General features: G+C 41.0%; 2 protein-coding genes across 6 annotated transcripts; one reads left to right on the forward strand and one right to left on the reverse strand.

Annotated features, from left to right (window-relative positions):
* Positions 1-15,753: 15,753 nt before the first annotated feature.
* LOC124233499 (nuclear envelope integral membrane protein 2-like) lies at positions 15,754-39,267 on the forward strand. Of its 2 annotated transcripts, none has more exons than XM_046650641.1 (10): positions 15,754-15,913; positions 23,805-23,920; positions 28,016-28,247; positions 28,385-28,457; positions 29,822-29,915; positions 30,738-30,852; positions 32,464-32,689; positions 35,896-36,072; positions 36,783-36,944; positions 38,924-39,267. In XM_046650641.1, exons 1-9 carry the CDS (start codon positions 15,808-15,810, stop codon positions 36,919-36,921), a joined length of 1,278 nt encoding a protein of 425 aa, XP_046506597.1. In that variant the 5' UTR covers positions 15,754-15,807; the 3' UTR covers positions 36,922-36,944; positions 38,924-39,267. The 2 variants fall into 2 exon arrangements, with proteins under 2 accessions (XP_046506597.1, XP_046506596.1); XM_046650640.1 differs by having other exon boundaries at positions 36,783-36,940.
* Positions 39,268-42,700: 3,433 nt separating this feature from the next.
* On the reverse strand, positions 42,701-114,382 carry LOC124233489 (major facilitator superfamily domain-containing protein 6). 4 transcript variants are annotated; one of them, XM_046650624.1, is made up of 7 exons: positions 114,313-114,382; positions 90,977-92,588; positions 63,386-63,483; positions 49,739-49,900; positions 48,712-48,810; positions 46,954-47,234; positions 42,701-44,959 (listed from the first exon to the last, which is right to left on the reverse strand). In XM_046650624.1, the coding sequence occupies exons 2-7, from the start codon at positions 92,533-92,535 to the stop codon at positions 44,759-44,761; spliced, it is 2,400 nt and encodes a 799-aa protein (XP_046506580.1). In that variant the 5' UTR covers positions 92,536-92,588; positions 114,313-114,382; the 3' UTR covers positions 42,701-44,758. The 4 variants fall into 4 exon arrangements, with proteins under 4 accessions (XP_046506580.1, XP_046506577.1, XP_046506578.1 ...); XM_046650621.1 differs by lacking the exon at positions 114,313-114,382 and adding an exon at positions 113,552-113,811; XM_046650622.1 differs by lacking the exon at positions 114,313-114,382 and adding an exon at positions 113,015-113,145.
* Positions 114,383-128,104: the final 13,722 nt, after the last annotated feature.

The raw sequence follows: 128,104 nt of genomic DNA on the forward strand, positions 1-128,104 counted from the left end.
CATTTATGGTAAGGTTTTAATCATTTACGGTAAGGTTCTAATCATTTATGGTAAGGTTTTAATCATTTACGGTAAGGTGTGGAAGGGGCTTTAACACAGGACCTTCCTAGACAACAGACCCTTTGCCTCTGAAGAAAGTCCGACTTTCAAGTTCCAGTCACATCCCTGTCCTTTGGTTCCATGGGGGGCAGAATCTTTGGTTCTGGGGTCATTTCAGGTCAAGATTTTCTTCTCTTCATGTGCTCTGGCTATGTGACTTGCAAATTTTTGACTTGCCCCTGAAGAACCTTCCGTTGATAAGATGGGGTCAGTTTGGGTTTGGTTGAAACCCAAGGTTACACTCTTGTGGTTTCAAACTGGGGAACACTTTAGGAGTACATGGGAATATGCTAGGAGGTACTAAGAGGCACTGGAGAAATACTCTAGGTCTCCTTATAACAGCAATTTTACTTGCTGGAAAACACTCTTTTTGCATTCAAATAGCACAGATACATTGCGAAGTAGAATTTAGAAGTTGTATGAATTTTAAGGTAAAATGTTATAACGTAATGGAAGACTCCCTGGAGGCATAGGACAGGGGCCTCCCCTCTGCTGCTCGGAATTCTTGGGAGCAACCATTTGAGAAGTGTTGCCACAAGCACCAGTAATGCTCTGACACTGTCCTTGCACACCTACCATGAATCAAAGCTACTCATGTCCAGCAACACGCAGGTAGAGCAATGCCACGTGGACTTACTCAGTGTGCTGCAGGTCACACAAAGCTCACTGTGAAGCTGATGTTAGCCAGCAGGAAAAGGGAGACCACAGGATCTAGAGTCCGAAAACCTGGGTTCAAATGCCACTCTGTCACATGAAGCCTCTAAGGTACTAGACGAGGCTCTTAACCAGACTGTGAGAGAGCTCTGCCTGCAGCACCTGTCACCCCATGGGTCCTCAAGAAATATGTGACTGGCAGAGCTTGCTAGGCAGGTTCCACTTCCTCCCATGTGCTGTGCAGGAATCTCTCCAAAGCTGAGCCCTCTGTGGAAGAATAAGGTGGAAGAGGAAACCCTTTACGCACAGAGGTGGTAAGATTCCTCCCACTAAAATCTTTAAATCAGGTCATTTGAGTCTTCTAAGCTCAATTTCTTTTTCTGAATAGTGGAACTCATAATAGCAATAACTCCCTAAGAGGGTTATTTTGAGGATGAAATGGGATAATAAATGTGAAAACCCTGTGTAAACACATCTCCTCTTTTACAACAATAAGAATTATTATTTTTATAATATTCAACTTCTAACCTGCTTCATATCGAAGTTTTATATAAAGTTTGTTTCCATTAATACTTGGAACACCTCCTTTTTTTAACTGGTTCAAGGACACAGAAATTTTCTCTAAGTGTACCAGAAGTAGACTGAAAAATACACTGCTCTTAGAGGATATTATTACATTGAGAATACATTCCCTAAACCCTGCTGAAGTTATAAAAAACTTATCAAACCTTAGGAAGTTATTAGCAATTTATTATTTCCAATTCTTGTGAAAATGTGGATTCTTCTTAAAGAAGAGAATACGTTAAAGCTATTTGGCAGGTTCTGAGAGGATGGCTATGCCAGCAGTGTAATTTTGGATCTAAATCTCAACATAAAAATACACAGAGCAAAAACAGCAAAATCAAAAATTCATAGACAGTGTTTACATGACACTAGGTGACAAGACTTCCCACAAACGTTAACATACATGTGAGTGAGGACAAATCAGCAAGAGCCACAAGACCTGAAGAGTATCAGCATCTGAGCAGGAAAAGATGAGAGAAGCACAAAGCTTGCCAGACTTTGACAGGCTTCAGAAGGGGAGAAAATCAGAGCAGCACTAACTCTTTACTGGAAAGCATGTGGGTAGGTTGTGCCCCATCCGGCAGGTGGTGAGTGCAAGGGTCTGTTATATAGACTGAAGGGGCGTGAGCAGAATAGGCCCTAGGAACTCTCTCTGGAGACTGACCCACCAGTCCTTCCTTCCAGGAGAGAGTGCCACCTGGAAGAGAAATGCTGAGAGGAAGACATTTCCTCTACCCACTCTGGGTCCTCCTGGCTGGACAACAAATTAAATTCACATGAGACAGAATAATAGGAGAAAATTAAACAAAGCTTTATAACACGTATACATGGGAGAGACCCAGGACAACTGAGCAACTCACCAATATGGCAGAAGTTCTCATTTTAAATACCATCCTCAGCTAAAGACAAAGGAGGATGTTGGGGTTGGGGGAGTCACTTATGGGAGATTACCAGAAAATCACACTAAACAAGAGTAAGGTTATTATGCAGATTTAAGTCCTGGCCTTCCACATTGATAAGAGTTTCTAGAGATAAGGTCATCCCCCCTTCTTCCTGGTACAGAGAGGGAGACACCTTTACAGATGGAGATTTCCTTTACAAATGTAAATATATCTTAACAAAGGGTAACTTCTACTTTTCAGAGTTTCTCTCATGTCTGCAGCTTTTAAAAGTAACCAGCCCAAAATAATCCTCATGCCAAAGAGACATATCTTGGGGTGGCCAATTCCAGTCCCCTACAGAGGGGAAGCAAAAGGGAGCTGGACCGAGACAGCAGAACAACGCATAGAGGAGGCCCTGAGAGAAGTGGGGGAAGAGAACAGACCGAGAGCTCGCATAAGCAAGCTGACCCTTCTTAACACCACATGAAAGCAGCAGAGGAGGGAGCTTGTGACGTTAGAAAAGCTACCCAAAACACATGTCCTACTAAAAGCTCTGGAAGACCATTTTCACATACAAATGAGAAACAGAAAAGTATTGAGGCCAAATCCATTGCAAAGTTACATCTAAAAGAAATAACGAGCAGAATAGCATCCATACACCAGAAAGACATGCTCACAGTACAAATCAAAACTATAAGCTTCTATCTCAAAAGATGCTGAAACATACTAATAAAATGGTACAAGACATGAAATGAAAACAATCAAAATTTTAAAAACTCAGAAAGTTTAAAAAACTCTCCCACTGAGGTGGCAGAACTCAGGAGACAATTGGAAATAAAAGGAAAATCATCTCAGAAGTGACACTAAACTAAGAGCACAAGAGGCAATAGAATAAAACAGATGTGCCGGAAGAGCAATCAAAGATAAAAGGAGGGAGTGTTTTTAAAGAAAAAATAAAGAAAAAGATAAAAATTTGAGAGAATGTGACAAAGACAGTGAGAGAAGATTCCACCACAAATACCTGGACTCCTTGAAGAAGAAATGCAAAACAGGGGACAAAACAGATACTAGAAACTCTAATTAAAGAAAGCTTTCCTTAAATAAAAACAATATGAAACTACATACTGAAAAAGTTCACTATGTGGCTGAGAATATAGACCCAGAATAAGCGACATCAAGACATGTTTCTACTAAAATGAATGAACTCTAAAGAAAAACAAAATATTCCATTGAGTAGCCAGTCAAAACCAGCAAGTGACTCGTCAGGCATTTTTGTTTGACAGCTATGCTTTAAGTCAGAAGAAAATGGAATAATACATTTAAGAGGCGCAAGGAATAAAATGTGAGCCAAGGACTTTATATCCTGCAACACTTGCTTTCAACTACAAAAGGCACATAACATTTATCGATATACAAGAACTCACAGGATATTGTTTTTGTTAGCTCTTCCAGAAAAATCTTGCAGAGGATGAGTTTTTGACTATCAAACTGGTTAGAGAGACATCAGTGTAAGGACTGGTGGTATACATTAAAACATAGTTATCTGAAGAACAAATATTAAATGAGGATTAAAAGAGAGCAGAATATGTAAAGACTATATTCTCACATAATGTGGATGTGGCACAACTATAAAAAACAAGGGGAGAGTAGGGACAACCTGGGAAAAAATATTTTAAGCTGTTCTTTGTAATTATATTGGTAGTGGTGACGTGTATTGTTATTCTTTTTTTTTCAATTTTGTGTGTGTGTGTGTGTGTGTAAGAAAGATTGACCCTGAGCTAACATCCATTGTCAATCTTCCTCTTTTTGCTTGAGGAAGATTGTCACTGGGCTAACATCTGTGCCAATCTTCCTCTATTTTATGTGGGATACCACCACAGCAGGGCCTGACAAGCAGTGCTAGGTCTGCACCTGGGATCTGAACCCGCGAACCCAGGGTCCCCAAAGCAGGGTGTGTGAAATTAACCACTATGCCATCAGGCCAGCCCCGTGTACTATTATTCTGAGCCTGTCGTGTGTATATGTGGAATAATGTAAATGAGTAATTATGAGACATTCTAATTCCAACATCTACTATATCCTTGAGGAGAGAAATCTTATTATGGAGGAAAAGAGACACAGATGTAGCAAAAGTATAAAAAGGCTAAGTAAAAACCCCTGTAGTCCTGAATTTTAATTGGAAATATCAGGTATTTTATCTGTAACATTATATTTATATGTACCTTATCAATGGATAGATACATTTCCCAGCTCTGCCACTGAAAAAGCCCAGCAACAATAACCAACCCAGCAGCAATAAGCATTAGCACTCAGATAGCAGTCTTGAAATCATAAAAGAAGACAGGACTTTTGGAAACATGACTGATTCCATGTCCAGGGCAAGACGCATACAAGATGAACCCGGATATCTGATGTCAAATATCAAGGAAGTTATCAAAAATTACTAGGGTATGTCAAAAGGGCTCAGAAGTCAACCTGAAGAGAATCTTACTGGCCAAAGATAGGACAATTTGAGCTTCAATAAAAAAGAAGTAATAATTGCTATTGGTTGAAACCTTATCAAATATGTTGACATCATGAGTTCATCATAGTATTTTTAAAAACAGAGAATTGGTCACCTTCAGAGGAGAGTAAGGAATCAATTTATTCTCTTGAAAATTTGTAAAAGAGGGAAAGAACCAAGCACTTGTCCTACCTTTTCTATATGAACGGAACCACTGTGTAACCAAATAGTAGATGAGAAGATGTGTCTCCTTATAAAAGTATTCCAACTAAGAAGTGAAAAAGAAACAATGGGATTGGAATAGCACCATTTTGCAATTCCCCGAGGGAATTAGTAGACATCAATAGTTAGTAACATCACAAAAAGAGAATCAACCAGACATTATTTGCCTCCTCATGAAAGAACACAACATGACTATAGTCTTGCCCAAAGGGATAAGACTCAAGTCCAGGGAAGGCTCCGAATCCAGCTGCCAGTTTGCAGGAAACACCAAGGACAGAGGAATACGCCACACTGCCCATGAGCATGAAAACGGCACATCTCAGACTGTGGGAAACTCCACAAGTCACACAGCCTGGGTTCTTGAACAGATAAATCATAAGGAAGAGAAACAGTGTAAAGGTGAACCTGTAGAATGAGAAAGGTTTAAAAGACATATCCAAAAAAAATATTAATGCACAAAAAATATAGCATCTATGTATGTGCACTTGGGTCGTATAACTATAAAGAAACACATGGAATAATTACTATGAAAATCAGGATGGAAGGTACTTTGTAGGGGAGGAAGGTGGTTTGAAATTGGGATGAGGTACATGCAGGGCTTCTGGAATAGCTGGAAAATTCCATTCCTTGATTTGGGTGTTGACTACAAGAATTGTTTGCCTTGTAATAACTCATTAGGGTATACATTTATTTTGCACTGTTTTCTAAATCTTTTATTTTATAATAGATATAAGGATAAAAGTAATAAAAACCTATTTAACACAAAAGATAGTTATCACACAAAGGAGGAATTTCAACACGATTCTCTCATGTATATTATTCAAGATTGATAAGGTATTAAAAAGAATCTATATTATTCCCAGTGATTACTATATCAGGAAGAGTAGAAAGAGGCAAAACCAGTAAAAGGCAATAAAGAACCAGGTAAAAAGGTGAAATGGAAGGCAAGAAGAGTAACCTCTTAATCTTAAAACAAATCCAAGAAATGCTAGTGGGTTTAGAGGAGCTGTTTTCTCCAAAGTGGGCTTAGGTTTGACATGGAGGAGTAAATCTCTATAAAACCCCCATCACTTGGAAGATCTGGCTCTTTGAAACTCAGAGCCTAAAAATTTCCTTGGCCTATTCTAACCTTGCTTTAGTTACTGCCGAGAGAAGTTAAAAGCCTTAAATACTTAGATGGATTATTCTAAACATTATTGTTAGGCAAGTTATCTTTAAATGAAAAAAAAGGGGTGCCAAGCTCTATGAACATGCATTTCCAGGGACACACCTGCAATGTGGTTAGGACGAATTCTAACCTGCAGAATGCATGCCTGAAAAAGGAGTCCCCTCCCTCCCCCTTTCTTTCTTTTTGCTCCAGGCTCTTCATGGAGCATCCTGCCCATCATTCCAAGTGGCCAACGACCTAGTTAGCTGAACTCCCTCCCATCAGACCGTCCAGATTAGTCACTGCTCAGTCTACTCCACCTCTCCTTTTTTTTCCTGCCTTCTTCTTTTTCTGCCATTCCTACTATCCTCTCCTTACTTTCCCCATTATAAGCCATACGCCTCTGTCTAATTTTTCTTCTCTTTCACTATTAGAATAGAAAATCTTTGCTATTTAGGAAATTGAATGCTTTAGAATAAAGATGTTATGTAAATGTACTAAACAAGATCAATAGAAGGAAAAATACATGCTTGGTATAGAAACAACTCCCATTTTGAGTTAACGTGTACATTGCAAAAAAGAAAACACATTTATCAAAGTTTAGAATAATGAATAAAACATTTATTAAGTCAGCATAAAATTTCAGACTGCCATTTTCAGGCTTTGAAGGCTTTGAGGAGCTGTCAAAAACATCACCACAGTGATTTTTTTCCCCTGTCTGTTGCTATCTAGTTTTTGTCTTCTATGAAACCCCCTCCCACCATGGAGGCTGACAATGCCAGGCGCTCACTCCACCCTATTTAGCAAGAACATGGGCTAATCACTTGCTAATGGGACCCGTGCGGAGTCTGCTGAGAGGGTGAAGGTGAGAGCGTCTAAGAATGGCTTTCCTTCCCTAGTCAAGAGACGGAAGTGGAGTTAGTGCCCCCTGCCTTTGGCCACAGGTATATGGGACTGAGTATCAGCAGCAATGGTGACCTTTTTCAGTTACAAGGAGAAAAGCTTAAGGACAAAGTCCAGCAAGTTGAGAGTGGTGGAGTAGAAGGATGAAAGCAGTCCGAGACCTTGATCGCATGCTTAAGCTGCTGAATTAACCTGCGTTGGGACTTTCATCCATGTGACGTAATAAATGTCTTCATTGTTTAAGACACTTTTAGCTGCAAAGTCTGTTATTTGTAGTTGGAAGCATCCTAACTAAAACGTACTCTGATCAACAGGTAGACTTCTTTACCCTGTCAACAAGGACAGGGCCTATAAATCACAGTAAACAAATGTAACTGAGTGGGGGGAAAATTAACTGAAATGTACTAAATAATAATTGTTCTTTTTCATCTAGTTTTACAGACTTTGCTTATGCAAGCAAAAATATATCTAATTTCAGGCAGATAGACTTTATGGGCAAAATATGATTAACATTAGCAAAAATTAAAAGTATATTAGTTGAATTATTTTATACTTTCCATAAGTTCCATTGAAACATGACTAATCTAGAAATTATGATTTTGTTATAGAAACAGTTTAGAACAGATAGACTCTCTTGTGTCAATTCTCTTTCTAAAATAAAATGCTATTTTTATTATAAAAAGGAATTATAAATTTTTTCCCAAGGGTTGCTTACACCTTCTTTCCACTCCCTTGATCAACAGTAACATCCTGGAAAAATAAGCGAGTCAAAAGACTGTATAACAACTCCATAATACACTTGGTTCTAGTCAGATACAGAATACGGAGATACCAATATTGGAAACAGAGGCTATTGAGATCTGACTTTAAAGGAGAGACAGAGAGAGAACACGCAAGCAGAAGAACAAAATCTGAGACTGTTATATTTATCTCCATCTCCCAGCCCCCACATGCACTTTTAAAAAAATATTTGAGTTCTTTCCAAAAGCACATGAAAGAAAATAGATTGAAGAATTTTCTGGATAGACTGTGACCACTGGGGACATTCTGAAGTATGTGATCAGGAAGTGAAAGCAAGAGGAGAAAATCCCTTTTTTAACTGAATTGAAGGGCTCCTGAATCATACACAAATCTTTTTTGTTGTCAACACAAGACTAATCAAGACAGTTAAAGCATTTAAACTAAAAGGATAGCTGCAGTTTATAGCTTTCCCTGAAAGAAAAAAAGACTTTCAAATATAATTATTTCACTATTAATTGTTCTAATAGAAATTACTCTAGTCGGGGGAAAAAACCCTAGATTGTAGAGAATGGCCGATTAAGTAAAACTCTTCCTAAGAGTGTGTTGGCAGCGAAGAAAATCTTGGCAGAGGTTCTTCAGGACTCAAGGGGAGCGGAGCGGCAGGACTGGACAGTGTCCAGGTAAGAGAGAAAGTAGGGTCCCAGTGCCGGGAAAATGTATTTACAGTGCCATCCTAAGCTTACTCACAGCAATTTAAATCTATTTCTCTTTTGCTCTTTTCTTTGAAAACATAACAAATAACCAGTGACCAGTTTTCTGTATCCCAATTCCTTAAATTAGCTCTTAGAAAGCTGTAACTCTTCAACCTTCTTTTTTTCTGATCAACCAAGTACATCAGTCTATTCCCATAGATACTATTTTCCAGCCATCATCAACTAATCATCAGGCACTTTTGAATTTTTTTTCCCACCACTAATTCAGTATGGTCAAAAGACTGCCTCAGAATCATGAATGTAGATTTCCAGGCCATACACTGGACCTACTGACTAAGAATCTTTGGAAATAGGACTATCCACGTTGAAATTTGAGAACCACTGCTTTGTAGAATTCCACATCTCTCAATTTGAATTGAAAGATTTGAATGGAATTTGACGAATTAATTTTTAGCAAAAGCTTTAGCAATTTAGAAAATATATTATCTATTTCTTAATAAATGATATTTATTTTAATCCTTCTCAATGTCGTTTATTCATACTGAAAAGCTATCTACCTTTTAGTTTTGACACGAATTGTTATTAAAATTACTGAACTGGTGTATGGCAAGTCAATTTCAAAGTATTTCCGAAATGAAATATGCCAAGAAAAACATGATCCGACAGGTCAACTTCTACTTTCATTCTTTTCCTTTATGGAGAAGTCTTGAACAGCCTGGTTTTTTTCTCTTGATACGTCAAATTCTAAAAACGGGAACTTTCAAAAGGAAGAAATGATGACATATAGCCTCTGTAATCTTTATGGCATTGGCAAGTTTCATTGCAGTAACAGACTAAATCCTTCTTTATGAAAGAACCCAATGTAGTAGAACTTTTCCTATTTCCTTCTAATTCACTTAATTAAATGTTCTACCTTTCTAGAAACCAAGTGAAAGCTCCTAAACAATTTCTGACATTAGCTAAATTTTACCTCTGATTCATAATGACTGATTATAACCCTGGGACAGTTACGGAAAATTAATTAGTTATGAAGAGCAAAAACTCTAGAAATAAAAATGCAGAAGCTGAAAACTGAATTGTAATCTTTTTCACATCAAGTGGAAATAGCCAAATAGAATTAAAGAACTCAGGTCACTAAAATACTTTCAAGAAGCTCTTAATTATGCATTAATTTTTTTCAATAAATATGTCATATTATGGCAATAAGAATTACGTAAATGCACACACAATATTTTAGCTGTGATTATAAACTTGCCCCAAATGCTACTTACTGTCAAGTATGAAGCTTGTAAAACTCAAAGTTTAGTCCTAATGCTTTGGGGTCTCTTGGGGTGCATATCAAGAAGGCACATTTTGGGTTCTTCCCCAGGTGGACTGGATGAATCTCTGGTGGCTATGTCCTGGGAATCCGCGTTTTCAATGCTAAACATTTACTTATCACCCACACCGCTAGCATTCTAGCTAGAGTGCCAACTTCTCTGCTATCTATGAGATCCAGATCTCTCAAACTGTAGCGCTTCATTCTGTCCTAGAGACGGACATGGGGCATTTCCCAGCAGTCCACAGCTAAGATCTGTAGGCACAACTGGGCAACTGCTTCAAAAGGCAATGCATTTTGGTCTTTTTTCAATCATCTCTTTTGCTGTAGAAATTTATGGGCTGGTATTAATATCTGGTTACAATTGTCTTACATCACCTGGGCAAGTTTAATAGTGACCTCAACTACAACTTTCTCATCTCACTGACCAACTGATGAGCAAACTTTTTCTCTACTTTTTAATGGAAAGATAGAAAGCAAGTCTGCGTAATATCCCAGGAGGCTTTGGACAGAAGATTCTGCAGGCGTCCCGTTTATAAGGGATTTTGCCTGGTTTGGTGTGTTTAGTCAGTATAGTTCATTTCCTGGAAAGAGGCACACAAATGCTAGTGTACTGGAAGAACAATAGTCTGCAATAATGACAGTTCATTAATCCCACCTGCTTCTCAGGAGAAGGAAGCAACGTTCTATGATGATGTCAAAGGATCTAAGAGTCTTCCTAAATCTGACCACACTCCAGATTCTGTCTTCCTGTATTTCTCCCTCTCATTAGTGTCTTTTTTATTTCCTCATTGCCACTGTCACCACAAAGCTTGGATGTGATGCTCATCTGTTAACACCTTTAACACTCTGGCCTAAGCACTCCAAAACTGTTTATACAGCTGAAACTTGACTTTGAAATAAGACTTCACCAAAGATTAAGTGCAGTGTTTTCTAAACTGTGTATGCGTGGGATGTTAATAGGTTTTATTTGGGAAAAAGAATTTACAGGTTTAAATTTTGGTGAAGTATTGGAGCATAAACATAAACCAAATGTCTCATCCAGAATTCCTCAGTACCAAGAAAGATCATTACAGAAACAAGACAGCATCAGTCGGGTAAAAATTAAGCAATCCCTGGGTCTAAACACTGGTTAGGGAAAGTTAAAATAGCTTTATATTAGCTATCTATTGATGCATAATGAATTGCACTAAATCTTAGCAGGAAAAAATAATAAACATTTACTATATTATAGTTTTTCAGGGTCAGGAACGTAGGAAAAGCTTAACTAGGTGGTTCTGGCTCAGAGTTTCTCCAAGCACTGCAATCATCTCAAGATTCTATTGGGGAATATCTGCTCACTCACATGGGTTTCTCCACAGAACTGTTCATAACACAGTAGCTGGTTTCCTCCAGTTCGAGTGATCCCAGAGAGAGTGAGAGAGAGCATCCAAGATGGAAGCCACAGTCTTTTTAGAACCTAATCTTGGAAGTGATATCTCATCACTTCTGCCATATACTATTCCCTAGAAACAAGTCAATATTTCCAGCACACGCTCAAGGAAAGGGGATTACACAAGGGCATGAATTCCAGGAAGGGGGGATCATTGGAGACCATCCTAGAAGCTGCCAACTGCAAATTTTTAAGTATTTAATATGCTATTCATCATTGTGAACAACTAAGGGGGATAATACAGTAAGCTGTATTTTCCAAACTATTCGATCTTGTACTCCTTCCATCTGCTTTCATTCTACCAATTTATCCATGGACCCAATGTTCTAAGGACCTAATGCTCACAGTGTGGTCCGCAGAACCACCAAGGACTTTGTTAGAAATGCAGAAACCTCAGGCCCTACCCTAGACCCACTGAATTACTAGTAATAACCTTGTTCCAGAGTCTACTTTGATATTAATATAGCCACTTGATTTTATTTTGATTGGTGTTTGTGTGGCGTATCTTTTCTCATCTTTTTCTTTTTAACTTATTTATTTTTATACATCAGGTGCATTTCTAGTAGATAGCATATAAATAAGCTTTTGCTTATTTATCCAATCTGATAATGTCTGCCTTTTAATAAGGGTGTTGAGACCATTTATATTTAATGTACTTATTGACATGATTGGATTTAAATCTACTATCTTTTTAGTTGTTTTCTATTTGTCAATTTTTCTTTCCCATATATTCTTGTCTTCTTTTGGATTATTTCATTGTTCCATTTTATCTCCACTATTGGCTTATTAGTTATACTTCTTCTAAAAGATTTTAGTGATTGCTCTAAGTTTTACAATGTACAACTTTAATTTATCACAATCTAACTTCAAATACTACTTTATCACTTCATATATAGTGAAAGAATCTTACAATAATATACTTCCATTTCTTTCCTCTCATCCTTTGTAGTATTGTTATTTGTCTAAATTCTGCATATAGGTCCCACAGGGCATTGCAACTATTTTTCCTTTAGATGATTATCTTTTAAAGTGATGAAAATAATAAAAGCTTTCATTTTTATCATTTCTAGAGCTATTCATTTCTTTGTGTAGATCCAGATTTCTACCTACTATCATACTCCCTCTGCCTGAAGAACTTCTTTTGACATTTCTTGTAGTGAAAGTCTGTTTGAAATAAAAAAAAAGCTTCATTTGCCTTCATTTTTGAAAGGTATTGTAGCTGGGTATAGAATTCTGAATTGACAGTATTTTTCTTCCACTTCTTCAGAGATGTCACTCCATTATCTTCTGGCTTACATGGCTTCTGGCAAGAAGTCTGCTGTAAGTTTTATCCCTTTGTTTGCAACATATTTTTCTCTGGCTGCCTTCAAGATTTTCTTTTTGCTTCTGTTTTCATTAATTTTGGAAAATTCTTAATTTTGTATCTTAAAATATTTCCCCTGCCTCATTCTTCCTCTCCCCTCATTCTGGGACTCCATTATGTTTGTTACACCACTGGATATTGTCTCAGCTTTTGAATGGTCTGTCCTTTTTTTTTTTGAACTCTTCTCTTTCCTTTTGTTTCAGTTTGGATAAGTTTTATAGACCTGTATCAAGTTCACTGGTTCTTTCCTCAGCTATGTTCAGTCTTCTGATAAGTCCATTGAAGGAATTCTTCAGTTGTTTTTTTTAATTGATGTATAATTGACATATAACATTATATTACTTTCAGTTGTACAACATAATGATTTGTTATTGGTATACATTGTGAAATGATCACCAAAATAAGTCGTTAACATCCATCACCTTATGTAGTTACAAAAAGAAATTTTTTTCTTGTGATGAGAACTTTTATCTCATAATATGTTTTTAATTTCTAGCATTTCCATTTCACATTTTTAATAGTTTCCATCTCTCTCCTGAAATTCCTGATACGTTCACACACATTGTTTACCTTTTCCACTGGATCATTCAACATATTAATCATAGCCCAACATCTGGGTCATTTCTGAATCTTGTTCTTTTGATTGCTTTAGCTCCTGATAATGGATTCTTTTCCCCTGGTTTTTTGAGTATCTTATAATTTTTGATTGAATGATGGATATCATATATAGAAGAACAGTAAAGACTGAGGTAAATAATATTTATATCCAAAAATGGGCATGCCCCTTCTTCTGTCAGGTCAATAATGTGGGTGATTGACTCAATCTAGTCAGGAGTTAAGCTGAGTTTGGGTTTTTTAGTTGTTGTCATTACCTTTGGCGTACCAGAGGCCTCAAATTCTTCTGCTATTACCTTGTGCTTAGTGTGGGGCCTGGAGTGCTGGAGAGTTTTTCTCAGTGTCCCTCAGCTTTCAGCAATCCTTGCACACTGTGTTACAGAGGAGATCTCTCCCCACACTTTTTCTCCCCCTCAGCAGAGACTAGTATTGCTTGTTACTGGTGCTTATCTTCTGGTGGGGCAAGGGGATTCTCCATACTCCAGGCTAGCCCTGCCTTAGGCAAGTGCTATGTACCTTAGAGCCTTAGAAGTGGGGCTTTCTCGGTATTTCTGTCCCCTTACCCACCGCAGCCAAATCCTGCCTTGCATCTGTGGTGTGTCTTGAGTGAGAGAGGGTTTCCCAGCAGTAGCTCACCTCTACTTTGTGTCAGTTCAGGACAATGAGCCCCAGCGTTTCCTGCTGCTCCCCTAGGGGCAGAGAGTTTGTGCTTCTCTCTCTCCCCCAGAAGCAGTGAGTCTTTGTCATGGCCCTGTTGGTGGTAGTGTTTTCTGCCCCTCCCCCAGTGGCTTAAGGTTTTCCTATGAAAGAAAGATTGAGGGAAGTGAGCTGGGGGTTTCATGATTGTCCACCAGTGACAGAGTTATCACCTTCTAATATTCTCAGTCTCTCTGGAAAAGTATTTATGGCTCTCCAGTAGAGACGAATGTGATGTTTCAATTTAGATTCTTTACAACATATTTATTAAGGATATACTATGTGAATGGCACTTTAAATGTTAATTTAGTACATTGCCCTCTGCTCTGTTATTTCTCTACCAGATACAGCTGCAGGAAAACACATTTGTCATTCAAGAATCTACCTGTTTCTTTTAGCCACTTTCCATAGTGCCATCCAAAACTCAACTAAATCAAAATGAATTTGGTTAGGAAAAAAAGCCGCTGTGCAAGAGGCAAGTGCACACCTCACACTTGGATCGGGGCCTCTGCTGTTTCTCTGGTGACAGTCTGCAGGGTCAGACAAGGTGAGAGCTCAAGTAGTAACAGTTTATTTGTAAAAATCATCCCCCTGAAGAGTCCCTTACAAGGAGATTTCTGAACTTTCTAAAAGCCATATATGGGTACGCATGTGGTGCCAGAAGTTTGAGGGCAGCTGGTTAAACCTTACTTTGAAGCCAGGGAAAGTCTAGCGAGTTCTACTCAGACCTTTGGGGAAAATGAGGCTGTGTTATTTTTAGAGGATGATTTCTGTCACAATTGGGTTCTCTGAGGTACCTCAGCAGAAAAACAGAATTAGAAAAGAAGAAATGACCTTTTGTTCTGGTAAATGTTTAGTATGAAATATTGAATCATATTAATGGGTTTCCAGAGCCTGAGAAGGGTCTGTTTTTTTTTTTAAAAAAAAGTACAGTATAATATTATGAAGGCTTTAAGTTCTGTACTAATTATCACTGTTAAGGCCACTCTATTTTTCCAGTTTTATTGAGATACAATTGACTATAACATTATATTAGTTTTATGTGTACAAAATAATGATTTGATATATGTATGTATATATTGCAAAATGATCATCACAATAAGTTAATATCCACCACCTCATAGAGTTACAAAAAATATTTTCTGAGAACTTTTAAAACCTACACTCAGCAACTTTCAAACACACAAAACCGTATTGTTAACCTTAGTTACCATGCTGTACATGACATCCCCAGAATTTATTTATCTCATAACTTGAAGTTTGCACCTTTTGCCCATCTTCACCCATTTTGCCCACCCCCACCCCCTCCCTTTGGCAACCACCAATCCGTTCTCTGTATTTCTTTTTTAATGCAAGCTAATCTTAAGGGATAGTCTGTTAGATTGGTGAGGGAACGTTTCAGAGCGTCTTTATACTACAATGTGCTTTGTTTATAAGCTTGGACATACAAGTCAGTGTTATTTAAGCAAGCAAATTGCCAATTTGCTATTGCTGTTACAAACAAAAAGGAAAATGAGAAACAAAGACAAAAAGTAAAATGACTTTTAGTTATAAAAGGGGAGGCTGCTTAAGGGCCTTCCGTTTTCATGGGGTGTCACTGACGGGAACTCTTGAGAACCGAGCCCTGAAACCCCGCAGGCCACGGGTCAGGAAAGTTTTAGGCAAAATTCCCAGCGGAGCGGCCCCCCAAACCCCCCTGAAGCCCCCCCAAGTCCACGCCCCGCGCCTCCCCGACCCGCCGGCGGGGGGTCAACCGCCTCCGGGGGAGGACGAGGCGCCGCGGGCGGAGGCGGAGCGTGGGGCCCGGCCTCTTCCGCCCGGGAGGCGGGGCCTCGGCCTGGCGGGCTGCCTGCCCCGCTCCGCCTCCTCCTCCCTCGCGCCGTTCCGGCCCCTCTCGGCGGCGCCCGCCCTGGGGGTGGGCTGCAGCCGGGCCGCGCGGAGCTGAGCGCGGGCGGGATGCGGCCGCCGCCTGGGCCGTGGTGGCTGCTGCTCTGGCTGCCGCCCTGGGCCGCACGGCCCGCGGCCGCGGGGCGCGGGGAGGAGGCGGCGGCGGCGCTGTCAGGTAACCGCGGGCCCCGGCGGCGGGCGCTCCCCGGCTCCCCGGGCGCCGAGGCCCGGAGGCGGGGGCGCGTCCCTGCCCCGTGCGGCTCGCCCCGCGGGTCGACCTGCCCCGGGGCGTGCCCCCTCCTTCCCGATCCCTCCCGGTCTGTCCCCGGCGCGCGGGCGCGTTAAGACGGTAGGCCCAGAAGCACCCGCCAAGTTCAAAGTCTGGCCCAGTTCCCGCGTTTTACCGGAGAAGCAGCCGAAGCTCGGAGACGTTTTGATTTGTCAAAGGTCACACAGCTAGTCACTGGGACGGCTGGCCCTAGTCACGGGGTCAACACGGGGCTTTTGTGCAGTACATCAATTTATGTGGAAAACCTTATTTCTCTGTCTAGCTGGTCCTTTGGATTTAAGACCAGAGGAGGCAGGCGCTTCGGCTTTAGAATCGGACCAAAATTCCCCCGCCCCTGACTGTGACCTGGAGCAGCTTAGGCTGCTGGCCACGTGCCAGACGGATGGTGCTGGCTCCCAGGCTCACTGATGCTTACCGTGTGCACGGCGTCTGATACATAGGACACAAGACGTGGTGGCTGCTCCGAGTGTCTGCCGAGGGCTCTCCGATCTGGCGTGAAGGGGAAGCGAAGGGGTCTAACTCTAGAACTGCTACTCATTTGCTATGGGCTTAGCATTTCTATTTCGTTTTTTCCCCATAAAATCCTTTAAAAGATTTCCTGGAGTCACTGTCTGCCAACTTCCCTTCATCTCACTGGCCACCTCTGGTTGCAAGGGAGGCAGCCAAGTGTGGTATTTTAGCTGGGCACAGTAGCCCCCGACCCCCTCCCAATAAAATCAGGGTTCTTTGTCTAAGGATGAAGGCAATTTAGCAGATCCTGCCAGAGCTGCGACTCAGGGCAATCTCGCAGTGAGTTACACCTTGGGGAACGGCTCTACCCGAGTCTTCATTGAACAGACATTGGTTGAGTGTGTGCTACGTGCTAGGCAGTATATTGAAAAGTACAGTTAAAAGTGCTTTAACTGCATTATCTTATTTAATACCCATAGTAGTCCTATGGGAGTAGGTACCATTTATGTACCCATTTTACAGATGAGGAAGCGAAGGCTTCGTAGTGACAAATTTACTGGTGAAAAAATAGATCACAGATCTATCTAAGAAGGGAGGTTTCTGAGCATGGCAGCGGCCAGAAAATTGTAAGTAGCCCTGGACCAACACCCAGAACCTTGAGTTCTTGTTCACTCATTACATCCAGTCACCCACTTGTAGAATTACCTTGGTCCAGGCATGTAATCTTTGTGGACCATGGTTTTCTTAGTAGTAAAATGAAGATGTTCTATTGCTGAATGGTTTCCAACGTTTTCCTCACCTTTTTCTTTGCCTCAGTGAACTCAGTGTTTTTCAAGATTTTGTGTTCCTACATTTTGTGTTAACTTTTCTATTTTGTTAATCAGAGAGACGGAAATGCTTATCAGAGCTTCTGTTCTGCCTGAGACTGGCAGGATGCCCACTGAGTTGATAAAATCCTAGCCCACAGCTAAGAAAAATGGCATCATCTGTGGTCTTATGGCGACACTTGCCATTCCAGGTAGACTTTACACGTGGACAATGAAGCATCCTACGTCCTCTGGTGTGCTAATGATGCCACACTGGAAACTCTGGACTAGACTAGATCTAAGAACCATCGCTGCTCTAAAGCCTGCGGTTTTATGAGGAACTCTGAAATCAAACAGCTGGTATTTCCTTTCATAAAATAGGACCCATCTATAATGTGAGAAGGTTAGATTAGATGATGCTTCCTGTTCTAAAATTCAGTCTCGAACATACACACCCTTCCTTGGAATGGAGAACATCCAGACGGAGGCCAGCTTTCTGTCACCCTATTTGGAGGAAAGTCAGAGGCAGTTGACAGAGGAGGGGCAGGTAGTTGTCTGGCTGAGAAACTTCAAGCCAAGAGTCACTCGTAGATTGCTGCCAGTGGGTGAGGTCCCTGGCAACTGGGATGTAGTTGTGATCAAGTTTGGGCCACTGCATTGAATTCCCAGGCTGGAACAATAGCAACAGGCCGTGTGAAACCACAGCTTTCAGATTCATCTACGGAGAAGAAAAATCAGTACCTGAAATTAAAATCTGATCCAAATGTGCATTAGCACATGCTAATTTCAGTTTCATTCTCTATGTACTTCTTGGGGAAACGAAAATCAAGATTTTATTCAAGTCAGGTTAAAAAAAACTAGGGTCAATAGAGAAGTTACCTTTGTAACTCCGGTGCTGCATGCTGACTCCTTTGAAAATGTGAATTTATGTAATAATATCAAAATCCAGAAAATAATACCCAGAAAAGATCTTCTGTTTGAACTCTGAAGAGTTAAGGTTTGTTGGTTTTATTTTTGTTTTTCCTATTCTTCTCCCTCCCATTATCTCAAAAGAAAGTAGTTATAGCCCAAATGGAGAAAATGGCAGTCTAATAAGTGATTTTATTATTCTGTTATAGTTTCACCTGAAGATATTTTTTCCCCATGTGAGGGCCATTGAAGGTTAAATTTTCAGAAGGAGCATTGCTGAAACGTTTTTATGTTGCAGGTTAAGATCTGAGGAGTGTTTGTGCTTTTTTTTTTTTTTAGCATATTCTGTACATAGGTTTAAGCACTACCTGCCCTTGTCTGAGGTTTTGACTGCATATTTTTACCTTATTTGTAGCTAAACTCTTTTAACTTAAATATATATACTTATACAGTTAGGAAAACTAATAAATGGCAGCAGTACAACAAAGGAGTAACTTTAAATTTAATTTATTAGTTAAAGCAGGTGATATGCAGCTATCCCCTTTTTTTATGTGAGATATGTAGTCCTAAAATTGGATTAATTGAATATTTATAAATTGAGTGGTATTTAAAATGAACTAAGGGCTCTCATTGGTTAAGCTGACCCTGACTTGAGTCCTTTGGTAGTGTAAATAACTGTGCTTTGTCCTGGCCGCTTGGGCACAACTGAACGGAAAGGTGCTCTTCTCCAGACGTCAGGTTTGCTGAAAGAGTAAGGGGAGCCTGCTGAGGACTGCAGGGAGTCAGGAAGGCGACAGGCATCTCATGGCTTAGAGACGCAGCCTTGCTGGGGTAGCCATGGTATGGGTGGCATTCAGGGTTGGTCCTGCAGGTATTGATAAGTGCTTGGGAGATCAGACATAGCTGGGACAGCCTGCACTTGCAGATCTTTCTTCTGATCTGAATCGGGTTTGAGGAAGTGACTAGCTAGGTTGTGGGGCACCCTCCAGGCTGGAGAAGTGTTCCAGCCTCTGGGGAAGCAGTAGCCCTCCCGAGGCAGGGATTATTCTCTGCTGACCAAGTGAACAATTATTATTACATCTTAGCGAATCCCTAGAAAGTCCCTTTTGTTTTCTGGACTGCGTTGTAAGGGGATTTTGTTGACGTGATATATTTGGATTTGCCTACATCTACCAACAGGAAGTTCCATCCTAACAGAATGAATCAGCAAAGACTAAGGCCACAAAAATAAATGACACCTGCAGACAGGCAGGCAGCCTCGCAGCCTTCCGTGTCAGGGCTTGAGCAGGCGAAAGAGTTCAGATGAGCAGTCAGGCTGGTGACATTTTGTTTCCCACCCTCCGATGGAGGTAGAGGAAGTAGAAGCTGAGCAGTGAAATGTGTCTAGAAGAAATTTGCTGAAGGGAGGAGAGGCCTAGGGAAGACACAACCTGTATGAACAATCTCGGATTTAAAGATCTGGTTCTCTTTAGGAAGGCAGTGGGCCAGCTGCGATAACAATCTTGATTGTTACAAGTCACCGGCTTGCAGCTAGTCCAACTAGCCCATGGCTTAAGGTTCCCATGAACTCACTTGGAGCTAGGCTTGTGGCTTCTTGTGGCTGTGAATTTCTAGTTCCTTAGATATTGAGGGATTCTTGTGTGGGTTGATTGAAATGTATTCACCTCAGGAGAGAGGTGATAACAATTAGGGCAGCTAGAGGACACTATGCAATGCCACCACCTTGTCTATAATTTCTCTTGTATTGTGTAAATTTGACATGACTTCACCTCAAAAGCCAGAGGCCACTCTGGAGAATTCCAGGGGAGACACTGCAACATGCTTTTAGTAGTGTGTCTGTAGGTATCAATAGTCAGGGCAACCTCCCTCCATCTGTACTTTCCTTAATCTGGTTGAAGACTGAGGTGAAATTCAGAGCAAGTTCTTGTCTTCTAACTGGGAGGTCCTTCACTGATGTACCTTCTATGAGTAAAACAAAAACAAGCTTATTGCCACCTCTTGCTTCTCCCTGCTCTCCTCTGTCTGGTAAGGAGAAGGAAGAGGGTCCCTAGCCTGGGGATATTAAGGGTTATAGCTCTCACCCTCTAGGAGAGGGTCCACTGATGACCAAGTAGATAAGGGGAAGTGTAGCGTGTGGGTTCCGTAGGTGGGGTTCCAGTGGACCCGGCTGGACATGGTGTCCTGTTACATCAGGTTGCTTCAAGGGGAGGGCCAGAGTGCACTTCCTTTTGTGGTGCTGACTGGCACTGGCCAGGCTCTTACAAAGACTGGCCAGGTTTTTACTGGCTTGGCTACACATGTCCAAATAACCCACTATTCCTCTCAAATTACAACATACCCACAAAAGATAAATATTTAAATGCTGGGGATACAGTAATGAACATGCAGTGTCCCTACCTTCATAGAGAAGGACAGAGTATAAACTAATAAATACATATGTAAGTGAAGAAAAAGCAGAGTAAGAATAAAGCAGGTGAAAGGGGTTGGAGTGGGCCATCTTAGACAGTGGGGTCAGAGGCCTTCCTGAGGAGGTGACATTTGAGCAAACAAGTTATCGGAAGGAGCAAGCTCTGCCGAGATCTGGGGAAAGCGGGTTTGCAGGTCGAGGAAAGAGCAAGTAGGAAAACTTGAGGCATCTTGAGGTCAGGAGGGTTGGGGTGGCTGGAGCAGCTGAGCAGGAGGGAAAGCGGCAGAGAGAAGGGTAGAGGGAGCAGGTCCTGGGGAGGAGGGTAGATTTTATTATTGGTGCGGTGAGCAGTCATTGGAGGGTTTTGAGCAGGTAAATGATGTGCTCTGATTGATGTTTTTAAAAGATCTGTGTCCTGATTAGAGAATAGGTTGTGGGGGGAACCATAGAGGCGATTCTGGAAGCAGGGAGACCAACTGGAAGGCCATTGCAGTAATCCAAGTGCAAGAAGACTGGCTTGGACAACAGAGAGGCATTTACTCCTAAATTCAAACTATTGCACTCTACTTAAATTGTATCATCTTGCTCTTAAGATTTTCGGATATCAAATGGTTTAGGAGACAGTCTTAGAACCAAATGGGAAAATCTTCATTTGAAGGTAGCATTTGTTTGCAAAGCTCGGGCCCCACAAAGAGGATACTCCCTCAGACCACTAACCAGAGGGTAGTTCACTGTTCTTATGGGAATCAATTCAGCCCTTGAAGAAGTGGAGCCCAGCACGAGAGGGAATGCAGGGACAGCCCTGGAGACACCCACAAGAAAAGCCCCTAGCACTGGGTGTGCCTGTGGTAGGAGGAGGAGTAACCCCGCAGAAACAGCTGGCTTGGAGTTGAGCTTCTTATGACGGTCTGGGACTGCTGGCTCTGTGGACCTTCGACCTCACGCTTCTCACCTGCCCCACCAGGATGCACTGCCTTTCCAGAGATAGGGAGGAATTCCTTTCTTTTTGAGGAACCCCACTATAAACCCCACTCAACTCTAGTACCCAGTTCAGCCCCTGTTCCTGCTCAGAGAGCCCACAGGAGGCTATGCGGTGTCAGAGCGTGGGATTCCAGAAGGCCAGTCCAGAGCACTTCTAATCCCACCTGTGCTGCTCACTAGCTTTGGGCTTTTCATGTGTTTCAGTGTGTTCTTATTGCAGTTGCTCAGGCTCTTGCAGGTTTTACACTGCCTTCTTTGGCATCATCTTTCTACAGTTAACTGCCAGCCCTTGATGTCCTGGGAGCGTCCTCTCCCTTGTGCAGCCCTTGGCCAGGAGTCATTTACCCAAGTCTGTCTTAATGCTGAGGATGTTTTAGTCAGGACGGGGACCTATCTGGGCTTATTCAGTGTTATTCTCCAAATGAATGTGATCATTGACTAGTTATTACTCGTTACTCAGTCCTTCCCCAACTTTAGTGTAGCAGGCTGTTCTAGCTTCGTTTCAGGTTTTTCTGGAAGACAGCTGACCATACTTTCCTTAGAGGAGCCAGGGGCAGGGCATAAGGCCCATTTCCCTGTGTGTCCATAAGGTTCCCTGATCCTGTTTCCTGTTGACAGATGTGATGACACCCTATCCTGGATCCAGAAAGAATTATGAGTTTCTTCTCACTTCATTTTAAATTCAAATACAGTGGCAGCCACAGAATAAAATGAACCCCATTACTTTATCCTTTTCTTGTGGCATTTACCACATTTGCCCTCTGTAGTACAGCACTTGTCCCTCTATGTTATATTGTATTATGTTGTATTATATATTATATATTATTTACATATTACATATAACACAGACATATTTATACACTCATGTATGTATCTACCTCTGTCTCCAGCCAAATTTCTCCTGTGCAGCAGACCTGTCTATCTTCTCTTAGTCCCACCAACCAAAACTCACTGTGCCCGAAATCAAACTCATCCACCCTCTGCCTGCACAAGCTTATTTCGGCTCCGATGTTCCCTATCTGGGTGAGGGGCCTCACCATCTCTCCAGTCGCTGGAAAATTCCTGTCGTCTTCTTGCTTTCCCTCATCTAATGTTGATTCCGCTCCTAAGTGCTCTTTAAGCTGCTCTCTCTCCCTCCTGCGTGGTTCCTTTCTTGCTTAGATTACTTCAGGAGCCTCCTTCATGGTTCTGCTTTCAGTCTTCTCTAAGATTTCACGTTCCTCATAGAAACCTCTGCATTCCTGTCACTTCCGTATTGACCTGGTTATTCTCTTTGTTCCTCCAGACCCATTCTCTGCCCTTCCCTCCCCTGCTCAGGGCCTAGAAGCTGACGTCTGTGGATTGCGTCTCCTGGGCTTCTTTGCCCTCTGGCCTCCCAGTGGCTTTGGCCAATGAGAGGCACTGGCGGGAGGGCAGGAGGAGAGGCTGAGGTGCCCATACCCTCACCCCACCATTCCACTGAAGTTTTAGTAGTGATTCCGTGAGACTTCTGTCCTCGGGGCTCCAGGAACATTGAGTCGCCTTTGCCGTTCCAGGCCTAGGGGTGTTAAAGGCTGCCTGCTGTTGGTGCCTGGGAACTTCACGGTGCCTTACTGTTAATGCCTTAACCCTGCCCACGTCCTCACTGAACGCTTCAGTTCAACCCTTTGGAGTGTCTGCAGTTTGCTGCGGAGACTTTGATACTCACCTAAAACCCCTGAGTGCTCTGCTTTCAGCACGAGGTCCATGCTCCTCAGTGTACTAGCGGCCCCTGCTCACCTCTCTGGGTGCAGGTGTTGGAAATCTTCCTGTATTCCCATACTCTGTCCTCAGGAATGGCTGAACCACTTCCACGGTTTCCCTCATCTCCGTGGTTTTACACACACTTGGTACCCCACCCCGACTTCTGTGCCATTGCCTCCGACTTATCCTTCAGGGCTTCGCTCATGTTTCCTCTTCGCCAGGAAGCTGCCGTCAGTTCTTGCCCTCTCTTCAAGATTGGAGTGCCTATTCCCTCTGCTCTTATAGTGCCCTCCGTATGTCATCAGAGGATTGACACTGAACTGTGATTTTTTTATCTTGTCTCCTGCTGGTTGGAAAGACTGAAGGACTATAATTAGTTTGTGGGAGAATTTATGGGTCAGAAAATGTAAAAATGGTTACCATTATCCCTGTGAAGAAAAAAGAAAAAAAGATCCTGGGCAATTAAATGTTTAGGAAATGTATTCCCTTTTCCATCTCTCAGCTCCAAGGTGTAAAACTCTGAAAGAAATGGATTTAATTAAAACTTCTGAACCAGACTGTTACTGCTACAATCAAAATTCCCAAATGGAATGGAAATACATATGGTCAACCGTGCAGGTAAGAGCCTACTTCTACATCATGTCTTAGGAACAGGGAATTCAAATGTACTATTTCAAGAGTAAAGAGTAGCTTTTGTGTGACGGAGAGCTGTGTATGAAAGCTCGCTTGGGGAATACGCACAGTGGCTGAAGGGGAGGCGTGTGTGGGAGGGGACATTAACTCTCCATACTTCTAATCAGCTCTTCAAACCACTCCAAATAGATATAGTATATAAGTGCGTACAATGTGCTTGCTTTTTAGACACAGCTCAAGACAACACCCTCTTGCCTGCTTCCCAAAATAATTGCTACCCCAAGCACCTCTATATAGAAATTCTGAAGTTACCTCTGATCCCAGGTGTAGCCAAGATAGTAGTTACTCTCAATAGCCTAGTACTTTCCTTCATTCAACATTTAACAAATATTTATTGATTACCTACTAAGTGCCGAGAACTATTCAAGGCTCTTAGGGTACAGCAGTGAACAAAACAGAACCGTGCTTGTGTGATGTTTATACTCCCAGTGGTGGTGGGTAGGATGGGGTAAGCCATAAATGTAAGAGAAGAAAATTATGAAACCAGTAAGTGCTATGAAAAAAGAAAATGTGGAGTAAGATAAGAAGGGAGAGATGGGGGACAAGTTATAATATTAAAAAGAGTGGTCAGGGTAGTTCTCATTGAGAAAGTGACATTTGAGGAAGATTTCAGTGAAGTTAGTGAGTTACCAAGAGAGTACGTGGGAAGGAGTGTTTAGGCTGAGGGAATAGCCAGGGCAGCATGGCAGGAGGCACATGATGTTGATTTGTACCGTTACTGATAGTTTACACCACTTGGATCACTTGGTTAAGGTGGTATCTGTCAATTTACAAAATTTTGCCACTGTAAAATGACTATTTTCCCCTCTGTAATAAATGAGTATTTTGAGGAAATAATTGAAACTATTCCTTATCAAACTTTTCACCCCCTAGTTTTATCATCCATTGATGATGCTTGTCTGAATCAAGTATCATCATGATGTTTATCAAATGGTGGTTTTCTGACTGTGTTATTCCTTCTACATTCATTGGCATTCTTCTATAGGGAAGACATTTTCCTCCTCCAATTTATCTTTATTCACATAGTCTCATGGATTGCCAGTTCATTCAGTAGACACTTGTCCTATCATTTGAGCACTTCTTTACCTTCTGGCAAACAAGATGTTCCAGGCTTATCTTGTAATTTCTTAGACACAGCTGTGGAATGATACATTTTTCCAAGGAGCATTTAGTGTTAGTTGTGTTTATTACTACTGGTATATCATTGTCATACGTGTATATACACACTTATACACCTGCACACATATCTATTTCTCTCTATCTGTTGAAAACCATGAGTTCTGATATCTCCAGTACCACTGGGTTCATCCTAATCTCCCTCCTTTCCATGTTTGTAACTTCCTTCTCTGATAGGGAGAATCTTGGTTCCCATTATCCTCAATATATTGATTTATTTGCCTAATTCTAGAAAACACTGAAAGTAATTTCAGAATTACTAAGCAATACTATTGTAAAAAATAAACCTAGTAACAGGAGTTCAATATATGTTTACAGTATGTTTTATCTTTAGTTTGAGTGTATGTAGTCTAAAAACTGTGCTCAAAAGTTACTTGGGTTAATTCATTCCCACCCACCCCCCCTTCCGTGTTGTTATATTATTCATTTGAAATCTATTTGTTTTTATTCATTTCTGTTTCAGGATTTTCCCCCATCCTGGTTGATTTTATTATCATTATTTTTTAGTATGTACAATATTAATGTGGCTGAAAAGTCAAAACTCTACACAAAAGTATTTTCAAAGAAGTGTCACTCCCCCTCATTCCTCTACTCATTCCTACCCCACCCTTGTAGGTAGTCAGTCTTATTAGTTTTGGGTATATCCTTCCTGTGTTTCTTTTTGCAAAAGTAAGCTGTGATGCATATTTATAGATGGTGCTTAAAACCTTGTGACTAAGGAGTAAATTTAGATGGAGAAGAGAAGAGGACCAACGACTGAGCCTGGGTCAGTCTTGTAGTAAGAGGTCAGGGAGAAGGAAGGGGCGGGCAGAAGAGAGAAGAAGTAGCAAGTGAGGAAGGAGATGTCCAGGGAGCCCCGGGAAGAAAGTCTAACGAGGAGGAGGGAATAATTGGCAGTGCCAAGTGCTGTTGATGGATCCAATAGGATGACTGAGAAGGAATTTGCTCTTTGAATTAGCAACATGGAGGCCACTGGAGACCTTGTCAAGGGCAGCCTGTTGGGAATGGAAGCCTGATTGAAATGGGTTAAAGGGAGAATGGGAGGAGAGGAACTGGAGACTGCAGATATTGGCAACTTTTAAAAATAATTTTATTGCAATGGGAAGCAAGGAAATGGGGTCATAGCTGGAGGGGAAAGTGGAGTTAATAGAAGGCTTTTTGGGTTTTTTTTAGTGGGAAAAATATCAACATGTTCGTATGCTGATAGGAATAGCGTAGGAGAAAGGGAAGAAGTTACTGGGGCGATGTCCTTGAGTAGGCACAGGGGGATCAGATCCAGTGCACAAGTGAGGGGCTTGCTTTTAGAATGGAGCATGTCAGTCTCTGTGGCAGAAGGTTCCTCCCCACAGGCAGGAAGCAGAGCATATGCCAGCAGATGCTGACAGGTGGGTGAATACAACGATAGGAGCTGGTCGACATTCCCTTCCGATTTCTTCCATTTTCAGTGACGTAAGAAGATCATCAGCAAGGAGTGAGGAGTGAGGAGGGAGGAAGTGTTGGGTGTTGAGGAAAGAGAAGTTGTGAAATCGTTGTTGAAGAAAAACTAGATAGGAATGTGTGGTATGATTGCCTGCAGCTTCAGGTCCCTCTTCAGGTCTCCAGTCATGGGTTTGAAGTGAGAGCACTGTGTGTTTCTCCGGCGCATTTGGTGGTGCAAATGCAAGATTGGAATAGGTGGAGGGTTGGATTTTGCTGGTGGGTGTGACAAAGCAAGAGGGGTGCAAAGGAGTCAAGGGATCATGCAAGAGAGTGATTTATGATTGATCATGGAATTTAGCTGGATAAGAAGGGGCTAAGGATATATCCCCTGTGAGGAGCAGGGGAAAGATGGGAAAGATGCTTGATCCGTGGTGGGGTCAAAGGCCTGCTGGGGTCAGGGTGCCAGAAGGGGCACGCTGGAAAGATAGGAGGTAGTGGTCAGCCAGTGGGACACGTGAAACGCAGCCTGTAAAGGGGCTGCAGTTTGGTACTGACAAGATCCAGGGTGTGGCCATGGGAGGGATTAGCTGAGGTGGGTGGAGGACAAGGGCATACAGAGAGAGAGTTCAGGGAACCGAGAGGCCAGAGTGTTGGGAGGAGTTTGCTGTGTATGTTGAATCCCTGGAAATGTGACAGGAAGTAGTATTGAGTGAGCAACAGTTAGCTAGGCGCTAAAGTCCAAGAGAGATGAGGGGTAGATAGACAGATGGACACATAGAGGGTGATATCACCTGCTGCCTGAGATTCAGAGGTGGTGCTCTCACTCCCCTTTCCAGGCTTGCCCTACTGGGACAAAGAAGAAGCAGAAAGGGACAAAGGCAGCAGAGAGTTGTCATACAATGATCACTGGGTTGTCACCATCTGCTTGGCACTATAGCTAGTGCTTTGTTGTGAGACTTGAATAGGACCTGAGGTTCTGGTCCTCCCTCAGGTGGCATGATGAGAGAAGCCGGAATTATGTATGCTCTGCTGATCCAGAAGAAGGAAGCGCTTTTTCTCAATTGCAGTAGAAAGTGGTAGAGATATAAACCCTATTCTCATTATGTTCATAATCAAATAGTTTGCCACCTATTACTTTCTATCTCATTCTTGTTATATGTCCCTTGGCCACAATAACTTGCCAGAAGAGGGAGTTAGCCACAACTTGGGAAGAAACATCCACTTTCAAAAGTGTGGTCCAGCCTGTGTTTGAAATAAACACACATCTGTTGGTCCGCTCCTGGGCTCAGAACCTTATCACGTACATCTGAGTGTTCTTTTCTCAGCCCATCTTGGGCTCCCTGTACTCCTCTGCTCATGATTTTAAGAAGCTTCTAAGAAGTTTTAACTGCTGTGTTTGTGAGGTTTTTTGTTCTTGTTTTGTAGATGAAAATTACCAGTTCAGGCCTGCTCAGTATTGTATACATCACAGAAAGACATAGTTGCCAGTATCCAGAAACCATTCTAGCTTTTATCAAATGTGTGATTCATAACTTTTGGACACCAACGGAGACTAACGAAATAACCCTCATCATCAATCCATATGGGAAGACCGTGTGCTTCTCTGTGAAGCCTGCCAGGAAGACGTTTGTCTATACAATAAGTGTGACTCGAAACAGTAAGTCTGTTTTTGTTATACTTCACTTTCTGGATTCAGTTTTTCTGGAGTGACGTTTCAATAAGTGGACTTTTCTCTTCTTTCACTAACACTGCATTGACACAAAATCTTCGTGTGTTTGTGTCTTTTTACTCCAGCTGTGGATTTCAAACTCTTCCTTGTGTTCTTGGCAGGCGTTTTCCTCTTCTTTTATGCAAAGACCTTGAGTAGGTAAGTATTCATTTTTACTTTCTTAACTTTGTTAATGAAAAAGAGTAAAGGACCCTATGCTAAATATTTCCACACTAGTTTGTAGTTCTTGATTTACGTTTTGCAGACAATAGGTCTGAAGATACTGCTTGAAAGGCCTTTAAAACCAAGAACAGTTATTTGTATAGCGTGATATGTATATATCACACAGGGCTTTCACATACATTATTTTGTATTACATATTAATACGGTATACATTATTTTATTTGATCCTCTTAACAACTGTGTGAGCTCTGTATTATCGTTCTCATTTTATAGATGAGAAAACCAACATCCATAATCACATGACGTTCTTGCCAGGGCTGAGATTTACACTCATGGTTTCTGATGCCAGATGCCTGCTCTATTACATTTGAGCTGCCTCCAAGATTTCTGGCTCTGATATAGAAGGCTGAATTTAATAAATATCTGATTCTCAGATAAACATATTTTCCTGGTATTTTGTTTATTATAACTTCTTGTGAAAAAAGAATCTCTGGGGGGCCGGCCCCGTGGCTGGGTGGTTAAGTGCGCACACTCTGCTTCGGTGGCCCCGGGTTTTGCCAGTTCGGATCCTGGGCGCAGACATGGCACTGCTCACAAGGCCATGTTGAGGTGGCGTCCCACATGCCACAACTAGAAGGACTCACAACTAGAATATACAACTATGTACTGGGGGGATTTGGGGAGGAAAAGCAGAAAAAAAAAAAGAAGATTGGCAACAGTTGTTAGCTCAGGTGCCAATCTTTAAAAAAAAAAAAACTCTATCCAATAATATTTTACTTTTTAGCTTGCTGTTCTTAACGTTGTTCATTTTCTTTGTAGTGTAATCAAGTGTTTTTAACATCATCCATGGTCTTTATAAACCGGATATTGCTTACATAGCCTGTGGAGTAGAGCCTGGACCCAGAGGAGCTGGGCTGCAAGCCTGAATCCTCCAGTTAGCAGATGTGGAAGATTGGGGAAGGAAAGTCGTTAACTTCTTGGTGCCTTAGTTTCCTCCCCTGTAGAATTTAGGCACGGATAGCTGTTTCACAGGGCTGTTGTGAATGCACAGAAAGCTGTCAGACAAGTGCTTGCTACATGATAGTGCTCAATAATTATCGTTGGATCAGATTCTGAGCATAGACTATAACTCAGACATTTTGTTTTGAGTTAGTGGCAAGCTATTTACCATAAATTTCAAGTACAGATTTCATTTTTAACAGTTTAGGATGTAATTAAAGCCACCATCTGAGTTTTTCTTCCTAGTATTCTTTATGGCTACTGTCGTCAAGTTAAACATGTTTTTAATACCAAAAGTGTGATTTGGCATTTAAATGGCTTTTATCTGCTTGTCTTGACAGAAGCCCTATTTTCTATTACTCTTCTGGGACCGTGCTAGGAGTTTTAATGACATTAGTCTTTGTCCTCCTGCTGGTGAAAAGGTTCATTCCTAAGGTAGGCATACTATGTACAAATGAATAAAAAATGGAAACCGTGATCTCATAGACATGAAACACTGATCAAAATTAAGTCACATTGATTAGGACAGTTCCTAATTCAAACCATATTTCTACATTCTAGAAACTGGTTTTAAAATACATCTTTTTCTGGAGATTCCATTTTTATTTGTTACTATACACAGGCTTAACTAATTCTTAAGTTTTGGCAATACTTTTTCTGAGACCTTTTTATTAATTCTAGGTAATATGTTTTTCTTATGAGTGACAGGGGCTGATTCTGTGCTGAGTGGAAATTTATCTTGGCAGAGCTGAGGAATATCGTGATGCTGAAGCGTCGGGGCCTTGAATGACAGCATTGCTACATCTGGGGATTTCCTCATTATTCTTAGTTCCCCAGCACACCTTCAGTAAAAGGATGCCCTGCGCTTAGTTGAGAATAAGTAAATACTAGCTCATGATGATAATGTTGCAGTTGCTCTGATTAAAGCTTGCAACACCAGCAATACTTTGAGATAAATTTCTTGTTTAGAACAGTGCTGCTCCAGCTTTAATGTACATGCCAGTTACCTGGGGATGCTGTTGAAATGCAGATTCTGAGTCAGGAGTCTGCAGTGGGGTCTGACAGTCTGCATCCCAGGTGATGCTGATGCTGCTGGTTCGTGGACCACACCTTTAACAAGACTCCAGAGAGTATCTTGAATTGACTTCAGTGCAGTTTATGTAGAAGTTTCTAATACAAATGGTTTATTTGTTTATTTCTATTTTTATGAGAGTGAATGAACCAAAAACTGTGTCATTTATTTTCTTCCACACACAGTATAGCACGTTTTGGGCTCTAATGGTTGGTTGTTGGTTTGCTTCAGTTTATGTTGTGTGCCAACTGATGGAAGATCTGAAGTGGCTGTGGTATGAAAACAGAATATATATATTAGGTAGGTAAATGTTTAAGAATACGGTCTATTATTGGTAAAGCTGAAAAGTACAACTGGAGACCTTCTTTTGACATACATTTCTCTCCAGCATCTACATTTTCATTTTAAACTAAGGAGAAGTGCTGTTAAAAGTAATATTTTATTTTCTTCCCATAGTTGGTGATTTCAGTTCATTAGATTTCATTTTAGACTATTTCCCTATGATGTCTTTCTTAGTTTTCTGTACTAATCATCAAAAGAGCAAAAAAGTATTTGTCTCTCTTCACTGCATATGCTTTTGAATTGTGGTTAAGCTGTCACCACATCTAATCTGTAATGAAAAACTTTCTCTAAAATATGGCTCTTCATTTCTTTATGTATTCAGTATGAAAAGTAAGAAATCCAAAATATAAATGACTAATGAAAACTTGACTTTTCAGAAGCAGGATATTAAGAAACTGCTTGTTCTTCTTGTTTCATATTACCAAAAACAAAAAACAACTATTTAAAATTGTTTGTTTTAATTGGGAAATAATGAAGAATGGAAGAATCTAGTTTCTCCTAAACCCTTAGCACCATATTTCTCACATAAGTCCACCTACCCAAAAGAAAAACAATCAATTTTTGTTTTACTTGAAGATTTTAGTTTTTAGCTCATTTTTCTTTTTATGCTAAAGTATTTTAAAGTATATTACAGATATCATCATATGTTGCCTTAAATACTTTACTAAGCTTTTCTAAAGAATGAGCGTTCTCCTCTATAGTTAAATAACTATTAAATATACAAAAATTAATAATTACATAAAATCATCTATTACCTAGGCCATCTATTACGCAGACCATGTTCAAAATGTCCTTGATAGTTGTTTTGAATAAGCTAGGATGTGGTCGAGAGCCACAGTTTGCATCTATTATATCCAGTAAGTCTCTTTGAATCCATAACAATTCCTTTTTTATCACAGTGATATGCTGGAGAGACCAACCTAGTTGTCCTGTCACTTTCTGGATTTCTGTGATTACTCCTTTGTGGTATAATTTAACTAGTTTCTCTCTCCTCTGTATCTCCTAAACTGGAAATTAGATATGAGGCTGCTTAGATACAAATGAAACGCTTTTGGTGGAACACATAAGAGATGTGTGGGTCGCATTGCATCACGACAGGGGACACAGAATATATCATCGTCCCTCCATTACTGATGCTGACACTGAGCGCTGGATTAGGAGGGTCAGCCTGATCTCTCTGCTGTACAATTACATTTTCCTTTGGTGACTAGAAAGTGAAAATACAAAATAAGGTTTGTAGCTGACGGTGATATATGCTGAGGCTTTTTCCTGAGCAAAGCAACCATGATGACATTTGCCCATCTAGGACTCTGGGCTGAAAAACAGACACACTTATACATCATCATAATTTATTATATACATGCTTCATTATTAGAGAAGACAGCCTCGTATCTCACATGGAAGTAATAACTAGCTCGACGTGCGTTTTTCAACCTGACTTCATTGGAAAACGAAAACAAAAATGAAGATTTCTTGATATGTTCTTAGCTCTAAGTCAAGGCTCTGCCAGCATTTGCACATAACTTTTCAAGTTCAGATTTATATTGTTTTGCATTCTTCTGCTTACAGGCTATGTCTTGATGGTTGGATTTCTCAGTTTTGCTGTTTGTTACAAACGTGGGCCCCTTGCTGACGAGAGGAGCATAAATCTTCTGACGTGGACTCTGCAGCTCCTTTCCCTGCTTCTCATCTATTGTGGGGTCACCGTGCCTCACTTCTCCTACGTGGTCATCACCCTCCTCCTGTGCTCCAGGGGTCTGCACTGCCCACTGAAAGCTTTCTGTTATATGAGGCGGTGCGTATCTTTTATTTTCCTTGTGAATGTGACACTTTGAGTTCTGGTTTTATTTATCATTTTGGGGGATATTTTGGACACATCATATTTAATCTCATAATTAACCACGTTTCATCTAGAGATTTCCCTCGGAGAGAGGGGGAGGCTAGAGAACTTACACATCTGATCCTATCTCCATTTCTGGTCCTCATTCATCTTTCAGAGGTGCACTGCCAGCTCCTAGGTAATTACAGCTCACTCAGAATTCAGTAAAATCAGAGGCACAATTGCTTGGGCTCTGGGTTGCCCACAATTTCTACTTTTATTCTGCATTTCCTCTCATTATCAGGGCCCACAGCTGCCTTAGGGGTACCTGTTGTACTTATGAAATGAGTGAGGGAACAGAAATGAATCATAAATGATTGAAAGGTATTATTTATATTTAGGATTTTCTTTCCTCTTAGATTTTAACTTAAGGCTCAAGCCCTTCGAAAATACAGAAAGAAAGATGCGGTAACCTCTCTTGTCACAGCTTTATGATGTCTCCTCAGTCATTGAGTCCAAGCACCTGTTTTTGTGTCAGGTGCACAGATAAAGGAGAGGGTCCCTCCCCTTAAGTGTACTTGTTGAGTCATAGGCACACATTTCTATATCTTTGAAATGTTAAAATAGGCCTGCCCAGGGACTTTGGCATATAGAGAAAGTTCAGGAGAGGTTCTGGAGGAGCTATTACTGGACTGAATCTTAATAAATCAAAACAGCCAGATGAATAAATGTGGGAAGGACTTTCCTGACAAGGAGAAAGCCCAGTTTGGTACCATCATGAGGCAGTGAGCGAGGCGGGCATTGTCCAGGTTGTGGAGGCCTTGTAGGCCATGCTAAGGAGTCTAGTGTGATCGTGTACATGGTACAGGCAGGGAACCATTGTGCATTTTCACCAGCCCTCTCTGACTCCTGCCTAGACAAGTGTTATAAATCCAAATGCTTGGGGCCCCAGCAGGTACTGAGTGAGTCATGCCGAACAGGGGCGAGGCAGTGGGTCAATCATGAGGACTGTGGGAAATTCTACATTGGAGCCTCATTGAACAGGGTGCAATTACCGCTCAGCGTGAGCTGATTGTTGCCAGGTGAGAATATGGGCCCTGCCTTGCCAGATCTGTTGGTTTTCTAGAAAATCTGGGAATGAGGATTAGAATGTGAATTCTCATTATTTTTAAATGTTGAAAAATAGTCTGAAAATAAAAATACATTCAACAAGCAAAAATCAGAGCAGAGACCATGAACCTCATTGGGTGGCAGGATGTGGGCCCTCTGGCTTCTGGCATGGAGGAGGATGGTATAAGGGGAGGCCCTGGGGCAGGAGACCAGTTATCAGACATTGTAGTGATCCAGGCAAGAGCGGATGAGGGCCTGGAGGAGGACAGTGACACCAAGACTGAAAGAGGGAGTTAATATTTACGAGGTAAACGTGGCTCTGAGGAGGGAGAGTCTGTGGTTACTGGTAGTTTATGGGTCTGGTGACTGCCTGTGTGGCAGATGTCACAGGGTTAAAAATGCACCAGTGACAGGACAGGGCCCCTATGCAGAGGACGTTGGCAAGGCTGAAAGGCCCCAGCACCAGGTCGGAGGGCTGGTGCTGGCTGGTTCTCTTTGCCCCGTCTCAGAGGCATACAGTGACTGGGATTCCCCACGGTCCCTCTGCCAGGAGGAGGCTGGCCACTCCACGTCCTCCAGGCCTCTGCTCCTTTGCCAGGTTTGTGGGTGGGGGCAGGCAGGACAGAATTCCTTTCTCTTTCCCTTTAAACATCCAGCCGCCCTGCCAAGAGCAAAGTGTATTCTGTCACCTGCATGATGGTTCTTTTATGTACTTGCTGTGCATTCTGCTAACATGAATGTAATAATCAAAATGTATTATAACTTCCTCAACTTTTCATTTTGCTGGTGAATAATTATGTGAATAACTAGGAGGTAAAACAGGAACATATGGGTTAAATAATAAGCCAGAGAAATAGTACCTTGATTTGTGAAGTACTTTCTAGTTTTGCAAACAGCTGTTTGAACATATTTTAATAATATATGCTAGCTACTCTTTTGATTCTCCTTATTGCACACATACTGTAGGCTACTCACTGAACTAAGCACTTTGCTCACAGTACCTCGTTTAATCCGTCCAGTGACCTCGTGAGGTAGATGTCGCTGCTTTCATTTGTTCATACGAGCAAAGTGAGGCTCAGAACTGCTCAGGAATTGCCCCGGTTGACACAGTGGGTAAGCCTCAAAGGCAGGACTGTGCCCGTCTTCTGTTCGGAGGCCAGGGTTCTCCTCTAGGGAGACGAGGCTGGGCATCCAGAAAAGGGGAAGGAGAGAATGTCAGCGGTTCCCTAATCCAGCTCATCAAACACCAGACAATCTTCAAACGAGAAAAGATTTTTCAGGTCCCAAACCTCAAGAAAACATATGTTTAAAAAACCTCCTGGTAACTCTGATGTTCACTCAAACTTGGGAATCTCTGGTTAAATTAAATTTAAAACCACACAATAACATTTTTAAAAACTCTGATAAATATATCATACATGTTTTAAAACCCTATCATCATTACTATTTTTACGAGATTTTCCCTTTGGGATTTCCCTGGTTGGGAAAAAATAGTGCAATCACGAGCCCCTCAGCATGTAGCAAAGGAAGAATCGTTAGCAATTATTGTACAAACACAACCTTGTACAATCTTGACTCCCTTTCCCTGGGATTAGTCAGCATCACCACCACTAGGGGGAGGCGATGTCCCACAAATCTGTGCTTTTCCGTCTAGAGAGGAGGTGGCGAGTGAGCCTACTGGGTCTCCAAAAAAGGACATCTCAAAGGCCAGCTTCTGTTAGTGCCCGAGAAAGTCAGCAGGCCAGGCATAAAGAAAGCAGACTTGTAACTGTCTGACTGTGTTTAGAAATCACCGAGGAAGAAAAATACAGTTAACATCTCTATCAGAAACTGATTCTCAGATGCCTTAGGACGTTATTCAGGATGGTCCAGGAAGAGGGGAAATGTCCCAGCAGGCTCGGCCTGCATGTTCTGTGTACCTCAGTCACGGTAACGGCAGTAAAAAGTGTATAGTATGATATAAAGGAAGTTAAAGATTACTGTCTAAGAAATGTATTTTTACAAATCTCAAGGGTTGACTTGACCAATCACATATGACCAGGAACCTAGCAACCAAATGCCACATGTTTTAGGAAAATGAAGAACTGGTTCACATCAGAAAAGCTGGTGGTTAAGCATCTTACTGAAGACGAATACAGGGAACAAGCCGAAGCTGAAACAACCAGTGCTCTGGAGGAGCTGCGCCAAGCCTGCCGCAGGCCTGACTTCCCATCGTGGCTGGCCGTCTCCAGACTCCAGGCTCCTAAAAAGTAAGCGCTGCTCAGCTGCTTGGACCACAACCTGGGTTAGAATTATGTAAAAATAATGTGATGGTTTGGTACAGATATTGCTGACTAGAAGCAGACTACTTCCCTAGATAACAGATGGTGTAGGAGCTGCCAGAGGTTCCTGTTGTTCTTGAGTGCTCTGACTTGCCCAGAATAAATATTGATCTGCTGCATTTTATAGGGCCGGCCATAAAGGTAACTTCCATATGGGAAGGAGAAAGGTGGAATGGGATGTGTCACCTGCTTCTCATTCTGCTAGTGTGGAAAATAACTTTCAAAGTTTACTAAGAAAGATCTCTCTGCCCCGACATCCTTCCCTTCTTTATAGCTTTATCCCAAGAACAATGCCTTCCAACTAAATATTGAAGGTGAAAAGTATTGACACCAACATAATGAATGCATAATAAATCTAAGAAGAGCGAGAGAAGAGAAGGCATTAAAAAGCAGGAGTAGGTATGTTTGGCAGTCCGCAGTGCTTAGGGGTTCGCCTGCTTCTCTGCCCTTCCCCTGAGTGTCTCCAGAGGGGTCGCATAAGCCTTTCCCGTCTTCACTCCCAGGGTGTAAATACCGTCCTCTGTTGACGCAAAGTCAAATTTAATTAAAGGGATAAGTAGCAAGGGAACATGTTATCTTCCAAATAAACCCTTCTGTGATAACATTAACTTTATTGAAAACAAGAAAAAACTTATTAGGTTTGCAGACTTTGTTCTTGGAGGAAGCCACTTGTCGCCTGAAGAGATCAGTCTTCATGAAGAACAGTACGGCCTTGGGGGTGCCTTCTTGGAAGAGCAGCTCTTTAACTTGAGGACTGACAGTCTACCTGCGCACTGACTTCATTCCGGACAAGGAAGTGGGTAAAGGGCAGGGATCCTGTTAGTGGGCAGAACCGTTCTAGGGGACAGTGGCAAAAGCATTTGCTAGGGAGAAAAATCAAGTCATTCTGGAAAGGAAAACTGAAACTATACAATACTGAAGATAACTTATCATTCTTGGCCAGTTCTGCTACTTACTGTACCACGGGTGGCTGCCAAGATTCGTGAGAGTCATCACCACTTTCCTTGAATGCAGACTATCATTAGGAAAAAGGGAATCATGTTGTTCTTCAGGGGGCCAGTTAGCATGAATAGGTGCCTTGGCAACACCAGGGCATTAAATATTCTCTTAATCCCTAGAACCTATGTCAAAAGAGTGCATTGCTCTTCCCACGTGTTATCAGTATAGGTGCTGGAAGAGACCTGAGCTGTGCTGGACCAGTGTTTTCCAAAGTATAGTCCACAGGATGCTATTGAGTGTTACTCAGTGAAGGGATTCTGAGGTCAACTAAGATTGATACAAAGTTAAACAAATGTACTGCAGGACTTCTCAGAGCCTTTAATAATGCCAGCGTGCATTGTGAATCTACTAAAGAGAAATTGTGTGCAGCAGTTTCCAACTTAATTCGACCACAGAACCCTTTTTCATGACATTAATATTCCTTGGAACATGTTTGGAAAATGCTAATGATGGAGGAATTGAGGTTTGGGGCGGTTACATAACTTGTCCATGACCACAAAGCTATTGAGAGGCAGCACTGCGACCAGAATTCCAGTCCCATTGTTTCCTATGACTCAGGTAGAAGAAGAGACCTTTTGAGGTGACCCGAGGGGCCATCTCCCTACAGCCTTGCGTCTCACAGTATTGGTGACTTTATTTTTTTACTAATGGCCAACTAGCTATTTGATAACTGTGATAAAGAGGAACATTTCCTGAGATTGTATTTTAAAGTTTTGATAAGACTTTTATAGACAAATATAAGGATTAGAAATTAGAATTACTTTCTATATATTTTTGTACATTTAAATTAAGGGCACTCTTGGGACATTTTGAGTTGACTGGTCCATTTAAAAAAATCATCTAGGGGGCCAGCTTCATGGCTAAGTGGTTAAGCTTGCGTGCTCCACTTCAGCAGCCCAGGGTTTCTCCAGTTCGAATCCTGGGTGCAGACCCAGCACCACTCATCAAGCCGTGCTGAGGGGGCGCCCCACATAGCAGAGCCAGAAGGACCTATAACTAGAATATACAACTATGTACTGGGGGGCTTGGGGAGAAGAAGATAAAAAAAAAAAGATTGGCAATAGATACTAGCTCAGGGCCAATCTTAAAAAAAAAAAATTGTCTAGTTATATGTTTGTAACAATTTCCTACGAAACAGATTTGTGATCTTTCTTACAGAGAACACTCCAGTGAAGTGAGGGACTAACCTGAGGAAAGGAGGCCAAAACATATGTCTGAGACAAAATCTGACATGGCAAAGCTCCCTCAGGGCTAAGATGTTGCTAAGTTGATTCTCTTTAAGAATCTAACTCCGGCCTTATTGGTGGGATCCTAAAGAATAGAGGCGTAAAGAATGAGGAATCTCCTTTTACTAGAAGAAGGGTTGTGGAGCAGGGACATATAGATAATGTGGGCACTGCTTTCCTGAGCCAAATTTGGTAGAGTTTTTCTAAATTGTTGAAAAAGAGTGTGGCTACCCATTTGGAACTTTCTAGATTGACTTTCAAATGCTATTTTCTCTTTGAAGCAGAGTGTCAGTGTTGTACAGGTCTCTGTTTTTGCCAGACACCTTTTACTATTAGGAGCTTTGCTATTTTTGTGAAACACACTAAATTCAATCTGTGCTTTCACAGACACTTTGCTTTAAAAGAATCAAAGAAGGTGTCTTCCATTCAGATAGGTGATGATGATGTTGACAGTTTTAAAAGTGTAAACAGTTCTAGCATCATTTTGGTTATTGTTTAATCTGATTGTTTTTTATAATATTATATTTATTGATGATATATTATAAATGTATCAGATGCCTGTGCTCACCACGTTCACCTCCAAGAGGCAGTCTGTGAACCACAGCATGTGTGTGTGGATAACACACGAACAGTCTGCTCAGTCCCAGGGGACCTTCCAGCCGGGACAGCCACTGGGCTTCACCTGAGCCAGGGTGAAGTGATGCTGATGACAGGAGGAAGCAGCTCCTAGTGGGCCAACAAGCTAGGTGCAACCATCACAATAAAAACTACTAAGGAGAGAGAAAAAGAGCAACAGTCTTCCAGGATATTGTTTTTCATTTTATTTTTAGAGGAAATCATGAATTTGTCAGTTTCTGTTATATGAGTACTGTGAGAAGCTAAACAATTAAAAGCATTATTTGTGATATGGTTGGTGTGTTTCTGTTGTGTTCATTTGACTTGGGGTTTATTATAGCACTGATTACAGTTCTGATCCCCATCAAGCAATATACAGATAACTCCCCTAAGAGATCTGTTTTCTCTCTTCCTTCCTCCCTTTCTTTCTCTCTCTCTCCCCCTCCTCCCTTTCTTTATGTAAAGGCATTTAAATGGTTTAAATGACCTTTCAGTAAAATGTCTCTGCCCTTCACAGGTGGTTGGAAGTTGGATTTGTGCTTCACACTGCCATAGGTGTGCCATTATGGAGCATAACAGGACCCTTTGTTGTGGTATTGCTTACCCTGTGTGCCTCACAAAAGCTGACAGTTGTTAGCAAGTTGGACTATTTGACACCAAAATGTGTGGGTGACATGAGGCGTAGGTGGCCATGCTTAAACAATTGTATCATTCAAATGCTATTTTTAAAAGGTTTTAAAACACATTTTACTTATCACAAAAAATGCTTTGTGAATTAGTTGTATAGTTTGCCAATAATACTTAGGGCTGAGTTATTGGGGGGGGTGTCCATCTGACATTTAGGACAATATTTGAATTTATGACTTTTTTTTAAATCTAGAAATTTAAGAAGTTTTAGATTTTAACAGGTTTGGAATGGATGATAGGTTACATCAATAAGCGTGGATGAATTAAGACCTCTGAAATTATGTCAAGAAAAGATTTTATATTGTATATGATTATTCCCCAGAGTTAGAGAAGTACAGTTTTTTAAATCAGCTTTTTTTGTCCAACTGAAAGATCTTTTGCATAGGTAACATAATGGATGTGGCATTTTGAAGAAGCCTGCAGTAAGACAAGAGTATTTTTAGGTGACCCCAGGAGCAAGCTGCCTTCCGAGAGACCCCACTGAGTGGCATGACATTGATGAGTTAACCATGTGGTGTGACTCTTGGCCTTATTCAGAATCTGATTTTGGTCACTGCACTGTACATCTGTGAACCATTGTCTATGCCACACATCGCCTCAAGGCACCTGTGATTGGCATTTGCACAAGATCAGAAGATGTCCTCATCTCGAGTGATTTAGCCATGGGGCCATTTCCTTGACTAACTTTTTTTTTTTTAAGATGGCAATAAGGGGAGTAGAAAGAACGAGGGTCCTGGAAGCAGATACACTGGGGCTCAAATCCTGATTCTATCACTTGAGCCATATATGTCCTCCAGCAACCTTCTCTGAGTCTTTCCCCAGCTATAAAATCGAAATACTACTAAAACATACTAGGGTGTTGGGAGATTCAAAGGAAGAGGCATAGAAAGTGCCTCTACAGCACCCGATTGTTTCCAGTAATGCTGGTACTCCTCCTCTTTCTATTCTTGATCACTGCCTTTTTGGAAAATGGGCCAAATCTAAAAAGCAAACAGATCCCCTAAATTACTAAAACAACAAATGAAAGCAGCTATCCCACTGAATGCATTTCCAAGATTTATCCTGGCAAATATGCAATCATCCCAAATCTCTGGTGACCTATTAAGGCAGCACACTCAGGGACCACAGCAAAAGTACACAAAGTTTTCTTAAAAAGACACTAGACTCCTAAGCCAGAGAAAGACCAAAGATTTTAACATATCTGAATAAAGAACATGCCTACTAGAAGGGCGTGCGGAGGTTGGTCAACAACAAGATTAGAAAACAGCAGTCACAGAGGAAAAGTTGGCAGGCCGCATAAAGGGGTGGTCTTTGCCAGCAGACTGGGTATCATCACATCAGCAAGGCCGGCCCTCCTGGGGGATGTTTGCGTGAGACTTTTTGGCCTGATTACTTTAACACGAGAATTATATAGCCAGCTCCCTTTGTGCTTTCCGTCCACTGAGCAGCATGCTATTACAATCTGACCCCTCGCAGATCTGTCTTCTGAGTGGATCTGCTGGCCAGTGCTTTACCCCTTGACGGCTCTGTCACAGCCAGCCCTCACCTTCTCAGTGTAAAAATTTTTGTATGTTTGTTTAGTCTTGTATTTTCAGAATAACGTAACTTTAGGGTCGGTCTAGCCCTTCATGCTGAAGATGAGGAAAAGGCCCAGAGATGTCCCACAGGTGAGCTCTTCCTCTGTACCTGCACTGTCCAGTCTGGGCACCATGAGCCACATGTGGCTATTTCAATAAAACGAGAATCCTAATTCCTCAGATGCGCTAGCCACACTGCCTGTACTTAAGAGCTGCCTGTGGCTTATGGCCACCATACCAGAGAGTGCCACCGTACAATGCCATTGCCTCGGGACGCCGAGCAGTGGGGTGTCTGCCTGCCCTTCATGATTCCTGTGGCACTGGTCCTCAGCATCCCGGCCAACCTCGGAGTTTTCTCTGCGGGGCTGCCAAACAATCCAGGTCACCTCCAGAGTGTAAGGAGCCTGGCTTTACAACTAACAAAGCATCAGGAGTTTGTAGGTGCTGGATTTCTAGGTATTTGGGGATATCTAGAAATCCAAATGGAAATACAACCACACGCATATGTGTATCGGGTACACAAGGTAAGGGTTCAGGCCAGGGCTGCTTTCTGGCTTGTTCTACCACAACAGAAGCAAGGAGGCTTCCCCACCTCCTGGGGTGCAGTAAGGTGCTGGGTGGACCTGGGCTTTGGCATCAGGCAGGTTTGCGCTTGAATCCTGGCTTTGTTTCCTTGGTCCCATAATGTAAGCTCTGTTAGCTCTAGAATCCTATTTAAAATAGGTGAACCGGCCCTGGTGGTCTAGTGGTTAAGAGTCGGTGCTCTCACTGCCGCGGCATGGGTTCGTTTCTGGTCTTGGAACCACACCACCTGTCTGTCAGTTGTCATACTGTGGCAGCAGCTCACATAAAACTAGGATACATGGCCACAGACTGAAGCTTTAAGAAAAATAAAACAGGGACAGTGACATGTACCACACTGGGTTGTAAGGACAAAATGATAATCTCATCAGCATACAAGTACCCAGGAACTATGGATGTGGTTCCCTTTTCTGGGATTCACTGCTAATTCCAGGTTGGCTTCAAGAGATACTGCTTAAGGAATGGTCCCAGCCCCACCAGCAGCCCCCATCCCAGCCAGAGGAGGAACTGAAAATCAGAGGGCAGCGCTTAGCCAACTATCCGCTTCATGTGGCCCACGGTAGGACTAAGAAGCCAGGAAAGCGGCATTGTTCTTCCTATGAATTCCTTAGGCTTTTCCTGTGGTTTACTGGCTGGTGGAGATAGATAATCATCTATTATTCTACTTAAGGCTTTGAGTAGTGGTTTAATAATGAGCAACGAGCCTCTGTGGATCCACACAAGCTGTGCACTCTGGAGGAACTCACTTTTTCTACAGTCACAGGGGAAAGAGTATGAAGTCAGTCACTAAGGCAGTGATTACCAGCCTGGCTTTTCACCCTGGGTCTTTCCAGGAATTACAAGCAGGGTTATAAAATTCTCAAATCAAAATTTAATTTGAATTGACTTTAATATTTTATAAATGGCATATGGCACTTTGAGGACAGGAAGAAAAAGTCACAAAGTCCACGAAACCAAGAAGCTGCCCACTTTAAAAGGCTGGAAATTACTGCATTATTGAAACAGATCTCACGGTAGATATTTCCTAACAAAGGCCTGTTGAACTTGGTCTCATTCATTACAGAGTGAAGGACTTTTATTTGTTTGGTCACATCTTTATCATTTAAGAAATATTTAAAAATGGTATTTATTTTTATTTCAACATGTCAACTGTGCATTTCCAAAACAGCAGGCTTTTCAAAGGAATAAATCAGAGCTGTAAACACAAGATACAGTGTAAGTTTTTGACTTTCTACAGTCAGTTTCACAAATCCACATACTGTACATTCATAGATGAGGTTCAGCCCGTCACCCATTTCTTTATTTCTATAATTACATAAGCATAATAAATACATCTGATTTTAAAGGTCACTTAAAATGAGTCATGATAAGTTACAGTACAGTACGTTTCAGTTCAAGTGCAAAAATAACTATTTGCGTAATTCTATTTCTTCCTGTTATTTTATTTTTAAGAAACGTCCAGTGCAGAACTTCTTCTCCCAGATGCACTTTTGGGCAGAAGTGTGGTGTCATGGAGAAGCCCTCACTTTACAACTGATCCTGTCTAGGCAGGGTCAGAGGGTAAGGTGGGTTGCTCATTTTTAGCTCTGTTCTTCTCTTTCCTCTCGCCTTTGCTCATCCACAGCTGTTGTACGTGCTGTCCTTGACCTCATTCAGCTAAAGCAGTGTTCCCTTTTCCAAGCCCTCCCCAAGGCTTCCTACCAACCTCAGCTTTCATTTTTAGCAGCCAGCTTTGTTTGGTTCACCCCACCATTATTCTGACTGGAGCTGTAATATTTACAGTGGCACACCCTATCTGAGCTGTCCAGTGTCTGACCGTGTCTTCAGGGGAAAGGATATACTGAGATCTGTTTCTTTACTCATTGGAAAGTATAGTTCCTTCTTATTCCTGTCCTTTCCATTCCTGGTTTCTTAATCCCCACCTTTTCCCCTCACCAAAAACAAAACAAAAACTGACCCATTATGTAATTTTAAAAAATCGTATCCCCACCCCAGGCACTTAAATCTTATACTGTTGTTTGTAAATAGTACTGCTTAATTAAGGAAACCCTTAGGAACTCATTGATTTTTTGTTTGTTTTACTCCATCAGCTAATTGGAGCCCAAATCACTATAAAATTGTAAATAGTGATAGAGGCTATTTACAGTATCAATATATTTAGTACACCCTTCTCTATCAAGCCACAGGATACTGAGTTGGTTGGTTGATTTGAAATATTCTCTCCTCTGGTCTTAAAGCCCATTTAAAACAAAAGGCATTTTAAAGCTCAGCTTAGCTTGCAGTAGTCAATGACAGCTTTTGCTGCCCAAAGAATTGACTATTTTCATTCTATACCATCCACATAGAAAAATATACTTGCTGGAGATATGCCAAGTTTCTGATGAAATATTTTCCTTTTTTTTAAACAAAAGCATATATGCTACTAACTTTTATCTGGTTAATTTTTAAACCTGTTTTATAATTTTTTAAATGGCTCTCTTCAAGAGAAACAAAATTATAGATGTATTCTGTTTCTTGTCAGTTTGCATTAAGAACCAAATAACTAGAATAAAGCATCAGAAGAGGGAAATTACATCAGCATTCACCGTGAAGCACTTCTTCCCCTCCACCTACTTAGTGTAACTGCTGGTTTCAAGTCTTACTGCCCTGGCAGAGAAGTCCTGCAGTCCTTACCCTAACCAACCAAAGAATCCGTGCTCAACTCCAGCTCCCTCTGAGTCCAGCGGGTCACAGAAGTTTACCTTGTTTCTGCCAACATGTACTGTAGCTCCTGTGTGTGTGTGTTTCCATGTTAATGAGTTCAGGTATTTAGAAGCGTATGTGGTGCTATGCTCCTCAAGGCGAGGCGTGTCCTAGGTTCGGGCACCTCTCCCTCTGTCCTGGCAGAGAAGCCCAGTTCCATGCAGGGTGTGAGATGAGCAAGACCCCTCAGTGTCCTCCTGCGGCAGGCTGAGCCTGCTGGTCTTCCCTCTCCTCTGGGCGCTGGTCCACGCTAGGGTGAGCGGGGTTGCTCTGCGTCTGAGATGCTGCTGCTTGAAGGGATGGCTGGTTTCTAGATGGGTCAGAGTGAGTCTCACATGGGACAGGCTGGGCTCCAGCTGGAGAATTTTCCCGATTCTCACTGGTCCCCTGGAAGGATAAAACAGGAGATGCCCCACGGTCAGTGCTAGCAAATAAACCCAACTCTTTTATATGCTTTCAAGTAAGATACAGAAAACGTGGGGCAATCATTCCTGAAGTGACCATTTCAGGGAACAAGGAAGAGAGGAGTAAGGATAGAAAATCTTACCTTTCATCTCTTTTCCTATGTGCAACTGCCAAAGCCGCATGAAAAACACAAACACTATAAGCAGACGTATCTTGTGGATAAAGGAACATTACTACCAAAATGCCTGTTACTACCAGGAAAACAATTTACATTCACAAATATTTACAGAGCTCCCACCAGCCATGTGGCAAGTCACTGGGCAAGCAGCACAGAACTGAGAGTCGAGCCACTTGCTGAGGCCATAGGATTCAAGAGCTAGAAAGCACCTTGTCCAACAGCAGTAAGGAAGGCATCCTCAGCCTCAGAGATAGGGCCGGGAAAAGAATGTCCTGATGTGTATTCGGGACTCAAAGTATACACTAAAAGTTAAATAAGACAGAACATCCATGTAAAAAAGGGAACATACACAAGCACTTCCGTAACCAACCGTAAGGCCTTGAGTGCACACTCACTCCAGCACACCCCCCAGCATGTCTTGTCAAATGCCACCTGGCCACATTCCAGGCCACATTCCTGATTTTTACCAATCAGTAAATGTATTGTTGTTTTTTTTAATGAATCTTCCTCTGAATTAGCACCTATCACTTCAAATAGCTGAGCATAAAAAAAATGCTTTTATTTCTGTAACTGATCCTAAAATGTAAAAAAAAAATCTTAGTATAATGACTTCTTCATAAGAATAACTAAGGCATACCAACCAGTTTTGATTAATCTTATATCAGAAAGAAAATTCAATGCTACTTAAGCCTGATAGGCCTCTGTGAAAATGAGGATGAGTACCCAAAGTCACGAAAACACTGCTCCTCAAGCAGACGACCTCCTTTCTCCCGCTTCACGTCCTTTATACACTCCTCCCACACCAATATGCTCCTTCCTGATGAGCAGAGGAGTCCTGTGAGTTTATATCCTGATAAATAAACAGGATCATGCATGGACTGGGATGCATTATGGTTACCACTGAAGAATCAGATTTGGTTTAAACGATAGAAATATTATACATTAGTCTACAAAGTCATGATAAATTTAATTAAGGTAGTTCAAATTTTCTAAAACAGACATTACCCAAATTACTCTTTAAGTCTTTCCCTTTATTTTTTTTTTTAATGTGTCCTCTGAAGCTACTCTAGCTACAGAGCTGACATGACTCATCAAGTAAAAGGGAATGATACTATAAACACAGGGAAGTGGGCTCGTTACTTTGGCCAAATCGTTCATAGAAGTCACACGCTCATTTTCCAAAGGCAGTGTACACAGCTGTAGTTACAATTACCTACAGTGTTTTATCAACATGATTTGACTTTACTCAGGAGAGACCACACCTCTAGGGACAAGAAAATTCACATTTGTCATTTTTCAGGTGAAGCCATCAGCAAAACCACGCTTCCACTGAGTTAGGTGTCCTGTCAAACCTGTACAGTGGCTCAGGGTATTAATCAATACATTAACTCGTGAGATGGTTATTGAAGTCCTAATATACAAAATGTCCCCAGTAGGATTTTAGAATTACAGAGATTCATATATACGGTCCCCCAAGGCAAGAACCACACTTATCCTCACTGCAACTAGAATCCATCAACATGGAAACTTTAAAGAAATATACAAAATCAGAATGGACTTATTTGTTTTTTCTTTCAAGAAGCACCGTCTTCTCTGTGAAGCGTTCCTGAACTCCGTAGGTGGAGTTTCCCCTCTGGGACCTGGTATACACCTCTCTAACACACTTGTTCCAGAATACTGAACTTATTTGTCTGCACGTCTATTTCCCCCGCCAGACCCTCCATGAATCTTGTTGAATGAATAAGGGAATAACTAACACAACCGAGTCCACTTACAGTAGCCAGCAGAGGAACCTTACCTGTAAAGGCTGTATCTCAGAAGCCCGGTTGTCTCTTGTTAGCTGCATCATCTCTTTAATTTGGTAAAGAGCGTAGACAAAGGTCACCCAGGGAGAGGAGCTGACCCCCCAGGCTGGCTTGTTCACATCCTCCTGTTCTTCCTGGTGCTTGGTTTTCTTGGGCGGAAGTCTGGGCTCAATGCGTGGCATGACATCTTCCGTCTGTTGCTGTACCAAGTCGATGGTTGCTATGGGAACGGGACTTGATGGAACAGGAATCCTTTCTGCCAACATTGTCTTGTCTGGAGAGAAAGTCATGTTAAATTATTTTTTACAGTTTTCTACATATTTAAACAAACATAAAAATAAATAAATAAGTGGACAATCCCATAAGCCCATTCGAGTGTGCTTGGCAAGGTTAACACATCGCTATGTATCAGGGCTTCTTTACTTGGTACAAGTACTGAGCAAATGAACGTGATGCTTATCTTCCAGGGTCTCCTTATAGGGCCTAATGGACATTAACTTACATTTATTTATGAAATGTGGTGTTCATTTAATTTAGATATAACATCTCTGGGGCATGGGTGATAGGGAATGTTTCCTTAAACCCAATTGCAGGATTGAGATCTTAAAGATAAGCATCAAAACAGGACAAGCCCCATGATAACTGTTTTTACTGGCCTTTTACTGAAGACATGGACCAAGGCTGTGTGAGAGAGATGATCCAGTTAGGGTTATACAACAACAAGAGTGAGAAAAAAATCAGTATTCGTCTTTCTTTTTTTTGTGTGTGAGGAAGACTGTCCCTGAGCTAACATCTGTTGCCAATCTTCTTCTTCTTTTATTTTTTTCCCTCAAAGCCCCAGTACATAGTTGTATATCCTAGTCATAAGTCATTCTACTTCTTCTATGTGGGATGCCACCACAGCATGGCTTGATGAGCAGTGTGTAGGTCCGTGCCAGGGACCCAAACCTGCGAACCCCAGGCTGCCAAAGCAGCGCACACGAACCTAACTACTATGCCACTGGGCCAGCCACTCGTCTTTCTTTCTGCGTAACTCATTGCCATTAAAATCTGTCTCTGGGGTTTTGGAACAAGCTAGTTTTTCTCTTAACACAAGAACTTTGGGTATTTAAGGCGAATGCTCTCAAAGGACAAGACACCAAAGAAGATGAACCTCTTCTAAGACCCAAGAGCTGAATAAGAATGTTTCCTTTCTACTGGTTGGCTGTCTTCATAAAAAAAGTTGATTCAAAAAAAAAGTTGAAAACTTGTTCTCATCTACACATTATATTTGATATAACCTTCTTTCTATATAACAGTTTTAATGAAGGCCATGCCTTGTTGAGGGAAAACTTCAAACTGAAGCTTTAGACACTTTTTTCAATGAAGGTAAAAGCACAGAGATTATTACCACTCCCTATTCCTTGTAGTAAAATTTCTGTATAGCCTTATATGTATTTGACTTAAATTTTAAATCACTTTGGAATACAAGAGAAGTTTAAAAGCAATACTTCCCCAGTCCCTTGCATCATAAAACAAAACAAAAACAAAAAAACCCCAAGCTACTTAAAATGAGCTGTATTTTATCCAACACAGTAAGTGGCCTCTCTCCAGCAATGGTACAGATGAGTTCATCAATACACCACCAAGAAAATCGGGCCAAGCGGGTCTGTCATACCCTCTGTTACCAACTCTGGGTTTCTGAGGGGCATGTGGAGAACTCCCTGTGGCTTCGACCTTTAGAATCATTAAGGAATAATGGACATATTTACCTTCTTCCTCCTCTGGCACCGCCAGCCACTGGATCAGGGCAAAGAGCAGGAGGATCACCAGGCAGGCCATGCCAATTCCCCGGAAGGTTGCAGCGGCCCCTACGAAAACAGAGTGCTCGACAGAGCAATTCCAGCAAATGCAGATCGGCCTCATCCAAAAACTGTCAATGTTCCAAAGTTTAGGACAAAGGCACCACAGCTTGGGGTAAACTACAGAATGGTGAATGACCATTAGCTTCCTACAGTGGAAGAAACACACGGCTGGGTGGGTGTCTGGAAACCCAGGTGCTGGTATCGGATCTGTCATTGGTCAAGTTTTAAAACTGTATTTATAAAGGACTGTCTCCGAGTGTCTTTCACTGAAAAATTCATTGGTATTCTCTTCTTCATAAAGACCTTTTACCTAATGATTAGACAACCCTATTGATCTGTAGTTGGAACAGCAGAGCTCAAATAGTGCTATAAATTCAGACATCCCGGGGCCCACCTTTCATAGCTGACTGCGCAGTCAAGATCCCTGAGCAGAATAATCTCATCTCCACCCCAGCCCCAGTATTTCCAATAAGGGAGATCGGACAGGGCAGATGGACTACGTTATCATAGATGTAGTGACATTATCAAAGCCAGCACATAGTTAGATTTTTCTGATTCAAAATCTCCTGATGGAATAACAATGATGAGTTTTCTTTCCTCTAGCATTATTATCACCAGGTTTAAGGCTTTTTACTTCAAACCCAAAGCACCTGTGTATATTCACTGGCTCGGCTCCTTTGAGGCATCTGTGTAGCATCTCATTAAGCTGTCGGTCAGAGAAGTGTGCAGGGCTACAGGCTGGCTCTAATCATCTTAACAACCAAAGCACAATGCTCAATAATAATGACTACCATGAAAGCTACAAAGAGAATGTCAACACTGGAGTTCAGCTTCTGGCCATCTTTAGTAATACTTTGAGTGTCTATTGAGGTGTTGCTGAAAAATCATACATTTTCATCAGTGAAGAAAGTAAAAAAGAGAAAGCCATTCTTACCAAAATAATTGACTAACACGCCTCCGATCATGGCCCCACAGCCTCTCCCCAAACCCAGGTGAAGGCCTTGCAGGATGCCCTGTGCTGACGTCCTCAGCTCAGGGGGAACCGCGGCGCTGAGGTAAGAAATGCATGCTGCCCAGATGGCGGCGTGCGTCACTCCTGGAGAGGAAAAACAGAAGACTGTCTGGTCAGCACGCCTTACGGTACTCTTTTTGGAAATGTGACTTACTTATTTAAAAGTATATGTAAGAAAGATCTGTATGTTATTCATTTATTTGAGGTAAAATATACATAAAATTTACCATTTGAACCATTTTTAAATGTTTGGTTTAGTGGCATTAAGTACATTCACATTGTCGTGCAGCCGTCACCACCATCCAGCTCCAGGATTTTTATCATCCCAAAGCGAAACTCCCTCTAGGCCTCGGGAGCCACCACTCTACCTTCTGCCTCTATGAGTTTGACTAGCTGGGTACTTCATATACATGGAATCATACAGTATTTGTCCTTTTGTGTCTGGTTCATTTCACTTAGCATAATATCTGCAAAGTTCATCCATGTTGTAGCAAGTGTGAGAATTTCCTTCCTTTTTAAGGCTAATATTCCATTGTATGCAGATAAAACATTTTGTCTATCCATTCATCTGATGGACATTTGGGGTGTTTCCACCTTTTGGCTATTGTGAATGCTGCTGCTATGAACACTGGTGTGCAGGACCTATTTGAGTCCCTGCTGTCAATTCTTTTGGGTATATACCCAGAAATGGAATTGCTGGCTCGTATGGTAATAACATGCTTAACGCTTAGGACCTGCCTGTTTTCCACAGTAGCTGCACCATTTTACGTTCCCACCAGAAATGCACAAGAGATCCAATTTCCCCACATCCTCACCAGCACTTATTTTCTGTGTTTTTTTATGATAGCAATCCTAATGAGTACGAAGTGGCATCTCATGGTGGGTTTGATTTGCATCCCCTAATGGCTAGTGATGTTAAGCATCTTTTTATGTGTTTATTGACCATTTGGTTATCTTCTCTGGGAGAAATGTCTATTTAAGTCCTTTACTCATTTTTGAATTGGGTTTGGTTTTTTTGCTATTGAGTTGTAGGAGTTCTTTACATATTGTAGGTATTAATCTCTTTGTTGTTAATGCCGTCGAGTAGATTCCAACTCCCAGCGACCCCGTGGAGAGCAGAGCAGAACCCTGCCTGGTCTTTTTGCGCCATCCTCTCACCTTCTGGTGCTCCATCAGACAATGCTCTCCTGCTATTGATAACGTTTTTATGGCCAATTTTTTGGGGGGAAGTGGTGGCCATGTCCTTCTTCCCAGTCTGAGTTTGGAAGCTCTGCTGAAACCTGTCCACCATGGGTGACCCTTGTGGTATTTGAAATACCAGTAGCGTAGCTTTCAGCATCACAGCAACACCCAGCTGCCACAATATGACAACCCACAGACAGGTGGTGTGGGTCCCTGACCAGAAAGCAAAACCAGGCCACAGCAGTAAAAGCACTGGATCTTAACCACTAGACCACCAGGGCTAGCATTAATCCCTTATTAGGCACCTATTTTGACATTAAGATTATTACCAATTTTTTTTCCATTAGAATTAGCACAATGATTAATTCTTTTGAAGATACAGCTTTTTTACATATCTAAGATTAATTCTCCAAGTGGGGTTAATAATTCAAAAGCTATAACAATTTTTATGCATTTTAATACATATTAGTTCCAATTTGTTTTCCAAAAGAGTGTAGACATCATTTACAAGGCTTCATTACCAGTTTCATTACACTTTCACCATTTGCTGGGGGAGGCGGAGGATGAAGATAACAGGTGGAAAACTTTGGCGATTATTTTAATGTGTAACAACTGTGTATTGTCTGCATTTAAATCTTTATTAGAGCACTGCTTTAAATGTAATAAAAATATATTGTCACAACAGGTTTTATAGCTAGAAGGGATTAAGAAATCATCTGGTTCTGCCTAGATTAAGTCATGGGCTTGCTCCCTGAAAAAATAATCTCATTTGCAGATAATATCATCAGAAACTCTTAAGTTATGTTTTGGAAAATTAAACTAAAAGATTAATATTCATTTAAGATATAACCTGACATCAGTCTGCTTCTAGCCGAAACAGAGTAACAGGGACTGGATTTACCCTCCTTCCTGAAACAACTAAAAACTGGACAAAATACATGAAACAATAGTTCCCAAGATGCTGGACACAGCAACAAGGACAGTGGTCCCTGAGAGATGGGAAAGAAATGAGTAGCCCCAGCTGCCTGCCTGGTCAGAGTGTGACAGCTGCAGAGCACAGCGGGGACACACTGGGCTGAGGAGATGGCGCCGACAGGATGAGGAGACCCAGGGCAGAGCACCAGAGCAGAGAGAGCTGCATGGAGAGAAGGCTGCAGAGGGCCCCCTCCGGAATTCAGCGGAGCAATGGTCCGCAAAAGCACGTGGCGAAGGTACCCAACGCCAGGGAAAGAACCACCCAAAACATTACGGACAACAGTACTCAGAACCCAGACAGGGCCAGAAACAGGACCACTTTCAGCGGCCAGACTGGAAAAGCTCAAGATTCCTGGGACTGGTCGAGTGCTGGAAAGGCTCTGGTGTTGGTATTATGAGAGAGTCAGCCCTGGTCTAAGCGCTGCCCTGGTCCCACCTAAGTAGCCTTTAAAAGCAAGACCCAGAAGGAGCATACTATTTTCAAGTAATTTAGCTGTGTGCCAGAACAAAGCTGACGAACACTTATAGGAATACAAAAATATCCAGCCCCCAACAAGGTAAAATTCACAGTGTCTGGCATACAAGCGAATTAGCAGGGATGGTCTTAAGTAGATCCATAAAGGAATAAACACTATTTTTACTGGGTACCTTAGATTAGATGCCCTATAGTTAACAGAGAAACATCAAAATATTTTTTCTTAGGCTTATATATATTTCAGTAATCATTTCAACTAGGTTATTTTTTAACTAGATAGATGGATTAGATGATTAGAGGTAGTATGCACACAATTAATTTCCATGGAAGTCAAATACAGTATTTGCTTTATCTGGCTAAACAATTACAGTACCTCAGATAATGTCAGCTTACTCAGAACTGAATAACGCCTGGATAGAGTCTTAATTAAATTTTGACACAGTAGTGCACCATGGAAATATTTTTAAATATTTTCATTAATATTATTAAAGATGCTGCTAACTCTCTTTCTTTTCAGATATGTACAGTTTTTCATTAACACCACTGAGGAAAAAACTCAAAAATATTCCAATAAATAAAATGAATTTACTCAAAATTAATTAGATTCAACAGTAACATCCAACATAGGTTTTGGAAATCATTTCTTAAAGATGAATCAAAGAGGTGAAACCAAATCAAATGGTTGTAAATTAACTTTAATGGTGATGCCAAATCTATTGTTATGTCTAAGTCTGAGCAATCAATCGCAGGATTTACAAGTAGACAAAGATGGGCCTACGTGTTTATGTGACCAAAACATTAACAAATATATTTGTCCTATAATTCTAGATCAAATATAATTCTAACAGTTATTCTCTTAAGTGTGAAGGCCCCGGGGACACAAAATCTTCCAGTAATAGAGTTTCTTTCTTTCTTTTTCTTTTTTCCCAAAATTCTAAGGGTTTTCTAAAACTTTGAGTCTTCTGAGATAATTAAAGCATTTTCCAGCAGGATGGCTTAAATCAGGATGCTTTTAAACCACTAGAATTTGTTGGATGGTATTAAGCGGCAGTTGTAAAAGTTCCCTATAGTTAGATTTCTAGACTTTCCTTATTGCTTTTTGGGACTGACTAGATAATTGGCAACTACATTCTTTAGAACAACTCAGCATATTAACTGAAAGAAAAAATAGTAAATGACACAGTAAAAAATTTTTCTCCAGGACTAAAGACAGGAGAATGAAAGCCACTCTACCTATACGCTCCAACATTTTCCAGGGCAGAAACGGAGAGAAGCCTGCAGAGGTCTGCAGAGGGCCCCCTCAGGGATTCAGCAGAGCGCTGAGCCGCAAAAGCGTGTGGAGAAGGTACCCGACACCAGGGAAAGAACCACCCAAAACATTACGGACAACAGTACTCAGAACCCAGTTTCTCTGAAATACCTTATTTCAAAATATGTAAATAGAAGAATCCATACCACTTCCTAGAAAAGAAACCAGCAAAACTAAACAAGCCACAAGAGGGGACTGGGCTGGTAACATCACCTTTGTGTACAAAAGACGGTGGTGGATTTGTGGTTCTTCTTCTTAAACTTGAATGTGCAACCTTCTAATAATCCTATTAATAATCTGAAACTCTTGCCAATGGTTTTACTACAATTGTGTTGTGGTCTACTAATGTTAAAATATTAAAAAAGCAATCTTGGGGCCAGCCCAGTGGTGTAATGGTTAAGTTCACAAGCTCCGCTTCAGTGGCCTGGGATTCATGGGTCCAGATCCCAGGCATGGACCTATACCACTCATCAAGCCATGCTGTGGTGGCATCCCACATACAAAAATAGAGGAAGATTGGCACAGATGTTAACTCAAGGCCACTCTTCCTCAAGCAAAAAGAGGAAGATTGGCAACAGATGTTAGCTCAGTGCCAATCTTCCTCACCGAAAAAAAAAAAAGCAATCTAAAAATGCTCCACCATTTTCCACATTTTAGGACAATTGTGCTACCTAAAACAACTTTCCCATAAAATTTAGGGGGTGACAGATATCATAAACTCGGGAAATAAAATGCTTCTACTTTTTTTACTCTTTATTAGAGAACTGTGAAAACGTAGTAGATAATTATTCTCTGTGATGAAATATATAAGCAAATTTATTCAGTGGCATGGTAAATATGCTTACACTAGAGCTACAATCTTTTAAACTTTTTAGTATGAGATAACTAAGTCAGTGGATCAAACAGTAAGAATAAAAAGAGGTTACTCCCCTAACTGATAATAGTAACTGAAAATACAGGCATACACATCAACTCTCCTTGCAACATGCATTAATCCTTCCTGGGCTACTTGTCACAAAACTACTCATATTTGTGAGCGGTAAGTGACTAGCAACTCAGATACAAGGTGCTTAATAAATATGTTAACTGGCAAGGAACGACTCTCAGAGACCACAGAGGTCGCACAAACTTAGCTTCTCAGTCCTTCCTTTCCTTTAGTGGGGTCCCTCAGGATCACCTTCAAGGCCTCACCGAAACACAGGTGTTTTCACACTACCTACTGCTAAGACCTCAGCGGTTTAAGAATACACCATATTTGAATAACCTAGAATCACTCGAAATATTTGTGATTAACATTCCATTTTTTTCATTATTAGTATTATTACAGCCGCTTACTCCACCAGGAATTGTGCTAAATGTTTTACAGAGATTATCTCATTTATTCCTCCCAGTAATAGGTACCATTTCTTTCTTCATTTTTCAAAAAGGAAACTAAGGCACAGAGAAACTAAAGCATCTTGTCCAAAGTCACAGGATCCGAACCCAAGGTGTCTAAGTTCAGAAATTTAGTGCTTAAATAATACATTACACATTCTCCTAATAACTATTAAAAGTATTTTACAGTAAATGTAACCATCTACTTTGAGAGGTTTTGTTGATAATATCAAACATGCCCAACGATCTACCAATTTTAAAAAAAATCTATATTCTTACTACCTTCTTCCCCTCCGTCCCCAAAGATCTCACATTGTAAATATTAGCAAGTTATTCATATGCCCCAAATAACTCTTTATCTTAAAACATTCAACACGAGACTCTGATTCTGCAAAATGCATTTCACGATTGTTCAGTCTTGGCCCACAAGAACGCTTAGTGCAATAAATCGCACGTACGAGCAAGAGAAAAATCTTTTCTTCCCCAATAGACAGCTGCTCTTTGTAAAATGCTGCCTGGCTTGGGGAAATCACCTCATAATGGCTGAGGGGTGAGAAGTGACAATCAGAGTATTGGGGAAATAGGATTTTTTGTTTTGTTTTTCTTGCTTCGGCCACTGACTTGTGCTCACTGAACAAAACATAAGTATTCCCCCAACACTGGCACACTGAATCGATTGTAACACATCTTTTCGGTTGATGGACAAAAGCATACATTTCAGTTAGTTCAGTGTACCTGTAAATGCTGGGATAAAAAAAGCTTCTGAAAGATCAACCTGGTGAAAATCAGTTAAGAGACTATTCTTCCTAAGAAAAGGCCTCTGTTGGGCAGGCAATAAAAGAAGGCGTCTGGATTGGTTAAGGTAATGTTAGCTGTTGCGACACTAAACCTTGGAGTCTTGGTTTCACAGATTAGATGTTTTCTTTTCTTGCTCATATAAAGTCCAGTGGGCATGGGACAGGAAGAGGAGCAGCTCTGCTCCACATAGTCATTCAGGGACCCAGGCTGCACAGACTCTGCCGTCTTCAACACCTGTCACCCTGGGTACCAAGATCCAGCTGGCAGAGGAAGGAGGAGAGAATGGCACAGGGAAATTTTAAGGGTTGGGTTTAGAAGTGACTCACATCATTTCTGCTCACATTCCACTGGGCAGAATCAGTCATATGGTCATACCTAACTACAAGGCAGGCTGGGAGACAAAGTGTAGCTGTGTGTCCATGAAGAAAAGGAAACAGCAGGTGAACAGCAAGCCAGTATTTCTGCCAAAGTCAGGGCCACCAACAGCAAGTAACCTTCCAGAAACAGCAGAGGACCCTACAAAGAGCAACGGACCTAGCAGCAGCTGAATGAACCTTCTGTGTGTCACATGAAAGAAACTCTATATAAGTTTCGACTTATGTACTAACTGATATAACTAAAGTAACAACAACTATTGTTAAAGACCAACGCTCCTGCATCCACCAATGTATGGCACCACAAGAATCTCCTTTACGCCTTCATCTATCAGTACTTACGGAGCACCGAGACCATGCGCCAGTACCCTGCTCTGCTTTGAGAATATGATGACATACAAAACGTGTCCTTAACCACCATGGCGCTTACAGTGTGACAGGTGAAAGGCGCAGGATTTACCTGAAGGAGCAGACTGAGCTCCCTGAGGAGAATCAGCGTACCCGCACCTAGCCCAGGGCTTGACACACACGCGCAGCTGAGCACGAGAAAGCTGAACTGAAACTAAGTAGGCAGTGGTCTGCATGTTGGGATACAAGGGAGCAGCACTTGGGGATAAAAGGTGCCCTGGGTAAGGTTGGAGAGAACTTCAAATCCAATGTGTGAATAGAAATAGAGGAAATAAGCTTCTTTAAGCTGCACCTTGCAAAGTAAAAAAGACACACAAGTTACTTTAAACAAAGGTCTGTAACTGATACAATAACGTTTTGGGGGCCCTCGTGAATTTCATATGCAGGCATCATGCCTTCGGCGTACCTTAAAGCAGGCTTTAGGACACTGCCACCCAAAATTTTTAATGTTTAATGTCAAGACTCAGCGACACCGTACACTCCATGCTCAGTGTCCCCCATATGAAGCCACACGTTAGAACAGCTTTTATATCAAAGCCAGGAAAAGTTTCACTTCCCCAAAGATAGGTTAAGAACAGTGTGCACTGCCTAGTCTTAATGGCCAGGCTTTCATGCATAATTGAAATTTAACCTCTTAGAGTAGAATCTTCTAAATCATATTCCCCCTGGTCCTGATTTTTATTTATTTATAATTTTTTATTTTACTTTTATTGTTATTTTTAAATTACTTAACATTTATTTAAGGCTATGTGCAGGCAAATACTTCACTAAATACTTTGCATGGGTTAGTTTAATACTCCTAGCAGCCTATTCTACAGCGCGAGTCTGAGACTTTGAGAGGTTACTCATCTTGTCCAAAGACGCAGAGCTTTTAGGCTGGGGAGCTGGAATACAAGACAGTCTAACTCAAGCCTAAGCACTTTATGGTTTCCAGAGCATTGCCTATTTTGGTAAGCTGCCTCAAATAATTTATAGAATGAGGTGAGAGCATAAGTAAGTAAATGATTAAAATACACTGATGTTTCTACAGATGTGTAATGGATGGCGAGATGGTATCCTAGGAAAAAAGCTATAATACTGAAGGTTCAGCTTTCAAATTTAGTTTTCAAATGTTCTTTATATAAGTTTTTGAGCTAGAACTTCCTATATTATTCAAGAGCTTCAAAAATTAGAAAATATCGACTATGGTACATTTTGCAGGAGTCTGTAAAACCCATCAGACAACAAGCATGTATAGTACATCTTCCTGTGTACATGTCTCTTTGGAGAATTCAAAAAGTATAAGGCATGGTCTTTGCATTTAAGAGTTAAAACTAAGTCAGGAAGTAAAACTTAATTGGGTAGGAATTAAGTGCTAAACTTGTAACATAGTCCATAAATTGGAGAACAATGCAGAAAAGGAAGAGCTAAGTGTGGGATGCGATTGCCAGAAAAGGATTCTTGGAGCAGAAGACATTTAAAATGATTTCTAAATGGTCAAAATAATGTCTATTTTGAAGGAAAGATTTTATAAGAACTTTTAGTAACTGTAAAGTGACAAAGAATAAAATTGCTCTATTACAATTTATAAGACTAATCTGATTAAAAATTAATTTTAACAGTAACACCAATGACTTTCACATGTCAACTTATCGATTGAAATGGTGAACTCAGAGCATTTGTCTATCTTACGTATTTGCGTGGCAAGCTACTTACATTTGAAGGGTTAAGCCAGACAGAAAATTTCCAATACAGATAATAACAGATTGGAATCATGTCTAGAATTTCCACTGTCAGATAAGGGCTGCACAGTAATCCTTTCATGATTTTTCCATGCTCTTCCAGAACATAAGAGGAAGGAAAACATAGTTCTTACTAGCTGAACAGGCATACTAGGTAAGAGAGCAAAGCTTCATAAATGTCAGCTCAAGCCTTCCTAGTGGTGATATTAAAAAACCATCTTTCATCAGAATCTTAACCTGGCTCCCGCTGATCCAGCATCCTGCAGAGATGGACCCTGACACAGACCTCATTTTCATCCCTCAGTGCTTGAGCCATTAATTCAAGTGCCTCAGAAGGACCTCTTCAGTTACAGCAGCCCCAGGCTGGCCTTACTCTCCTCAAACACATTTCAATAGCAGGAATAATTCTGATCACATTCATCCCAAAGTCTTGCAAGGATTCATGACCAATACCCACACAGGAAGGAACGTAACAAATTTGGGCTTGATTTTTATCACATGCGTATACTGCTGATCAAAATCATGAATGCTTTAATGCTTCTTGGACAAAACCAAAGAAGAAAATTCCTATGGGTTTTTAAAATGAGATCTTGAGAAATAAATTTGAACTATCCCGCGTCTGTCACTCCACCCAGTAATGTTTTCAGGCACTTTTAGACTCACTGTCTCTTTTTCAAATAAAATGTAGGCTCCTCATGGGCAGGAAGTCTGTCTTCTGCTTCCTTACATGGTGCCAGCAGTTACCTACAGAACAACATGTTTGCTGCAAAGGGAGGCTGAACTGCAAAAAGGATAAGGCTGAAAGAAAATATCGGCTACTAAATGTGAAAAAGATTATGGGAAAGAAACATCCTCAAAATTCCCAACAGCGTCCAACAGTCTTAGTTTGATCCCCACATAGATACCTGCACGGCCTCCTTCCTGGGGGCCTCAAGAGGATGAAATTTGCTTCATCCCCATCCCTTCTGCTAATTCTTACCAACATGACGTGAGGAGATGAATGCTGAGACAACGATCAAGAGCTCCAAGGAATGAAAGATAACAAGGAGTCTTCCTCCCTTAGTTACACGCAACTTCAAGGAGGAAGAGATGGGCAGCCAGAGATATGGAATAAGCACAATCCCTTGTCTCCTCCACTTCAGTTGCCCACTAAGGTGGTACTAGTTCTCATGGAATTTGGGGATAAGGCAAGAGGTGATAGGATGAAGAGACAGAACTCAACTCTATTTTTTTTTTAGGAAGATTACCCCAGAGCTGACATCCACTGCCAATCCTCTTTTTTTTTTTCTTTTTTTGCTGAGGAAGATTGGCCCTGAGCTAACATCCATGCCCATCTTCCTCTACTTTATATGTGGGACGCCTGTCACAGCATGGCTTGATAAGCCGTGCATAGGTCCACACCTAGGATCTGAACTGGTGAACCCTGGGCCACTGCAGCAGAGCATGCGAACTTAACCACTGCGCCATCAGGCTGGCCCCTCAACTCTATTTTTTAAGAGGATCCTCTTGTGTAGCACTGGTTGGGAATCAAAGAATGAAAGTGCTGACTCTTCAGCGTCAAGATCATCCATGATGACAGCCAACATCCCACTCCCCAACCCTCCCTCTCAAGTCTAGGTCTTTAGTAATCATCAGGCAGCAATCCTAGTCAAGGAATTAAGGGGCATCTATCCTGACAGTGGGCTTGTCCTGGAGTTAAATCATTCAGTGTTTCGTCATCATTATTTCTTGTCTTTACTGCATTCTGAGTAGGGCTGCTTTAAGCACAGGGACTTTAAAGTCATTTGGACAACACTTGTGAAGGTGGAAGAATCCAGACTGGCAAAACAAACCTTTTCAGTCAGAAGTGTATTCCTGTGACGCAGGTCTTATTCCGCATGGGTGATCCGCTATTTTCCACAGGGTGGGCATGGGTCAGACAAACGCAAGCATTTTGTTATTGTTGTGCAGCCAAAACACTAGCACTTACTTCTGCCAGGAAATGAAACCGTCTCCTCCAGTTTTAGACACAAAGAGCTCTGTGGAAGCGGTCAGAGAGCCCTTGGTTAGACAAGGAGACTCTATGTGTTTACAGCTGCCCCTTTTTACTCGCTTCACATCAGTAAGTAGGTTTCTACTGGTATCACAGAACAAAATGAATCACACGGGTATAAACCGTAGCCTGCCACAGAAGCAGAATTCCTGTTTAGTTCAGAACATGGCCAACTCCCTCAACCCTGGGATGATTGCCCTGAGGCGTACGTAAGTATTATAAAAATATGTCCTGGGTGGCAGCTTGGGATGATAAAGCCACGGCATACCACTGAGGTTCCCTGAAGATGCCCTTCTTCTTTCCAGATCTGAGCTCTGGCACACGGCTCTTCTCTATGCCAAAACGCCCGCTCTCTTTAGGCCACCTGGTGGATTCCCATTCACCCTTCAAAATCCAGCTCACATGTGATTTCTTTGGGGAATCTTTCAATAATATCTTCATCCTCCCACTCCTGCTTCCCAAAGCTAATCATTCCTTTCACGGAGCTCCTTCTCTGTTACCTGGCACATTTTTCTAATTCCATCTCACACACTGTGTAGCAATTATGTGTTGACACATCTGGCTTCCAGAACAGATGGTGAGACCTTGGGGCCTAAGTTAATACATTGTTTTTTTTATTACATTCCTAGTACCCAGCATGCTGCCTGACTTTTAGTAGCTATTGATAGATCTTTGATAAATTAACAGGAAAAAAGAGTTTTTCGATTCACAACAGCATTTGTTTTTTCCTCTCTTATAAATTTCTTCTGTTATTCCTTTAACCATTTCATTAAAAAGCTTCTCTCTTTTGTTATCTCTTCTTGAGTCACTTATGCAAACTGTCCTTTTCCATCTAATTCATATTAAATTAAAAGGAGAGAAAGGTGTATGCATATATAATTACAATATACTTTCTTCTCTGAAGGCACGCCAGTTTTTTTAATCGAGTCTGCACACTCTGGCCTACCAGTAAATAACACAGTTAAGTCAGGTGAGACTAGGATAGGAAATGGAGGTGGGACGTTCTAAGAACTGTGTTGCATATTGCACAATTCTTTCCTGTAGTTCACATTTAGTGCTTTGTTATTCTTAAACGACACAATGCTGAGATACAGGCCCCACCTTAAGACTCTTCCAGAGTTCTAATTATTACAAACAATAATTTCTTGTTTTAAGACCGAATTTCCAATTTCTATATATTTATAAATAAATCTCCTTTCATGAATTACACCATTGCATCAGACCTGAGAAAAGCACCTTTAAAGTGTGTATATATTTGAATTTTATCATTTTAATGTGAATATAAATTATATCTCCTTTCAATTAGGATAGATTTTTTTTTCATTGCCACAATGGAATTTGATGAATGAGCTTGCATTTGGTACATTTTGTTTAAATGTATAATTGTGAGTCTTTCATCTTAGATATCATGATAAGAAATTAATTATATTGATTATGCTGTATTTGCATCCTCAGGGTTAGGGAAACTGATAATTGCAACCTATAAAGCTAATGAAATTGTATATAATCACAGACTGTTTAGTATATTTAATGATTTAGGAGCCTAGGCTGCCCCAGAAGACCTCAACTTCAATGATCTTGTCCCAAACCTTTACTTTAATCAAACTGCCATCCACAAAACGGTTAAACAAGTTGCTAAGAGGGGTTTACCAGATATAGTCTGGATTATATGAGCTAACCTGGGAGTGAGCTTTGAATAGAAATCCATGTTTTCACTGCTGGTGAGAATGTAAACTGGTGCAGCCACTATGGAAAACAGTATGGAAATTCCTCAAAAAACTAAAAATTGAAATACCTTATGACCCAGCTTCTGGGTGTCTACCCAAACAACTTGAAATCAACAATCCAAGGTAACCTATGTACCCCTATGTTCATTGCAGCACTATTCACATAACATGGAAACAATCCATGTGCCCATTGACTGATGATTGGATAAAGAAGATGCGATATATATATACATATATATATATATATATACATACACACAATGGAATACTACTCAGACATAAAAAAAGACAAAATCACCCCACTTGCAACAACATGGATGGACCTGGAGGGTATTATGCTAAGCAAAATAAGCCAGACTGAGAAAGACAAACACCATATGATTTCACTCATATGCAGAATATAAACAACATATGGACAAAGAAAACAGTTCAGTGGTTACCTGGGGAAGGGGGATGGGGGTTGGCACAGGCAGTGAAGGGGAGCACTGGTGTGGTAACAGACAAAAATAATGTACAACTGAAATTTCACAATGATATAAACTATTATGGATCTCATAAAAAAAAAAGAAAGAAAGAAATCCATGTTTTCATTGCTTTTAAGAAACATGGACGAGTCTCCTAGAAATTTTTTCAAAGTTATATGTTGAAGGGGAAACAGTCCAGTAAAGAACTGGAGAAAGAGAAGAACTCAGGTCAGGGTATTTGAGCAAACATTTTAAAGGTTCAGGGTAAAACAATAGCCTGACTATAAAGCTTTAGGTATAAATCACTAGATGTGATAAAAGTAACAGAAGAAATAAAATATGACAACCTTTTTTCAATAAGTATAGTTAACCTACCAAAACGAAAACATCAAAATCTTTAAAAGAGAAATCCTCTTATATTTAAAACCACCTTTGGATGTGTATGCCTCACAACTGTACATAAGAATTCATTCCAGAGTGCCTCTTTGTTTAATCACAAGGGTGTGGGTCAAATCCAGCTTTGTTTAGCTCAACAAACACAGAACCGCACTCAGAGTAATTGAAGAACCAGCCCCATGATGTCACCTCTTCCTTAACAACCACTTCAAAACCATATAAAACAGTAAGTCCGCCCTTCCTTGGTAGCATCAGATGCTAAAGGCCACTGAACTTTACACACCCACAGCTCAGTCAGGTAGAGAAGTACTTCTAACTCCAGCTGTTAACATACCTTGAAGAACTTCCATGGGGAGGACAGTCCAGGCATTTTCCAGGTAGGAGATATAAATATAGCGAGCCGTATTGCAGGCCAGGCCAATGTACAGAACCCTAAAAAAAGCAACAACGAAAAATAAGTTGAAGCCCCAGGATGAGATACAAAACATGCAAATACTACCTAGTTTTTCCCATGCCCAAACCATGCATCATCCAGCACAGTGTTCCAAATGTAGGAGAGGGGAAGCTAAAGGACAATTAAATTTAACCATGAACTCTTAGGAATAAGAAGATTGCTTTGAACATATCTGCCCTCAGCCTTTTCAAAACGCTTGTTAATATAAAAGCGAACATCATCCTTCCTGAAACTTAATTAGTAGCAGAGACGATGCTTTTTTAAGATAGTCTGGGCACACTGCCATCTGTAATGACATTGCTGGCTTCCTTCCAGGTGGCTGTAGGGTAAATATGCCTGGGATTGTAGCCACTTCCCTATGCTGGAGGAAGGATAGGATAAAAATGAGAACATGTGAATATGAATGTGGCCTCACTTGCAATACCCAAGACACCAAGCATTTTACAAGGAGCCTCTCAAGGTCGTCGAATACTATCATCCAATGATGAATGATAAACTATTCAGAAATCAAATGCATTTTTCCCATCAGTTCAATTAATACATGTTCGTTTTTTTTAAATCCTTGATATCACATGCTTATAAAACTGATAAATATATATCCACGTCTCACAATCACTATCATCAAAATTATAAGTAAAAAACAGACTAAACAAAGGCCTAAAGTGGTACATCCAAGCATAAGGTTACCATCTCTCTCTTTCTGAACTGGACGGGCTGATTTGGAAATGAATTGTGGCTGCTCCTCTGTACAAAACACAACCTGATGGCAGGGGTTTTTCTTTCTCGGTTGTTTTCCATTTTCTGTTAATTTTCCTAACCTTAATGCTTTTCTTGTTTTCTAAATTCAAGTGGAGGAAAACTAGAAAGTAAAAGAAATAAACCAATATAGGAAACCAGTGGTATCTTCCTAATCTTGTTCAACTATATTTTTATATTAAAATCATTCCTATAAACACTGTTCCCTTTTTCCAATATTGGATCAAGAAAAGGAAATGCTTTGAGGCATCCGGCTGGCATTAACCACAATATGGAATCGAAGGATGGGGGAAAGGGTGACGGGGTGGGGATGGAATAGGAAATGGATAGTAGAAGGGATTCAGGAGATCCCCACCATTGAAGAGGTCCGGGTTATCATATTCTGTGGACAGCATGTTCTTTGTACTTGTATGTTTTGAGGAAAAAAGCGGATGTTTCAATCCTGTTTGATAAAAAAATCTGTTGAACAAACTCGCTACAGATGGATCAACCAGGGTCCCTCTGCTAGGGGGAAAAAAAAAGCCCACAGGAAATTTAAAATTCAAAATACACTACACAAACACACAAGTTACACAAACCTGTCTCCTTTTAAAGTTCTAAACCAGCTCTCTTGATGACCTTGACTTAACCTAACTCAGGGGTCAGCAAACATTTCCTATAAAGGGTTTTACGGTAAATAGTTTAGGCTTTGTACGTCTCTTGCAACTACTTAACTCTGCTGTTGTAACATGAAAGCAACTATGGACAAAATGTAAATGAATGAGCATGGATGGCTATGTTCCAATAAAATCTGAATTATGAACACAAATTTAAATTTTATATAATTTTCATGTATCACAAAATATTATTCTTCTTGGGATTTTTTCAACCACTTAAACTGTAGAAACCACTCAGTTCATAGGCCATACAAACACAGGCAGCAGGCCAGATCTTCCCCGTGGGCCACAGCTTGCCAACCCCTGGCCTAGCTCATTAGTTCTTTTTCTTTTTTTCTCCCCAAAGCCCCAGTACATCATTGTATATTCTAGTTGTAGGTCATTCTAGTTCTTCTAGGTGAGCTGCCGCCACAGCATGGCTGACAGACAAGTGGTGTGGTTCTGTGCCCAGGAAGCAAACCCGGGCAGCCAAAGTGAAGCACGCTCAACTTTAACCACTAGGCCATTAGAGCTGGCTCGCTCATTAGTTCTTATTCACTTTGGCTGTACATGAGATTTACTGGGGTGATTGTTAAAAACTACAGATGTCGAGCCCACAGCCCTCTTAATAAAGATCCGTAGGGTTGAAACCCAGGTACTGTGCTTTTGAAGACTTCCCAAGTTATTCAGATACTAAGCCAGGGTGAAGACCCACCGGTCTAGCTCATTCTAAGCAGCTCGCAGTAATACTTTCCCATAATCCCAACATAAAAAAAAAATTCATAATACACCTCCCTTGTGTTCATATTGTCTATCCTGAACCTTTCTTTTCAGCCCACTTCTGAATCAGGGTTACCATGACAACCGTTATTCAATCCAGGCCATAGTCCAAAAGTCTGGCCTAAAGTAACCCAGAGTCAATTGGCCCAGTTTAACAGGTAGATTGGGCTATGCCTTCAAACATCTACCAGTGTGGAATTCAGTCAGTGGAGTTCAAACTTTCCGGGACCCTTAAGTCTTGGATTGCCACCAATAAGTCCAGTGGCTATGAGCTTGACATAGCCTTCACTTCTTTCCCACATTCCTCATCTCACCACTGATAGTCCTTCAAGACCACACAGGTGCCTTAAAGGAGAAAAACTAAAATAAAAAGTATAAGGGCAAGTTACCTCATCTCTCTGAGCCTCCATTTTCTTATATATCAAGTAGGGATAATAGTATCTACTCTGTAGGCTTGTTGTGATCATTAAAATACTGTAAAGTTGCCCAGAATAAGCACTCGATAACTAGTAGCCTTGTTATTATTTTAAAAAAAGTATCCCAGTACCCTTTTGTTTATCCCAGAATCCCCAAAGAGAGAGAAGTACAAACACTCCTTCCTCAGCAACCATTCTGGGGAAGCCAGTGGCTTCAAGAAGTCAGCGAGGCTTAAATCAGGAGCAGAAAGGAAGGCGGCATTTCGATCTATGAAAAGGGAAACTAAACACATATTTATTGAATAATCACTGAAAAGTAGTTCAGCACCCTGAAAGCCTGACAATTTCTTTAACATCTGAATGGGACATTTAAAGCGCCCTTCATTCACTGTTATGGGCTGAATTACGTCCTCCCTAAAACTCATATGTTGGAGTCCTAAATTCTAACCCGCTAGTACCTCTGTGTGACTGTATTTGGAGAGACGCCTTTAAAGAGGTGATTAAGGTGAAATGAGGTCATACGGGTGGGTCCTAATCCAATATGGCTGGTGTTCTGATACGAAGAGGAGATTAGGACAGACCAGCACAGAGGGCAGACCAGGTGAAGACACTGGCAGACGACAAGCCCAGGAGAGAGGTCCTCAGAAGAAATAAACCCTGCCAACACCCTGATCTCGGACTTTTAGCTTCCAGACTTGTGAGGAAAGAAATTTCTGGTTCTTTAAGCCATCCAGTCTGTGGTGCTTTGTTATGGCAGCCCCAGCAAATGAATACATGCACAGTCAGGAAACTAAGGATATGCTAACAGAAAGGAATGTATGCTATGTTTTATTACATCATCTTCTGGACAATAGAATTCTTTAGATGCTGAATATAGAGCACACATTTGGGATCCTACAATGTCCCTGGGCACCATGAGGTCTGAAAATACAGAAGAATAGTCTGGAAAATGCCTCTCAGCGAGATACAGATACAGATATCGAATACCTACAATGAAAAAGCTCAGAAACGACTCGATGCTTTCCTATTTCACAACGGGAAGTCAGTAAGTACGAAAGTAGGCAAGAAATAAAGGCAATTTTAGAGCAAGCAGTGTTAAGTGAACTTAATCTATACAGAGGAACACAACTGGTAAAGAGCAAATGATTTCACAGAAAACAATGCACCATGGAAACCCCAATCACTCATCAAACACCTTGATTCTGTATTTGAGCAAAATATAAAAGCAGGAGAAAAAGTGCTTATGAGATTTCAGCTTCTTATTCAACCACAATTCACAGTATTGGCAGGGTAAGTTGGTTGGTGATTATCTCATAATGAAACTGGTACTTTTTTTTTTCAGACAGACAGTATTCAAGATATAGATACAATTAATTGGGAGTCATTTGCAATTCCTACCAGAGTGTAGGTTAGTCATGATGCCCTACCATCTATAACATGGTTAAATGCCCCCTGGAACATGAACCCACAAGGAACATGAATTTCACTCAATAAACATTTATTGAGACCCCACTAGGTACCCTATACTATGCTGGACTCAAGGGGAATAAGAGTGAAGAGAAATCCTCTTTGCCTTCAAGGAACTTACAGTGTAGTGGGGAGACATATAAACAAGTAAGTTAAATAAAATACTCTAAGAGGTATGCATAAAGAGCTATGGGAGCACAGAGGAGAGGCCTTTAGCTACCCTTGGGGGCCATGGGACACCTGGGTTAGAAAGAACTGGACAAAGAAGGCCAGAAGAACATCGCAGGCAGAGGGGACAATGGGAACAAAGGCTAACCATAACAGCTCAAGCGTTTGCAGACAGAGAGGCTGCCTGAAAGATCTAAGGATCAAAGGCTACAGATTTATAAAAAGATGAGTGAACTTTTCCAGTCCAGATCCAATCCGGAAATTATTCTTTATTCCAAAGACAATACAGCATATGAGCAGCAAAAAGAGCCCTGAGCAGGATTATCCTGCAGCGCTCAGATCTGAGAGACAAAGGCCCAGCAGCACGCAGAGAACCCAGCCTCAGCCCAAGGAACGGGCAGCAAGCATTTTGCAGAGCCTCTACTGAAGAAATATGAAAGTTCCTCAAAAAGGAAGAAACACTGGATAAAAACAAAATACCCTGGACAAAGACTGTTGTTCAGAAGTGGAGTATCAGCAGAGAGAGACTGAAAATGCTCTGTAATCTGTGTTACAGCCCTCATATAAGGATGCACATGTTCCCATGTGTACAGGGGCTGCCCAAGGGCACAGTGGGAGATGAGAGACCAGCAATAAACCAAGATTCAGAAAGCATCATTTCCAACAGGTTACAGAACACTTGGACATTTCCTCAGCTACACCTGGCTAGAGTTTCTACCAGTTCCTAAGGAGAGAGTTGGTCGCTAATACCAGATACCTGGAGCACAGTTTAGTCCGCCTCACAGACGAATCAGCTTAGGTTTTCTGGATGGTAAACAGCATATGGCCTCACCCTTAAGTTGGGTTCCATTATTCCCAATCATCCTTTTCCAGTCTATATAAACTTGTCAGTAAAAAACTCCATCAGATATTGTTACAGATGTCCTTCTAGACCAGGCAGACACCAGCTGCTCATTACAGTCAAGATTCTGGAGCTGAATGTAAGCTTTCAGTGTAAGCAGTGCCTTCCTCCCCAAGAATAAAGCTTATTTCCAACATAATCACCAGTTCATACTGTTGACCTTAGGAAGATGATGTTGCCTATAGTCGGTTAAGAAAGTAGGAAAAAATATATCCAAACTCTCTAGAAAATAATTAAAATATAAGGTTTAGGCCTTGAAAGAGTTAAATTTTAGTCTGGAAAATTTCTGTTTTCTCCTCCCAACCAACCTCCATGATGTAATGTGACTGTGGGTGAGTCCTGCCAGGATTTCTCTGCCCCTCTAGCACAACAGGGTTTTACTGTAACTGTCTGGAATCTCTTGTCCTCCCTCCCTTTCTTGTCATAGAGAACATGGCATTTCCCGCCATCCTGTGCCGCACTCCCAGGGCTGGCTGGTTAGAAAGGATCATAGGTGGCATTCCTCGGAATTCCTACCCCAAGCAAGTGGCCCAAGCTACCATAATGGTAGGCTCTTCTAATGCCACAATGGTAGCAAAAGCAGCCAGACAGAGGAGAGGAGTCTGGCCACAGAGTCAGCAACCTGAGCAACACGTGGTAGGAGCTGCCACACCTCACGCTCAGACCAAATGCTTAGCTAGAAGTGGCAGAGCTGATGACATACCACTCCCTTTTTCCAAGACACACTCCTGGCACTGGTACCTCTGACGGTGACAGTCCTATCCTGAAAGGGTTCATCTCTTCCAAGAAACCTCCCCACATGTCTCCAGGTATAATTGATGCTATCTCCCCCAGTTCCTCTGTTACTCTCTTGGTTTTCATTAGAGTTCTTGTCACAGTCTGCAGCTGTTGCACACAGAAGATTGTGACTTCCAGGGAGGCAAAGACTGTGTCTGCTTCATCTTTGTAGTCAGAAAGAGCCTGCCTTGCTCAAGGGCTCGATGAAGCTATAATAATGTAATTTAATATAATCTTACAGAAACTGATAAACCATGAGGGCAAAAAGAAGCGCTCATGAAAAGAACTCAATGAAAACTTTCTCAATGGATCACTATTATTTTGGATGGCACAGTTCTTTATTGCAGGGGACTTACCCATTCATTTCGGGATGTTTAGGACCCCTAACCCTTAGGCACTAAATGCTAGTCTCTGAAACAACTAAAAATGTCCCTATACACATTTCTAAACACTTCCTGTTGGGAAGCCCTAGATGAGTCTCTTAAAACAATGGCTTCCTGGTCACTGTTATAAAATATTGTGTGTGTGTGTGTGTGTGTGTGTGTCCATATTCAAGTTATATTAGCACATAAACAAATCTAGAAGAAGACAGATACCAAACCATAACCGATGGTTATCTTGGAGATTTGTGATTACAGGCTCCTCACTGTCTAAGGAGTGTTTTTCTGTAGATTTTGAGTTTATATAGTGAGTTATGTACTTTTTGATAATCATATAACAATAAAGATTCAAAAGGTGGGGGAAAAACCTGTCACACTAGGCGTGGGAAAGACAACCATAAAAAATTTGGATTAAAACCTAAAAGAATTCTGCTCTCACATTGTTTTCACAGTATCTTTAAATTTGTGTTCCACACTAAAGAAATCAAAACCGATGGAAATCATAGATTACAGGTGTGGTTTAACCCCAATCAGCAGAATTGTTTTCAAAGAAAAGATTTGGCCTTAGATCAAAAGATCAGCAAACGTTTTATATTTTTTCATGTTTTATAATGTTTAAGTTGTATGTTATGTTTTATCATTAATCTACCAACCACTAACTACTTTATGCTGTCACCTAAAGCAAGCTACAAGTCACTGCAGAACAGCGAGCACTGTATCCTAATATTCATGTCAGAAAAGGAGAGCCACATATACTCGGATGTGCTCAGTGTGAACAGAACATCTCTGGAAGGATCCACTAGAACCTCGTATCACTGATGGTCTCTAGGGAGGGGAGGTGGGGGACTGTCCCAGGGGTGGGAGAGAGACTCCACAGCATATCTTTTAGTACTCTCTGAATTTTTTCCCACGTGTATATCTACTTTCTCAAGGAATGAATAGAGATCAGTCACTGTGTTTCATGCAGCTATAAATGGGCACAATGAATGATGTATGACACTTGACCCATGGTTCTCCAACCTGAAGAGATCATTATCTGGGTTTCTGTTTTGCTTAAAAACAGTATGAAATCCTAGCTATGTTAATATTCACCATATTTCCTATCTGGTGAATCTGTTGTGAGATTGGGAGCAAGTATGTCGTATAGTTATATACATAGTTAAGAAAGGAACATGAGGGGCCAGCCCGGTGGCACAGTGTTTAAGTGCATATGTTCTGCTTCGGCGGCCCAGGGTTCGCCGGTTCAGATCCTGGGTGCGGACATAGCACTGCTTGGCAAGCCATGCTGTGGTAGGAGTACCACATATAAGGCAGAGGAAGATGGGCACAGATGTCAGCTCAGGGTCAGTCTTCCTCAGCAAAAAGAAGAGGGTTGGCAGCAGTTAGCTCAGGGCTAATCTTCCTCAAAAAAAAAAAAGAAGAAAGAAAGGTACATGAAATTGTGCAGCACTGCCAAAGTCATATTCCTTCCAGACAAAGAAAATGGCAGTCTGTAGAGACAGACTTAAGAAAAGTGCTCATGGGCCAGCCTTGGTGGCCTTGTGGTTAAGTTTGGCATGCTCTGCTTCAGCAGCCCACGTTCGGTTCCTGGGCACAGACCTACACCACTCATCTGTCAGTGGCCATGCTGTGGTGGCAGCACATGTACAAAAAGAGGAAGATTGGCAACAGAGGTTAGCTCAGGGAAAATCTTCCTCAGCAAAAAAGAAAGAAAGAAAGAAAGAAAAGTGCTCATTTACTTCAAGAGCCACCTGGATCCCCAGAAGGTACATGTAACACAATGAGAACCTTTGAATCAAAATTGCTGACAGAAACAAGATAATGTTATGAATCATCTTTCCTTGTAGCCTATCTAGTGTGTTCTACCTAGTTCTCTGTCCTCCAGCCACATGAATGCCAAATGTACCGACTGGGCCACGGTCCCCACCCATCCCTAATTGTGTCCCGATGTCCTACTCCCCCTCAGATCTCACTCAGCTCCTTTCTATGTGATCACAGCATCACGGGCCCCTCCTCATAACTCTTATTAATCTCAGTTGTAACCACGCATCGACACCCTGACCGTATGCTCCATGCAGAGTGAGGACTGTTTCATATTACGTTGCCTCAGCTTTATCTCCAGGGCTTGACTTGAACAGACACTCAATAAATATTCATGGACTAGAGGGAAAATATGAATACTTCAAACAGAACATCATTCAACAAATATTCATTAATTTTTTTTTTTTTGAGGAAGATTAGCCCTGAGCTAACATCTGCTCCCAATCCTCCTCTTTTTGCTGAGGAAGACTGGCCCTGAGCTAACATCTATGCCTATCTTCCTCTACTTTATATGTGGGACGCCTACCACAGCATGGCTTGCCAAGTGGTGCCGAGTCCACACCCAGGATCCAAACTGGTGAACCCCGGGCCACCGAAGCAGAACGTGCACACTTAACCGCTACACCACTAGGCCCACCCCCAACAAATATTTATTGAATACACTTTGTGCTAAGTGCCAGGGAGACAGTGGTGAACAGGGTGTAAATATCAACTATTCACATTTTATACTTGTAACTATATGTGCGTATGTATACATACATGTGTGTACACATATATTTATTAAGGTACCTGATTAAGGTATCTGAATAAGTGATGGTATGTGAAAGAATGCACTGAGACTTATAAAAGAGGCCTAGAACTAAGATGATAAAAAAACGGATGTCCATATTTGGAACCATTTTTGCTTTTTTTTTTTTTTTGAGGAAGATTAGCTCTGAGCTAACATCTGCTGCAAATCCTCCTATTTTTGCTGAGGAAGACTGGCCCTGAGCTAACATCCATTGCTTGATTACTATTAATAGGTTACAGTTGAAGATAAATATTAAGTCATGTACGTGGACAAGCAATAGTTCATTGAATAGCTGACTACACTTTGCTTCCTTGGGGCATCCTGAAGCACCATGCAAGGGATCCGCAACACATGTGCACAAACAGATAACAGGGTTCTTGGGTGCCCACAGGCCTATCTCACCGGAAGGGTAAGGTTAGCATACAAACCACAAAGCTCAAAGGATCAGTGGTACTTCTATACTAAGCACAGCATAGCCAAGGGGATCACTAATGGAGACCCGAGAAGCCACCAAGCTTCTATCACCAAGCAGGTGTAGCCAGCCACTGACTCATGCTTGTAGAACAGAGTATAAGAACCACACTGTAGGTCAGAAGAGTGAATGCAGGGAAGAGAACATTCATTTAGTTGTGTATGCTCAGTGAAGCTACCAATACTTCCTTCCATTTTTTCTGCTAGAAAAAGAAAACATAAAAGTAGAGTCTGAATCTCTGCTAGTCTTAAGTCATTCTTTATTTTGCTGCCTTCAAATCTTTCCTCTCCAAATGGCTGATAAGCTAAGAGCAGTTATGGTAACCATCAGCCGGGTCACTGTGCTGGTTCCTGGCCATGTTTACACTTCTCCATATTTCTTTTAGTTTATCTGTCTACTTTTTCTTAGATTGTGTATAACTCCAGGTAGAAAAATAAAGATGTTTAAAATAAAATAGAACCTTGATTAATGGAATGCAACCACTTGGAAGACACAATACGCTATTTGTTGACAGTTTCCCTCTAGGTAAGAGTCAAATGACCAAACACACACACACACACACACACCGACTTTGTTTAAAAATTTACCATGAGATGGCCTGAGATATATATAAAGTACAAATTCTTTAATTTCCAGACAAGAATCACTGACATTTGTCTTAGCAATCAATTTGAAAAAGGCCTTAAGAGTTTTAGTTGACCCTAAACTACCTTTGAGGGAACTAAACAAGTTTATCAAAATTCAGGCTGAGGGAATATCATGACCAAATCAAAAGGAGATAATAATCCTACTGTTCTTGACTTTGGCCAGGCCACAGCAGGAAGTAGGAGCAATTAGGGGATCACTGACCAAAGAAGAAAGGAGCCAGAATAAGGAGGGGAAAGATAAAACGGGAGAGTCTGGGATGAGATGTTCTGGGAACGTCCCTGAGGGAATTGGAGAAGCAAGCCTGGAGGAGAGACATTCAAATACGTCAAGGGCTTTTCTCCTTAAGAGGGAGTGGGCTCTGTTAGCCCAAAGTCAGACCTGCCGGCAGTCAGGACAATAGATATTGTTGTTTTAGTTGCTAAGCAGAAACTAAGGGAATACAGCATTGTCTCTTTTCAGCTGGACTCGATCCTGGGAACCGATGTGCCTGGACTGCCTGGGACCTCCAGGGCAGGCCTGGGAATGAAGCCTACCCAACAGGAGACAGAGCTAGTAGACGGACACAGCCAGGTTCTGATCACATCATTTGAGACCTACACCTAAGCTACACCTAAGACCATTTGCTAGATTTTTCAGTTGGACAATACATCCCCTGTTTCGCTTAAGCCACTTTGGGTAAGGTTTTCTGCCACCTCAAGTGAGAGAGTCCTAAGTGACACAAGATCTTAGCTACCTTGTGAGGTAGCAAGTTCCACATCCCGAGAAGTGTCCAAACAAAGGCTAAGTAAGCGTCAGCCAAGGATTAGGGGCAGGGAACCTAAAGTGGGATGAAGCCAGGCCTACGACTGTAGTAGGGTGCTAGGGCTGCTGTTACACTACCACACCCTGGGGCTTAAACAACAGAATTTACTGTCTTACAATCCTGAGGCTGGAAGTCTGAGACCAGGTGTCAGCAGGAGCAGTTTCTTCCGAGGCCTCTCTCCTTGGCTTACAGGTGACCACCTTCTCCCCGTGTCTTTGCATCGTCTTCCCTGTGTGTGTCTGTGTCCCAACCTCCTCTTCTCACAAGGACACCAGTTCCATCGGATTAGGGCCCACCCCAGTGACCTCATTTTAACTTAACCACCTCTTTAAAGACCCTGTCTCCAAACGCAGTCACATTCTGAGGTACTGGGGCTTAGGACTTCAGCATTTAATTCAACCCACAAAAATGACCTCCAAGGTTACTTACCACTCCAACATAAAGCAAAATTTAGTAAAGAATGCCAGTGTTTTCCTTGAGAGCCATTTACTCCGCAGACCAGAAATAGAACATCTGACACTAGTGGCGGCTTCCCTGGGCCTCTGAAGTCAGAGTGAGGCTATACTCTTAGAGGAGGATTGTTAGCACTTTGCACAACCCAATCCAACTATATTTACTCATTTATGTTATCTAGCGGACTGCTATTTACTTTTCCAGTGGTTCACATAAGATGAAAAGCTTTGGCAAACAGTGCTAATTAACACGTTTTCACAACGAGCAACACAGTGGGGCATCCGCAGCACCCTGGCAGAAGTGGTGGCATCCACGGCACAGGGACACTGGGAGAGGGCTTTTCTCAAGAATGGTTGTAACTGGGGCCGGCCCCATGGCTGGGTGGTTAAGTTTCTGTGCTCCGCTTTGGCAGCCCAGGATTTCGCTGGTTCGGATCCTGGGCGCAGACCTGGCACTGTTTGTCAGGCCATGCTGAGGCGGCGTCCCACATAGCAGAACTACACGGACCTACAACTAGAATATACAACTATGTACTGGGGGTCTTTGGGGAGAAGAAGGAAAAAAAAAGAAGATTGGCAACAAATGTTAGCTCAGATGCCAATCTTTAAAAAAAATAAATGAATAAAATAAAAAAAATAAGAATGGTCATAACTGTCTTAGTTATACTACAGGGGTTTTGGAAAGATCAAATAAGCATGTAAAGAAAAACTGCAAAACATTGTCCAAATGTGTAAGCTACCATTAAATAAAATGCAAATATTTCAGCAAGAGCAGCTAAGCCTTTTACAAATTCTGTCCAAGCCAGTACATGGAGAAATGCCTCAAGTTTAGGGTTCTAACTTCCATTCAAGTCAACTGGCTTCGAAGGAAGAAAATTCTCTATACAGATCCCAGTGACCGCCATCATAAATCACATCCCCTATCACTGGCTAGACAGTCTGTTGTCACAGCATGGCCTGCATGAGTTTGCATGAGTGGCTTTGGGCACATTTGTGCACATTTCTAACCAATCAGCAGAAACCATTCAAAGTGTGAATCCTTGGAGGAGCAGCCAGGAAGGGGTGAGGTGTGATGTGTGGTTTTTCACATACAAACACAACCCAAGTTGAAGTTGGATCATTAAAGTGAGAACTGAAAGAAGGCACAGCATCAAGTCCAACCCACTTATTTTACAGAGACAAGGAAACAGAAGTTCAGAGAGGTAAAGTGGGGCCATAATTGGTTGGTCAGTGGAAGGTCAAGGCCCCTGCCCCCTTGCCCCACAGTGCTCTTTCAAGGGTGATAATAGTGTGCTGTGGGCCTACTCCCAGGTCCCTACATGAAGTCAAACCAAGACAAGGGCTTGAAGAACCGCCCCCGGATGGGACCAGCGGAGGCAGGGACTGGCTGCGTTAGCATAGTTACCCTTCTAGCAACAACTGTGAATTCAGATTAAGGACGCGGGATGTATGTTTGAGTTGGCTTTGGAAGACGCTTAACATTTTAAACTTTGATGAATCATTAGGAAGAATGAGGTAAGAGGAAAACAGAAAAGCAAATGCCACTTGACAGCCACCCAATATCCTGGATCACAAATGAAAAGTTTACCAAGAAGCAAAATTTTGTGTGATGAGATGAAATGGGGCCAAAAGCGCTCTTCTGCTGAGGTAGCCCCAGAAATGTCAAGTGTCAACACTGGGGCAGGATGCACAGTGAGCCAGGATTTCTGCCCCGGACCCTGTAGGCTGGACCTGGGCTACACTAAGCAGGCAGACTTTGAAATCAAATAATCAGGAGTTGAATGTATGGCTAGGGCGGGGTAAGGAGCAGAAAGTAGGGAGGGGCACCACAAAAACACACGCACACACGCATGCATGCACACACACACAGAGCTAGCAAGATTGTGAGGAGAGAGCAAAGACAAGGGCTGTCCAGGAGTCCATCCTAGATAGGTGTGACCACAGGCACAGGCTGTGTTCATCAACGCTGCAGGTCTCCAGAGCAGCCTGGGAAGTCTCTGAGACGGGCTCGCTCTACCAGGGAGTTGAAAGGAGGCTTGATCTCTTCTATTCCTGGATCTCTGCGGTGGCTCCACAGAACTCACTGTCAAGAGTCTTAACTACTCCAGCAACGCTGGTTGTGGGGTCATCTTCCTCTCTTTCTCTCTTTCTGGAACCTTCACTAGTTTTCAGACTTAATTCAATGTGATCCTAAATCACAATGCTAAACATCTTTCCTGAAGTGAAAATTAAGTTATGGATTTTTCAAGTAAGGAAAAAAATAGTGCAAATACAGTTACAATAAACTCTTGACCGAAACTTGTCAACTAGTAAACTTTTATGACTAGAAATTCTGCCCGATTTAATAACTCTGCAACTGAATAAGAGATTTTGTTCAGACGATTCCTGTTCTTTTTGTGACATTAAGGAAGAAAACAAACGTCAGCGGTCTTGAGACCTCTGCTTGCTGCAGGTCCCTCGCCGTGCCCATCCCCCCATACTAACATTTCTATAACGTCCCCCAATTGTTTAGCATTTTTACCCACTTAGTATCTCATTTACTCCCGCCAATAATCATCTCAAATAGGAAAGGCAAGAGTTATCATTAATTCTGTTTTACAGTTGAAGAAATCAAGGCCCCGAAAGGTTAACTAAGTTGCCAGGTCATAACAGCTAAACAAACTTTGAGGGAAATTTAAAAGGTGTTCTTTTTCACACACACACACACAAAAATTAATGACCACTCTAACTTAACAATTTTGTTTCACAAAGATTTGCTATATCTGCATTTGAATCATATTAGATTTCTAACAAAATCTCATTAACAGAACTAAGAATAACTTAATTAACAGTAATGAAAGAGTAATAGTAATTAATAATAACTTGATTAAGAGTAACGAAACAGCAATGATACTAGTCTTCACCTACTTTAATGAAGATCAACATTACTGTCTTATATACTGAAAACAGCATGGGATTTATTAGCTAGAGGCCCTGGGTTGGGTCCCCACTCCACCACTAAGGAGGAAATCTGTTCCTCCCTAGGCTTGCATGGTGGATCCGCCCAACCAGCCAATGTCCATGCTACCAGGAATGCGCACACATGCAGAAAAATAAGTTTGCCACTGCTGGACTCACTCCTACACACCTCCGCACTCACTCATCCCAGTGTTAGGCCACAGGTCCCAGCTCTAGTGTCCTCTGGCTCCTAGAATCTTTGGACATCCTAGCCCTCCACAGGCTCTCCTTGCTCTATCTGTTTAGACACATGTCTTAGCTCAGGCTGCCATAATAAAATACCACAGACTGGGTGGCTTAAACCACAGAAATTTATTTTCCCACAGTTCTGGAGGCGGGAAGTCTGAGATCAGGGTGCCAGTGCTGTTGGGTTCTGGTAATGATGGTCTTCCTGGCTTGCAGAGGGCAGTCACTGTGTCCTCACGTGGCTGAGAGAGGAGCCAGAGGAAGCTCTCCAGGGTCTCTTTTTATAATGGCACTAATCCCACCATGAAGGCCCCACCCGCATGACTTCATCTAACCTTAACTACCTCCCAAAGGCCCCGTATCCAAGTACCATCATACTGGGGGTTAGAGCTTCAACATATGCATTTGGGGGGGACACACAATTTAGTCTAGAGCAACACGCTTCTCTACCCTTAATACCCACACTCTCGAACACAATTAGGAACCCCGGCTGCAGGTTCTCAGGTGCTCCACCCGAGACCCCCAGAGAGTCAACATGGTCTTTCCATCAAAGGAGAATATTCGGCTCTCATCAAGCCACTATAAAATATAATAAAACTTAACTATTTTGCAAGGTGTTGTATCAACAAAAATATTTACAAAAACTGTACAAACTGTAAAGCCTTCAATAATATTATTCCCATTTACTTTTACTGATGATCTTGAAATTAGATGGAAACAATGATTTTCTGACTAAGCCTAATTAGCAAACTGAGCATAAAATTGTTCTCTGTAAAAGATACACGAAGACTCTGTGGAATTAAAGTATATTCCAGCTGTGAGTAGTAGCATTCCTGAGATAAGGAAATAAAAACAATCCTACACTCAGGCACGTGTGTTAAAAAAAATAACTGATTTGTTTGCTGGTCTAGTCTTCGTTGGTTTTCTTTCTCAGTTTACATTGCACTTACCAGATGAGACCCAGACACAGAAGATCTCACCTAAGCCACTAGGCTATTTGGGGCATCAGATTCCCCCCAGTGCTGCGTTTCTCCAGCCACACAGAAGTGCAGGGGCCACCATTCCTAAGGGTGAACGGAGGCTCCCTCTAGGCTGAAGGCCTTGAGTTATGAGTGAAGAATATCAAGGGGACATTAGCAGTATATTCATCAAGACTTCATGTTGGAGCTGAAGGACAAAATTTTCATCCACATCTTAGAAGTACTGAACGGTCCTGCTCTATGGCACCGCTTCCAGAAGGAACACTGATAGCAACACGTTGCTTGTTTGAGGTCAACGATTTCCCAAAATGGATTTACTAGATGAAGGGAAGGGAGGAGAGTAGGGGAGGAAGACGGTTACAGATAACTTCAAATCATGGGATGGAGCTAGCTAGATTTCCACCAAGTTCCATACTGCGGTATCCTCTTCCCCTACCTGGAACCGATACCGCGCCCTGGACTCCCTTCCTTGGTGAGTGGCATTGCCACGCATCTGGTATCCTGTTCACAAAATAACTCTTCTCCCTGACTCTGGCTACACTAGGTCCTGCTCAGAAGAACTCTCAATTTTATTTGCTTTACTCTATTCCAGCTCCCAATGCCTTAGGTGCCTAAATTAACACTTTCGTAGCACCCAACAGTTTCTTTCTGTTGTATTGTCTTCTACTCCCTACGAGAACATGAACTCTGTGCAAGAGGGACCTTGTCCGTCTTGTTCAACACTGTATCCCTAAAACAGAACCTGGTCATTGACTAAAGGCTTCTTTAAGAAACATTGAATGAACACAATATTTAATTGTGAATTAACTCCTTCTATGTGATACACGGTCACCATTAGCAACATTCATTTTTGCCACTTATATTCAGTGTGCGTTAGTTTAATCACATTACTCTCATCCTAACACTGCTTGAGTATTGCTGGTCTGGAGGACTGAGAGTAACAGGAATAATTTGGGAGAGGGAGGCATTTTAGAGGAATGGAGATCTTACCAGGAAGACACAGGGGGGTCTTGTGACAGCTGAAAAATTTGTACCAGACACTGGTCACTCAGAGCAGAAAGGAGGAAGACTAAGACATGAGACTGGGCTGCATAGACAAAATACTCCCCAGTCTGACTCTGTGCCTACGAACCTATAAGGGGGCTGAGAACACGGGTTCTGGAGTCTGAGTAGCTTGGATTTGAATCCTGCCTCTGCTATTTACAAGCTGTCTCACCCCGTGCAACTTATTTAACCACTCTGAACTTCCCCTCTCTAAAATGGACACGCCAATGCCTAACTCTAAGGTGTTAAAAGGATTAAGGAAGGGCTTGGAGGTAAAGCATTTAGCACAGTGCCTTTGTAACCACTTTTATGTAATAAGCACTCAAATGGTATTATAACAACTATTATTATTTTTACAATATTATCCTGTAATTACATTTTTTGTTAAGGTTGGAGATTTTTTTAATTTTTATTTTTTGTTTATCCTCTAGATTCTATGGCTATTCTGAAATTTTGAAGTTGCTAAAAAAAACCCAAAACCTTCATCCAGATTGGTGGCAGGCACCACATCAACAAAGGAAGTGCACGAATCGCCAGCTTTATGGCTCAAGAAAAAAAGAACTCATAATTTCTCTGAAACTCAGAGAATGAACTAAAATGGCACCTTTCTAAAGTGGGGCAAGGCAAATGACGATAAATTCTCCACCCATGTAATTGTTTTAAAAAACATAAAAGCAGAAGTCTGTTGGTGTCACCCTTTGCTCAAACTCACCGATGGCTTCCCACTTCTCTTAGAGTAACATCCTCTCTATTAGCGTGGTCCTCCAGGCCCCGTGGGATCCCTGCCCGCCTCGCTGGCTTCCTGTTATTCCTCACCCTCTAGCCCGGCCACTTACACTTGTGGTTTCCTCTGTCCCTCAAGTCATCACTGGGTGGCTTCTTGTCAGAACTCTGCTCCAATGTCACTTCTTCAGAGAAAGCCTCCCAGCCTACCTAAGCTAAAATGGTCACCTCTCCTCAGTCACTCTGGGACCTGTCATCCTGCATTATTTTTGCCATATAGCACTTGTCATTATCAGAAATAAAATCATCTGTTTACTGCCTATTGTCTACCCCAATAGAATGTTAGTCCCATGAGGACTGGCCTTTCTCTATCTTATTATGCACTCCATATACCCCCAGGGCCTAGAAAAGTGCCTGCTGCCTAGTGTGTGCCTAATAAATACTTGTTGAAGCAGTGAATTAATCATAGTAATAATACCACCTACTGTTTGTAGTTGAGCAATTATTATGTGCTGTATATTATCTCATTTAATCTTAATAAAACAACAATGCTAGGAAGTTAGGTACAGATATTCTCCGCATTTTACAAATGATGAACCTGAGGCTTAACAAAGATAAACTGCTGACTTACCCAAGGTCAGACACATTTAAATGTGGGATCTGAACCCAGGTCAACAGCACAAGCGTGCACACACACACACACACACAGACACACACACACAAGTACTCTCTATAAGTAAACTGGCCAAAAGAAGAATAAAAGGAAACAGGATAGCCACCAGGCTACCTTCCACTTCTACCAGGACTTGGGAAGATGACTGGGTCAAGGCTAGACCAATCTGCGCCCTTCTCTTTCTCATTCTCCTAAAGGGAATGAAATGCCTGGCCAGCATCCCACAGTTATAACCAAGGACCATGGCCAACACTCCATCACTGAGGACTCCTCACCATTGTCAAGAGTCAACCATAACACACAGTAGCATGGTTCAAAGATATGGTACTCAGACAAACGCAACCTAACATTGATTCTTTCTGATAATGTCTGAGCTTCAATCTACACGTTAGCTTTTTAAAGGAAAGAAAAAATTAGCAAGTTAATGTTTGTCTGCTTACAGATTACTATTCAAAGACACTGTTTTCAGTAGAGAAAAGGCAAAGAAAAGATGCTTAATACTTCAGAAATAAGAATGGAATGGTATTCCTCCTTCCAGCTGGAAAGGTTTTAAAGACAAGCTTCTAAGAAAATTTCTTTTCTTATCCACTCTTCAAAGTATCCCACAAAATTATATAATTGCAGTCTACTAAATATTTCCATGGATAAACAGAAATATAATTAGCCAGATTACTTACATTTTCGACTTGTACCAGAAAAGGCAGTAAATTGACACCAATATGACTCAAGATAATTAAACAGCTGATATAAACACTCATACTTGCTTGAACTCACTGCCAGTAATAAACTTTATGATCTTTGGGACGTCACTTGGCTTTTTGGTACCTTGATTTCTTTTTTTTTAAGACTGGCCCTGAGCTAACATCTGTTGCCAAGCTTCCTCTTTGTTTTCCCTCCTCAAAGTCCCAGTACATAGTTGTATATCCTGGTTGTAGGTCATTCTAGCTCTTCTACATGGAATGCTGCCACTGCATGGCCTGATGAGCCGTGTATAGGTCCACGCCCAGGATCCAAACCCACGAAGCCCAGGCCACCAAAGTGGAGCACACACACTTCACCACTCGGCCACAGGGCCAGCCCTCGATTTCTTTTTATATATAAAGAAGTATTATATTTACTACCCAAATCAGGGTTGTTTGGTACAGTTTGATATTAAGTCATAATGAGATCCTATGAATTTGCACCTGATTTCATTTTTTAAAGACAGGGAAATAAGACCTGAGGCCACAACAATTATATAAAGTAGACTTTTAATCATTTATATTTATGCCACTTAGGGAAAAATATATGGATAATGTACATATCAGGGGCACAAAACCTCAATGTTTACCTGATATATTTGGATACAATGTCTCTTTAAAATATACACAGCTACACACACACACATACACATATATATGTGGTTCTACAGGAGGATAATTATATTGCTCCACTATAAGTAGACTTAAGCTTCAAGCTATCTCCCAAGAGAAAATACAAAAAGAAAAACTGTACAGAATATGTACATCTATCACCAAAAATGGAAATTCTGAATATTTTGCCATATTTCCTTAAAGAAATAAAAGATTACAGGTAAAGTAGAGGTTCTCCTTGTCCTCTTTGCTCCCCATCTCAGTCCCCTTCTCTTTATATCTTGTCCAGAAAGATAGGGCTAATATGAGTTTGGAATGAATTCTTCCTCTTCAAATTTAAATATCTTTCTACACATATAGGTGTATCCATAAAAACATGTATAACTTTTTAAATGTTTTTTGCTTTTTTCCCATTCAACATCAGATTTTTGAGAGCTTTCCATGCTAACATATTGACCTAGTCCATTCCTTTTTAACTTGTGCATAATATTCCATTTTATGACTATACCATACTAAACGTAGCCATACCCTACTTGATGAATATTTAAACTGTTCCTCTTTTTCACTGTGAGAAAGCTGCAGTAAGCAAGATTCTTGTACATGTCTTTCTGAATATGTGTAAGAGTTTTTCCAGAAGGGTATATACCTTAAAACGCAACTTTCAGGCCATAGGAAATGTCCAACGTGAGCATTACCATGGACTGCTGATTTGGTCTCCACACTGGCTGTCTAGGTAATAAATTTGTAAGAGCTGTTTTTACTCTAGTCTGGTGCACACGTCCACGACCACCACCTGAGCCGATGAATTGGTGAGGGGGGTTGCCTGCAACCACAAAAGCTACAGTTCATAGGGAGTTAGTACTGCTCTCTTTAAGCCAGTGAGTGCCCTGGTCAACCCAGCCACCGAAGGTGGAAGAGAAAACAAACAAAATATGACACCAACAACTGAAATCCCTGGAATTCACGTACACTACCTTGCAACAACGGCCTTTTGTTCCCAACTATGAATAACGCAATTATCAGTAATGCTGTTACTAACAAGTCAGCCTGGTAGCTATGACACAATATGGTAATATATTTCTTTGCAAAGATGTTCTTTTCAAGGGACTATGAAAACCAAATTACTTCCTTTCAACTCTTGGTCATAAATTCTACTTTTTAGACTCTACAGTTTACAGTTTAATAATAAGAATCTATACTTGAAATAGCTCTAAGAGGCTTTTCCTTTAAAAATTACTATCAACATCTTTGAAGGCAAAATGGGAAAGGAATAGAAAAATAGAAATCTACCCACGTATAACAATAATAGCTACAATTACAATCATTCTGTATGACAGCTATTACAGACATGGTAGCTTATAGTCACCAAGCCCTAAAACGTGGCACTAACGAGGACACAATCAGCCCTGTGTATCTAGAGGTTCCACATCTGGAGATTCAACCAACGGTGGACGGAAAGGCCTATGATGGTTACATCTGTACTGAACATGTACAGACTTCTTTTTCTTGTCGTTATTCCCTAAACAATACAGTATAACTACTTACATAGCATTCACATTGTATTAGGTATTATAAGTAATCCAGAGATGACAAAGTATACAGGAGCATGTGCATAGGTTATATGCAAATACTATGCCATTTTATATAAGGGACTCGAGCATCCGCGGATTTTGGTACCTGCAGGAGTCCCGGGTCCGGTCCCCTGCAGATACCAGGGATGATTGTATTAACAATGTATAGCCACCATAAATTAGGGGAGAAAACCTCAATTTGACCAAGATGTTTTTGAGGAGGAATACTAGTTATTTTGAAAAACACAAATATCTTAACTTTGCAGCTTTATTGATCTGTACACTTCTGATAACGTACTAAGTCACTGTATTTTTATCAGATTCAATGGGTCTTGTAGTTATGAGCAACATAATATATCATAAGATTGATAAAGTAATAATTTAGTAAAATCAACTGAACTTCTAAATATGCCAGTCACTGTTCTAAGCAATTGCTGTATTTTATCTCATTTAGTCTTCATTAGAAAAACTAAGAGGTGGGGCCGGCCCCATGGCTGAGTGGTTAAGTTCTCGTGCTCCGTGCCAGCAGCCCAGGATTTCGCAGGTTCGGATCTCGGGCGCAGACATGGCACCGCTCATCAGGCCATGCTGAGGCGGCGTCCCACAGGACACAATCAGAAGCACTCAAAACTAGAATATACAACCATGTACTAGGGGGCTTTGGGGAGAAGAAGGGGAAAAAAAAGAAGAAGATTGGCAACAGCTGTTAGCTCAGGTGCCAATCTTTAAGAAAAACACCCAAAAGAAACTAAGAGGTAGGTACTAATAGTATTCTATTTACAGATGACAAAACTGAGAAACAAAAAAATCACAGAACTTGTCCAAGGCCCCACAGTCCCAAATGGCAGAGCCAGGCTCTGAACCAGGCAGTCTGACTCCGAGCCCGCACGTGTAACCCTTCACGAATAAGGACAGGGAGAACCCTTCCCCCAGAGAGAGCAGCTATTTCCTTTCTCCACCTTTCTCTCTTTCCCTCTCTGTTCCTCATATGCCCTCTCCCTTGCTTACGTCTAGCTCCACTTATAAATGCTCACGGAGGCTGCCTGGCTCAGGTGATGGCATTTAAGGGGTGCTCAGAAAGTCATTTCCTCCCGAAGAGAGGTGTGGATCAGGTTACAGTAAATACCATACACACAACTCCCCACAACACAAAACATTCTTAGACATGAGGATACTCTCTTTAAGCAATAAAACACAGACCAACACTTTAATGAGAGCAGAAACTTGGAGTAAAATCTTGGAGACAACCATAATTGATTTTCTCAGCCCATTCCTCTCCTTCAACCACAAGATTTCCTTGTTGATCTTATCCGTGTTCACGGTTTTATCTGTCCCAAACCTATATCCCCAATCCTAAACTTGGGGATACAGCTTAAGCTTCAGGTTTGTAATCGTTAACCGTCTGCTGGACATCCCCATCTAGATGTTCAAACTAAATGAACCCCACACTGAATTCAGAACTCCCAGGTCTGTATCTCCTTCCTGAATTTCCTACTGGATTTAGTGGAACCACCATACCAAAGCTGGAAACGCGGGGTCTCCACCCTACTTCCAACATCCAAACCATTCTGTCAACTTTACCTCCCAAATCCATTCCTTCCCCCAAATACTGTTGCTACTGCTGTTAATTCAGGGCTGTGTCACCTCTCCCTTGGACTATTTTAAGAACCTTCTCAGTGGGCTCCATGCTTCAAAGCTACCCACCACATTGCAAAAAAAATCTGCGCCCCTCTCCTGCTTTGAACCTTGCAATGGTTCCCTAGAGCTTCCAGGAGAAAACTCGGGCTGCTCATCCCAGCATCCACCTGGCCTGCAGTCTCCCCTCTTTTCCAACCCACATCCTTTTAGTGCTCATCCCTGCACCCTATTAATTTGGGATTCTCTAGGCCTAAATATCGGTTTTATTAAATTGAATAGGCAGCATTTTGATTTTTAAATAACACAGAGTGATACTTGCTCCTTTAGAGCATATATAACATAATTTCAAATTTACTATGAAAATTGTCTTTAAAAACATTTTTTTGTTGTGGTAAAAGTCATTTTTAAAGGAGAAATAATCCTTACTTAAGAAATGAGAAAGGAGCCAGCCTGATAGCCTGGCAGTTAAAGCTCAGCGCTGACAGCTTCAGCCGCCCAGGTTCGCTTCCTGGTCGCGGAAGCACAGCACCCGCCTGTCAGTTGCTACGCGCTGGCGGCCCACATAGAAGAACTAGAACAACTTACAACTAGACTAGACAACCAGGCGCTGGCGCTTTGGGGAGAAGGAAAAAAAAAAGAGGAAGACTGGCAATAGATGCTAGCTCAGGGTGAATCTTAAAAAAAAAAAAAAAAGAAAAGAAATGAGAAGGGAAAAAGTTGTTTAAGGTCTACCATCTTTCTGTATTTTAATCAAGACTTGTGATGGAAGATGGGTGATGGAAGAGCTGAGAAGCCGGAGCATGCTGAGAGAACTGCAGGCAGCCTCTACAAGGTCCAGGTTAGAAGGATGAAGGGAGAAGGCCATGTCACCAGAGCTCAGGGTCACCCCCAGCGGGTGGAGCCACAGTGAGATACAGCAGCTATCAGGGATGCTGGCTTACAGGGCACAGAGGTCTCCAGAGTTGAGGAGACAGGGCTGAGTCTGGGGAGCAGGGCGGAGGACTGGAGCAGAGAGAGCCACAAAGAGAGAAAGCTGCAGAGGGGTCCCCTGGAGTCTTCAGCTGAGTACTGATCAGCACATGCCTTATGAGGAAATCCAGGGAAAGAACCACCCGAAAGGGTTAGAGAGAACAATCTCCAAAGCTCACATAAGATGCTGCACAAGCTAAAAAGAGAGAAAGAAAGGCCCTGGAAATTTTTCCCTTCCTCCCTCCCTCTAATCCTCCACCTGTGCCGCTCATCAGCTCGGTGGTTATCAACCTTGGCTGCACATAGGAATCAACTGGGCAACTTTACAAAGTACAAATGTCTGGGCACACCCCTGGAGAGCATGATGTAATCGGTCTGGGTGCAGCCTGAGCATTAGGTGAGTTTTAAAAGCTCTCCTGGTGAGTCTAATGGTTGAGAACCACCGCAGGAGAGACCAGGTCCTGAGGGAAGCAGCCCGCAGAAATCGACGCCCTGCCACACAGGGTGAGGAGAGGGTCTGAGAGCCAGTAGATCTGGGATCAGCAACTACGGCGCAGAGGTGGGTGGAATAAGGGAGAGGATGAGAAGAAGAAGAAGAAAAGAAAAAAACATAAATGCGATCTTCTCTAAATCCTTCAGTGACCAGCTCAAATTTGGCTGCCCCCGTGAAGCCTTCCTTGATTACCCCAGCAGCAGTTGCCTCCCTCTTATAATGCTGATTGCTACTCCTCCAGTGATATTTCTCACGCACTACCTCCCATGTGTGCTCAGCTGGGAGCCCAGCATCTTGCTCTCTTTTCTAGGTCTTCCTGCTGTGCCCTTTCCCAAACTGACTGGCTTGTTCATTTGGATACTTAGCTGCTATTAAGTAGTAATTAATGGCTAATAATGGTTAATATATTACCCCTTCCAGCTAACATTTGCATGGCAAAACTGACCTTGAGTGTGAGAATTTCAGGGCAAGTCAGAATTGACTGAGTAGATTTTTGTGTGTCCCTTAAAACATAAATAAATTTAAATCAAATAACATACGTGATGGCCTAATATTGGATAGCAAAGATTTACAAATTTACAGATAATTAATTGCAATGTGTTTTTGTCACAATCCTCCTAATGGCTGTTGAAACATTCAGCAAGGTGAATGTGCCCTTAAGATAAATTCATACTTCTAGTCAAAGAAGTCTAGGGGGCCAGTCTCGTGGCTGAGTGGTTACTGTTCCACGCGTTGTGCTTGGGCGGCTGGGTTCACAGGTTCGGATCCCAGGCGTGGACCTACTCGACTCATCAGCCATGCTATGGAGCCATCCCACATACAAAATAGAGGAAGACTGGCATGGATGTTAGCTCAGGGTGAATCTTCCTTACCAAAAAAATAGAAGTCTAGTTAACATCTTTACATAAATTAGCCTAGAAATATATCTGCTGTAAATTCCAAAGTCTTGAGATTTCAAATAAAAAGAAATTTACTTTTTTAGTAGAGATATTAAGCATTATTCTATTGGCCTGAGAAAGCCACTTTCCTGAGAAGGATAAAAATCTAAGGTCAAAATTAGAAATCATTTACTCTGTGCTTGTGTGGGTATAGGTGTGTGTGTGTTGTGTGTTTAGAGTGATAGAACAGATAGATCAGGTTATTCCCTGAAAAACTGGGCCCAAACTGTAGAACTGTTAAAATGCTAAGTGATTCAAAATTGGACATGCTATTTTAAAAACCTGTTTTCTGGTATGAATTTTTCTTCATTGTGAATCTATATAAAGAATTTGTGGGAAAAATCCACGTTTGATTACATTAAGATATTTCTAATTTTTATGGTAGTGTTGACTCCTAAAAATAAACTCCCAATAAGACAGTCACAAAATATTGAAAAAACATACACGCATACACAAGAGCCAGAGACAGATCCCTCCTTGCGATCTGACAAGGAAAACACGAAGACAATGAAGTCATAGGAAGATCATTCTCTTCATCGACTGTTTAACAGATGATATTCTTCCAATGAAAAGTCTACACTGTCATCGCCACACCTGCAAACCCCCAAACCTCAACCACCACCACCTGCCTGGGCTCCCAAAATTTTCATCAAAAGAAACACAGCCCTGCTACCTCAATATGTGGGCAATAATCTCACTACAGCTATCAGAACCTTTTAAAAGTAGTTAAAATAATATATTTTAATGAACAGAATTAAAATCTAAAAGAGGTGAATGACCACAAATTGATGAAATCCAATAGGCTCTTGGGAGCAACAATGTGACCACAGAGCTGCCTTCTTCATTATATCATTAAATAAGAAAAGGAAGGTGAGTTTTGTACATAAAACCAGAAAATTAAGGTTAACTGAGCTTTAGGTTTTTAAGTAACGAGTAACTAATAATACTCAGGGAAGAAAAACAAGTATAAGCTCATGTAATTACCAAAACTAGTAGTAAACCTGCGGGGATTTTACCATGAAAATATATACCTCAGACAAAAGGCAGAGACAGAAAGGAAACTTCCTTTCTTAGCATGTGAGAAGAACCTACCAATTTCTTTGAAAATAGAACCTATACGCATACCCTGTACTGAGTCAACATTCAATTAATGCTACTGAGGGATTAAATAACGAATTCTAGGAACTCCAGTCACTGGTAAGACCTAACTTGTTCCCTTCTGGGAATAAATGGCTGTGATTCTAACAGCTGAGGTGAGATCCCACTCACACAGCCAAACTGAAGAGAAGCGTCTAATTCATCACGGTCGCTCTACACAGCTCAGAGAATGTAAACATGACCTGGACAAGGTTAAAGGACATTCCATGTCCTTACTATTACAGGACTCTCTTCAGACTTGTCCCCATGAACGTGCCCTGGGGACTGTGTGGGTCTGGGAACCATCCGCACAGTGCCCGACTTTGTTTACTGACAACAAAGGGGTCAAAGATTTGAAAAAGAGAAAGAACAGGACAAGCCTCCCAAAGCAAAACCAAAACAAGCAAGAAAAAATATTCACAATTGTTTTGGAAAAAGAATAATGCTAGGATGAAACTTTAAATTAGAGAATATTTTCTTCAGTTAGTAAAAGGGAAATTAAAGAAAGATCAATGTTTCTCAAATCTTGTCAGTGTCTCATTCTGTTTTTTAGTTTCTCATAGAAACAGCAGATTTAAAGATTACCACAAACACACAAACACACACAGTTGCTTTCTTTTAGTTACGGCAACTTCATATTTTAATGACAATGACCTCAATAAAACACATACGCACACAATTTTAATGACAGGCATGCCATACTTTCCTATGACGTAAGAATGCTTAAGTCTGGCTGGTCTACATTCCAGAGCCAATGACAAAACAGAAAGACTTATAAAGAGCAAGATACTGTTCAATGATGTTCAGACAAATATTAATGGTCAAAAACATCACACAACATGAAACACTAGGCATTTACAGATTTTTTTCGACTAAAAAGATTACACGGGAAATTTCAGGTAGAAGGAAAATTTTTAAATGTCCCATGTCTTCATGGCAGATAAAAATGCAGAGACTCACGTAATAATCAGGAAAAAAGTTATATAAGGATCTCTTCCACGTACTATCATGAATTAGGGATTATGGTGGGTCACATCTAAGCTTCATTAAACATAATGGATATCTTCATATACCATGTATTCAAGCTCTTTCTGTGACAGTTAGTGGCTGAGAATAACTGAAGGCTGAAAAAACTTAATCCTCTTTATCCACTTAAGCCTTCCTTCATAAATGCCTGGGACAGGCAGACCCTTCAAGGTCCAGAGAATAATACAGCTCCCTAAACTGGTGCTCCTATACCTGAAAATATTTACTGTAAGAGTCTCTTCTTAGTACACAAAGAGGAAGCAGCATATTTTGTTGGTTTCTTTTAGATAATCCAACTAGGTTCACTACTTCCTTCCTTTTGTTTCTATTTTAAAGAGAAAGAGCAACAGAAAGCCCATGCCCACCCCAATCCCACCCCAACATAAATTATAACACCCATAATGTCCTCAAAGGAGCTATAAACTAGGAAAAGATAAGGTTCAACTGCTGAGGGGCAGCAATAGTAAGCACATTCTTACCTGATATGGCCGATCAATTCAATAAGCTTGTGACTAAAAAAATAAGCTGTCAGCTCAGACACATGACTCAGGACTGAACAGACCCCAAAGAGCGTTGTAGTTCCATTCAGGTCTTCCAAGTGCCAGTAGAGAAAGGTGAACACGAAGCCGTATCCAAAACCCATAAACCAAGCCACGAACAACACCGAGCCATACTGCACACTGCAGAGCAGTCTGATTAAGTCCCAAAAGTTGAAGGCCTGCGAGTGACTCATGGTGGTTGGGGTCTCCTCAGAGGACTCTGTGGAGTTGTACCTCTCCACCTGAGGGATCTCCACCTCTTTCCCTTTATTTTCATTGTTTTTGAAGTGGTTGTAGCGGAACCGGAACTGAGTAGCAACAATCAGGGCCATGGTCATGAGGACTCCAAAGACAATGAAGACGATCTGGTAGTTTCGGTACTCGGGGGGTTTACACCCCTTTCCATCGATGAGCACTTCCATGTGGGTGTAGTCAATCCCGATGCCCACGGACAGCATTGCCAGGCCCCAGCCCAGGGAGCCCCACATGCGCTGCAATCCATAGCGGTCTCTGTGTTTTCCCAGATACTGGAGTGTTACCGTGTCCACAATTGTGACAGAAGAGGCACTGAAAAATTCTCCTATTATGACAACCATCAAGATCACCAAGAATATAGCTTCGACTTCTTGTTGATCATAAACAAGAGTGACTTGGTCAGAAGGTAAAGATTTGGTGGTAGTGACAACAGTAGTGGTTATCTCCCTGGTTACACTTCCTGGGTGGGCAGGGGTTGCCGTGCTTGGGTTGGAGGTCAAGCCCATAACGTGGTCAGTAATTTCATCTGTTGGAGGCTGCAGAGTGGGTGCACTGGTCTTGTTTGCAGCTGTCGAAAAGATGACAGTTTCTGTGATATTGGGCTCTGCCTCTAACATCATTGGCCAACTGGAAGAAGGCAGGTTCCTTTTCTCACGCATTCTTGGTGACGTGGTAATGGAAGAGAGAAGGGAAGCATTCGTTGGCAGGACAGTTAACAGATGACTTGCGTTGGTGGGGCGAGCAGTGGGGGGAATCTTTGGTACACATCTCAAGGTAGCAGGTTTGACAAATCCGATGCCCAGGTTGAATAAAACCCAACACAAAAGAGAAAAGAGGAGAACAATTTTGCCTTTTTTAAAGCGATCTGCAATGACACCCCAAAAGGGGGCACTGCAGAATTCAATGAAGTATCGAATACCTACTAACAGTCCACTCTGGCTTGGTGACATGCCCAGCTGTTTATAGTACACAGGCAAAAGTGGGTAAAGAGAGCCATATGCAGAGTAAAAGAAAAAATAAAAGACCTTGGAAATCAGAAGATCGTTGTTTATTTTAACACAATGCTTCTCCATCCAGTCTATTTCCTCCTCAGGAACAGCAGCCGTTTCTGTGGAGGAGGGTGTTTCATTTGACGGGGCTTCTGGATCCCTGGAAATACCATTAAAGGGATCAGCAAGCACATATTTTCTCTTCTGTTCCTCTTCATCATCTGTTAAGATGGCAACTTTATCATCTGTCGCCATGGCTTACCACCACCATCAAAAAGTTTATGACCTTCCAGATTTTGACTGGTGATCTGTAAAGTAAAATTTAAAAGACACCTTAGTATGAAAATGGTAACATTTAAACATAGAGCTTCATCTCGCAGGAAACGGAGGAGTTCCAAACCATAGCAAAAATAATAATCGTGAGAGAGAAGTTTCACCATTTATCACTTGCAGCCACACAATACTGATAAACAAAAATTCCTTTCAAAAAATCAAATACTCTTTGTGGCCAATGACTGACTAATTATATTTTCTAACAACAGGTTTATAGCTCAGGTTCTTCAATCTTTTCATTGATTCCTAGAGAAAATGTATAAATGATAGGGATTATGTCTAAACCAAATATAAAGAATTGAAAATAAATAGTATTTATAGTTTCTAGGTTTTCCTTTTCAAACAAATCCACTGCACTATGAAGTCTACAATTTTTAGAAAATATTGGTAGCTGAAACCATTCAGTCTCTAGACAAAAACAGAAATAAGCTCTTAACCACGACCACAGTATAGTGAGAGAGCAGGAGCCAATTGCACACTTGCAACTGGAGTTGGTCACTCAGCCATGACAAAGATACCCTGGTAAGGAAGTAGTCTTTATGCTTATATTGCATACATTTCTCCAGATATGCTTTTACGGATTGCAGTTTAAGAAAATGTCAGAAAAAAATAGCAGATAGCATTTGCTGAGCACTTACTGATAGCATTTGCTGAGCGTCAGGCAACATTCATAGATTTTTATATGTATTAATTCATATTAATCACAATATCCCTACTATCTTCTCCATTTCACAGATGAGAAAAATGAGATGTGGTGAGCTTAAATAACTCATAAGTGGCAGAGTGAGGATTTGAACCCTGATATTATGGCTTCAGGACGCATGTTCTAATACACCACACTTAACTGCCAAATCTTGCATTATACATAATAAAATACTATTAAACCTTTTTATGAGACAGGGTATTTCAGATAACAGATAAGGAATATATCAATGGTATAAATTTACAGGAACTGTGCCACATTCTACCAGAATTTCCCTTTCTTTTATTCTACAAATGATCAAAGAATCAAAAGGTCTTACTTGCATCAAGATTTGTCAAGTTGCAATGAATGGATTCTGATGTAGGAAGTGTATTCACTAAACACTTATTAATTCCTTTCACCTTCTATACCAGAGAGACATAGCTTCACTTGCCACCCCATGGAACAGATCTTGCTCTCTCTTTTCCCAAAATGAATAACTTTCTGAAAATCGTCCAGAATCACACTTATAAACATTTTTAAATCTCTACATAACTCCTAGGCAGACAATAAAAACACAACTTAATGAGGCCTCTGTAATCAGTCAATTCATCTTTTACCCCCCAAAAGCCAGGTGTCTACATAGCTATAAGCTTTCAAATGTTCACGTGGATTTTTTAGATTTAAAAAGAATTTTTTACTTGAGGTAAAAATCCATATAACACAAAATTAACCATTTAAAGTAAACAACTCTGGAATTTAGAACATTCACAACGTTGTGCAACCACCACCTCTATCTAGTTCCCAAATCGAGTTTTTCTTAATGGTGAAAAGAAAAACCTTTTTTCTCCACAAAACTTGGAGGAAAAGCAAAATCCAATCTTTTGCTGCCCAGCTGAAAGATTTTCCTCAATGTTCTATACTTATTTTTCTTTCATCATTAGTGCCATCACCAACCAGGTCAGCAGCTCCAATTCCATTTCATTTCCTGAAAAGGACAATAATTCTCCTTTGGACTTATTTTCTAAATTAATCTCCATTTCTGAGCTCAAATCTGAAAGAATTACTTGTCGTTTTTAAAATGTATAAATCTATATTACACTTCTAGGTGAAGATGGCAGACTGAGTGCATCTGGTTTTACTCCATCCCTAAACCCACTAAGATGACCACACACACTTACTTTTTTAAAGTCACAATCCAAGCTAGGAAAATTAAAGAGCACCTAATAGCAACAAAATAAAATTCTGGAAGCCAGAATGTAGTTAGATAATTGGTAATTAACTTAGGAGATCTGAGAAAACTGAAACCTGGGTTGACAGTGGGGAAAGCCAAGAGCTAACACAATTTATTACTCAGAACCCCTCAAAGGCTCATGGGTCGGCCATATTAGGTTTATCTGCAAGTAAGAGAGTGTGTGTGTGCGTGTGTGTGTGTGTTTGTGTAACTGAGCCGGAGTGTGCTGTCAACATACAGTTGATTAAAAGTCTGAACCTCAACTCAAAATGCCCAAGCAATCCCCTTCTCCACTCCACATAGCTAGCCAAACAACTAGAGGTTCTCTCCTCTGGAGAGGATAAACAGAGGTTCCGCAGTCATGGAGCACTAGGCAGAACTGAGAGGAGGGGTACCATACTGAAAACAGGGGCAGTAAGTGAACATACGCATCCTGGATTCTGAGCCCTGGCCCTGCCCCCAGCCTCCATCCCACTTCCCTCACTAGGTTCCCAGAGGCTGGGAAGGCTTTCACCCTCCAGGCAGGAAACTAGAAGGTTCTTCTCTGGAGAATCTGATTAGTCCAAGAGGAATGACCTCCAGATCCTGATAGTGAAGCCTCCTAAACTAAACAACCCAGTGGAATCACTCTCCACAGGAGTGCAGCGTCAGCAACCTCTGCAGCCCAACGTGAGCAGTCACCAAGAATTGGAAGACATTGAGGAAAGTCTCTTACACCAAAGATAGCCTCCAAACAGAAAAAAAAAAATCACTATGGAAAAAACAGAAGCTTTGGGAGGAGGCAAACACTTCTTAAATATATCAACTAATAACTTCAGAAACAGGAAAAAAAATGCAACTGTGAAACAAAAATAGAATAATATATATTTTTAAAGAAGGAGGAGGGGGGAACAAAAGGAATGCTTGAATGAAAAAGAGCTATGGAAATTTTTTATGGAAAACAAGAGCAATAAATGAAAAATTAAGAGATGATGTAAAAGAAAAATTTGAGGCAACTTCTTAGAAAAAAGAAGAAAAAGAACAATAATAAATAGATACCACTACCTTACATCAAACACAAAAATCAATTCCAGATGGACTGTGTATCTAAAAGTAAAAGACAAAACAACTTTTAGAAGAAAACATACAAAAATACCTTGAAGATCTTAGGACAGAAAAAGATTTATTAAATAGGACATAAAAAGTGCTAAGCAGAGGCCAGCCTGGTGGTGTAGCAGTTAAGTTTGCACCCTCCAGTTCAGCGGCCCAGGGTCCCCCGGGTCAGGTCCTGGGCGCGGACCTGCACACTGTTTATCAAGCCATGCTGTGACAGGAGTCCCACATATAAAGTAGAGGAAGATGGGCATGGATGCTAGCTCATGGCCAATCTTCCTCAACAAAAAGAGGAGGATTTGGTGGCATATGTTAGCTCAGAGCTAATCTTCCTCAAAAAAAAAAAAAAGTGCTAAGCATTAAGGAAGAAAAAATAAATTGGACTATATTAAAATGAAGAACTTCTGTTCACAAAAAGACAACATTAAAGATTAAAATGGCAAGCCAAAGAGTAGGAGAAGGTATTCTGGTAAGGGTGAATGTTATATATATCCGACAAAAGAACGTATCCAGATATATAAAGAATTCTTCTTAAAAATCCATAGGAAAGTGTCAGGTAGCCCAATAGGAAAAATGAGCAAAAGACTTGAACAGGCACTTCACAAAAGAGCTTAAGCAAATAGTGAATAAATATACAAAAAGATGCTCAACTTGATTAAAGCGGGCAGTGAAAGCAAATTAAAACCAGAATGCAAAAATGCATTCTGCATTTGGGAATCCCCAAAATGGCTAAAAATAAATAAAACATAATACCAAGTGTTAGTGAGGATGTGGAGCAACTGGAACTCTCATAGACTGCTGGTGGGAGTGTAAATTCATACATTACTTTGATAACTATTTGGGAACAGCTATTAAACCTGAGTGTATACCCTATTAAAACTACTAGATATGTATTAAATAGTAATATATTTGCCAAAAGACATCTACAAAAAGGTTCACAGAAGAATTCTAATAGCCCAAAACTGGGACCAACCTGTCTATAGCAGAATACACAAACTGTTATATGCATACAATAAAATACTATACAGCAGTAAAATGAACAAATTAAAACTACATGCAATGACAAAGATGAATCTCACAAACACAATAAGGACTGAGTGAAACATGAAGCAAAAATGTATATACTATATGATTCCACTTACATAAAATTCAAAAACAGGCAAAACTAATTTATGGTATGAAAAGTCAGGGTAGACTTCTGCTTCCGAGAAGATGAAGTAGACATACTTTTCCCTACTGCTCCTACTAAGTACAACTAAAAATCTTGGACATTACATATAAAATAAACACTGAAGACTCTGAAAGGGAGACAGAAGAAGGCAGCCCGGTTAGGGACCTTGGTACCCAAAGAACAACATGAGGATGAGTGAGCTGAAGAACTCAGAAATACAAGTGAGTGCAGAACCAAAAAAGAAAAAAAAGGCCTCTTTAGCCATAGGACCAGCAAAGGGGCAGCCTACAAAAATAGAAAACTTTAGATAATAACTGCTGTACTCCAGTCAAATACCACAGAAAAAAAATTTGTGGCCCCACTTCCACCCCTGCCAGCAAAGTCCAAATGGAGAGCCTAGACTTCCACCCTCACCAGGCTACAGCAGGCACCCCAACTCCTCAGCCGAGGTGCTGTCAGGGAAGGCGAGGCAGGGGACTTGGACCTTCATCACTGTGAGGCAGTAATGAGGCCATATCGCCACAACAGTGTCAGTGGAGGCCACATGGGGAGCCTGGACTGCCAAACCCACCTGTCAGTAACAAGGTACCCCACCCTTTCCCCATTGGGGCGGTGTCAGAGGAGGGCAAGGGACAGTCAGGACTTTTAGCACCACCCAGCAATAACAAGGTCACTCCCCCTGTCCTCACTGAGGTTTCAGTAGAGGCCACGTGAGGAGCAGTAATGAGGCACTCTTACCCCTCCTAGACAGGGAGGTATCAGTGGATGCCTAATGGTGCGCCAGAATATCCATCTTTACTTCACAGTAACAAGGAGCCCTTCACCCTCAGGTATCAACAGGGCCTGAGTGCAGAACCTGGACTTCTACCTCCATCTGGCAGTAATGAGGTAGCATCTCCCATTCCCTTACCAGAGTAGGGTCAGAAAAGTCCAGCTAAAATAGAAGGTCCAGTATCTCATAACATAATACCCAAATGTCCAGGTTTCACTTAAAAATAATGCATCATACCAAGAACCAGGAAGACCTCATACTGAATGGAGAAAGACAGATGCCAACACTGAAATAAGACTGTGAGAATAACCTAACAATGATTTTTAAACAGCCATCAAAAAATACTTCAACAAGCAATTACAAACATCCTTGAAACAAATGAAAAAAATAGAAAGGTGAAGTACAGAAACAGAAAGACTCAGCAAAGAAATATACAAAGAAAAACAAAATGGAAATTTTAGAACTGGAAAAATACAATAATCAAAATATAAAAAAAAACTCAATGGATGGACTCAACAGTAGAATGGAGGAGAGATAGGGAAGAATTAGTGAAAGATAGAATAACAGAAATTATACAATCTGAACAACAAAGACAAAATAGATTGAAAAAAGCATTAACAGAGCCTCAAGGACCTGTGGGACTACAACAAAAGATTGGCCATTCATGCCAACAGAGTCCTGGGAGAAGAGGAGAAAAAGGGCAGGGCTGAAGTACTCAAAAAAAATAAAAGCTGAAAACTTCACAAATTGGCAAAAGACATAAAGCTACAGATTCAAAAAGCTGAATGAACTCCAAACAAGAGAAATCCATGCCAAGACATATCACAGTCAAACTTTGAAAACCAAAGACAAAGAAAAAAATCAAAGAAAGCAGTGAGACAGGAATCATAACAGAAGAAAAAATCAAATTACAGCAGATTTCTCATCAGAAACCATGGACAGCAGAAGGAAGTGGCACAATATTTTTTAAGTGCTGAAAGAAAAGAATTCTCAACCCAGAATCCTATATCGAGAAAAAACACAGTCCAAAAGCCAGAAAATACAGACAAATATCCCTTATAGAAACACAAAACCCCTTAGCAAAATATTAGGAAAAAAAATCAGTGATATATAAAAAGAATCGTACACTATGACCTAATAGAATCTATTCCAAGGATGCAAGTCTGGTGCAATATTTGAAAATCAATTGATGTAATCCACCATATTAAGAAGCTAAAGAAAAAAAATCATGATCTTATCAATTGATGTAGAAAAAGCATTTGACAAAATTAAATATTCATTAATGAAAAGTCTCATAAAAATAGGAATAGAGGGAAACTTCCTCAACTTGATGAAGATCACCTATAAAAACCTACAGATAACATTACACTTAATGGTGAGGGACTGAACACTTTTTCTCTAAGATAAGGAACAAGGTAGGACTGTCTTCTCACACCACTCTTATGCAACATACTGCTGAAGCTCTAGCCAGAGCAATAACGAAAGAAAAGGAAACAAAAGGCATACAGATGAAGGAAGATGTAAACTCTCCTGCAGTTGACACGACTGTCTATGTAGGAAATCTCGAGAAATCTCCCAAATCTTCTAGAACCAATAAATGACTTTAGCAAATTCACAAGATACGAGATAAACATACAGAAAATCAATTGTGTTTCTATATACTAGCAATGAACACGTGGACACTAAAATTAAAAATATAATACCACTTATAATTTCTGAAAAGAAAAGAAAGGAAATATTTAGGTATAAACTAACAAAACCTGTGCAGGATGCTGATGAAAGAAATCAAAGATCTAAGTAAGCGGAGAGACATACCATGTTCATGGACTGGAATGCTCAACACAGTAAAGTTTTCAATTCTCCTCAAATTTATATACAAGATTAATGCAATCCCTATCAAAATCTCAGCAAGATTTTTTTTTGCAGATGTAGACAAGAGTATTCTAAAACTTACATTAAAAGAGAACCAAAATAGCTAAAGCAATTTTTTAAAAGATTTTTTCTATAGCTACACAGTAATAAGATTGTGTGGTACTGGCAGAAGGCTAGACAATAGATCAATGAACAGAACAGAGAACTCAGGAATAAATCCACATAAAAATGCCCAAATGATTTTTGACAAAGATGTGAAAACAATTTAATACAGAAAAGGCAACATTTTCAACAAATGGTACTAGAGCAATTAGACATCAATTTGCAAAAAATGAACATCAACCTAAGTCTTATACCTTATAGGAATATTAACTCAAAATGGATCATAGAGTTAAATGTAAAATGCCATGCTGTGGAGGCATCCCACATAGAAAATAGAGGAAGACTGGCACAGATGTTAGCTCAGGGTTAATCTTTCTCACCAAAAAAAAAAAAAAAGGAATACAAGCTTTTCATTTAAAAATATACTGCTGAACATCAAAGTAATAGTCTTAAAAGCAAAAGAAAGTAGCTGCCTCTGGGAGAGGAAATGAGGAGGGATGGCATAGAATGTTTTTTCGGTTTTTGTTCTTTTTTTAAAACAAGGTTTATAAACTTGTTCATTTTTTTAAAACTTTGTAGATGCATAACTCTGATTTAAAAAATAAAAATCAAAACTAAAAAAGAAATAAGCAGGCATATGAGCTTTGTCTTCGTAAAAGACAATTAAAAGCAGCTACTAGTATCCTTCTATCACAGACTAAAAATAGTTTTCGGAATTGTACAGAATGAATTCTGACTGCATGAATTCTAATCAGGTGGCCTTTAATTACTTAACCTTCATAAATCAACAGCTGAGTCTTTATCAAGTAGGTCAGAGAAAGACACAAAGTCCTCTTAAAAAAGCATAAGTCCCTGAATTGTCCAAGTGATGATGAAGAACTGATGCCCAAATGCTAACTCAAAGACGCAAAATATCTTACATTAGGATGTTGATTTAAACCTTGATGAGTGACTTTCTCCCAAGCCATTCTTTCTTCTGCATCTTACTCAAATGATTTTTGATTATCATAAGGTTACACAAAGTTTCTCAAGTTACATGAGTCTCAAAGTAGCAAAAAATGCAAAGTAGTTAAGGAAATGTTCCTGTAATATAACATTCAGTACCTTTTATATGAGTGTCACATTCAGTAACTTTTCTATGAATTTCAAATCTAAAAATACAAACAAAACTTTTAGTTCTAATTCAGGACATTAATATTTAGACAACATTTTCAGGTCATATTTAGATTTTGATGAAAAGGAACTGAAATAATCACATTGCAAACATAGCAAAAAAATAAAGTGTAACTATAGTCATCTGTGTGATCACAAGATCAGGGACAATAAAACACAAATGAACCGATATAAACTCAATATTTTAATAAAATTAAACTATGTCCCAAAGTAGGTCATGCTTTGAATGCCTTAGATACATTTAATTTGCCATAAGATTGATAGAGCAAGAATAAAGAGCAGTAAAACTATTTACATGCTGGATGAAGTACTTAATCTGAGTAGTTCACCAACGTGAACCTATTAAGCTAATAGTTTGTTTTAAACATCTGAGTTTTAGAGACTTTTTTAAAGGAAAATTTTAAAAAAAGAGAGAAGATGGCATTTCAAAGAATACACAGAAATAAATTTGTATACTTCTCTGGGAAATCTTTATTACAGGTTTTCAGTCAATGTTAACTGGATAAGGACTTTGTTTCTTTTTAGAAGTTTTCTCACCTAGCACTATTTAATGATAGTAATCAACACCATTAGTGTGAAAATACCACAAAGCCCTTTAAAACCTGGAAAGGCATTCTAGCAGTACCCACACTGAGTCATTCAAATAGCAGGTATTTCTGAATTACTGATGCGAGGCGGTAACATCATCCTTGTTAAAATTGATAGCTTTCTTCATTAAGTATTTAAATTAAAACTGCTCAAACATATACCAAGTTATCCACAAATATATGAGGATGGAAATGGATTCAACTTTTGAAGGAAAAAACCCTTAAAACTGAATATATTATTTGCAATAATAATTGCCAAAGGTCAGATTTACAACCACTATAACATAGCATCGACATAACTATCAGTGATGGAGAAGAAACAATCCTGGATAACACGGAAAGGACACTCCTGCTGCTGCCATTGCCATCATAACTCGATATTGCCCAGGGACCAGCACGGAAGCTGCCAAGTGGGGAAATCCATTTCTTCATCCTCAGCACTAGGTCTATGCTGTCAACTGTTACTGGCCATTCTCCATGCCTGTGAGCAATGGGAGTCCCAGAGCAGGACTCTAACTACTGCTGCAGTTTATTACCAGCATAGACACAGAGAAACAACTCTAAAGGAGCCTTAGAGTCCTGGTATTCACAGGCTACACTCTTGAACATTCTGTTCAACCCTCAGAATTTTCCAGGAAGAGCTTTCCTCAGAGGCACAGCGTTCAGTGTCAAATCTAACAGATCTTTTTTCAATAAGGATCGCTTTAGCATCTGGTAGACATTTAGCCAATGTCATGAAAAAGAAGTATAAGGTAGGTTTTATAACAGCAACACAAGCTACAAGGGCATTAAGGTGCACAACGGTGAACGACTATTTTAGAATCTTCCTCTTCCTTTTGGAGCATTTGGAAATGGCTCCTTTATGGCTAAACCAAACTGTGAAAGAGTCAAAACTTGTTCTAGTCCTGTCAGCCCACTTTGATTCTCCAGCGTCCAGTCTGAGCCCTCCAGGCACTCAGCGCTGCCCAAAAGCTCCCCACAGCTGCTACTGACAGCATTCCACTTGGACTGAAACTCCTCCCAGACCCCGGAACCTACCATCCTTGTCATTCTTGGTGGACCTGTCCCAGGCTCACAGCAAAATGTGTCTGCTAGGTGACAGACAAATTGATCCACATAATGGTTAATGCGGCCCCTGTGGTTGCTCATCTTGACAACATATTTGTATTTCAGTAAGGGCTCTGTGGGCTCTATTATAATCACTATTATTACTAACAACAACACAACAACACTTAAGTAACACTTGCTATGGGTTTAACATGTATTAACTCATTTAATCTTCACCACAGTTATGTGGGTTGAGAATGACTACTTTCTCCACTTTATAAACGAGGAAACTGAAGCACAGAGAAGGTAAATAATTAGCCCAAGGTCACATAGTGAGTAAGTAGCAGACCTGGGATTCAAATCCAGGCAGCCTATGCTCTTAGCAGATACTGGGTCTTGATGCATTATGCAGCTACTAGACAGGGATGTCAAAAGCTTAGTCTTGGGCCTCAAAGACTTGCTTTATAGTTGAAAAGATGAGCCCAAAACCCAAGGAAGATCTAAATGACAAGTCGGAAGAATAATAGAAGAGAATCCACATAGCACCGTATAATTAACAAAAAACGTTACAGACAATGGGGTGCTTCCGAAGTTCAGAGCAGAGAGCCCAAACTTCAGATAGGGGTTGTCAAGAGAATGAGGGACTTAACTCGAACCTTGAAAGATGTGGAGGATTTGCCTTAGGCAAAGAGGAATGGGAAAACTATTCTAGGATGTCACGATGGTAGAAAAGAAAAGACAGCAGGAGATCCTGAAAAGGTTAATACTGGGGTTGAAGGGCATATGAGGCTAGCAGACAGCATCAGATTAGAGAGGGCCTTTAATATGAAGCTGAAGGATGATAGGAGAGAACATAAAATACTACATTAGAGAGTTATATTGAAAATAAAGACTTTTTTTTTAATCCAACAAATATAAAGTTGGCACCCACCGTCGGATGGGATGCGTGCTAGCTGATCAATAATTCAAATGGTGAAGAAGATGCAGGCCCTTCTATCAAGTCCAGTGGCGAGAAAAAGACCGGGAAAACACAGCCACAACATACTGTGCTCAGGGTTAAAACAGGAAAAAGCTGGGGTGACATAGGAATCTCTGGGTGGGACCTTAGGGGAGTTTTAAAGGATGAATAAGAGTAACCACAGGAGGAGCAAGCGAGGGCCAGATCAGGAAGGGCCTTCTACACACTACTGACTAGGGGATGAGTGTGGAATCCTAGCCCTGTCAGTGCGTAACTGTGGCTTTGAGAAAGCTACTGACTTCTCTAAGTCTTAGTCGCTTCATCTGCAAAATGAGGAACATAGCGATACTTTTCTGTTAGTGTAGCTGTGAGGATGAAAAAGCATAATACATGTTAAACTCTTAGCACAGTGCCTGATATATAATAAGAACCTGTAGGTATGATTTATTTTGAGCACAATGGGGAGCCACTGAAGAGAATGAAACAGGATTATACAATGGCCACATCTGTATTTTACAAAGATCAATATGGCTTCAGTGCTGGAAATAGATTGACAGGGTTTTGCCACTGCAACCCCTACTAAACATTTCCTAACATTTGACCTTTTATTTTAGGGTACTAGTCTTAACACAAATTATAAGTACAAATATCCTGTGATGGAATCATTTTAGACAGTACTTTATGAATCGTATCTAATGCAATCTTTCATAACACCTGGAAATAGACTAACCTTGTAGTATTTTCCTGACTCCACCCTCTACTTCTAGAGATTGCTCTCACTCCTCAGCTTCTGTAGGATTTATGGGTAATTTTATTGCTCTTTTTATAGATATTTCCTGTCTGCCCAACTAGGTTATAAACTCCCTGACGGAGGAATCTAGTACTTAGCATATTGTCTTTTACTCCTCTAAGCTCTTAATGAATACTGATTATTTTTGACAAGCACCTGATGGCAATATACATATAAGATTTTACTGAAGTTTAATGTGACAGAGATTAATTTTAGGAAATGTAGAGAGAAGTTCCAGTTGCTCTCCTGGCTTTGACAAATCAGTGCCTCTTTGAGCCTCCCTTTCCTCATTGTAAAATGGGGATAAAAACACAAACCCAAGTCAACTAACTCACAAAGGGGTGATTTATGTATGCTTAAATGAAATGTACGGAAAAGCATTTTTCTAACTCAAAAGTAACATACGAACATTTCTTGGTGGTGGTGGTTATGATCTTATTCTAGGGCATAATATTTCATTAAAATGCTGGGCCTTATTATGCAATTATTCCAAAAGCCTTCTTCCTAAGCGAATGTTCTAGAATTATTTTGCACCACCTCCAAACTAGGCTAGCATTTTATAAATTAATGTTCATGAATTTATGTTCACATCCATCTCCACATCCACAGCCTAATTTGGGGGGAGTACACTGGTTCCCTAGAGAAGACATTGTTGGATTATGGACTAGAATGATAATTAAGTATCTCCAGACAGAAATAACTATTCACTGAAAATATAGTCCTCTGTACTACCAGGGGAAAGGTGGGGTGGGGGGTGGACACAAAGGGTGAAGTGGTGCACGTACAACACGAATGACAAACATTAATGTACAACTGAAATTTCACAAGATTGTAACCTATCATTAACTCAATAAAAAAAAGATGATCAAAAAATATATATATATAGTCCCCTGTAGGAACATTTTAATTATATTTGTAACATAACAAATGTGAAAGAAAGGAGCTGAAATCCTAACATATATTCCTTCAAACTGCTAAGAGGGTAAAAGGAACAAATTATTTTTACCTCTTAAGGGTGTGTGGGGGAAATAGCCTTTAACCCTAAATGTGGCTTTAGTAATAAAAACCAAGTGGATTTTCACTTTCACTTTCACTTTGTGGAAGACATAATTAAATATCAATAAAAAATTTTGTAACTTAGGTCCTTAGACCTTATCAACCATCACGGAAGCAGATTCCCATTCATTTCTTTTTAGACTTTTGATTAAATATTGTGCCAACAGCTTATAGTATAAATTTGAAGCAGGCCCTAGAATCTCATTTCCTTCTACCTCTCGAACTTCCTGTCTGAAAACAAGCCCAGTGTGAGGAACAAGTAACAGTTCATATTACAGAATGAAAAAAAATATTTTTTAAAAGATATTCATATCTTTTGAGTTTCTCCAAAAACAAAAAATCCAATAAACGTTCAAAACGGGAAGTGAAATTAATCGAATATGCTGCTGCTGATACTCCGCAGTTATTTGTCCAGAAAGAAGACAATGCAGGGATTTAAGGGGGTCCCAGAACCTTTGCAGAAGTAGAACCAATGCACAGTCATCTCTCCCTAAACAAAGATCAGTAGCCAGACACAGCAATGAAATCGATTGTTTAGGATAACCAAACTAACGGACAGGCTGGGTTTCCAATATTCACTGCACTTCAAGTGCTGAAGCGTAGAAACCATTTCCCGATTGAAATAATATTTCAGATAGTGGTAGCACCCATATTACTGAACCAAGAGTACTAAAAGTACCTAAGCGTAACAGAGCGCATAACTTTTAAATTAGGGGAATTCTGGAAGCCACCAACACATCTCCCAGGACAGGCCCACCCAGAGCTTGCCTACTCACTCCCCTCCAGCCATGAGCCCCAGCAGTGGGCATGGAATCACAGGTTGCTTGCTTCCTCCAGGGCAATGGTTCCAACCTGTGGGAGCCACAGAGTCACTGCCAGTGATCTTTGAAGGCACTAAATAAATGTGTCACACACAATGTGTTTCAAATGTGTATTGTTGCTACCACCAGACATATATTTCTCTAATAAATGCTAATGCAATTCTTATTAGCTTTCTATCATTATGCATTTTCTCAGATAGGGAACCCTACAAGCACAACTATTTTCATGTGGGAGCCTGGGAAATCTATCAATGCTGAAAAGGTGTCTTCAAACTCCTTCTAGGTAACAGAACAGGTACAGGGTTAGACAGGAGAGAAAGAGGGGAGGATGGCACCTGGTCAGCACCAAGCTGCAGTGAAACTGGGAGCCACAGCAAGTCAACACTTCCCATTTGAGAACTGTCTGTATTATCAAATTATTTACTATTTTAACGAACATAAATGCAATCTTTGTTTCTTTGCCAAGAATGCAACATGGAAAATCTCAGACTTCTCTTTTCAAAGCATAAAACAAAAGATTTTTAAAAGGTTGATATTGAACACAGTTATTCGCTTAAGGTTTAAAAAAAGATTTTCCTCAATAAATCAATGCCGCCTATACCTTAGAAGCAATTTATACAGAATATATATTAGCAAAAAATTAAAAGACAAATTACAATTCTATTAAAATGTTTTTTGGTTTATTTTTAAACCTGGTTATATTAATCCCTGTTTTATACACACAGATGCATAAAATTTTTTTTCAAATCTTTTCAGAAAAGGACTGACTCAGGTAAACACAATTAGTATAGGAATATGGGTCTAAGATCTAAAAATCCTAGGAACACAGAAAAAGCAGACTGTGGAAAAATAAGAATTATAATGAGAAACAAAAACACAACTCCAGGTATTAGTAATATAACATAACAGTGGGCTCTGGTACAGGTATTATATATATAAAATAATGCTATATTTACAATGAATGCTTGATAAATGCTTATTTAATAAAAGATGTGTTATTAATCGGCTATTCTGACACTATTAGACACTGAGGAAGCTAAGAGAGTTAAAGAAAGAATAATCTATCCATAAGACAGGAATTTTAAACAGAAATTCATAAGTGCTTCTTTTTCAGACATAACTTTTATGTGTACAATTTAGATCAAAACATAGACTTCAAGGTTTAAAATACATTTTTCTATAGACAGGTAGCTACTATCAATGATTTTTGCTTATATGCCCTAAATACACTATAGTCTAAAATAATTTCTATCCTAAGCACATTCCAATCTATGTAATCTAAAACTGTTTTGTTCCTTATGCTGTTCAGACTGATAAACTGAGAGTTACCACGTACTATCCATTTCTTTCAGAAAAAGATTCATTACCCAGCTCACTAAAGAAAAAAGATACTTACTATACGAGCCATACCAATACTTTTGAAAATAAAAATACTCAATGATGGTAAACATGAAAATTGACAGGCACTCATTCACTGAGAGTAGAAGTATAACCTTTCTAGAAGGCAAAGATTCAAGTGTAACTATGTTTCTTTTAGTAGTTTTCATAATAATCAAAACTGAAAGAAAGTAAGTAATCAGTGGAGTTGAATAAATTACAGCATAGCCATATGAGACAAAAATAGAACCTTATATCCACAGGACGGAAAAATAGAACTTAATTAATGAAACAATAAAACAATTAAATAGAATGTATAGAATACGGGGAAATGCTCGCGACCTATGCACCACATTAAGTGAAAAAAAGCAGGACACAAATCTCTACATACTGCAAGAGTTTATATCTGTGAATCTATGTACTTCATACTAAACATATGTCAGAAAAAGACTTGAAGAAAATAACATCAAAATGTTACCAGGGGTTATCTCTGAGAAGTAAAATCAAGAGTTACCTTAATTTTTTTTTCTTATATTTCACTGGCTTTTTCTTCAGTGAGCATTTATCACTTTTAAAGTACATATGAAAAATGCATTATTTTAAATACAAGGCATTTGAGTGACAGTCAGGACACCCATGATCTTGGAGTTCCTGAAAGGTCCTAGGAGTTGCTAAATAGAAGTCTGCTTTTCCTGGTTCCCAGGAGCAGCAATGAAAGGGCCTGTGATCAGGGCTCTGAGACACTCTCAAAAGATACTACACCTTCAAAATGCAGGGAGCCTCATTATATAGGAAATAAAATTAAAATGTGTGTCATTTTTATCCTTTTGAAAGGATAACAATAAAGCCTTTTATTCAAACTTCCTCATAAAGGTGAATTTGGGTTCTGAAATTATTTTGAAATAGAATTAAGAGTGCACTCCACAATAGCTACAGAAGCTTGACTGTGCCGGACCAGATCAGAGCGTTTCTTTAAAGTCACAGATGCTGTGCACGTCACTCCATAGGGTTCTGTTTCACATGTTTGGTGTGGGGGCTTTGGGCTTGGCTCTGTGGAGAGAGGCCTTGTTTACCTTGGGCTCCAGTGTCTTCTACCTTAACCTTGTCCCGAACAGTGCCCACAGCAGTTATAAGAGCAGAACTGGCCACATGGCTCCTAAGGACTCCCTCCTCCCCTGTCCCAGGGCTCGGAGCTCCTCTGGAGTCCTGGGCCCTGCTGGCCACATCTTCACTCCTCACCCTGTACCGCAGCGGGGCCCCCCGCTGAGGCGCTGATGAAAGTGGAGGGCCCCCTACATGACCACCTGGGCAGCTAACCACCAGCCCAGGCTCCTCACTCACTTTCCCTTGGCACAGTTAACCCACAAATCAGGCTTGTTGAGACAACACCAGTTCCTCTCTCTAGTTCTCCTTTTATCCTCCGCAAAGCCACAGCAGAGCTCCCTCCAGCCACTACTGACTCACGATGTCCCGTCTCCTCCTCTTCCCTATCCCACTCTTAATTTCAGATCAAAACACTTCCTCAGAGTCATTCAAAATTGCACTTTCCTGTTTTCTACTTGCAGAATGTTCCCTGAGTTGGTCTCCCCTTCTCAAACACATGCCAGAACAAATGTCAAGAAAGGTGTCTTGGCCCTCCTTTGGTCAGTCCTCTTTCATACCTGTGGAATATGGTTTACCCAAGAGCCCAGATTTCTTCCCATCTTTGCCCCATTCTCTCCCATTCCTAAAATGCAGGAGGACCACCAGGTCATAAGGGAATACGGAGCTCTCATTGACACTTCCAAACCTGAACATCCCTTCAACACAATCATCAACACATCTACAGCTCAGCCACATTTACATTACACTGGACCAAGGCACATGGAGGCAGCTTTTTCTTTTTTCTTTTCTTTTTCTTTTTTTGGTGAGGAAGACTGGCCCTGAGCTAATACCTGTTGGCAATCCTCCTCTTTTTGCTCGAGGAAGAGTGGCCCTGAGCTAACATCTGTGCACATCTTCCTCTATTTTGCAGGTGGGACACATCACAGCATGGCTTGATGAGTGGTGAGGATCCATGCCCATGATCTGGGCCGCTGAAGCTGAACTTAACCAATACGCAACCCAGCCAGCCCAGAGGCAACTTTTAATCCATACAACACTCACGGTACTTTCTGCTAGTGCTGAGGTAGGGGTGTACTCGTGTGCTACTTAGAGTCACAAACTAGCAACCAGAGTTCTAATATCTACAGCAGACATATATTAATACATAGGCTCAAGGTTTAGGTGTTTCACATTTTTTTTATTTGCTGTGGTTTGGTTTGGCTTGGTTTTGGGCTCTGCACCAATAAATCATTGTCTTAGCAAATGACTCTGATGGTTTCCGAAAGCTGCCTGACCAACTAACTTAATTTAGACAATGCCACTTTACAAAAAAGTAAATTAGTATCTTCTAAATACAGACAACGAAAAACAGCTACAAAGCAAATGTCACTGAAATCCAACAATAAGGCTAAGTACTAGATAACCCGTCATTCAGGATTTAAGTCAACGAGTCAGCTGACACAGGCCCAGCTCACCTTCCAAAAGGCTAGTAAAGTATAGTAAATGGCCACAGACAGCTAATGTTGGATAAACAACCACACAGGAATTATACCTAAATGGAATGTTCCTGATGGAGACATGAAGATGTTTTCATTGCCCCTCACAGAATTTGCTTTAGATATATACGTTTGCTGTGCCCTGGGAAATGCCACATTTGTTTTGCTTTGAGTAAGAAGTTTTACCTAAACTGGCTTTGTGCTAGGGTAGGATTTTGCACTTGATTTCTGGGTTTAAAGAGAAACCATTGAGCAACAGAGCTTCCTAAATCAAAAGACTGAGATTTCCCTTTCCCAAGACAGAATTAGAACCTGAAATGAAATGTTGGATGACACCTAAAATTGTCAGAATATCTCTTCTGCAAAATAATTTTCCAATTACCTTTTTCTCAGGATTGCCTATTGCATTTATAATGAGCCAACCTTATTCAGATTTCCTTCAAGTACAAAACACAAGAAGCATGTGTTTTCTTGATTCTGAATGTATTTGGCTCCGGATTTCTAAGTCTGAGCAGGGAAATGTATTAATTTTTAAGGGTTCTAAGCAATGCCTTTTTTAATATTACATAAAACTAAGCAGAATTGTGGGATTGTATATAATAAATATATATACACATCAGACTAAATTAACTTAATGATAACTTGCTCCTCCTGAAATTATGTTACTAAAGATAATTGCACCTAAAGTCACGCAGAATGCCATAATCTCATGAAATGACACAGCAAGTCAATTTATTTCTCCTACTCCTACCTTCTATGTAAAGAACAGTCATGCTTCCAAAGACAGCCACGACCAGCAAGACCAGGAAGAAATTCTTATCGCCCTAGCCTGGCAGATAAATTGGGGTGCGCACCAAAGCATTCTTATTGACGACGAAAATTGGGGGTGCTGTAGAACACGTTAGAGATACTTTTAGAAAAGGTAAAAATCAGTCATCTAAGACTCTCCACCCTTTGCTCCCATACCTGGAATTCCCAGAATATCACCTTCCTCTTTGATCTCTTGAGTCTCCTTTCACTTCCCTAATGTTAGACAGTTTAGGCACTTTCAGTTTTTTTCCTATTTTCGATTTTTATTAAGTGAATCAATTCTATTCTTTTTGTTTCCATTTTTAGTTTATATAATAAAAGAACAAATGCTTGTTGCAAAAATTTTTTTAAAAAAGCCAAAACGTACTTTATAAATAAAAAGTAAAAGCGCCCTCTTCTCTGCACCCCCTCCCACTTCCTTCAGGCAGCCTCTGGCAACAGTTGAGGGACAATGAGGTACAGCGATGCCTGTATGCAGGTTTAAGTGTATGCATACAAATCTCTTCTACAATTTCCTTTTTTCACTTACTATATCTTGATTTTTCCCAAGACAATATACCAAAGCAGCTAACAGACACGTTTACAGTTACTGCATTTCTTCCTTTCGCTAGAATAAGATGGTTAAATCGAGATTTACCGAATATCAAAAGAAGTAAAAGGCTAATACTAAACATATCTTTGGTTATATTAGTTTTTACACTTACCTTCAATCTAAAAATGGAGAGAACAAATGGGTAAATATATATGCGTTAATATACACGCACTACAAATATACAGATTATCCCACGTAGAAAATATTAACAAATATATGTACGCCGAAGCAACATTAATTTTCAAAGTTCAGAAGCACCACCCTGCGTAGGTGGTGAGGCTGAACAGGGAGGCACACCATGTGGAAATTTCCTAGGCTCTGGAGCCAGAGACACGGGGTCAAATCTAACTCCACCTCTCACTGATTATGTGGTTTGTAGAAGTTCCTTAACCCTTCCGAGCTTCCTTTCCACCATCCACAAGACCGGGGAAAAGACTTACCTTACAGCAATTTAGAAATTACATGTTTAAGATGGTGCTTACACATAGTAAGTGTTTACAAAGTGCCTTATTACTGTTAAAATTCCAGAAACTATATACAACAGACTTAGCGATCCAATACCTCAGACCACCAGCTACCTGCAAAGGTGCTGTTTTGCTTATCTTTGTGTTTCAGTTCGCCTTCACGTTTTTATATTTACCTTATTTCTACAGACACGGAAAGTGCCTCCGAAACAAATTACAGTAAACACTCTTAGCTGCTTTAATGCATTCCCGAAATATGATCCTCTCTCCTCCCACTCCCCCAGTGTTTTGCTCTGGGCACATTAGCAATCTCCCAGACTCCTCCTAAGCAATCTTAAATTTCACTTACAACTTGTGATGAACACAAGCCACCTGATTATCACTAAGTAACTGAAAATATCTTCCACGTCTGCTGATGACAGCAACTTAAAGCATCAAAAGCTGACCTCCCTATCCTCTCCTTTTACTTAACAAGGCCATCAATGATGCATACACCTTTAGCTGGCTGGTGGCCATGTCTTGGGGAAGCGATGCTCTGCAGACACCAGGCAGCTACCAAACACAGACCCGCTTTTATCACATGTTGTTGGTCAACTGTATGTCCACCCACCCTTTATGCTCATTTATATTGAAGAGCTTAGATTTCCACAAAATCCTAAACTTCTAGAACAATTAGGGGTAAGGCTGGCCACTGTACTAGCCAGTCGTCTCTTTTTACATGTGAGAAAGCTGAGACAGAGGAAGATGTGACATGCCCATGGACATAGAACTATTTAGACACCAGTTGGGCTTAGAACCTCAACTCTTTAAGGTTCCTTCCTACTATTAATAGGCAAGATTTTATCTGTTCAGGAGCTCTGTATGGTATTTATTAAATATTTTTAGATGAAAGGAAATGTTTGTGGTTGCAAATGTGTGTGGGAGAAGCAAAATGCACCATATGCCGGCCTTAAGGCTAATGAATCCACCTGTCTGTCGACGTGGGGATGGAATAAATCACCGGGAAAGTTGCTTTTGGAATTTTTCACCAACCTGCTTGAATTTACGGGGGGCTGTGTAGGGAAGAAATAGGACCCAGAAGGACTAGCAACCGGCATCACCACCTCAAAAGGGCTCTAGGGACGTGTTAGACCAAATGGAAGTCAACAAGCACGAGGAGGGGCAATTTTTCCCAGGATGGCAGCAGGCAGAGGGAAGAGGTATTTTTTCCGTATTTATTCACCTGGGGAGGCAGACGCTGTCAATTTCTTCCTCTTGCCACACAAGTGGCCACGACCTTGTCACTGGGGCTGTCTGGCGGTTCTCGCCACCCCCTTTCTCCCGAGGATGTTTATGGCCAGGGCGCGCGCGGGGCTGGGCCGAGAAGGGCCTGGACCTCGGGGCGCAGCCCTCACCCCACGCCCGGCGCTGCGGGCTCCGGGCCAGGGCTCCCCTGGGCAGCGCCTTTGTTTTCCCGACTCCAGTTACGTTTGCGGAAGTGCTGCCCGCGCCCGGCGAGCCCGGGGTGCCGGCTGCAGCTCGCCCGGCACCCCCTAAAGATGACAGCTGACCCGGAGGCCGAGCGGAGGGGGCAGCGGCGGGCGAGCAGGGCTGGGAGCGGAGACACCCCTCCCCCGCCCTCCCCGGGGCCCCTCCTCTGAAGCCCCCTCCCGACAGCAGGTGTGCGCGCCCCAGGGGCCTCCCTGCCCCGAGGCCCCGCGCGGCCCCCACGGGGGAGGCCAGGGTGGGGCTCCCGGCCGCCCCCGCAGGGCCGACTCACCTGCTGCGGGCGGCGGCGGCGCTCAGCGGCGCGGGGCGCGCGGAGCCCTCTCCCGCGGGCGCGGGGCGGTGGCTGCCGGCGCCAGGGCGGCGGCTGTCGGGGCGGCGCGCACCATCTCGTCCTGGGGGCTGCGGCGGGTGGGGCGGGATGCGGCGGAGGGATGCGGGCCGAGCGCAGCCGGCAGCGCGACCTTGTCTCCGCTGCCGCCTCCTCCGGCCCGGGCCTCTGCCGCTCTCCGGCTGGCCCGGGTCAGGTCTGGGCGCCGAGGACCCGCCGCCAGGTGCAGCGCTCCGCCTCCTGCGGCGCGGCGGATGCGTCGGCAGCCGCTCCTCCCGGCCTCCCGCCAGCCCTGGCGGCCCCTGGGGACCGGGCGCCCAGCCCCGCTCCGGAGGCGCGCTGAGGAGGGGAAGCGACCGCGAGGCTCTATCCCCGCATCCTCCGACCCCCACCCTGGCTCGAACCCCCCATCCCCATCCCCCTACACCCTCATTCCCCGACACCCCTTCAGGCAAATGATGCAGGCCTAGCTCCGGGGGGAGGGGGCGGGGAGTAGATGGCCGCCTGGTTGAGAATAGTAATAGTAATAATAATAATAGCCATCTTTTATGGAACGCTCATCAAGTGCAGGTACAACGCTAATGCTATTGATGCGTTCTCTCAGTGTCTCTAGTCCCCGGCCTTGGCAAACTGTCCTCACTTGACCCGGGAGAGAGGAACGGGGCGGGGGACCCGAGGCAAACAGCCGGGGTCTCAGGACTCACCAGGGAAGGATTCACCAAGGCTAAAGCACCCTTTTAAATTGGGAAGGTGCTACCGAGTTATCTGGCGCCTTGCTAAAGAGGTAACCATGTTTGTCGCACTAAGAACGTAATTGAAGTTGTATTTCTGGTTAGACACGCAGAGAGGGTGGGGAGAGTGGAGTGGGTTGTAAAAGATATCATTCCTACAGTAAGTATTTTTGGGTGCCTGCAATGGGCTCTGGGGGCGCCAGATCTGTTCTCAGGGAGCTTGTGGTCTTGTTCTGGCAATAACAATAATAATAATGGCAGCCGATATTTATGAACATTTCTTATATCTGAAGCACTGAGTACCATTTAAGCCTTATCATAATCCTACAGGTATAGGTAAATGATTCCCATTTTACAACTGAGAAAACCGAGGCTGAACTTTAATGTGACCTATGCAAAATTACTAAATAGTAGAAGAGAGAGAAGTCGTCTTTTATCTCCAGGGCTTAAGCTCTTAACCAGAAATCATATGGATGAGAATTTTATGGGCCCTGAAGCTTGAGCATTTGCAGTCCCTCTTTAGGAAAAATCAAACAAAATTATAAAGACAAGGTTGCTATGCCCCAGCCCAGCCCACAGCCCCCCTCACCACCCATCCGGGCCCTAGGAACCGTCCCTGAAGCTTAAGCTGCCTTTTCCTCCTGATAAACCCACTTGCAACACTGATGCATAAAAGCAAACCAGTTAAAGGCAGTGAGTGCTAAGGTTTCAAATGAAAGAAGTTAAGGTGGTTGTTGGACTCAACAACACGGAAGACTGAATTGGGTCTCACGTGGCCTCGAGCAGCTTCCTGTTGAATTGTTTGGGACTGAACAGCTCACAAAGTACCCAGCTGATAGCTGTCACGATAGAAATACCAATCTTCTTATCTGTCCAGCTATTAAAAGGAGCAACCTTTTCAGAAAGAAAAGGAAGAAAGTCTACCATGGTTCAGGTTCTCTCCTACATGTGAAAGGAGAGGAAAGAGAGCACGAACAACTTTAGAGAAAAGAGGGTAGATCTCGACTACAGCTGCTCCAAGGCGGCCCCATGTTGAAAAGTGAAGCCAGATCATCCTGGAGATTAAAGCTGGTGTTTCTGTTTCAAACAGGACGGGGTAGCCTCAAGGGTCGGCACAGCAGAAAATGTTTTAATTGGCCTTATTAGGGCAGGAATTTTTTCCTGGAAGCCCCTTCCCTTTTCAGTAGAACTAAAGAGAAGCTGCAAACCCACATAAAGAGCGAGCGATCTGCCACTACTCCCACGTCTCCCGACCCGCTGCGAGGTAACTAGTGGGTGTGGCGTGGGAAATTAGCTTCCAAGTATACTGCCAGGCACGCTATCCCAGGAGCCATTGCACTGAAAGGCTCAAAGACAAAATGAAGATGTTGAAATCACGTGGCTGTTTGAATCGATTTAAAATGCAGAGTAAGAATCCTGGGGGAAAGAGAGAGGGTAACTTAACATACTTAGGATAAGGTACATGCAGGTAAGTATATTTTGTGAAATATGGGTAGAACCTGTACATCCCTCTCCCTCCCCCCCAACCCCACCTTCTCCCCCTCCCCTGCCTCCTTCCCTCCCTCTCCTTTGTATTCTCCACTTGGGTTTTGTTCTAGGCCTTTCTTTCCTCTGTCTTTTCTGTGATTGCTCTCACCCACTCCCTTGGCTTCAATCACAGAATATTTGAGGATGCCTCTGAATCTTTCTCTCTGGGGTTTCTCTCCTAAGTACCAGATCCATACAGCCAATTGTCCAGTAGGCTGTTTCACAGGCACCCCAGCCTCACTAAGTCCCACATCAACGCTTCATTATCTTCTGCCCCTCCCCTACTCACTCTTAACTTCCAGATTCCCAAACCGCCCATGATCTACCCAGTTGTACGAGGCCCTATATTCCATGCTCCCTTCACCCTTACCCTCCTACCCAGTATATTCACTTCCTATTGCTACTATAACAAGTTACATCAAATTTAGCAGAGTAAAACAACGCAAATTTATGATCTTACAATTCTGAAAGTCAGAAGTCCAAAATGGGTTTTCCTGGGATAAAATCGAGATGTCTGCAGCGCTGCATTCCGTCTTTATAGCTCATCGTTCTAACCTCTACTCCAGTCCTCACATTGCCTTTTCTGTCTCTGACCCTCCTGCCTCCCTCTTGACAAGAGATTTCCGCATATTGAGGTGTATGGGGTAACTATTTGGGTTCAAAACTGATTTGCGTTGAACTAAAGAAGCCTGACTTATGGCCTGTCAGACATACATTGTACATCTGCTTTAGCCATTAAAGAATGCACTCTCTTAAGATAAGAATGCATACTTCCCCTCCTATGCCCCGTCTGTAAAGACCGTGTTTGTCCTTTTCCCCACATCAGGGGCATGTTGCCCTGCTAATTTGCAACTGAATACCTCTTTGAAACTTTGATGAATATGTATTCTGGGCGTGTTTAATGTATGTTCTTTGTTCTAAAAAGTTATAAAACTACTGAAAACCATGCTTCTCCGGAACACTTTCTTCCTTTTTGAAAAAGGCCTTCCTGGGTTATAATCCTCACTTTGACTCAAGTAGAACTCACCTTATCTCTCTTATCGACAGAATGGTTATTGGCTGTTTTGCCTCAACACTCTTATAAGGACCCTTGTGATTACACTGGGCTCACCTTGATAATCCGGGATAATCTCCTATCAAGAGCCTTAATTTTTGTAAAGTCCCTTTTGCCATGTAAAGTAACATATTCACAGGTTCCTGGGGTTATGGACATCTCTAGGAGGCAATGACTTGCCTGCCACACCCAGTCAAATGCCAAGTGTCTACTTTTCAAAATATCTCTGGAATTTGTCCTCTTCTCTCTATCCCTGTGCTGTGCCAGTCATTGCGGCTCTCCTCCTCTGCCCCATAACAACCATTTCTCTGGCCTCTCTGCCTCAGTGTGTTCTCTCATCCAATCGGTTTTCCAAATTGCAACCAAAGTAATCTTTAAAAATGTCTGTCCATGTCACTTCTCTGCAGTCCTACAGGGTTGCACAACACCACGGGGCCTCCTGGTTGTGCCACCAGCAGACCTTACTCCTCTACTTAAAACTCATCCAAGGCCCTCTTTACTGTAACGAAGAGATTCAAAAGTCCAATAGTTAAGTAGGATTCAAATTTTTTTCTCATATAACAGTCCACAGGTAGGCAGTCCATTAACAGTCCACAGAGAGGGTGGCCCACCATCCACACAACACACGGATTCCATGTCTGGTCCAGGGTGATGGCCTCAGGTCCCACCATTCCCAGCACATGAGATGGCGAGAGTATATGCCCAATTACTCAAAGAGAAGCCCTAATGTTTGCACACATCACATCCATTCATATCCCCTTGTCTAAAATGGTTACATGTCCACATCTGCATGCAAGGGAGGGAAACAGTCTTTAGCTGATCGCTTGTATGCCACTCTATTACTACACAAGAAAGGGCGAGTGGATTTGGGGAGTCAATTAGCAGACTTCCACAGAAAGGAGAACAAGGTGCCATGCAAGAGAAGAATGGAGGAATATAATTTAGATTGGAGGATAGGGAAGACCTCTGAGGAAGTAACAGTAAACTGAAACCTGAGGCATAAGAAAGAGATGGCCAGGAAAAGAGCTCTGGAAAGACCTTTCCCCACAGAAGGAGCAGCCTTGAGGCAGCAAAGAGCTAACCTTTGGTGACTGGGGCAGAATGAGTGGTGAGCTAAGGAGAAATGTCAAGAGAAGAGCTTGGAGAAGTGGGCAGGAGCCAGGTCAGACAGAAACCTGTGCATCATGTTAAGCATTTTGCATTTTAGCTTACATTCAATGTGATCCATTGAAGGACATTTAAGAGATCCGATTTGTACCTTTAAAAAATCACAATGGCTGCTGTGTGGAGATTGGCATGGTGAGGGCAGAAGTGGAAATGAGGCTCAGTTAGACAGTGACCATCAGCTCAGTTAGACAGTGAGGAGAGAGATTAACAGTGTCTTGTACCAGAGTGGTAGCAGTGGTGATGGAGAGAAATGGATGGATTTGAGAGAGAGTTTTTGGAAGTGTATCAGCACACTTGGTGATACATTGGGTGTGGGAGGCAAGGGAAAGGAGGTGTTAAGAATGACTCACAAGTTTCTGGCTCAAGCAAGTGGTTGGATTGTGGTAACCTTTACTGAGAGGGAGAAGACTGTGGGAGGCAGGTCGGAGGGAAGAAAGGAAGAGTTCACATTTTGGCACAATAAGCTTGAGATGCCTGTGAGACTTGCAGGTGGAGCTGTGAAGTAGGCAATTAAATATCTGAGTCTGAAGCTCAGAAGAGAGGGCTGGACTTAGCAATCATCAACACTGAGGTACTATTTACAATCATGGGGGTGAAGGGGATCACCCAGAGAGAGACTATACTGAGAGAGCCTTGAGAAGGGCCAATATTTACTGGTTGGTAAAGAAGGAGGAACTAGGAAGGACCAGCCATAGAAGTAGGAGGAAACTCAGGAGGGTGTTGTCACTGAAGCCTACAGAAGAGTTTTTTCAAGCAGGAGTGAGTAGATAACACTCCACCCCTCCTTTAGATCCCAAATAAAACGTTATGTCCTCCACAGATGAGGCTTGTTGCCCTTCAATGGCTTCATGTACCATGTGCCTTCTGTCATGGCACTTATCAAATACTATGGTAATGACTTGTTTGTGTTCCATGCTGGACTGTGAGCTACTTAAAGGCAATAATACACACCTAGGCTATATGATACTAATCTTATGGGACCACCGTCATATATGTGGTCTGTCATTGACAGAAACGTCATCATGTGGTGCATGACGGTGTTTGTATCACTTTGTGTTATTTGTATTAGTTAGCATTATATAGCACATATAGTGGTTTAAACAAGATAAAAGTATATTTCTTATACTTATACTTATTTCTTATTCTTATACTGGACTTAAAAGATGTCTTAAAATGTAAATAGGAAGAAGGAAGTCTAACTTAGAAATCTTTTATTCTGATATCTTTCTGCTTAATTTTCTTGAGTTTTCCAAGTGGATGATCATAGCATCCTACAAATAATGATTCTGTGGTCTCTTTTCCAATATTTATATCTACTTTTGAAAATGTTATTACATTCACCAAACAATTATACATTCACAGTGATTGATAGTTGTCCCTTTGTCTTATTACTTTCTTTTCTATGGGTGCCTCTCTTGTTTACTACTGTGTATGAGGCTAGCTATTGCTTTGAGATAGATGATTCTTTATTATGTTGATAAAGTATCCTCCTATATGATATTGAACCTCTTAATCTCAAATTCATATGCCTGATGCACAGTAAGCCAATCACTGAGACATAGGTGCTTGGAGATGGAGAAAGCTTTATTCAAATTGGCCAAAATGAGAAGGCAGGAGGATACGATCCCTCAAATCTGCCTTAACAAGAGAAGAAAGCAGGGGTTTTTATAGATCTAAGGGGCTTGTCAGGAGGAGTTTCAGAGAAACAAAGGCGGTAATCCATGTTTCTTTCACTCCATATAAGCCCTTGGGCATTCTGACTTGTAAGGTCAATGGCGGCTAGAGCCTGGTTTTCTGGTGATCCTAACTTCCTTGAAGTCATTCTTTTTCTTCTGTGAAACAAGAAATCCTTGTTTCATAAATCCTTGTGACCCTTGAATGACCCTACAGTTTAAACAAGAAAACAGGAATTGACAAGATTAACTTTTTTTCATCTATGTCTATGTTGGGAACAGCGTTGAAAGGTAACCATGTTCTTATTGAGTATTTACAGTAACCCTCAGGTACCTGGCTTCATATATATGATTTAATAACAGTTTTTAAAAATTAATAACAGGTGTTAATATAATTTCCTTCATGTGTTTTCTAAGATGTTTTCTTGTCCATTCCTAATCTAGTACCACATCATATGTTGTCATTGTCTTCTAATTATGGTCATCTTAAATGACAATAAATCTACTATAGTGGAACAGAGAGTTAAGCCTTGGATATATAAGGAAGTATAAAATCAAGTGCTTTCCATTAAGAGGCTTGTAATTTACTAGCAGGAAACATGGCTATAAATAGATTGATTGTAATAGAAAGTAGCATATGCTATGCACGGTACACAGATTAACTTTTCAAAAATATCACTTTCATCATGTTCCTCCCCTCTAAGGAAAAATTCATTACATCCTCATGGCCTAATACATAAAGTTCCAAATCTTTATCACCTTCAGTCAAACACTAAGTCTTGCCAATTTTATCTCCTCTGTATTTCTCTAATTTGCTCTTCTTACCCATCCCTACACACACTACTCTAACTAAGGTCCTAATGCAACAGTCTCCATAATGGCTTCCCTGTTTCCAGCCTTGCAAATCTGTCCAGCACAAAGCAAAGCACTTAATATGGATCTCAGTTACATGATTTTTAATAATACACTTATTTTTTAACTTTTAAAACTTTTTATTAGAGTATGACATACGTATTGAAAAGTGCACAAATCTTAAGGGTAAAAGTCAAGGAGTTATAATAAAAATAATAAAAACTCTGTGTAATCATCACCAATGGCAAGAAATTGAACATTACCAGTACCCTAAATGTCCATTTGTGACCCTTATAAATTATTTCCCCAAAGGTAACTCATTTTGACTTCTTACCCCATAAATTGGTTTTGCCTGTTTTGGGACTTTCCATAAATGCAATCAAAGAGTAGGTACTCTTTTATATTTGATTTCTTTTATTCAAAATTACATTCCTGTGTGTAGTTATTTCTATACCAATATACAAATATACCACACTATTTTATTTCATTCTCCTGTTGATAGACATTTGGATTATTTACATTCTTTGGCAATTACAAATAATGCTGCTATGAACATTCTTGTACTGCCTTTTGGTGCACATATTTATGAGTTTCTATCATATAAACCTAAGAGTGTAACTGCTAAATCATAAGATATGCAGGTTTTCACCTTTATTAGCTAATACCAAATAGTTTCCCAAGGTGGTTGTAAGAATTTATACTCCTAATGGCAGTTTTTCTGGTTTTATATCCTTGCCCTCACTTGGTATTATCAGACTTCTTTTTTTTAAGTCTTTTATTTTGAAATAATTTTATACTTACAGAGAAGTTGCAAAGTTAGAACAGAGAGCTCTCACACCCCTCACCCAGCTTCCTGCGATATTAACATCCTACATAACTGTAGTTCAGTGATGAAAATGAAGAAATTGACATTGCTGTCAATACTCTAACTAAACCCTAATACAGGTCCTATTGGATCTCACCAGTGTTTCCACCAGTGCGCTTTTTCTGTTCCAGGATCTAATCCATGATTCCGTATAACATTTATGTTTCTTTAGTCTCCTCCAATCTGTGACAGCTCCTGGGCCTTTTTTTGTCTTTCACAACCTTGATGCTTTTAAAGGATACTGGTCAGGTAGTTTGTAGAATGACCCTCAATTTAGTTTTACTGATACTTTCTCATGGTTAGATTGAAGCCATATATTTTGGGGAATAATGTCACTGAGGTCATGGGCCCTTCTCAGACCATATCAGAGAGCACACACATCATATATCCCATTACCTGCAATGTTAATCTTGATCCCCTGAGAAAAGTGGTGTCTACAAGGTTTCTCCACTCTGCGGTCGCTATCTTCCCCTTTATAATAAACAATATTTGGGAAAAGACACATTGATACTGTGCAAATGCTCCATTTCCCCTCAAACCTTTATTCATTCAGTTTAGCATTCATTGGTTGTTGTTGCTGGCATCTGTTGTTACTGTGATGTTTTCATCAAGATTTTCCATTTTCCTTATTATTGCTACATTTGACTTAAAATTCAATATTATCATTATTTAGTTTCTTTGTCAAATTGTTCAATATTTTGCCATTAGATGTTCTTTCAGGTTGACTTCTCTGTCTTTTTTCAGAGTGGAATTTGAGTATAATTTATTAATTTCAGCAGAATTCTAAATATATAAACAGGATAATTTTGCCATGAATTTTGCCAAAATATCTTCTAAAATCAGTCCTCATATTAGTTGCTTCATAAACTCATTTTTTAAAATTGTAAAAAATGCATAACAAAATTTACCATTTTAACCATTTTTAATTGTACGGTTCTGTAGCATTAAGTACATTCACATTGTTGTGACACCATTCCCACTATTCATCTCTAGAACTATTTCATCTTCCCAAACTGAAACTATGTACACATTAAACAATGACTCCCATCTTCCCCTCCCCTCAGCCCCTGGAAACCAACATTCTACTTTCCGTATGAATTTGACTACTCTAGGTACGTCATATAAGTAGAGTCATATGGGGTTTGTCTTGTGTCTGTCTTAGTTCACTTAGCATGATGTCCTCAAGGTTCATCCATGTTGTAGCATTTGTCAGAATTTCTTTCCTTTTTTAAGGCTGAATGATATTCCAGTGTATGTATATAGTACATTTTTGTACATTTTGTATCTTTTTGATATGCCTATTTATTTATTTATTTAGGAGCTTTGGTATCACAAGATGCTCTGAGCTCATCTTATATATTCTCTGCCCCAACATTAGAAACAACTCCTTCTCCAAGGAGCTCTGGTTGTTTTAATGGGAAGATGGTATTTAGAAACCAACTGATTGCACTCATCGTGACTGGGATATCACCACTTCCAGCCCCTAACGGTGGACAGAGTAGGAAATGTGTGTATGTATACTAATCCATTTATACATACATAATTATATTTATTTCTGTACCTAACTGTATGTATAATTTAAAACAAAACAAAACATGAGTACATACTGATACCTTCAACTCCAGTCTAGCATCATAGGATTCATTCTAGCTTTCTTCCTTTGCTTATTTATAATTCTTCTCTACCAGTGAGAAGCCTGGCTTGCATTATCTACAATGTATTTACTTATTTGTTCAAACCCAGTATACATGTCAAGTAGTTTCCGAATTCCTCACTAATATCCCTATGAGAAATAAATTTACCAACTAGAGTACAGTGTTTTGGAATTTTCTTTTAGCCTAACAATATCCAGTCAAAACACTGTTTTCCAAAGCTACTTAGGTCAGCTCCTTTCTAACCCAACCCTTCAATGTGGTCACTCATGTGTAATGCAATAAGATTAATTTGTAATGCAATTAGTCATTTGCCAAAATTCTGCATTTCATCTTAATTCTCTCTCCCACATCCTGTCTGATTATTTTTTATTTGCATACAATAAAATTCACTGATTTTTATGTATTTTCCTGTGAGTTTAAAAAATACATGAAGTCATGTATCTATGAGCACAGTCACACAAAGTACAGTTCTATCACCTTAAAAATTCCCTTGTGCTGTGCCCCTTTGTAGTTAACACCCCAGCTCCTGGCAACCGCTTAGCAGTTATCTGTGCCTATAGTTTGCCTTTTCCAGAATGTCATCTAAATGGAATCATATAAATTGTAGCCTCTTAGGTCTGACTTCTTTCACTTAGCAATATTTGTTTAAGATCCACTGATATTGTTGTAGGAAACAGTAGTTCATTTCTTTTTATTGCTGAGTAGTATTCCATTATATAGGCATAGCAGAATTTTTTATCCATTCACTGATTGAAGGAGATCTGGTTGTTTCCAGTTATTGGTTATTATTAATAAAGCTTCTATAAACATTTATATACAGGTTTTGTGTGAACAAAAGTTTTCAATTCACTTGAGCAAATACCTAAGAGTGAGATTGCTGGGCACATGGTAAACGCATGTTTCATTTTATAAGAAACAGCCAAACTGTTTTCAGTGTGGCTGTTTGCATTCCCACCAGCAAATATATGGCAGCACTGTGCTAGCACTTGTTATTTACAGTGCTTTTTTTTGTTTTGTTTTTTTTTGTGTGAGGAAGATTTGCCCTGAGCTAACGTCTCTGCCAATCTTTCTCTATTTCTTATGTGGGCCACCTCCACAACATGGATGAGTAGAGTAGGTCTGTGCCCAGGATCTGACCCTGTGAACCTGACCACTGAGCAGGAGCGAGGGAACTTTACCACTTGGCCACAGGCTGGCCTCTATTTACAGTGTTTTGATTTTAGCCCTTCTAATAGGTGTGCAGTGGTGTGTCATTGTGGTTTTCATTTGCTTTTCCTTAATGACTAAAAATATTGATCATCTTTGCATATGCTTATCTGACATGTATCTCTTCTTTAGTAAATTGTTAAGATCTTTTTCCCATTTTTATTGTATTGTTTATATTCCTTTTTTTTTTGTAAGATTGGCACCTGAGCTAACAACAGTTGCCAATCTTTTACTTTTTCTGCTTTTTCTCCCCAAATCCCCCCAGTACATAGTTGTATATTTTAGTTGTGGGTCCTTCTAGTTGTGGCATGTGGGATGTCACCTCAGCATGGCCTGATGAGTAGTGCCATATCCACGCCCAGGATCCAAACTGGCGAAACGCTGGGCCACCAAAGCAGAGTGTGCAAACTTTACCACTCGGCCATGGGGCCAACCCAGATTGTTTATGTTCTTATTGGTGAGTTTTGAGGGTTCCTTATATGTGCTGGGTGCAAGTGCTCCACCAGATATGCGATTTGCAAATGTTACCCCAAATCCATGGTTTGTCTTTTCATTCTCTTAATAGTGCCTTTTGCAGGGCAAAGTTGTTTAATTTTGATGAACTCCAACTTATCAACTTTTTTTATTTTGTGAGTTAAACTTTTTGTGTCATATCTAAAAGATCTTTGCCAAATAAGTAAAATTAAAGGCTGGTTCTTTGAAAAAGATCAATAAAATTGATAAACTTCTAGCCAGACTGAGCAGGAAATAAAGAGAGAAGATACAAATTACCAATATAAAAAAAAAATGAGAGAAAGAATATCACTACCAATTCTATTAAAAGGATAATAAGAAAATATTATGAACAATTTTATACTAGTTTGTCAAGTGAAATGAAATGTACAAATTCCTTCAAAGCTATAAGCTATCAAAACTACTTCAACAAGAAATAGATAACATGAATAGGCATATATCTATAAAAGAAATTGAATTTGTAGTTCAATACTTTTCCACGAAGAAAACTCTAGGCTTAGATGGCTTCATCAGTAAGTTCTGCCAAACATTTAGCTAAGCAATAACACCACTTCTATACAAACCCTTCCAGAAACTGAAGAGGAGGGAACTCTCCCAATTCAATATATAAGGCCAGCATTACCCTGATCTCTAAACCAGACAAAGATATTATAAGGAAAGAAAACAAAGGCCAATATCTCTAACATAGATGCAAAAATTCTTCATGAAATTTTAGCAAGTTGAATCCAGCAATATAGTAAAAACCACAATACGCCATGACCCACTGGGGTTTATTCCAGGGATGCAAGGTTGGTTTTACTTAAAATTCAATCAATGTGATTTACCATGCTGGCAGAATAAAAGAAAACATTTGATCATCTCAATAGCTGCAGAACAAACATTTGACAAAATCCAATGTCTATTCAGTATTGTATTAGAGGTTCTATTTGGTGTGATAAAGCAAGGAAAATAAATAAAAAGCATCCATATTGGAAAGAGAAAGAAGGAAAACTGTCTTTATTCACAGATAGCATGTTTTTCTATGTGGAAAACCCTAAAAAATCTATAATAAAAGCTGCTAAGACTAGTAGAACTAATAAGTGACAGTATCAAGTTAGCAGGATACAAAAATTAATTTATAAATCAATTGTATTTCCCTGTACAAGCAGTGAATAAGTAACTTAAGTTTATAAGACATTACCATTTACATGACATCAAAAATATAAAATACTTGTATTTTTGACCTGTTAAAAACTTTTAGTTGAAAAAACTTTTTAGTGTTAAAAACTACAAAACATTGCTGAGAGAAATTAAAACCTAAGTAAATAGAAGTAATCTACCATAATACTGGATTAGAAGGCTCAACATTATTAAGATGTCACTTCTCCCCTAGTCTATAGATTAAATGCAATACCAGTCAAAATCTCAGCAAGCTTTTTGGCGGAATTGACGCACCGATTCTAAAATTTACATAGAAATGCAAAGGATCTAGTATGCAGAACAACTTTGAAAAAGAACAAAGTTGGAGGACGTCCACTAGCCAATTTCAAAACTTATTATAAACCTACAGTACAGTAGTCCCCCCTTAACCACTGGGATTTCATTGCAAGACCCCCAGGGATGCCTGAAACTATGGATAGTACCGAACCCTATTTATACTATGTTTTTTCCTATACATACTTATGATAAAGTTTAATTTATAAATTAGGCACAGTAAGAGATTAACAACAATAACTAATAATAAAATAGAACAATTATAAAAATATGCTGTAATAAAAGTTACCGTAGATCTTAGCAGCCTCAGCATAGGATGTTTTTTCTTTGCTTATCGGGTTGAGAACTTGCACCTTTTCACCTAAAGGAAGCACTTTATAGCTTCTCTTTAGCATATCTGAATTGCCAGCCTCACTACCTTTGCACTTTGGGACCATTACTAAATAAAATAAGGATTACTTGAACACAAGCACTGAGATACCCGACACTCGATCTGATGACTGAGAGGGCTGCTAAGTGACTAACAGGCGGGTAGCGTACACAGCGTAGATATGCTGGACAAAGTGATGATTCACATCCTGGCCAGAATGGAGTGGGATGGCGTGAGAATTTATACGTTCCTTATCTTGACTGTGGTGATGCTTATGGGAGTGGTTTATAAAAACTTATCAAAATGCACACTTTAAATATGTGCAGTTTATTGTACGTTAATTCTAACTCAGCAAAACTAGGGAGGCAGGGAGGCTGTGGCTCATGTTCTGTGTCAGTGAGTAAGTCATCCCTTCCCTCCCGGCCACTACTGACTGGACCACATCTTATTTTATAAGCCAAATGCAACTCTGCAGTTCTGGACTGCAAGGAAGTCAGTGCCTCAGAGTAGTCTTGATTTAAAACTCCGCTCAGCAGGAGTGCCCCATTTTGGATGCTGGCAAAGGACCAAGATATTGTACAGCAAATTAGGAAATTTCCTTTCCTTGCTATATAAAGTTGCTGTTTATTTTTGTAATAAACTCTCATTACTAAGAATAATCTGTCCATGTTAAAGAGACGAAAAGTACGCCTACTTCCACTCATCCTCCACACGCTTCCTGAAGCATTCTTCCAGAACTTCTAGCCAATGCAATGAGAAAATAAAAGATGGGTTAAGTTTGAAAGGAAGAAACAAGTCATATTATTTGTACTGTTTGATTGTATACCTAGAACATTTAGGAGAATCAAACCGAAGATTTATTAGAATTAATAATGGGCTTATGTAATATGGCAATTTGCAAAATTAATATACAGAATTCAGTATTTCTCAAATATCATTTAAAAAACAAACACTATAGGGGCCAGCCCGGTGGTGCAGCAGTTAAGTTCGCACGTTCAGCTTCGGCGGCCTGGGGTTCGCCGGTTCAGATCACGGGTGCAGACAAAGCACTGCTTGGCAAGCCATGCTGTGGTAGGCGTCCCACATATAAAATGGAGGAAGATGGACACAGATGTTAGCTCAGGGCCAGTCTTCCTCAGCAAAAAGAGGAGGATTGGTAGCAGATGTTAGCTTGAGGCTAATCTTCCTCAAAAAAAATTAAAAAACAAACACTATAAGATGGGGGGGAAATGACATCATTCGGAGTAACAAGAAAATCTTCATTATTTTGGTCAGTTCCTCTGAACATTTTCTAGTTCTTCAGTATCCTTCTCAAAGTGTTACCCTGGGAATCAAGTGAAATGTATTTATGATCATTATGCCTTTCTAGAGAAGCTATCACAGTCGTGTCCAAAGTGGCATCATTTCCTC

Source organism: Equus quagga, unplaced genomic scaffold (genome assembly GCF_021613505.1).
Source record: "Equus quagga isolate Etosha38 unplaced genomic scaffold, UCLA_HA_Equagga_1.0 203_RagTag, whole genome shotgun sequence".
Classification (NCBI taxonomy): Eukaryota; Metazoa; Chordata; class Mammalia; order Perissodactyla; family Equidae; genus Equus; species Equus quagga.

What these genes read in the sequence shown, in the direction of transcription:
- LOC124233499 (XM_046650641.1), top strand. Translation starts at nt 15,808, where the DNA reads ATGCGGCCGCCGCCTGGGCCGTGGTGGCTGCTGCTCTGGCTGCCGCCC. An exon ending in TATGCAAAGACCTTGAGTAG is followed by an intron (nt 28,458 to 29,821) that starts GTAAGTATTCAT and finishes TTGTCTTGACAG; the next exon opens with AAGCCCTATTTTCTATTACT. An exon ending in AAACAGAATATATATATTAG is followed by an intron (nt 30,853 to 32,463) that starts GTAGGTAAATGT and finishes TTCTGCTTACAG; the next exon opens with GCTATGTCTTGATGGTTGGA.
- LOC124233489 (XM_046650624.1), bottom strand. Translation starts at nt 92,535, where the DNA reads ATGGCGACAGATGATAAAGTTGCCATCTTAACAGATGATGAAGAGGAA. An exon ending in GAATTGATCGGCCATATCAG is followed by an intron (nt 63,484 to 90,976) that starts GTAAGAATGTGC and finishes TGCTTTTTTTAG; the next exon opens with GGTTCTGTACATTGGCCTGG. An exon ending in CCCCATGGAAGTTCTTCAAG is followed by an intron (nt 49,901 to 63,385) that starts GTATGTTAACAG and finishes TTTCCTCTCCAG; the next exon opens with GAGTGACGCACGCCGCCATC.